At 44.5% G+C, this 144,179-nt stretch overlaps 1 protein-coding gene, 2 long non-coding RNA genes and 2 pseudogenes across 3 annotated transcripts in view; 3 read left to right on the plus strand and 2 right to left on the minus strand.

Moving 5' to 3' along the window:
• Positions 1-19,721: 19,721 nt before the first annotated feature.
• LOC120990669 lies at positions 19,722-69,367 on the plus strand (annotated as a pseudogene).
• LOC120991900 lies at positions 39,969-41,204 on the minus strand (annotated as a pseudogene).
• LOC120991266 lies at positions 52,057-58,350 on the minus strand. The gene is made up of 3 exons (XR_005776605.1): positions 58,292-58,350; positions 52,400-52,524; positions 52,057-52,084 (listed from the first exon to the last, which is right to left on the minus strand). It is a non-coding gene; the product is annotated as an uncharacterized LOC120991266 (long non-coding RNA).
• A 31,700-nt stretch (positions 69,368-101,067) lies between the features above and the next one.
• On the plus strand, positions 101,068-101,896 carry LOC120991257. The gene is made up of 3 exons (XR_005776591.1): positions 101,068-101,118; positions 101,397-101,521; positions 101,837-101,896. It is a non-coding gene; the product is annotated as an uncharacterized LOC120991257 (long non-coding RNA).
• Positions 101,897-118,377: 16,481 nt separating this feature from the next.
• Positions 118,378-144,179, plus strand: part of LOC120990670 (zinc finger protein 436-like) — a 26,606-nt gene continuing 804 nt past the window's right edge. Inside the window, exons 1-4 of the mRNA XM_040419580.1 lie at positions 118,378-118,445; positions 131,443-132,588; positions 142,838-143,084; positions 143,741-144,179. The exon at positions 143,741-144,179 is cut by the window's right edge and continues 115 nt beyond it. Of these exons, the coding sequence (XP_040275514.1) occupies positions 118,382-118,445; positions 131,443-132,588; positions 142,838-143,084; positions 143,741-144,179 (1,896 nt within the window). The 5' untranslated portion in view covers positions 118,378-118,381. The remainder of the gene's footprint in view (positions 118,446-131,442; positions 132,589-142,837; positions 143,085-143,740) is intronic.

Below are 144,179 nucleotides of genomic sequence, written 5' to 3' on the forward strand. Positions count from 1 at the left end.
GCCAAGAGTGTGCAAAGCAGTAATCAAAGCAAAAGGTGGCTACTTTGAAGAACCTAGAATATGACATATTTTCAGTTGTTTCACACTTGTTTGTTATGTATATAATTCCACATGTGTTAATTCATAGTTTTGATGCCTTCATAGTCATGAAAATAAAGAAAACTCTTTGAATGAGAAGGTGTGTCCAAACTTTTGCTCTGTACTGTACATATGGGGTTAATTATCACAGATCAGCCGGTCAGATAAATCAGTGATGTAGTCATGATTCCACGAATAGAAATCCAGTGCTGTTGAACAGATTTGCCACTTCATTCCCCATTATGGGCAGAGGCACAAGGCCGGCTAGATGTACGGGCCGGCACATGCGCATTAAACGCTTTTGTGCCTCTGCCCATAATGGGGAATGAAGCGGCAAATCTGCTGAACGGCGCTGGATTTCTCACTAAGAGGAGGACATAATCAGAAGAACCTAAGGCGAAAGTGGAGGGGTTTCGTATGAAAAGCGACGAGGGGCCCGGGCACCTTCAGAAGTTAATTAACGTATTGAATAAAAGTGTTTTCCTGAGAAAATCTGTGATGGACAGCAATACAGAAGGCAGCATTCTAATATGGAGAATGTAATGGAGATCCTGATGTTAGTGTTCTATAATGGTGATTTTAGGTGAAAGACTCCATTTAAAAACACCTCTTGTCAGACAGACTTATCGAGCTTCCTTACTGACTGTTCCCCGGATAACCTCACCAAACCCACCCCCTGAAGTAGATCGGCCTTCACCACTACTGTCTGTACAGAGATGGCCGGACCGCTTCATATAACAATCAACTACCTCTGATGTCACCCCCACTTCTTCATAGATTGTAAGCTCTTGTGAGCAGGGCCCTGACTCCTAGTGTTTCAGATGTATATTAGACAATTACATTGACCAGAGAGAACAAGAGCCCTGACTACCGACCAGGACCTGCCCAGTATCTGCTGCACTGCCAGAGCTGAAGGACCTGCGGTGACGTCACCGTCATGTGATCAGTGCAGTCGGTGGGGGGCAGAACTCGATTGCCTGCATTGGGCAAATGACTATGATGTCACCCCAGGTCCTTCACCACCTCTTCTCCTCTCTCAACTGCTGACCACGCCCCCTCCACTGATCACATGACGGTGACGTCACCGCAGGTCCTTCAGCTCTGGCAGTGCAGCAGATACTGGGCAGGTCCTGGTCGGTAGTCAGGGCTCTTGTTCTCTCTGGTATCAGCCATTCCTCCAGCCTGCAGGTAAGATGAGCTGTGAGGAGACAGTGTGGTGGAGAGCTCAGACATGTCACCTCTGGAGATTCTCCTCCATTACACACAAGGAATCCTTCTCCGCTCCTCAGCTTAGTGTGATGGGGGGAGTAGTAGTGAGGATAGTGGGGGTTGTCATCATTCGCTGGCCCCTGACTGTCCTGGTGAGGGGCCCCTGCCTCCAGGAGCAGAATGAATGGAGCCGGGGCCCGGCCTGAGCTCAGCTCTCTCCAGTCTCTTCTCTAGGAGTTCTGGACACAGCTGAGCACAGCCCAGAGGTGGGACCTGCATCTATCAGACATTTATCTCCTATGGATCTACCAGAAATCTCCATGTTGGGGCCCCTGGAATCCATGTGGTGGGGGCTCTGAAAAGCGGGGCCCCTCCAGAAAAGTGCGGTTCTGGAGGTGACATCTGGTCTTGTCCCCTAGATGATTTCCTCTCCTCATAAAGGCACCTGCAGTACTAGAAGCCTCCAGCTCCTCCAGTTCTCTCCTCTTCTCCTGAATGAGTCACCAAGGATGGACAGGAAGGAGATCAGCAGAAGAATATTAGACCTCACCTTGGAGATCATCTCCCTGCTGAGCGGAGAGGTAAACTTTTCTAGATTTCTCTCCTCTTTATTGTATTCTGTAACAAGTCAGACATCGGGAAGGAGAATCCATCATAGGAAGTGATAGGAAGAGTCCAGGGTCCTGGAGAACGGCCTCCAGACCTTCCAAGTGACGGAGAACCTGAAGATCAGCCCCCAATATGGTGAGTGATGTGTCATGTGACCAGTGACCAATAGTCATGTTGTAGGAGCCATGAGAAGGTAAGTAGGCACGTTGTACCAGGAGGAAAGGGCCGGAGGAGAGAACATGGCCCCTGAAGGGTTTATTCCCTAAGTGTCTCTCCATCCACAGGAGTACACAATAGTCAAGAAGACATCGGGGGACTGTGTGACTCCCATCATCCATCTCCAGGAGTCAGGAGGGCGGAGCAGGACCCCTCACCCCATCACAGATCCTCCCCCTCACCCCCTGATACATGAGCAGAAGATCCTAGAACTCACCCACAAGATGATGGAGCTGCTGACTGGAGAGGTGACACTGCTGGGAATGCTGGGAAATTCTCCAGTAACAGCACTGGAGGGGTCTGGGTGATGACGGTGTCATTGTGTTGTCAGGTTCCTGTAAGGTGTCAGGATGTCACTGTCTATTTCTCCATGGAGGAGTGGGAGTATATAGAAGGACACAAGGATCTGTACAAGGAGGCCATGATGGAGGAGCACCAGCCTCTTATATCACAAGGTAATAGCCGTCATGTGCAGTGTATACACGTGTGTGCAGTGACATGTAATGGAGGAGCACCAGCCTCTTATATCACAAGGTAAGACCCGTCATGTGCAGTGTATACACGTGTGTGCAGTGACATGTAATGGAGGAGCACCAGCCTCTTATATCACAAGGTAAGAGCCGTCATGTGCAGTGTATACACGTGTGTGCAGTGACATGTAATGGAGGAGCACCAGCCTCTTATATCACAGGGTAAGAGCCGTCATGTGCAGTGTATACACGTGTGTGCAGTGACATGTAATGGAGGAGCACCAGCCTCTTATATCACAAGGTAAGACCCGTCATGTGCAGTGTATACACGTGTGTGCAGTGACATGTAATGGAGGAGCACCAGCCTCTTATATCACAAGGTAAGAGCCGTCATGTGCAGTGTATACACGTGTATGCAGTGACATGTAATGGAGGAGCACCAGCCTCTTATATCACAAGGTAAGAGCCGTCATGTGCAGTGTATACACGTGTGTGCAGTGACATGTAATGGAGGAGCACCAGCCTCTTATATCACAAGGTAAGAGCCGTCATGTGCAGTGTATACACGTGTGTGCAGTGACATGTAATGGAGGAGCACCAGCCTCTTATATCACAAGGTAAGAGCCGTCATATGCAGTGTATACACGTGTGTGCAGTGACATGTAATGGAGGAGCACCAGCCTCTTATATCACAAGGTAAGAGCCGTCATGTGCAGTGTATACACGTGTGTGCAGTGAAATGTAATGGAGGAGCACCAGCCTCTTATATCACAAGGTAAGAGCCGTCATGTGCAGTGTATACACGTGTGTGCAGTGACATGTAATGGAGGAGCACCAGCCTCTTATATCACAAGGTAAGACCCGTCATGTGCAGTGTATACACGTGTGTGCAGTGACATGTAATGGAAGAGCACCAGCCTCTTATATCACAAGGTAAGAGCCGCCATGTGCAGTGTGTACACGTGTGTGCAGTGACATGTAATGGAGGAGCACCAGCCTCTTATTTCACAAGGTAAGAGCCGTCATGTGCAGTGTATACACGTGTGTGCAGTGACATGTAATGGAGGAGCACCAGCCTCTTATATCACAAGGTAAGAGCCGTCATGTGCAGTGTATACACGTGTGTGCAGTGACATGTAATGGAGGAGCACCAGCCTCTTATATCACAAGGTAAGAGCCGTCATGTGCAGTGTATACACGTGTGTGCAGTGACATGTAATGGAAGAGCACCAGCCTCTTATATCACAAGGTAAGAGCCGCCATGTGCAGTGTGTACACGTGTGTGCAGTGACATGTAATGGAGGAGCACCAGCCTCTTATTTCACAAGGTAAGACCCGTCATGTGCAGTGTATACACGTGTGTGCAGTGACATGTAATGGAGGAGCACCAGCCTCTTATATCACAAGGTAAGAGCCGTCATGTGCAGTGTATACACGTGTGTGCAGTGACATGTAATGGAGGAGCACCAGCCTCTTATATCACAAGGTAAGAGCCGTCATGTGCAGTGTATACACGTGTGTGCAGTGACATGTAATGGAGGAGCACCAGCCTCTTATTTCACAAGGTAAGACCCGTCATGTGCAGTGTATACACGTGTGTGCAGTGACATGTAATGGAGGAGCACCAGCCTCTTATATCACAAGGTAAGAGCCGTCATGTGCAGTGTATACACGTGTGTGCAGTGACATGTAATGGAGGAGCACCAGCCTCTTATATCACAAGGTAAGAGCCGTCATGTGCAGTGTATACACGTGTGTGCAGTGACATGTAATGGAGGAGCACCAGCCTCTTATATCACAAGGTAAGACCCGTCATGTGCAGTGTATACACGTGTGTGCAGTGACATGTAATGGAAGAGCACCAGCCTCTTATATCACAAGGTAAGAGCCGCCATGTGCAGTGTGTACACGTGTGTGCAGTGACATGTAATGGAGGAGCACCAGCCTCTTATTTCACAAGGTAAGAGCCGTCATGTGCAGTGTATACACGTGTGTGCAGTGACATGTAATGGAGGAGCACCAGCCTCTTATATCACAAGGTAAGAGCCGTCATGTGCAGTGTATACACGTGTGTGCAGTGACATGTAATGGAGGAGCACCAGCCTCTTATATCACAAGGTAAGAGCCGTCATGTGCAGTGTATACACGTGTGTGCAGTGACATGTAATGGAAGAGCACCAGCCTCTTATATCACAAGGTAAGAGCCGCCATGTGCAGTGTGTACACGTGTGTGCAGTGACATGTAATGGAGGAGCACCAGCCTCTTATTTCACAAGGTAAGACCCGTCATGTGCAGTGTATACACGTGTGTGCAGTGACATGTAATGGAGGAGCACCAGCCTCTTATATCACAAGGTAAGAGCCGTCATGTGCAGTGTATACACGTGTGTGCAGTGACATGTAATGGAGGAGCACCAGCCTCTTATATCACAAGGTAAGAGCCGTCATGTGCAGTGTATACACGTGTGTGCAGTGACATGTAATGGAGGAGCACCAGCCTCTTATTTCACAAGGTAAGACCCGTCATGTGCAGTGTATACACGTGTGTGCAGTGACATGTAATGGAGGAGCACCAGCCTCTTATATCACAAGGTAAGAGCCGTCATGTGCAGTGTATACACGTGTGTGCAGTGACATGTAATGGAGGAGCACCAGCCTCTTATATCACAAGGTAAGACCCGTCATGTGCAGTGTATACACGTGTGTGCAGTGACATGTAATGGAAGAGCACCAGCCTCTTATATCACAAGGTAAGAGCCGCCATGTGCAGTGTGTACACGTGTGTGCAGTGACATGTAATGGAGGAGCACCAGCCTCTTATTTCACAAGGTAAGAGCCGTCATGTGCAGTGTATACACGTGTGTGCAGTGACATGTAATGGAGGAGCACCAGCCTCTTATATCACAAGGTAAGAGCCGTCATGTGCAGTGTATACACGTGTGTGCAGTGACATGTAATGGAGGAGCACCAGCCTCTAATATCACAAGGTAAGAGCCGTCATGTGCAGTGTATACACGTGTGTGCAGTGACATGTAATGGAGGAGCACCAGCCTCTTATATCACAAGGTAAGAGCCGTCATGTGCAGTGTATACACGTGTGTGCAGTGACATGTAATGGAGGAGCACCAGCCTCTTATATCACAAGGTAAGAGCCATCATGTGCAGTGTATACACGTGTGTGCAGTGACATGTAATGGAGGAGCACCAGCCTCTTATATCACAAGGTAAGAGCCGTCATGTGCAGTGTATACACATGTGTGCAGCTACATGTAATGGAGGAGCACCAGCCTCTTATATCACAAGGTAAGAGCCGTCATGTGCAGTGTATACACGTGTGTGCAGTGACATGTAATGGAGGAGCACCAGCCTCCTTTTTCACAAGGTAAGACCCGTCATGTGCAGTGTATACACGTGTGTGCAGTGACATGTAATGGAGGAGCTCCAGCCTCCTATATCACAAGGTAAGACCCGTCATGTGCAGTGTATACACGTGTGTGCAGTGACATGTAATGGAGGAGCACCAGCCTCTTATATCACAAGGTAAGAGCCGTCATGTGCAGTGTATACACGTGTGTGCAGTGACATGTAATGGAGGAGCACCAGCCTCTTATATCACAAGGTAAGAGCCGTCATGTGCAGTGTATACACGTGTGTGCAGTGACATGTGGATCTGGGGTGATGTCACTTCCTTAGGGAGACAGTAGACAACAGGAAAGTTCCGCGGGGGCGGGGCTTAACATGGAAATGGCATAGCTTCACTGTATCTGTAGCTCCAATGCACTGCAATGGGAACAATTGAAACAGTGGAGCGCTGACCACCTTTGCTTAGCACTTGCAGGATGCGACATTTTGACACAAACACATCTTGCTCTGCTGGTTGTAGAATACTAGGTGGCCAAGTAAATCCAATTTCACTCTAATCCCAAGATATATAAAATCCCCAGCACATCAACAATGTTGAACCCGGATTGCCTCATTTTCAACTTCTTTTGGGGCGTATACTCCATTTAGAGGTTTTTATGTTATATCTGCCATTAGATGTACATTTAATAAAAATGTATCAATAAAACTGCAGCAGGATCAACCCAAGAAGGGCATAACAGTCCTTCTAATGAAGCTGTCACTCAGTGATCTTCAAGGTTCCTGTCCAGCAAGGCGGCAGTTCCTCTCATCTTTTTGTCAGAGAAAACCAATGTTGTCAGATATATATACGCAAATGTAGAGCTTTCTCCTTTGTGGTTTCTTGTGCCTAGTGTAGAGGAGACTGGGAGTAGTTGTTTTATCCTATCTATAGACAGATCTACAGGAGGCCATGTATTCAGTCACTGTGTGCTTGTGTCTCCACAGATGGATCCAGGAGGAGAAATCCACCAGAGAGATGTCCCCGTCCTCTGTATTCCCAGGACTGTCCAGAGGAGAAGGTCCCAGAGAATCCTCAGGTAGATGGAGCTGAGCCCTATACACATCTATATAGGGGGGTCCTGCAGTCATAGAGGGGTCATAGATTGTGGGGGTCTCTTATGTGGATCTGTTAGATTTCCCACCTGTCTGCTGTATTGTACTGAATTGTTACAGATGACAAATCAGGGGGAAGATCTGACTGATATTAAAGTGGAGGATGAAGAAGAGAAGATGATGGGCGATCCCCCGTGTAAGAGTGAGGTGGAGGAGGACATTCCAGGAGATGTCACCACAGGTATGGAATCATGAATGGAGAAAGTGACCTCAGATTATGTCCTTGGTGCCTTCAGGGCAGGAGGAGAATCTGATCACCGGCTGCTGCGCTGTTCTTTGATTAGAGATGTCTCCATTACATCATGAAGTGTTATCCTTATCCAGCTGACGGTGATCTCTGATCAGATTCTTCTCTGATCCTGGCTGTTCCTGCAGGACATGACGGTCAGTCACATCCACACACCCACTGGGGATTATGGGGGCACAGCTTTTATGTCTGTGCTGTCATGATGGATACATGTACGGCATTGTGCAGGAATTACATGCTGCCAGTGACCTACATGTACCTCCTTGTGCAGGAAAGGGTTAACCATCATGTTGGGATAGTAGAGAAATATTAAACAGTAAGTTATAGATTTTGGTGATTTTCTTTATGAAGATTAAAGGATTTTTGCAGTAAAAAAGGAAATAACTGCTGTAAAACTGTCCTCCTAAGACACGTGACTAAGTGCTCTCCTCTTCCACTTTGGGCTGCGACTCTTCTTTCTTAGCAGCGGTCACGTGACATGAATGCCCCATAGATTAAAATTATATTACTAGATGATAAACAGAAAAAAAAAAAAAACTGCAAAGAACTGTGGGGGAATTAGTGGGGTTTTTGTGTTCCTTAAAAAAATGAATAAAACCTAAGAATAAATGACATGTACATTAAAAAAGTACAACTCGACACACAAAACACAAGCCCTCGACTACATTGACAGGAAAATCTAAAAGTTGTGGGTCATGTGATGTGACGAAAATACGTTCTTGGTAATTAAATGACAACCAGGCTTCAGCAGCCCTGTCAATAAAGGGTTAAAGGGGTTATCCAATATCATAAGCTGTCCCCCCATGTGCTGCGCCCCTCACAGGGAATATACTTACTACGCTTTCTGCGCCGTTCCTGGTCCCCGCGCCGCCGCAGCTGTTTCTCCCCGTACGCCAATGGCAGGCAGGGACGAGCCTCCCTAGCGTCACCCGCGATGCTGGGGAGGCTCTTCCCCCGTCTGCCATTGGCTGCTCCCACCCCCGACACCGGATGTTTTCATCGGCACACGGGGAGAAACAGCAGCGGCGGTGCGGGGACCAGGAGCGGTGCAGCAAGCGGAGTAAGTATATTCCCTGTGAGGGGCCCGGGCATATGTCGGGCAGTTTATAGTACTGGATAATTCCTTTAAAGGGGTATTCCCATCTTGCTATTTCATCCTTACCTGCAGCCAGCTCTGCTGTTCGCTTCCTGGTTTCCTGCTGCTAAGGCTGGGCGGGCTTAGGCAGTTTGAGTGAAGGCTGGCCACGCCTCCTTATGACATCACACTGAGAACTCAGTCCTTGCGTGCTAGTTCATGTGAAGAGTATGAGTCATCAGTCTGGCAGCCTGCAGTGTCTGTGAGGCCCCTCCCCCTGCTGGGGAATCTGCTCAGAGAGCCATGGGATGTGAGCGAAGACAGTAACCTGTGGCTGTCCTGCAGTCTAAAACCGTTTCACACACAAAACCCATTCTGAGCAGCAAAACAATAATTCACTACTTTACATCAGCCCAAAAGCATGTTAGCTAGTAGCCAAATGATCTGTGCTTTTGCCTCCCTTAAAATATTACCATCCCCCACTGACCAGCACTGATGCAGATTTGTTTCCATTACAGGTCTAATACAGTTGTGTATACACCTAAGGGTACTTTCACACTAGCCTTATTCTTTTCCGGCATAGAGTTCCGTCCTAGGGGCTCTATACCGGAAAAGAACTGATCAGGCATATCCCCATGCATTCTGAATGGAGAGTAATCCGTTCAGGATGCATCAGGACGTCTTTAGTTCAGTCTTTTTGACTGTTCAGGACGGAGATAATACCGCAGCACGCTACGGTTTTATCTCCGGCCCAAAAAACTGAAGACTTGCCGGAATGCCGGATCCGACATTTTTCCCCATAGGAATGTATTAGTGCCAGATCCGGCATTCAAAATACCGGAATGCGCAAGCGCAGACCGAAAAAAATAAATGCCAGATCCGTTTTGCCGGTTGACACCGGAAAGACGGATCCGGCATTTCAATGCATTTTTTTTGACTGATCAGGATCCTGCTCAGTCTTACAAATGCCTTCAGTTGGCATACGTTTTGCCTGATCACTCTGCCGCAAGTGTGAAAGTAGCCTTAGACCATGTATCTGTATAGATGCATATACAGCTCTGCTACATCTATCTTCACCAGTACCCTCTAACACTGTGGCAGAACCACTTCCTATACAGCTCTGCTACATCCGTCTCCGCCAGTACTCTCTAGCACTCTGGCAGAACCGCTTCAGATACAGCTCTGCTATATATATATATAGAAAAAAATAACTGGCAGCACCATCCAAAACAATGTAAGAAAGTAAGAAGGGTGCAACGCCCGAGTATGGTAACTGGCGCTTACCCACTTATACAGAACAGAAAAATCGGACTGCACTCCAGATGAATCTTCAATAAAGTGTATATTTATTCACCCATACGGTGGCAAAAGCGACGTTTCGGCTCATACATGAGCCGATTCTCAAGCATTGGTAAGAAGTGAGCAAGTTACGTATAAAAGTGTGTCAATCATAACAATTGGTGCTTCAACTTAATTGATACTTTAAAAACATATAATCAAAAGAATATTACAAAATATGCCAAAACACATCAGATTTGATATAATTAGTAACGTGACGAGTGCATAAAGTGCATGATATATCAAAATTCCATATCATATTTCTCCAAATACATAATTCTTCACAGCTGCATTATCTACAAACGTGATTACTGCATAAACCATAATGATACACATGTGCAGGAGGAGGGAATTAGTTAATTGATACCTGGGGGAAGTGATAGCGACCACGTAGACCAACGCGCTGTACAGCGCGTCCTTGTGATGCCTATGCGCATGTCCCGATAGCTGCCACATCATTGTCAGGCGCCCGCCCGGAGACGCACGTGTGTCGCCTAGTCACATGTAAGCGGCGCACAATGCAATGACCCGCGGCATCCTGCACAATAGCCAGAGGAGGAAGCGCATGCGCATCAGGGGTCTCCAATCTGGTGACCGCCATATTGGAAAGGGGAGCATTGCCCACTCATTAATTTATTCTAAATAAACTGCCGATTGCCGTTCCACAAGAAGTCACTATGGGTCAATCCCATGTTTGAGCAGGTTAGAAGAGTCTCCACCTTTTTCAAGTAGGAGGCTCAATTCCAATCGTCACCCCAGTTCTGCAGGCACGTCAGTGCTGTGGGTCCCAGACCCGCTGGAATACATGACTAGGAGGGTTCTCCTCATTTCTATGTATCAGAACGGTACCTAATTATAGGTCGGCAGTAAGCAGCATAAGCATAAATTCTATCCTACCTCATAATTGGGTAAGGGAAAGACAAGAATGGGGGACAAATAATTCCTCCATTCTGCGCCATCGGGACATATGCAAGAATCACAAAGAAACAATATCATGAAAGTAAAAAAGGAATTTCCACGTGGGCCCCTCATCCACTGTCCAGGTTCATCAATTCTCCAAGATACCTTCTCCAAAGGTGTAGGTGCACCTAGGATAATGAAATAAAAAATCTGTGATGTATATATTCCAAACACTATAGACAAAAAGTACTGTGGCTTGTTTCACATTTATCTTTGTTACAAATTTTTCTCTTTTTTTAGAGGAATATTTTTACCAATGAATCAGTCTACTGCAGGAAAGTTACTTAGAGCACAACCAAGACATCATAAGGCAAACTCCCCCCCTCACACTCCACCAACATATCTATAGTCTATACTCAGTCCATTAGGATGTAAGTCTGGATCCAATACATTTCTCTTTTTTTAAGTAGGGATATCCGATCCCCACCCCGCCGTGCCATATGCACCTGATCTATGATCCAGCACCTGAGATCTTTTTCACTATACTTTTTCAAGCCAAAATGTCTGGGAACTGGGAGATCTCTGCGTCCCTTTCTGATGGTATAGCGATGGTTATTCAATCTAGTCTTTAAGTCGGTGGAAGTTTCACCAACATAAAGAAGTTGACATGGGCATGATAAAATGTATATTACATACGAGGAGTCACATGTCAAATGGAACTTAATAGGGTATGTCTGTCCTGTGCTAGGGTGTGTGAACACCCTCGACCTACGTAATAAACGGCAATTGACACAATGAAGGCATGGAAAACATCCAGTGCCCAATGGTGCCAACGTTGTTTGTCTGGTAACTGATTTGGGTCCCACGTCAGCTCTCACCAGCTGATCTCTGATGTTTTTACATCTACGGTAGGCACATAGCGGCAATGCCCCGAATTCAGGTACCGTTGCCCGGCAACATCTCAATATTGCCCAATGTTTCTTCAGTATTTTATTAATTGCACTACTCTGTTCTGAGTAGGTAGACACGAATGTAATTCTATTGTGATTCTTCCTCTCTTTGTTCACCCGCAGTAGGGAGTCCCTGTCTACCGCTAGCGCTTTTCGTTTTTGTGCTACCAGCAGTGTATTGGGGTACCCTCGTTGTTTGAATTTGGTGATCATACCATCTACTGTTTTCTCCAAGGTGTCATTCTCTGCCACAATCCTCCTAGCCCTTAAAAATTGCGAATAGGGTAAGTGCTTTACCATACTACGGGGGTGACAGCTCTCATACCTCAACATCATGTTGTCAGTGGGCTTTGTGTAGAGTTCAGTGGATAAAACCCCATTGGACACAATTACATTAGTGTCCAAAAACTGAACAGCAGTATCTGAATAGGTGACGGTGAACTGTAATTCATCGTCCACACCATTGAGATATCTGTGGAAGTCCTGCAATTGTTGTTCAGTCCCAGTCCAGATGAGGAAAATGTCGTCTATGTACCTCCACCATCCCAGTATATACCTGGCATGGTGGGAGCCATAGACTACATTCTCCTCAAACTGGTGCATGTAAATATTGGCGTAGGTTGGGGCCACATTGGACCCCATCGCCACGCCCTGTTTCTGGACATAGTATGTATCCTGAAACAGAAAGTAATTGTGTTCCAGTACAATCGTGAGTAACTTGATGATTAAGAAGCAAGCCCCAGGTGTCAATGATGACATATCCAACATACTTTTAACTGCAGACATTCCTTTTACATGATCAATTGAAGTGTATAGGGATATGACATCAAATGAGACCAGAGTGACTGACCCAATCTCGTCCAGATTCACCTGACTCAACTTTATTAAAAAATCCGATGTGTCCCTGATATAGGACTGACCACCAGTTGAAAAGACACGTAGCACCTTATCAAGAAAGATTGCCACGTGGCCAAATACTGAGTCAGTGCCCGAAACAATGGGGTGTCCTGGTGGGTCCACCATTGTTTTGTGGACCTTTGGTAATACATAAATTACCGGCGTGATGGGATGAGATACAATTAGTTATTCTTTCAGTCCCTCATCTATAATACCTGCCCCCAGGGCCTCAGACACACATTCATCAATAATACATATAATGTGAAATTTAGGATCGTGGGGTAACGGATTATACACTTTGATATCACTTAACTGCCTTAAGATCTCTCTTATGTATTTAGCAGTGTCCATCACCACAACAGCACCGCCTTTATCGGCCGGTTTTACCGTCAAATCAATATCCCTTCTAAGCTCATTTAACGCATACACCTCGGCTGCAGTGAGGTTGGGATACCTGGAGCTCCCCAATTGCGGGAGAGACTTCAGTTCCCCAACCTCAGTTTTCACAGCCGCAATGTAGGCCTCAATGGCTGGTTCATTGACCACCGGTTGAAAGCAGCTTCTGTTGGACAAATTAAACATTTTGCAATTAAACTCACTGGATCTTTTCATCTGCTCACCACTTGTTCCCTGGAACCACACCTTTAACTTAAGGGAACGAAAGAAATTACTCAAATCAGACTCCACATCTTGCCAGTTCACTTGTGAATTAGGGCAAAAAGATAGTCCTTTGGACAAAACGGTTACCTGTGCAGGGGTCAATATTTTGGAAGACAGGTTGATGACCGCTACTTCTTCATTTTTTGGTGTTGTATCCGTGTTTTCATGTTGCGCGTTTTTACGGTATCTTCTGTATCGGCGGCCGCCCCTCCTGGTTCGCTTCTTTTTGCTGTGTTTAAGTCCACTTTGTTCCCTAAAAAAGCCTCTGATTCACCTTTGTATGATTGAACGTTTTTCCTAGGTTTTTTGTTATGCCTTGTATTGGTAAAAGCGGAGTTACCAGGCTGCCAGCTGTAGATGTCACCTTTTTTATAGTCCTCAGTATCCCGGGTCCATTTAATTCTCTTACCATCTTCCAATTCCGATTGTAATTGTTGTAGCTGTATATTTATAGTATCCTTAAATTGCAAAAATTGCTCCTCCGTCATAAGTGCACGCAGTTGTTGTTCAATCTGTGCCATATCACTTGTCAACATAGAAACTTCCTGCTGTAAAAATTCAATATTTAACAAAATAAAGTCCATGGAGTATTTATTGGATAAGGCCTCGAATCGTTTACAGAAGGGATCGCTGCTGGAAAATAAATTGTGGTTGTGTCTTCACGCAGGAGGATGCGGAACGCATAATCAATGGCATAGAGGGAGATACTGCCTTTCTCACCAATCCATCTCTAAAAGAACTCAGAAGAAAATATGAAAATTTGTCTAGACGGACATTATCTCTGAAATTGCACATGACCACTTTGGGGCATTATTATAAGGAGCAGAGGATTCCTAGAGGGATGCGATCTCATCTGCGCCCCAATTTATTTTCCAGCAGCGATCCCTTCTGTAAACGGTTGAGTAAAATATTCAGCAGCCCTGTCAATAAAGGGTTAAAGGGGTTATCCAATATCATAAGCTGTCCCCCGATGGGCCGCGCCCCTCACAGGGAATATACTTACTACGCTTTCTGCGCCGTTCCTGGTCCCCGCGCCGCTGCAATTGTTTCTCCCCGTGCGCCAATGAAAACTTCCAGTGTCGGGGGGAGCAGCCAATGGCAGACGGGGGCGAGCCTCCTAGCGTCACCCGCTAGAAACAATAGAACCAGGGATTAGGGACTATTCTGGATTTAAGTGGTACTATACCTACTATACATGAAAAATAGAAGCTCTGCGCACATTTTTGATCAAACGTGTGTCGGGCCCATCTACAAGGCGTCAAGGTGGCTTCTGCAGTTGGGTACCTAGCACTAACAGAACTGCCTCTCCTGGGCCTAACGTAAGCCCACAATGTTCAGGGTGGTGTAGGAACCAGTAATAGTTATGGGGTCAGGAACAGGTTTACCCTTGTAACAGTGACACATACACAGCATATATACACATACAGTTGCAAGAAAAAGTATGTGAACCCTAGGAATGATATAGATTTCTACACAAATTGGTCATAAAATGTAATCTGATCTGATTCTAAGTCACAACAATAGACAATCACATAGAAACATAGAATGTGTCGGCAGATAAGAACCATTTGGCCCATCTAGTCTGCCCAATATATCTGAATCCTATTTATAGTCCCTGGCCCTATCTTATATGAAGGATAGCCTTATGCCTATCCCATGCATGCTTAAACTCCTCCACTGTATTTGCAGCTACCACTTCTGCAGGAAGGCTATTCCATGCATCCACTACTCTCTCAGTAATGTAATACTTCCTGATATTACTTTTAAACCTTTGCCCCTCTAATTTAAAACTATGTCCTCTTGTAGCAGTTTTTCTTCTTTTATATATTCTCTTCTCTTTTACCTTGAGCTCTGTGCTTCCTATGTCCTAGGGGAGAAGGATTTGGGTGTCAATCAGCTGCTTCTAAGGCCACCAGGATATTGTCATGTAATAAATGAGGCATGGACTCGCGGGGCAGGGATGTAATATTACCACTTTACAAAGCGCTGGTGCGGCCTCATCTGGAATATGCAGTTCAGTTCAGTTCTGGGCACCAGTCCGTAGAAAGGACGCACTGCAGCTGGAAAAAGTACAGAGGAGAGCGACTAAACTGATAAGGGGCATGGAGGGTCTGAGTAATGAGGAAAGATTAAAAGAATTCAATTTATTTCGTCTTGAAAAGAGACATCTAAGGGGGGACATTATAAATCTATACAAATATATAAATGGGCCATACAAAAAATACAGTGAAAAACAGTTTCATGTAAAATGCCCTCAAAAGACAAGGGGGCACTGCCTCCGACTGAAGAAGAAAAAGTTCAGTCTCCAGAAGTGTCAAAGCTTCTTTACTGTAAGAACTGTGAAGCTGTGGAATAGACTTCCTCAGGACGTGGTCATAGCAGGAACAGTGGACAGTTTAAAAAAGGGTTTAGATGAATTCTTAAAAGTAAATGACATTAATGCTTATGAAAACGTGTAGAAATCTGAGTCTCACTTCCTTCTGGGATTCACGTCCCCACCTATCCCTTGGTTGAACTTGGTGGACTTATGTCTTTTTCAGCCGTATTAACTATGTCACTATTTTTCAGTGTGATTCCGATACATACACAGAATGTGTTATGTGATGCTCAGAAATGTTTAACACATGCCGCCAACCATTTACATACCCCCCCCCAATATCGCTAACTTCTACTTAAGTCGTGCATTCGACATCTTTATCACATCCGAAAGTGAATTTAAATCCCAGACCCCAAAGTATATTCCAAACTTAAGAATAAATACAGACCTCCGACTTAAAAGAAGTATAATCACCAAAACAACCACAGACCTCAGACCAGACCACACTCCAGGGTTGAGATTTTGATACTGATGACCTATCCAAGCCGATGAGCTGTTTGAGAAGGCATCGTCGCTCACTTCAGTGTAGGGCTGAGTGTGATACCAAGCACAGCCACGATACTATGTACGGCGCTGTGCTTGGTAAGCTGCGAGAAGTCCGCGCCACTCGCAGGATCTCTGGTGCCTTCTCAAACAGCTGATCAGTAGGGATTCCGGGTGTCGGACATTAACCAATCAGATACTAATGACCTATCCTGAGGATAGGTCATCCGTATCAAAATCTCGAAAAAATCCCTTTAAAGTAAAAAAACTTTTAGCACCATGTAAAAAAAATTCCATGACTGTCCCTTTAACTCAGAGCCCTGATAGCAAAAAAGGCTGAAAACACGTGGTCTACACTTCACATCACATGTATTGGCATATGCATAATGGAAACCGAAAAAAAAAAAAATCAGGCAGGGTTTTTTCTTTATCAGAAACTACAGATGGCAGAAAAAACACCTGTAATATTTAGACTGTCCACAAATATACAAACTGTGCAGTGTCCGTATATACAGAATAAGAGCAGATACTGAGGATTACACCCAGTATACAGGACAGGAGAAGTGGTACTGTGCAGTGTATATATGTATATACAGTGGGGGAAATAATTATTTGACCCCTCACTGATTTTGTAAGTTTGTCCAATGACAAAGAAATGAAAAGTCTCAGAACAGTATCATTTCAATGGTAGGTTTATTGTAACAGTGGCAGATAGCACATCAAAAGGAAAATCGAAAAAATAACTTTAAATAAAAGATAGCAACTGATTTGCATTTCATTGAGTGAAATAAGTATTTGAACCCCTACCAACCATTAAGAGTTCTGGCTCCCACAGAGTGGTTAGACACTTCTACTCAATTAGTCACCCTCATTAAGGACACCTGTCTTAACTAGTCACCTGTATAAAAGACACCTGTCCACAGAATCAATCAATCAATCAAGCAGACTCCAAACTCTCCAACATGGGAAAGACCAAAGAGCTGTCCAAGGATGTCAGAGACAAAATTGTAGACCTGCACAAGGCTGGAATGGGCTACAAAACCATTAGCAAGAAGCTGGGAGAGAAGGTGACAACTGTTGGTGCGATTGTTCGAAAATGGAAGGAGCACAAAATGACCATCAATCGACCTCGCTCTGGGGCTCCACGCAAGATCTCACCTCGTGGGGTGTCAATGGTTCTGAGAAAGGTGAAAAAGCATCCTAGAACTACACGGGAGGAGTTAGTTAATGACCTCAAATTAGCAGGGACCACAGTCACCAAGAAAACCCATGGAAACACATTACACCGCAATGGATTAAAATCCTGCAGGGCTCGCAAGGTCCCCCTGCTCAGGAAGGCACATGTGCAGGCCCGTCTGAAGTTTGCCAATGAACACCTGAATGATTCAGAGAGTGACTGGGAGAAGGTGCTGTGGTCTGATGAGACCAAAATAGAGCTCTTTGGCATTAACTCAACTCGCTGTGTTTGGAGGAAGAAAAATGCTGCCTATGACCCCCAAAACACCGTCCCCACCGTCAAGCATGGGGGTGGAAACATTTTGCTTTGGGGGTGTTTTTCTGCTAAGGGCACAGGACAACTTATTCGCATAAACGGGAAAATGGACGGAGCCATGTATCGTGAAATCCTGAGCGACAACCTCCTTCCCTCTGCCAGGAAACTGAAAATGGGTCGTGGATGGGTGTTCCAGCACGACAATGACCCAAAACATACAGCAAAGGCAACAAAGGAGTGGCTCAAGAAGAAGCACATTAAGGTCATGGAGTGGCCTAGTCAGTCTCCGGACCTTAATCCAATCGAAAACCTATGGAGGGAGCTCAAGCTCAGAGTTGCACAGAGACAGCCTCGAAACCTTAGGGATTTAGAGATGATCTGCAAAGAGGAGTGGACCAACATTCCTCCTAAAATGTGCGCAAACTTGGTCATCACTTAAAAGAAACGTTTGACCTCTGTGCTTGCAAACAAGGGTTTTTCCACCAAGTATTAAGTCTTTTTTTGTTAGAGGGTTCAAATACTTATTTCACTCAATGAAATGCAAATCAGTTGCTATCTTTTATTTAAAGTTATTTTTTCGATTTTCCTTTTGATGTGCTATCTGCCACTGTTACAATAAACCTACCATTGAAATGATACTGTTCTGAGACTTTTCATTTCTTTGTCATTGGACAAACTTACAAAATCAGTGAGGGGTCAAATAATTATTTCCCCCACTGTATATATATATATATATATATATATACAGAATAAGAGCAGATACTGAGAATTACACCAGGTATACAGGACAGGAGAAGTGATACTGTGCAGTGTCCATATATACAGAATAAGAGCAGATACTGAGGATTACACCCAGTATACAGGACAGGAGAAGTGGTACTGTGCAGTGTCCATATACACAGAATAAGATGTGCAGAGTTGGAGGCTAATCTTTTGCCTCCTGCAGTCCTAGCAGAGTTACTCATAAAGCCAGAGACTCAATTTGCCTCATGAATGGTGCACCCCTGCTTATTAAATGTATACAGTACCCATGATCAGGTTGTCTATATCTATATTAAAGAGGATCTCTCACTAGACTTTAACAATACAAGTTGCATGTAGCATTAAATTGATTTCTTACAACTGAGGAGGCCGGTGTACTTACTTTTAAACTCCATGTCATAATGGCTGTATAATTGTTTTTGAACATTTTCTTGTATGATATATTTAAATGAGCATATTATGACTGTAGCTAGAGAGTGCAGAGCTCATGAGTCCTGTATTCACAAGCTAAACTCATTCTCCGTTCACTTATAGCTTAATTTACAAGCTATTTTCAGTGTATGTTCTCCCCTGCTGCTATCTCACACATGCTGAGTGCATGCAGCAGTAAAATACAGCAGCAGATGTTATTAGAAGCTGTAAATTCCACTCTGAAACTGCTGCCAGAAGAAAAGGGATCTTTCACCGCTGAGTCAGTGAGACTGCAGCTTGTACTGAGATTTCAGCAGCAGCAGAGGAGGGGGTACACTTAAGAGCTTCTCACTTTGTGCTTGACAATTTATTGTATCAATGTGATACCCACTTGGCATCGCACATGCAGTTTTTGGTGCAGTTTTTTGAGCCAAAGTCAGAAGTGCATTCAAAATCAATGACTTACTACATACCTTTAGTTCCTCCTGGATCCACTTCTAGCCTAATATGAATGTTCTATATTTTGATCACAAATTAAATTTTTTTATCTTCACAGAAGATAACAGTAAGAACTTTGAGGGAAACTTCATGTTATCACTAAATTATAAAGTAGAAGATGAAGATATCATGCCGCGCTCTTCAGGAGAAAACCTCAATACCCTTAATGTATATGCAGGACTTCACAGTACAGATCTATCATATAATCACCCTAATCATGAGGAGGCTTCTCCTTACCGATCACACATTGTTAACACAAGTACAGGTCAGAAAGGGAGAACACAGTTTCAACGTGATAGAGAGTACACAAACAGATTAAGTCTTTCTATTCCCAGGCAAATTCACACAGGGGATAAGTTATACTCCTGTTCAGAATGTGGGAAGTGCTTTACATATAAATCCCATCTTGTTAGACATGAGATAATTCACACAGGAGAGAAGCCATACTCTTGTTCAGAATGTGGAAAATGTTTTACACAGAAATCAAAGCTTTTTACACATCAGAGAAGTCACACAGGAGAGAAGTTGTATTCATGTTCAGAATGTGGGAAATGTTTCATTGATAAATCAAGTCTTGTTGCACATAAGAGAATTCACACAGGTGAGAAGCCCTATTCATGTTCAGAATGTGGGAAATGTTTTACACAGAAATCAAACCTTGTTACACATCAGAGAATTCACACAGGAGTGAAGCCATATTCCTGTACAGAATGTGGGAAATGTTTTACAGATAAATCAAGTCTTCTTACACATGAGAAAATGCACACAGGGAAGACGCCATATTCCTGTTCAGAATGTGGGAAATGTTTTAAAGATAAATCAAGTCTTTTTATACATGAGAGATGTCATAGAAAGGAGAAGCCATATTCATGTTCAGAATGCGAGAAATGTTTTACACAGAAATCACATCTTGTTACACATCAGAGAAGTCACACAGGAGAAAAACCATATGTATGTTCAGAATGTGAGAAATGTTTTACAGAGAAATCAAGTCTTGTTACACATAAGAAAATGCACACAGGAGAGAAGCCGTATTCTTGTTCAGAATGTGGAAAATGTTTTAGAGATAAATCAGGTCTTGTTAAACATGAGAGAATTCACACAGGAGAGAAACCATATTCATGTTCAGAATGTGGGAAATGTTTTACACAGAAATCAAAGCTTGTTATACATCGGAGATTTCACACAGGAGAGAAACCGTATTCCTGCGCAGAATGTAGAAAATGTTTTAAACAAAAATCACATCTCATTATACATCAGAGATTTCACACCGGAGAGAAGCCATATTCATGCTCAGAATGTAGAAAATGTTTTACACAAAAATCACATCTTGTTAAACATCAGAGAAGTCATACAGGAGAGAAGCCATATTCATGCTCACAATGTGGAAAATGCTTTACACACAAATCAAATCTTGTTACACATCATAGAAGTCACACAAAAGAGCAACCATACTCATGTTCAGAATGTGGGAAATGTTTTACTACTAAAGCCAAACTTATGAAGCATCAGAGAAGTCACACAGAAGATCAGCTGTTTTGATATTTTATATGTGGAAGATTTTTTGTAAGAAAATAAAATTCTAAAACTCGGATCACAAGAAACTATATTATTTTTTAGAATATATGAAATGCCAAAATAGCAAAAAATAATTTTTACCCCATGTTATACAAAGGCTACATGGCAATGTGTCACGCCACAGTCTCGGGATAGTCCCGCAACTGGTCAACAAATTGCTGTTGTGCAGCTATTTTAGATCTGAGATATGGCTGTAAAACAAAATCATCCAAATTGCAGAAAAGTCACAATCAAATTGCAGCCGCATGTGACTTAGATTGTGTTCTATGATGGCAAAATCACATATGGCCTGTGACCAAAAATCCAAATGTTGGATTATACGTGACTGTCATGTTGTAACCCTGTTGACTATTATTGGATCCAGTGTCACAATACAACATTGAGATTTTTATATTACATGGCACATCACTGTGTAGCTTTTATAGATCTTAAAAGCCAATAATAATATTTATTTTTTGGGTGGAATTATCCTGAAACTGCCAAACGACCATGTTATATTTCTCTGAGGTTAACTGTGAACGTGGGATCCATGAAGGAAAAGTATTGTGGATATAAGGAAGGCAAGAAGAGCCTTGTTTACTTCCAGAGCAGTGAAGATTGTCCCCATGAACCTTGCTTCTTATCACTGTATTCACACCTCCACCCACACTTCGGGAGAGTCCAGAGTTACATGGGGAGAAGTAACGACGTCCCATGTAATAGTTTTATAACGTATGTGGACATATACATTTTTTAGCTTCAAACAGTTTTTACAGATAAAATAAAATCTTCTATTTTCTCCACGACAGCGTCACCATTGTCACTGACAGACATTGTCTTCTTGGCTCATATTATACTTTCCCCTAGTGTTGTGACATTCATTGCTCCTACAGACTAACCCTCCTGTGTGGAGACAGTGGTATTGGTGGCATGATGACTATATCACTGATTTATCTGACCAGGTTTGGTTGATGAATTGTTATAATTAACCCCATATGTACATTCCTGTGGTTTAATGGTAAACCTATCTAGATACTGGAACGGAGTTATATATCAGATGTTAATTAACACCCAAATAATGCTAACATACTCTGACTTGTTCCATATGCATACACCTGAAGTTGTGTTTATGTAAAAAAATTAGATTAAGGACACTTGAGGTTTCATGTGCTTCTCTATAACAAACCATTGAGTGTTTTGTCATAGACTGGACTATTTCACTTAGCGCAAGTCAGTTCTTGACAAGCTCTCATTGCAGCAACACCCAAGATGGTGGATAACAAAGAGACAGGGTAGCATTCAAAAGTCATCTTGCTCAAAGCTTACTCTCTGTGGTAAACAGAATAAAATTTACTCACCTGAAATTTTCATTTCCCGGAGTCCGTAGGCATCACACAATAAGCTAATCTTTTATGCCCCTACTTAGGACAGAAGACTTTATTAGAAATGGCAATTATGCAAATTCATTTTAGACCTCCTGTTACTATAAAAGTGCTAATTAAGAGTCACACCATGTATATTCTGCAGCAATACAAAATTATTAGGGTGGGTAAGTTGTGCTTCCTACAGACTCCAGGAAATGAAATTTTCAGGTGAGTTAATTTTATTCTTTCATCGACGTCCTACGGCAGCACACAATGGGACATGAGAAGCAATGAATAATAAGGGTGGGATCAAGAAACAACCACTTGGTTGAGCACTCTTTTGCCAAAGGCCAAACCTTCTGAGAGACTAAGACCCAAACTGTAGTTGTTAACAAATGTTGACATGGGTGACCATGTGGCAGCTCTACATATCGGGTCCAAGTGGACATTTTCCTGCTCTGCCCAGGAAACTGCTGTTGAACGGGTAGAGTGTGCTTTCACAGAAGGAGGATCTTCACCATTTAAAAGGTAACAATCTCTTATTAACTCCTTTATCCATCTAGAGAGGAATGTTTTAGTGTATTTTTCCCCATATTAGGCCCTCTGAACTATATGAAGAGATTTTTAGCCTGTCTAAAGATTTGAGTCCTTTGAAGATAAAGCAGCATGATTCGCTTGACTTCCAGAAGATTATTTTCTTCGTATTGAGGATTCGGATAAAATACCGGTAACTATATGTCTTGATTTTTGTTAGACGTTTAATTCACTTTGAGAAGGAACCCCAGCATAAGCCTCAAGACAATTTGCTTTGAAAATATTCAGAGATATGGTTCTTTAACTGAGACCCTGAAGCTCACCTCGTTTTGCCCTGGTTATAGCTACCAGGTACAAGGTTTTATATAAAATGTACTTCAGCAATGTGTGCTCTGCTGGCTCAAGAAGGGACATCATAAGGTTTTTTAGTTCTATGGACATCCTAAGTAAGTTCAGGAGTATGAACAATAAATCAGTCTGAGATTCTTTACAGCCTTAAAAAAAAAAAGTCTGTGGACCAACGATGACTTTAGAAAGCACCTTTACAATGTGCGTTGATTCCAGAAAACTGGGATTTCAGAGTGTTTAACCTCAATCCCTTCTCAAGACTAGTGTTGGGTGCGAATATTCATCGCGAATATCGGTACTTCGAGAATTCGCGAATATTTAGAATATAGTGATACAGGGGGGGCGCCAGGCTCCGTAAAGGGGGGCTCGTTCAGGGCCGGCCTTTGGGGTGTGCGAATTTCTTCTGTATAATGCTGGCAGGCCGGGCGGCCGGCGCGTCCCTCAGTGATGTCACGTGCCTGCGCCGCCTGCTTTATGAATGAAGCAGGCGGCGCAGACAAGTGACGTCACTGAGGGACGCGCCGGCCGCCCGGCCCGCCTGCCGGCATTATACAGAAGAAATTCGGATATACGGTACTATTAGGAGTGAGGGGGGCATGTTTAATAACTTTAAACGACGGCGGCGGGCACACGGAATCTGTGGATGGCACAGTTAAAGGGTGGGGGTCTGTGGATGGCACTGTTATGGGCTGGGGGGGCACTGTGGATGGCACTGTTATGGGGTGGGGGGTCTGTGGATGGCACATATATAACATTGCCAGCCACAGATCCCCCCCATAAGTGTCCGTCATCCACAGATCCCACCATAAGTGTCCGTCATCCACAGATCCCCCCCATAAGTGTCCGTCATCCACAGATCCCCCCATAAGTGTCCGTCACTCACAGATCCCCCAGATAAGTGTGTGTCCGATCCACATTTCTTTCTTTTTTTATTCTCTTATACGTTAATAAGGATACAGTGTTATGCAGAGGTGTACTTATAACAATTTTATAGACAAATTATACTATTTACAGTCACCCAGGGGGGGGGGGGCGCGAAATGTTTTCTTCTTCCTAGGGGGGGCATGACAGAAAATAATTGAGAAGCACTGTCTTACTCCAAGCTGTATAGGCTCGAGAGCCTACTACCAATTAAGCATATTAGGTGATGTGCATCTCTGTAATGAGAAGGGATGTGGTCTAATGACATCAACACCCTATATTAGGTGTGCATAATTATTAGGCAACTTCCTTTCCTTTGGCAAAATGGGTCAAAAGAAGGACTTGACAGGCTCAGAAAAGTCAAAAATAGTGAGATATCTTGCAGAGGGATGCAGCACTCTTAAAATTGCAAAGCTTCTGAAGCGTGATCATCGAACAATCAAGCGTTTCATTCAAAATAGTCAACAGGGTCGCAAGAAGCGTGTGGAAAAACCAAGGCGCAAAATAACTGCCCATGAACTGAGAAAAGTCAAGCGTGCAGCTGCCAAGTTGCCACTTGCCACCAGTTTGGCCATATTTCAGAGCTGCAACATCACTGGAGTGCCCAAAAGCACAAGGTGTGCAATACTCAGAAACATGGCCAATGTAAGAAAGGCTGAAAGACGACCACCACTGAACAAGACACACAAGCTGAAACGTCAAGACTGGGCCAAGAAATATCTCAAGACTGATTTTTCTAAGGTTTTATGGACTGATGAAATGAGAGTGAGTCTTGATGGGCCAGATGGATGGGCCCGTGGCTGGATTGGTAAAGGGCAGAGAGCTCCAGTCCGACTCAGACGCCAGCAAGGTGGAGGTGGAGTACTGGTTTGGGCTGGTATCATCAAAGATGAGCTTGTGGGGCCTTTTCGGGTTGAGGATGGAGTCAAGCTCAACTCCCAGTCCTACTGCCAGTTTCTGGAAGACACCTTCTTCAAGCAGTGGTACAGGAAGAAGTCTGCATCCTTCAAGAAAAACATGATTTTCATGCAGGACAATGCTCCATCACACGCGTCCAAGTACTCCACATCGTGGCTGGCAAGAAAGGGTATAAAAGAAGAAAATCTAATGACATGGCCTCCTTGTTCACCTAATCTGAACCCCATTGAGAACCTGTGGTCCATCATAAAATGTGAGATTTACAAGGAGGGAAAACAGTACACCTCTCTGAACAGTGTCTGGGAGGCTGTGGTTGCTGCTGCACGCAATGTTGATGGTGAACAGATCAAAACACTGACAGAATCCATGGATGGCAGGCTTTTGAGTGTCCTTGCAAAGAAAGGTGGCTATATTGGTCACTGATTTGTTTTTGTTTTGTTTTTGAATGTCAGAAATGTATATTTGTGAATGTTGAGATGTTATATTGGTTTCACTGGTAAAAATAAATAATTGAAATGGGTATATATTTGTTTTTTGTTAAGTTGCCTAATAATTATGCACAGTAATATTCACCTGCACACACAGATATCCCCCTAAAATAGCTAAAACTAAAAACAAACTAAAAACTACTTCCAAAAATATTCAGCTTTGATATTAATGAGTTTTTTGGGTTCATTGAGAACATGGTTGTTGTTCAATAATAAAATTAATCCTCAAAAATACAACTTGCCTAATAATTCTGCACTCCCTGTATATATTAATATTTTTAAATATTCTAGATTTTTTTTTTCATCTGAACCCATGATCCCTCCCTGCTTCTTGCTTGTGGGCCAATGAGAAGGCTGCAATGTCTTTGTCTGAGCTTAGCAACATCCATAGCAACCAATAGGAAAGTTGCCTACCCCTTACAATATAAGAATCTCCCCAGCAGCCATTTTCTACAGTGTTTTAAAGTTCTGAGAGAAACAGCAGTGTCAATGCTGTGCTCTCTGCTTTCCACTCATTACATTAGTTAGCTTTTATATATATATATATATATATATATATATATATATATATATATATATTACAGATAGTTAATGGGAGATAGTCAGTGTAGGTTATATCCTGATATAGTGTAGCTGATAGGTTCCAGTGCAGGGTGTTAGGTAGTGTGATAGGTTCTGCTGTCCATACATACATACATGCTACAGACATAGTGCTGTGATGTCACAACAATACATATTACATCAATCAGTAATATGTAGTCAGACCTGCTAAAATGTGAAGTTTCACGTATTGCAACAAAATATTAGCATCATTAGTGCCGATTAGCGCAATTGCGAATATATTGGAGCACTCTATCTGCATATAAAGCTATTGTAATGTTCTGTCGTGCCAACTATTTTCTACCGTCTCAGGAAACTTGTAGCAGCTTGGAAAATGTAGCAATAGTGACCCACGCCTGTATTGCGCACATTACGCGAATATTACATTGCCGATATTGCGAATTCGAATATTGCCCCTGACGCTCATCACTACTCAAGACCTGTCTGTAGAAATTGAAGAATAAATGTAAGATCAGTAGATGACACCTGTAAGTTGGAACACCATGCACAATATATTTTCTAGGTTCTGGAGTAGACTTCAACCATGGCAGGTCTTCTAGAAGACAGCAGACTGGAGATAAGGTTATCTGACATCCGCTAACTTTGTAAATCTTTCTGCTCATTTTCCAGACCGTTATATGTAGCTTGTTGATCTCCAAATGGAGGACTTCCACTTGCAAGATCAGATTTGGAATCATTGGTATCTTTCAGTAATTTCCCTTTGAGAGAGACAGTGCCAGCTAGAACCAGGCTATGCATATCCAGAATGGAATTATTGCTATTGCTTCTGCCTGATCTTTCAGTATCTTGTTCAACACCCTCATTACTAGAGGCAATCTTCTTGTTGCGCCTGTTGGCCATCACATGTATTTCTGTTTTTCCTATCCTGCATGTTATCTGATGAGATCTGGTCATTTAGACTCTGCTCTCCTGGATGAATCAGACTGCAGCTTAGCCAATCCTCTCTGACACTGGATGTTTCTTAAATATGGACTACTGCAATGCTGTTCACTTCTGATTCTGCCCACTTGAAGATCTCTTGATATTCCTTCTCTAGGAGGGAACATTTTGTCCCTCCCTGTTTGTTAATATAGAATATAATTCGCCAAGTTTACCTTCTGTATCAGTACCGCCAGGTGATGAAGATGACTATGAAAAAGCTTGAGGGCCGACTTTACCACTCTGATTTCTCTCATATTGGAACACAAACGGCTTTCTTCTGGGGACCATCTTCCCTGGATCCATCATTCCTCTACATAAGCACCGCAGCCCCAACTGGATGCATCCGTTTTGCGGATAATCGAAGAATGTTGAGTCAGACAAATCCCTGTTAACAATTGCTGAGGAGTTAACCATCACTGAAGATCTACTTTCGTGAGCGGAGATATCGTGATGAGTTGGTCCAGAGAGGTTAATTTATTTTGTCGGTATGTTTTTCTGAAAAAGCCTGAAATGAGCTTTCAGCCAGGCAACTGTATCTATGGAAGAGGTCAGGGACCTCAATACCTTCATTGCTGTTCTGACAGAGACCTTGTGCCTGTTGATTAGGATTTTGACCCCTTTCCATATCTTCCACGCAAAGTCTTGATGGTCATTGCTTGCAAATTGATAACAACTGAGGAACTTGAATTCCTTGGTGGGCACTAGAATGGACTTTGACTATAAAGCCATGTCTGGACATTTACAGTGTAGTCTGCAGGTGGGACTGTAGCTGAAGCTCTAAAGAAGCCTTCACTAGCCAGTCATTGAGACATGGAACTATATAAATTCCTTGTAACCTCAGGCCTGATGTCAGCACTACTGCTACCCTAGTAAATACTCAAGACTAGACTACTGATAGGTAGGCAGGTAAACTGATAGTGACTCTCTTGACACCTCATTTTCACTGCAACTGTTAGAAATCTCCTGTTAGCTGGAAGGATGTGAATGTGGAGATCTTGCAAGTCTATTGTTGCTAAGAAGTCTTATTATCATAGGATGGAAATAACAGAGCAAATGTTTTCCATTTTGAACTTTTTTCTTATTAACCACTTCCCATCTGGGCCCTTTGCCCCCTTCCTGACCAGGCCAAATTTTGCAAAACTGACATATCTCACTTTATGTGGTAATAACTTTGGAACGCCTTTATTTATCCAAGTCATTCAGAGATTGTTTTCTCGTGACACATTGTACTTCATGATAGTCATAAATTTGAGTCAAAATATTTCACCTTTATTTATGAAAAAATCCCAAATTTACCCAAAAATTTGAAAAATTCACAATTTTCTAAATTTCAATTTCTCTGCTTTTAAAACAGAAAGTGATACCTCATAAAATATTTATTGTTTAACATTCCCCATATGTCTACTTTATGTTGGCATCATTTTGGAAATGTCATTTTATTTTTTTAGGACGTTAGAAGGCTTAGAAGTTTAGAAGCAATTCTTCAAATTTTTAAGAAAATTGCCAAAACCCACTTTTTAAGGACCAGTTCAGGTATGAAGTCACTTTGTGGGGCCTACATAGTGGATACCCCCATAAATGACCCCATTGTAGAAACTACACCCCTCAAGGTATTCAAAACCGATTTTACAAACTTTGTTAACCCTTTAGGCGTTCCACAAGAATTAAAGGAAAATGGAGATCAAATTTTTAAATTTCACTTTTTTGGCAGATTTTCCATTTTAATCAATTTTTTTCTTTAACACATCGATGGTTAACAGCCAAACAAAACTCAATATTTATTACCCAGATTCTGCGGTTTACAGAAACACCCAACATGTGGTCATAAACTGCTGTATGGGCACACGGCAGGGCGCAGAAGAAAAGGAACTCCACATGGTTTTTAGATGCCATGTCCCATGTGAAGCCCCCTGATGCACCCTTACAGTAGAAACTCCCAAGAAGTAACCCCATTTTGGAAACTAGGGGATAAGGTGCCAGTTTTATTAGTACTATTTTTGGGTACATATGATTTTTTGATCATTCATTATAACACTTTATGGGGCAAGGTGACCAAAAAATTGGTTGTTTTAGCACAGTTTCTATTTATTTATTTTTACAGCGTTCACCTGCGGGGTTCAGTCAAGTGACATTTTTATAGAGCAGATTGTTACGGACGTGGCGATACCTAATATGTATAGTTTTTCTCATTTATTAAAGTTTTACACAATAATAGCATTTTTGAAACCAAAAAATTATGTTTTAATGTGTCCATGTTCTGAGAGCTATAGTTTTTTTTATTTTTTGAGAGATTTTCTTATGTAGGGGCTCATTTTTTGAGGGATGAGGTGACGGTTTTATTGGTACTATTTTGTGGGACATACGCGTTTTTGATCACTTGGTGTTGCACCTTTTGTGATGCAAGGTGACAAAAATTGCCTGTTTTGACACAGTTTTTTTTTTTTTTTTTTTACGGTGTTCACCCGAGGGGTTAGGTCATGTGATATTTTTATAGAGCTGGTTTTTACGGACGCGGCAATACCTAATATGTATACTTTTTTTTATTTGTTTCACTTTAACACAATAATAGCATTTTTGAAACCAAAAAAATGATGTTTTAGTGTCTCCATGTTCTAAGAGCTATAGTTTTTTTATTTTTTGAGAGGTCATGTGATATTTTTATAGAGCTGGTTTTTACGGACGCGGCAATACTAAATATGTCTATTTTATTTTATTTTTTCTATTTTTAATTTTTTATTTTATTCCTTACTTGGGATTTTTTTTTTTTTTACATGTGAAACTTTTTTTTATTTTATTTTTTCAACCCTTTATTTTATTTTTATTTTATTTTACACTTTTCGTCCCCCATAATGTCATACAAGACCTCTGGGGGACATTTGCTTCACTTTTTCATTTTTTTTTCACTGTTCATTTCTCCTGTAACTGGGGCTGACATAGTAGCCCCAGTTACAGGACAAATGCACCCCTAGAGAGGCTGTACAGCAGCAATCCAGCGCTGTACAGCCTCAGAGCAGGGCTGATCGAGGTCTCTGAGAGACCTCACACAGCTCCTGCACTCTCCGGTCACGGCGGTCACATGACCGCCGGGCCGGAACAGGAAGTGCACAGCGCTTCCTGCTCTGCAGACACAGCGCTCGGTGAGTCTGTGTCTGCAGCGATCGTGAAGGCAGGGACACCTGGGAACTGTCCCTGCCTTGTGTTAGGGTTGCCCTGCTGTCACTGACAGCGGGCAACCCGATCAGCAGCTGCACGATTAGCGTGCATCTGCTGTTTTTGAAAAGACGTTTTAAAACGTGCATTAGGAGATAGACGTCCACCCATAGGACGTTTATATCCTATGGGCGGACGTGAAGCGGTTAAGAATTTCATTAGAAATGTAATGACTATTATAGGTTGCCATTTCCCCCCTGGTTTGGTAACAGAAAAATTCTGGATTATACTCCTTTGCCACACTGGGGAAATAGAACTGCCTCCAGAGCTTTCTTTTCAATGAACTTCTGAACAAACTGTGGTATAATCGGACTTGTGACAGTATTTAGGAAGAAACGATCGGGAGGTATTTGTCTGAATTTTAGAGAACATTTTGATGAGAGAGGAGACCCAAGCATCTGTGAAGGTAGATGCCCAAATGTGAGCAAATTGAGTCAATCTGCCTCCTACTGTACCTGGAGGACTGGCATCCTAGACCAGCTGTTTTTTGGGAAGTTCCTTTCTTCTTGGAGTCTGATACATTAGGCTTTCCCTGAAGAGAACCTATCTTGGAAATGTAGCAATTTTTAAGCTACCTGCAAAAGGAACTGAGAGCATGTTTTTTTTCTTTCTTTACTGCGGTAATGCCACACCTTTTCCTTAATTTCCTTAAATGTTTTTTGGACGTGGTGTCTCCTGCCCATTGCTTTAACCTTAAAGCTCTTTTAGCAGCGTTCGATGCAACCATGGATTTTGAAAAAAAAATTTGGATGTCCAGCGGCCTATCACATATAAAATCGGCTGCAGATCTTAGCATAGGCAGGTATTCTAGGCATTCTCTCTGCTTACTCCATCTTGAATATCTTGACATAGTTGGCTCAGCTAAATCCTAAGTGCTCTTGCCACAGGAAGGACTCTGCCTTTCTGTCCATGGGATCTTTCAACAAAGATTCCTCTGACAAGAATATACCTTTTTGAAAGTCTCACCACAGCCAGATCCACTTCAGGTGGAGCTTCCCACTTTGCCACCTGTCCAATCTGCAAAGGGCTTTAAATCTGGATCTCTTAAATCTGGAGAACATATCTAATGGACCCAGGACAGCTCAGGTTTACAGAGCTCTCAGTCTGCTAAATAGGCAGGATTCAAAGGGATCTAGAGTAGGCGAACCTACTAACGTGCCTTCAGTAGTATTAAAAGAAAAAAAAATACAGTAGGTCTTAATTGTTGGATTTGCATAATTGATATTAACATTTCTTCTGTTCTAAAGGCGGGGGGGGGGGGGGGCTACAAGATTAACCTATTGTGTGCTGCCATAGAAGGTCCAGGAAAAGGAGTATTCCTATAGCTTAGTGCCACCACTAGGGTAAATACTGAATATTCCACTATATTCAAAATTTCACCAATATGATATAGTTATAATCTTTGCTAGCTACCAGCTTTGGTATCTGTTAACTGTTCTTTATAGTCTTAAAGTAGAAGAATCACTAAATTAAACCTTTCATACACAAATGCACTATGAGTTTTTCAGTTTTGGTAGAAGGTGGGGTTTAAAGAGAATTTTCGACCTCTGGCAATCCCTATTAAGTACAGTAATACTGCTGACTCCATGTCAGTAATTTGTATGTCGAAGAATAACCAATGTGACGCACACTCCAATTATTATATTTATGGATCCTGCAGGGGGCAAACGTCAAGTCCAAAGTAAAGTATTACCACGACACTCGTAATTCTTATTTATATTGCCATTTTGTTTATGCATACAAATCCCATATGGTCCAAACATAGGACATGAGCAGTATCAGAGAGAGCTCATAATATAGAAAGCTTTGGTCTGCACAGATTCTTCATTCATTCCACGGTCGGTTTGTTTCATACAGTGGGGGAATGGGAGTGAGCATCGACATACCTACTGATATGGAGTCAGCGGCAGATGTTCTATAGATGTGTTTCTGGGTTTAATAGGGTTTTCCAGTGGCGACAGATTTCTTTCAATTTCCTGATAGTCCTCGAGATAGTCCAGTGCTTCAAAAGCTACAGTATGTTACATAGTAAGGCCAACAGGGAGCAACCTTGAGTAGTTTCCCTGGTCAATTTCCATGGTTCTAAAAGAAAACCTTGAGTTTGTATTTGAGCTGTAGGATTTTCACATAGGTCCAAGGTGAACACTCTGAAATTTCCCCTATCACTCATCTTCTCTCGAACCTTTGCCAGCCAGCTCCACCTGACAATATTAGAAGTTTTCTTTGCATGTACTGGTAATGCTAATAAAGTGGTATACTGTACCTACGTAAAGCTGTCAGATAAGAGACGCTCATCCCTCAACAAATCCTACCTAGGATGTACTGAATTTATTAAGAAGCAGTGAGGTCAATCTACCACTCAGAAATTTTGACAATAACTTTAAGGTAAGGTCTGTCAAGAAAATCCGCTGCTATGAACTTGTGGAATTGTTTCCCTTTTGGGTAACACTTTGCTGTAAGCCACCTGTATAAGAATCCAGCATCGAGTTTGTGTGTAGGACATCGTTGTAATAGCTCAACAGAGAAGGAGTGATTTGTTCTACCAATGGTGGATTTACACGGCCTGATATTTGGGCAGATTAACAGCAGAGAACATTCCTGCGAACACTTGTTCCCGACAATATGCTTGTGTAAAGGTGCAGCCAAACACCTGATGAACAAGGTAAACTCATGTTTATTTGGTGAAACTGCAGACCAGTAAATTATCATTTCTGGGCAGCAGATTGTGCGGTCGGAACAGCACTTTGCTGCCCAGAAACAATGTAGCTGTATGAGGATTAGTGATCCATCGTTCTCATACTGTGCAACTGATCGCTGCATGTAAATGCAGCTCTTCGCTCCCGCAAGTGGCCGGTTGTCTTCTAATTGGTTTCTCCTCTGCGCCAGTAAATCCACCTTAAGATCCAGTGTGTAGTCATTTGGTCCAGAAGATTTGGTAATAAGCTGCAGAAGTCGTGTGACCAGGCTACTCAAAGAAGAAACAACAAAGTCTTTAACGTAAACAGTTCAGTGTTTATTCACACTTGGCAGGTTAACAAAATATAAATAAAGTCACCTTAGTTTAAATCTTGGTTTACCATTCACACAAGAAGGCCAAGTCCTGGTGTTTACTTCACACCATGCTGCAGGTACCGCTTAAAGAATCCCAGCCCTGGATGTTGTTCCCTTGTCCTCCCAGACAGGTCACAGGCATGCATCCAGCCCCAACCCTCATACACAGACACAGCCCTGGCTCTGAGCCCAGCTGCCTATTAAAGAACAACCAGGTGCTGCCAAAACCCGGACCGGCACATAAACTCCTGTCCGGTATTTGAGTTCACCTGGCTGGAAACCAGCCCAGCTGCACATGTTGGGAGGAAAATACCTGCCTTCCCATACAAAACCCCTCGCTGTTTCACATACCCCCCCCCCACCTTTGTTCAACCCTGAAGGGGTTTACTTGCCAAGTAAATCAAGGTAAGTAGAAGCAGCACACAACGGTATCCCAGAGCTTATATGTGGAATGCAACAGCTGTATCCAACACCACGGATCCCACATGGACACAGAAAAATTGAAGAAAAAGATGTTACAGCAGCATCTCCAACGATCTCCTTTATTGTGGTATTTCAAAGCATATGTGCAGATGTGCAAACAGACAATGCAACGTTTCGGCTGTCCTCACCTTTGTCAAGCATACAATGTATATCCATTGATTCCACATATAAATAGTAAAATACTTATACCGCCCCCAACAATCCACTCCAATCATCAGTGTGTGGGTAGATACCTATTCCCCAAGCAAAGACATCCCATCGGGTAGAAATCCCAATGCTTGCTTTTGCATAGTAGATGATCGCAACTGAGTTCTTACCTCCAAGGAGTAATCATGTCACAGTACATTCCAGCTGCATGTTGGCGTCCATTAAGTGCTACTGCGCATGCCTGACTACAAAGCGTCCTGTGTGTACATGGCAACATCGCGCGCACATCTAGCATCGCGGGAATCAGCAAGATCTCGTTCGCAATCACATGTTCATACCTCCGCATCACCAGACGTCATCATGGTCACCTGACCTATGTGTTGCTAACAGCTCGTTCCTCCCACTCGCCTGACATCATGCCGCATCATGTTGCCAAGGACACAACACTCGCTAGTTACTAAGTGCAATCAGATCCCTCAAAATAGGGAAAAAAAGAACGCACAATCCATATAATAATAACAGCTGGAGCGACCCTTATGGTACACTATGGTGCGATCAGCTACTATAGATACAAAAAATGTCATAGAGTACAGTAAGTGAAAACCAACACGATGTGAATCTCAGGGGGCAATTACAGTAATACACAATAAAATCATTTGTTACATGTACATATAAAATCTATACATGTGTATAAAGAGGAGTACTCTAATCGATCCCTGCAACATTGAACTCCAAATTGAGTCCATAAGGCTGCATTGATCTTAGAGTATATATCCATTTGAGTTCTTTTTTCCTCAATATTTTGTCCTTATCACCCCATCTTGTGAGTGTCCCCACTGCGTCTATTACCCAGAACCGAAGTTGATTGATAGTGTCCACGCCCAAATAAAATGCCTCGCCACTGGTTTGTCCAGCATCTTCTTCCTAATTGTGCTCTTGTGTTTATTGATCCGTTCCCTGATCTCCATCATGGTCTCGCCCACATATATGAGACTACAGGGACATTAGACCATATACACAACGTATTTCGATATACAAGTGAATAATCCATTAATTCAGAATTTTTTGCCACTATATGTGTAACGGTCACGTCCACACACACACAGGGGGAAGGGTAGTGACCACTGCGCTCCACCCTCACCCCTGGCCCTGCCTACTTGCCTCACGAGTCCTGATGACAGGGGACAACTGGACGGCAGTCCCTAACTTAGGATATGTGCAGGGAAGACAGACAAGACAAAATACGGAACATGAACGGACCGGGTCAGAACCAAGAGAGCTACACAGTACAACGGATAAAGCAAAGAATGGTCAGGAGAAGCTGGGGTCAAATACCAGGAGAGTAGCGAAGTACAAGAGGAGTCCTAGGAGAGTAGTCAGGTGGGAGCCGAGGTCACAATACCAGGATGTATGCGCAGTACAGGAGGAGCAGGCAGAGGATCGTCAGGGAACAGGATCAGGTAAATATTCAGTAGTCCAACAAATAGCCAGGAACCTAGAAATTAACAGGCAACCTGTAGCCAGCAGGCTGCCTGTATTTATAGTGAGGAGTGAGGGTCATGTGACGTGGCCAGCGTCACATGACCGACAGACCAACCAGTCGAGCACCGAGGTCAAACACAGAACCTCATTCCAAAAGCTAAGCAACAGTTCTGCGGGCAATGGGGGACCGAGTGCACCTTCGGAACCCCGTGACAGTACCCCCCCTTTTACGAGGGGCCACCGGACCCAAGACTTCAGGCGATGGCTTTTCAGGGTGTTCAAGGCCTCTATTTGTTTGTGTACAATTTCAATGTATGATTCAACAATGTGATTATTGTGCGGTGGGAAAAAATTTATTTTTTTTCCGACAGTTGAAACCTACTCAAACTCAATTCAACCTCTTTTTTAGCTCTATTATGTGACAAGGTATCATCAGTGTGTCTCAATGAAAAATAACTTTTCAAGCATAGCCTCCTAAAAAACCTCTGTAGGTCTAATTCAAGGTTGAACCAATCACGTCCATCTGTAGGGAGAAAGAGATACCCTGGCTTAACACCTGGATCTGATCAGCACTCAGTTCTACTGAGGATATGTTGACAACCAATTGTGTCATTTCTTTGGGTTGCTTCTCGTGGATCTCATCTTTGCATTCCTGTTAGAGCCCGGATGTAAGGGTGGCATGTTTCTTCCAAGGGCTGGTGATTTTTCCTTCCGCCTCTCCTACATCTTTGCCACCTAATCTTTTGACCCCTAAAAAAGCAGGTGTAGAGGATGTATCTGTAGATTCGGAATCACAAGTAGTGAAGCCAAATTGTCCTTCTGCCCAATGGGATGTCTTTGTTTGGGGAATAGGTATCTACCCACACACTGATGATTGGAGTGCATTGTTGGGGGCGGTATAAGTATTTTACTATTTATATGTAGAATCAATGGATGTCCATTGTATGCTTGACAAAGGCTGAGGACAGCCGAAACGTTGCATTGTCTGTTTGCACATATGTTCTGGGACGCTCCTGCTGCTTGCAACGCCATCACATACTGTAATATCAGCTGGTTGGTTTCCTGCTGCTGCTTGTTAGCCTCCTGCTGCTGCAAGTTAGCCTCCACGAGGGCTTTCACGGCCGCCTCCATTCTGTCAGGGGACATGGGTCGTAACCTTGCCGGCTTGATATAAGACATACACCCGTGCCGGGAAAAACTAAAACTTTTCGGCCTTCAGGCCAGCCTCACTGCATGTGCCCGCTCCAAGCCACCAATTGTGGGGATTCGCTCTGGTAGGCAGGTTAGCAGACGCAGTATAGAGGCAACAGCAAAGTCTTTAACTTAAACAGTTCAGTGTTTATTCACACTTGGCAGGTTAACAAAATAGAAACAAAGTCACCTTAGTTTAAATCCTGGTTTTCACTTCACACTATGCTGCGGGTACCGCTTAAATAGTCCCAGTCCTGGATGTCGTTCCCTTGTCCTCTAAGACAAGTCGCAGGCATGCATCCAGCCACAAGCCTCATACACAGACTCAACCCTGGCTCTGAGCCCAGCTGCCTATTAAAGAACAACTAGGTGCTGCCAAAACCCAGACCAGTCCGGTATTTGAGTTCACCTGGCTGAAAACGAGCCTAGCTGCACATGTTGGGAGGAAAATACCTGCCTTCCCATACAAAACCCCTCGCTGTGTCAGAGTGGTAGTGGTTAAGGTGTTCAGGCAGGTTGAAATGGTATTAAAGGGGTTATCCCACTTCGCCTTTTCATACTTACCTGCTGCCAGCGCGCGGTTCACTTCCTGGATTCTGGCTGGGGTTGGGCTTCATCTTGATTGAAGTCTTCTCCCGGCCGGGCCGCGTGCTGGACTGAACGCGCACGACGCCGCGCATGCGCCATGGTGACTTAATCCTGGCCAGTATAATACAGAGACGGCGTGCGCGTTCGCGGCTCTGTACTATTCTGGCCGGGAAGAAGTCACCATCTCGCAAGCGCGGCTGTGTGCGCGTTCAGGACAGCAAGCGGCCCGGTCGGGAGAAAATGAGTCTTCTGCGCAAGCGCGGCCACCGGGATTCTGGAGAAGAGCGGTGGCCGTAACCAGGGGAGACCGAATGACAACAATGAGGTAAGTGGGGATGAATGTTATCCTAAACGGTGGGAATTTGTTAATCCAATATATTTACAAAATTGATCACTGTCAAATTATTAACAGATTTAACAGTGATCATTATGATGGGATAACCCCTTTAAAGGGGTTTTATGAGATTTTAATATTGATGACATATCAGAATGGCGGGGTCTGGCACCCGGCACTGCTTACCCCTACTATTAAAAAGAGCCTCTTAATTAAGGACACTATACCCACATGGAAGGCCACCAGAAAACTGTACAATCTACCGTTTTCTAAGCATGTTCTGACCTGTGCAGAGCTTAGGAGGGAGCAGATAAGATTTGATAATCACCTAATGAGAATGATGGATCCTGTCATTTGGGTGGATATCTGCAATTTTAATCCTGCCTGTAATGATAAGCAGATAACTGCAATAAAGTGATCTGTACAAAGAAGTGGCGCTCAGCGTGAAAAATTGAGGATTTTATGTTATTGGTTTTATTTAATATAGATAGTAACATTGAAAATAAAATATAACATCACCAAAAATTATATGAAAACATGTTTAACATAAAAGTGTGAAGGTTTGATTAATAATTGTGTTTGCTTGTTTGGGTGCTGCTACTTGCCTCTACAGTACTCTTGGGTGGATAGTTGGTGTTAAAGGGGCTGTGCAAGAATGTGTGTGTGTGTTTGGGGGAGGGGGATTTTAAACTGAAACTTACTTACCTGCTTACCAGTGCTGTCTCCCCGCTCTTTCTGGACTGCAGTTTAACATTACCTGCAGCTAATCACGGAGTGTGGCAGTGACCGATTCCCCTTACGTCATGTCACATGATGCAAGGCACCAGTCACAAGTAATTTGGCTGCAGGCCGGTCGAAGAAGGAGCTGGGAGCCAGAGCCTGAAGACAGAAGTAAGCTTCCCTTTAGGCTGCGTTCACACGGGCGAGATTTCCGCGCGGGTGCAATGCGGTAGGTGAACGCATTGCACCCGCACTGAATCTGGACCCATTCATTTCAATGGGGCTGTTCAGATGAGCGATGATTTTCACGCATCACTTATGCGTTGCGTGAAAATCGCAGCATGCTCTATATTCTGCGTTTTTCACGCAACGCAGGCCCCATAGAAGTGAATGGGGTTGCGTGAAAATCGCAAGCATCCGCAAGCAAGTGCGGATGCTGTGCGATTTTCACGCATGGTTGCTAGGTGACAGTCTATTCACTGTATTATTTTCCCTTATAACATGGTTATAAGGGAAAATAATAGCATTCTGAAAACAGAATGCATAGTAAGTGATCAGTTGAGGGTTAAAAAAAATAAAGAAAATTAACTCACCTTCTCCGTTTGTTCGCGTAAGTCCCGGTCTCTTCTTTACTTCTCAAAAGATGAACTATGGGCTAAAGGACCTTTGGTGACGTAAGATCACATGCTCCAATCACATGGTCCATCACCGCGGTGATGGACCATGTGATTGGAGCATGTGATCTGACGTCACCAAAGGTCCTTTAGCCCATAGTTTATCTTTTAAAGAACTAAAGACCGGGAGAACTACGCGAACAACAGGAGAAGGTGAGTTAATTTTTTTTATTTTTTTTAACCCTCAACTGATCACCTACTAAGCATTCTGTTTTCAGAATGCTATTATTTTCCCTTATAACCATGTTATAAGGGAAAATAATAACATCTACACAACACCGAACCCAAACCTGAACTTCTGTGAAGAAGTTCGGGTCTGGGTACCACAGTCGGTTTTTTATCACGCGCGTGCAAAACACATTGCACACGCACGATAAAAACTGAACATCGGAACGCAATCGCACTCAAAACTGACTGCAATTGCATTCCTACTCGCGCGGGTTTGCCGCAACACACCGGGACGCATCCGGAACTAATCCGGACACGCTCGTGTGAACGCAGCCTTATAGGTCTGGCCAAGTGGGGGAGGTTTGCCAACACCTTTAAAGGGGTTGTCTGCTTTATTTATATTGATGACCTATCCTTAGTATAGGTCATCAATGTCAGATCAACTGTTTGAAGAAAAGGCTGTGCTCCTTCTCTTCATTGTTTATCTGCTTGCTGTCGCAACTGCAGCAGTAAGCAGGTGTAATTACACCTAAGCGGTCCCATTCACTTTTATGAGATGGCAGCTTCCATTCAAGTGTATAGTTGGGAGACATCGTATACAGGTGAATGGGACGTCTTAGGTGTAATTACACCTGCTCACCGCTGCGATCACGATGGCGAGCAGGTAAACAATGAAGAGAAGGCAGCGCTCGTAGGAGCACAGCCATCTCTTCAAACAGCTGATCGGCAGGGGTGCCAGGAGTCAGACCACTGCTGATCTGATATTGATGACCTATCCAGAGGAGTCGCTTGTTTTAATTATTTTTCTTTTTTATACTGTTTGCATTTCTATGCTGGGTCTTTCATATTGTTATTTTTTAAATGAACATAACTTAAGTTATTGTTTGATGAAAAATATTTGAGATACATGCACCCTTGTCTGTTTTAAAGCTAACACCTTTATTAACGTTATGTGATTGATACGGTCATTTATGTACTGCTTCTATACTTCCATGCGGTTGGTGATTAAACTATTTTCTTAAATAAAATAAAAAACATAGGTATAAAGTTCTATTTTGCTGTTATAGCATTTTGGTGTTACAGCTTCTCTCCTTTTGAATTATCCCCTGCATAACAAGATCTGATTTCTTTGTAAAACATTTCCCACATTCTGAACATGAATATGGTTTTTCTCCTGTGTGACATCTCTCATGTGTAACCAGGTCAGATTTTTGTGTAAAACATTTCCCACATTCTGAACATGAATATGTTTTCTCTCCTGTGTGACTTCTCTCATGTCTAACAAGATATGATTCATCTGCAATACACTTCCCACATTCTGAACATTAAAATGGTTTCTGTCCTGTGTGAATTCTCCCATGTGTAACAAGATATGATTTATCTGCAAAACATTTCCCACATTCTGAACATGAATATGGTTTCTCTCCTGTATGAATTCTCTCATGTCTAACAAGATTTGGTTTCTGTGCAAAACATTTCCCACATTCTGAACATGAATATGGCTTCTCTTCTGTGTGACTTCTCTCATGTGTAATAAGATATGATTTATTTGTAAAACAACTGCCACATTCTGAACATGAATATGGCTTCTCCCCTGTGTGACTTCTCTTATGTCTAACAAGATTTGATTTTTGTGCGAAACAATTTCCACATTCTGAACATGAATATGGCTTCTCTCCTGTGTGACATCTCTCATGCGTAACACGATTTGATTTATGTGCAAAACATTTCCCACATTCTAAACAAGAATACGGTTTCTCTCCTGTGTGACTTCTCTCATATGTAACAAGATGCGATTTATTTGTAAAACATTTTCCACATTCTGAACATGAATATGGTTTCTCTCCTGTGTGACTTCTCTTATGTCTAACAAGATAGGATTCATCTGCAAAACACTTCCCGCATTCTGAACATGAAACTGGTTTCTGTCCTGTGTGAATTCTCTCATGTGTAATAAGATCTGATTGTTGTGTAAAACATCTCCCACATTTTGAACATGAATATGGTTTCTTCCCTGTGTGATTTCTCTCGTGTATAACAATATTTGATTTCTGTTTAAAAAATGTCTCACATTTTGAACATGAATATGGCTTCTCTCCTGTGTAAATTCTTCTGTGTGTGGACTGACTTGATCTTCTTGTAAACTCTTTATCACAGTGAAACCCTTTACCCCCTTTCTGACCTGTACTTATGGTAACAATATGTGATAGATCAGGAGAAGGTTCCTCGTAATTAGAGGGATTATGTGGTAGTTCTGGATGGAGGTTAATGTGGTTTTCTTCTGAATAACGCTGCATGAGATCTTCATCTTCTGCTTTATAATTTAGGGATGATATGAAGTTTCCCTTAAAATGCTTACTGGGATTCTCTGTGAAGATGAAAATTTGAATTTTTTATGTTTTTTTTTCTTTCAAACTACAGAATAGACAAATGTATAACATTTCTATTAGGCTGGAAGTGGTTCCAGCAGGAAATATAGGTGTACAGTAAGTCATTCATTTTGAATGCATTTCTGGCTTTGATTCAAAACACTGCACATATGATTCCAGCCATATTATGTTTTCTATAATATTGCCTGACAATGTTCAGGATTCTGGTGTACACCCAGTCACCACTTTTATTAGAGAAAAAATAATAAAGAAATGTGAAAAATCCAACTATATCTTGCAGTCTTCTGCCAACACATTTAGCCTTTCAATGCCAAATAGGCACCACATTAAAATAACAAATTTACTAAGGATCTGTCATCACATTTCTCATCACATTCAGTATTAAATATGTCTTTTAGACCTGATGAAACTGGTGGATTCATCAGAAAAACCCATGCTACACTGATGAGCAAAAGGGTAACAATGTTTTGAACTTTTGACTTTAAGGCTTCATATTTCACCATCCACTACAGCCTGGAACGTGAGACTATCATCATTTTATAGACAATCATCTTGGCTATCTCATACATAAATTGGACTTGACAACTATATAGCATTTGTCCATGGACTTTATCATGGATTTACCGAATTCTTTGGGAAAAAACATGATCCTGGTGGTAGTTGATCGGTTTAGCAAAATGGCGCATTTTATAGCATTGCCTGCTTTACCTAATGCCAAAACTCTTGCACAGGTGTTTGTCGATAACTTCGTGAAACTACATGGCATTCCCTCTGATGTGGTGTCTGATCAGGGGACTCTGTACTCGACTGGGGGTACAGTACTCGACTGGGGGTACAATTGTCCTTTTATTCGGCTTTTCACCCTCAGTCGAACGGACAGACAGAGCCCACTAATCAGAATCTGAAGACCTACTTGAAATGTTTTGTTTCGGAGAACCAGGAGGAGTGGTCTTCATTCTTGTCGTTAGCTGAGTTTGCCATTAATAACCGTAGACAGGAGTCCACTGATAAGTCGCCATTTTTTGGGGCATACGGATTCCATCCGCAGTTTGACACATTTTCTGGTTCTCAAACGTCCGGTATTCCTGAGGAGGAACGATTTTCCTCTTCTTTGTCATCTATTTGGCAGAAAATTCAAAATAACCTGAAAAAGATGGACAACAGGTATAGGAGTGTGGCTGACAGGAGACATATGAATGGTCCGGACCTGCGGTAAATAGCTTAATTTGGGTTTGGCTGAGCTGGTGTAAGGTCGTCTCTGGTGTTCCTGTTCTTCCATCTCTACAGACGTTAAGTGTCGCGTTTGTTTGTATTTGTTTTTTTCCCTGTTGTTGTATCTGGGCCTGAGACACAGACTTCCATTCGTCCATCTGGGGAGGAATGGGTTATCTCTGATCCTTAACTTATTCCAGGGCCTTATAGGGAAATCAGGGCCTAGGTATCCTGCATATGAATATTCCTACCTTCAAGGTCTATTCATATTGATAGGTAGTCAGGGCCCGGATTAGGGTTTTCTAGGAGGTGACCTGTTTCTTCACCAGTTTCCAGGCCCAGTTACTGTTCCCCTTCCCTCCTGTGTTCAGTATGGAGTTTCCCCCCACACTGATCATGACAGTAACAATGTTTAGAACTTTTGACTTTCAGGGTCCATATCTCACCATCCACTACAGCTTTGAACGTAAGACTCTCTCATCATTTTATTGACAATCATCTTGGCTAACTCATACATTGGACTTGCAGCTATTTAGCATATGATTAGTCATGCAGATTTTTCTCATGTAACTGCATTGTTACTGTTTTGCACCTGGTGGTGGAACAATCTTTTTCTTCTTGTATACTACACATTACAACTTATTCTCACATTCCCTAATAGCGCAGTGTGACCAGTTTCTTCACCACTGGTCACAGGGGGGGGGGGGGGGGGGGAACTCCAAACGGAACACAGGAGGGAGGGGAACAGTAACTGGGCCTGGAAACTGGTGAAGAAACAGGTCACCTCCTAGACAACCCTAATCCGGGCCCTGACTACTTATCAATATGAATAGACCTTGAAGGTAGGAATATTCATATGCAGGATACCTAGACCCTGATTTCCCTATAAGGCCCTGGAATAAGTTAAGGACTAGAGACAACCCATTCCTCCCCAGATGGACGAATGGAAGTCTCTGTCTCAGGCCCAGATACAACAACAGGGAAAAGAACAAATACAAACAAACGCGACACTTAACTTCTGTAGAGATGGAAGAACAGGAACACCAGAGACGACCTTACACCAGCTCAGCCAAACCCAAATTAAGCTATCTACCGCACAGTCAGAAGGGTGGGGTCAGACTATAAAGGGTAGAAGTGATGACCACTGAGCAACAGCTGAGAAAAGGGAAGTGGTCATTAACCCTATCAACACTGAATAAAGAGAAATCAAGGAGGCTGTTAGATTCCTCCACGCTCATTCGGTCTCTCTGATCTCCTGACACCAGTCACCTGAGGGACTGTGACAGTTACCCTTTTGCTCGTCAGTGTACATTGCTTACCTACAGCTTAATTGACAAGGTCAAGGTTTTTAGTGTACCTCCTCCTCTGCTGCTGCTAAAATCTAACACAGTCTTTGGACTGAGAGATCCCCCATTTTCCAGCAGCGGTTTCAGTGCAGTACTGAGAATGTGTGAGAAAGCAGCAGCAGGGGGGGAGGTGCACTAGAAGGATTTTGTCAATGAAGCTATAGATGGACAGAGACTGAGTGTAGTTAGTGAATACAGGATTCTCTCTCTAGCTCGAGTCACAATATACTCATTTTAATGTCACACAGGAAAAAGTTCAAATGGCCATTCTGACAGGCAGATTTAGGTACACTGGCCTTATCAGGCCCAAAAGACCTACATGCAGTATATATTGTAAAATCTAGTATCAAATAATTAGAAAAGGCTCCACCAGCAAACTACTGGAGCTCAGCCTTTCAGTTACCAGCTGAAAAAAAGGGATAAATCAATAATAATAATATAGGCTGGCTCACAGTATTTTTGCATAGAATTTATTAATATACTAAATAGATACAAACTGACTTGGTGTCAGTATCAGCATACAAACATAACAGAATGTGTAAATAGGTATAGAAGTGCGGAGCTCTCGCACAAACCTATATAACCGGAGTACTCCTAGGAATGAGACCTAATTGCTAGATTTGGGCTGCAAGGGTTAATCTAATGAACCGCTCAAATGTCCATAGTTATAGATACCAGTTTGCCAACTAGTTAGAACCAAAAGTTCAAGATTGTCCTTGTTGTAATTTCCCACAGGGGGGACTCTGTGTTTAAATGTCGTCTGACCGATAGTAACCACACTTGCTCCAATCTGTGGGGCTCCACTTACTTGTTCCTGGCGGAGCAAACCATCAGACGCGCTCGCTCAGCGTCCCACGTGTCCAGCCAAGGAGTCGATCGCTGGTTTGTGACGTAGGCGCCTGCACCGTCCGGCCAGACGGAAGCTGGTATAGCTGAGCCGAGCCAGTGATTGCCTGAACTTATCAGGCCAGGGAGAGTGAACACAGCAGGGTTTACCTTGTGTTTGTGGCAGTGTCAGATAACAGCACAGTTTCAGTCCACTTGGTAGATTCTTAATGAACAAATCTTTTGCAGCGGTATATGTTTGAAGAAAAGTCCTCTTGCGTTTTTTTAGAAAAACCGCACCGGTAGCCTGGTCTCAATACACACTAGACGCGTTTCGGAAACAAGTTCCTTCCTCAGTAGGTAGTTGTATAATGCTGGATACAGACACAAGTTGTTGTTTTATATACCCTAATTGGGTTCATTATAAAATATGGGTTGGATTGCGGACCGGGCTAAACTGCACAGCCGCAATCATCACCTTTTGATGGTATAATCAATTGCTTGACTACAAACGTATCACAGTGTGTGTCTTACTTGATACATTATATCTGTACATGTGTAAGTTACATGTTAGAATAGAATAGAATAACATTTAAGATATGACACATGCTGAAATGACTGGATTTTAACATGGAAAGGTTTGATGGAAAATATGGGTCGGATTTCAGACTAGGCCGGTCCCACAGTCTCAACCTTTGTCCTATGGTACATAAATGGTCAGTATACTCCAGTACATTGCTGCATACGTTTTGCAATGTTACACCATAAAAACATATATTTAAAATAAATGCTCACATTATAAAATGCAATCAAATAAAAATGAATAAAATTGTGGATAAAAATAAACACAGTAAAAATTAAACACAGTAAAAATTACGTGCAGGGATGTGGCTTTTGGGGGGGAAGGGGAGGAATGCAGGAGGGGTCGATGCGCTGAAAAACAGCCCGGCATTGACTCCCCGTGTAGACCAACCCTTCTCCCCTATAGGAATCCAAAAATTTCAATCTCCGAGTTGAGACCCTGAGGCATCAAGGACCCAAACTCGAATATTTTCTTGGACTCCTGTCTAGACATTTTAGCCACAAAATCACCTCCTCTCCAGTCTTGTTTGACCGACTGGATAGCCATATAGCTCATGTTACTTGGATCACCTGCATGATATAATTTAAAATGTTTGGATAGAGGGTGCGTTTCTGATTGTTTCTTGATGTTATTAATATGTTCAGATATTCTAGTCTTAAATACCCTTTTTGTACGGCCGATGTACTGCTTTGGGCATGGGCACTGAACAATATAGATCACTGCCCTACTGTTGCATGACAAAATTTCTTTAATGTCCCATTTAAAGTTGTTGGACGTTGATATTATCTGTCTAGTGTTTCTATCAAAGTGTGTCTGTCTACAATTTTGACAGCACCCACACCTGTAGAAACCTTTTAGATTGTCCCATGGGGTTGTCAATGTTTTAATTTGATGTTTTCTTATAGTGGGAGCCACTTGTAGTCCCAAATCTGGAGCCCGGGTATAGACTATTGGAGGATGTACCGGAAGTATAGGACCCAATAATTTATCATCCTTCAACAGATGCCAGTGTTTGTGAATGACACTACTCACCATCTTGTAATCCTTATTGTAAGGTAAGATTATTTTAGCTGTAGTGTCTGATTCTTGCATCGCAGTAGATACTACTTTAGGTTTGAAGAATAGGGTTCTATCAAGTTGTCTTACCCTTTGTATTGAATTCTCCAATAACTTGTTAGGGTACTCTTTTAGTAGGAACTGTGTTTTCATGCTCAGTGCCTCTGCCTCAAACTGTCCATCAACCGTACAATTTCTTCTTAAACGCCTAAATTGGCTATAGGGGACATTCAAGAGCCATCTTGGGAGATGACAACTTGTATTCAGAATGAAGCTGTTTTTGGCCACATCTTTTTGGTAAGTACTACATGCAAATGTGTCATCTTTCTTTTCAATATGCAGATCCAAAAAGTTTACTGTGTGTGGATCAATATTGGCTGTAAATTTCAAATTTAGTTCATTAGTGTTAATATTACTTATGAACTCTAACAGTGATGAATGGGATCCTTTCCAGACTAACAAAATATCATCTATATAGTGCCGCCATAGGACCAGGTCCGCTCCAAGCTTAGGGGTGATGATATCTTGTTCCCAAGCTGCCATAAATAAATTGGCATAGCTCGGAGCGAACCTGGTACCCATGGCGGTGCCAGTCGTCTGTAAATAATAATTGGACCCAAATTGAAAATAATTGTGGTTCAGCACAAAATTGATCCCATCCAGTATAAACTGAAGTTGCTCAGTCGTCAGATTCCCTTTCTGTGATAGGATTTTGGACACTGCCTGTATACCCTGATTGTGATTGATGCTTGTATACAGAGAACTTACGTCCAGTGTAGCAAGCATCCAATCTGGGTGACAGTACATATCTTCCAACATTTTGACTATTGTAGAGGTATCCCCAAGATACGAAGGGGTGTCTCTGACATAGGGTTGCAAAAACCTATCCAAATATTGGGATAGGTTTGATGTTAAAGATCCTATGCCAGAGACAATTGGCCTTCCAGGAGGGTTGACCGGATCCTTATGTATCTTGGGGATACAGTAGAAAATGGGTAATCTTTTTTGTGTGCCCAAGATGAAATTGCATTCCATATCATTTAAAATTCCTATTTCTTTTGCTTTATTGCACAACAATAACAATTGTTTGCAATATAGATTTAAGGGGTCCTCGTGTAATTGAGTGTAAGTTGTAATATCAGACAACTGGCTCAGACACTCTTTATTATATTTTTCTGTGTCCAAGATCACGATCGCCCCTCCCTTATCGGCTGGGCGTATTGTGATCTCTAGGTCTTTCTGCAATTGTTTAATTGCCTGTATTTCTTGTTGGGAAAGGTTTATATTTCCCTTTTGTTTTGGATTAAGTTTTCTTATGTCTGCTTCAACAGCTCCTCTAAATGTAACCAATTCCTTACTTAATTCTTGTTTGGGGTACATCTTAGACTTAAGTTTTACATCAACATGCTGATATTTGGTTGACACTATTTCAGGTCGGTATATACTGTTTTTCATGAAGTACTTTTTACAGCATAATTTTTTAATATATTTCTCAATTGCAATGTATGAATCAAATTTATTGAGTTTAGCACTCGGGGCAAATTTTAACCCTTTTGACAGTAGTGATTTTTGTGGAGGGGTTAGTTCCCTTGTGCTCAAGTTCATTATGTTATCTCCTGTGATTTCACTATCTTTTGTTGTGGACCCTCGTTTTGTTCTACTTCTTCGTGTTCTCTTTTGCGTGTGCTTGTGTTTAGTTGTGTAAAAGGGTTGTGTATCTGTGCTTGTGCTGTGAATATTTTGGGCCGCATGTTCAGTGTTGGGTCTATCTTCTGTGTTACTAATACCGGTTCTTTGAGTGACTCTAGTGGTGGATATACTTCCTTGGATAGGGAAAATGACCAAGGAATTTTCGGCTGTGGTGTCTGTTTCTCTACGCAGTACATCGGCCGTACAAAAAGGGTATTTAAGACTAGAATATCTGAACATATTAATAACATCAAGAAACAATCAGAAACGCACCCTCTATCCAAACATTTTAAATTATATCATGCAGGTGATCCAAGTAACATGAGCTATATGGCTATCCAGTCGGTCAAACAAGACTGGAGAGGAGGTGATTTTGTGGCTAAAATGTCTAGACAGGAGTCCAAGAAAATATTCGAGTTTGGGTCCTTGATGCCTCAGGGTCTCAACTCGGAGATTGAAATTTTTGGATTCCTATAGGGGAGAAGGGTTGGTCTACACGGGGAGTCAATGCCGGGCTGTTTTTCAGCGCATCGACCCCTCCTGCATTCCTCCCCTTCCCCCCCAAAAGCCACATCCCTGCACGTAATTTTACTGTGTTTAATTTTTACTGTGTTTATTTTTATCCACAATTTTATTCATTTTTATTTGATTGCATTTTATAATGTGAGCATTTATTTTAAATATATGTTTTTATGGTGTAACATTGCAAAACGTATGCAGCAATGTACTGGAGTATACTGACCATTTATGTACCATAGGACAAAGGTTGAGACTGTGGGACCGGCCTGGTCTGAAATCCGACCCATATTTTCCATCAAACCTTTCCATGTTAAAATCCAGTCATTTCAGCATGTGTCATATCTTAAATGTTATTCTATTCTATTCTAACATGTAACTTACACATGTACAGATATAATGTATCAAGTAAGACACACACTGTGATACGTTTGTAGTCAAGCAATTGATTATACCATCAAAAGGTGATGATTGCGGCTGTGCAGTTTAGCCCGGTCCGCAATCCAACCCATATTTTATAATGAACCCAATTAGGGTATATAAAACAACAACTTGTGTCTGTATCCAGCATTATACAACTACCTACTGAGGAAGGAACTTGTTTCCGAAACGCGTCTAGTGTGTATTGAGACCAGGCTACCGGTGCGGTTTTTCTAAAAAAACGCAAGAGGACTTTTCTTCAAACATATACCGCTGCAAAAGATTTGTTCATTAAGAATCTACCAAGTGGACTGAAACTGTGCTGTTATCTGACACTGCCACAAACACAAGGTAAACCCTGCTGTGTTCACTCTCCCTGGCCTGATAAGTTCAGGCAATCACTGGCTCGGCTCAGCTATACCAGCTTCCGTCTGGCCGGACGGTGCAGGCGCCTACGTCACAAACCAGCGATCGACTCCTTGGCTGGACACGTGGGACGCTGAGCGAGCGGGTCTGATGGTTTGCTCCGCCAGGAACAAGTAAGTGGAGCCCCACAGATTGGAGCAAGTGTGGTTACTATCGGTCAGACGACATTTAAACACAGAGTCCCCCCTGTGGGAAATTACAACAAGGACAATCTTGAACTTTTGGTTCTAACTAGTTGGCAAACTGGTATCTATAACTATGGACATTTGAGCGGTTCATTAGATTAACCCTTGCAGCCCAAATCTAGCCATTAGGTCTCATTCCTAGGAGTACTCCGGTTATATAGGTTTGTGCGAGAGCTCCGCACTTCTATACCTATTTACACATTCTGTTATGTTTGTATGCTGATACTGACACCAAGTCAGTTTGTATCTATTTAGTATATTAATAAATTCTATGCAAAAATACTGTGAGCCAGCCTATATTATTATTATTGTAAAATCTAGTTAGAGATCCTCTTTAACCCTTTCAGGACTGGGGCATTTTACATTTCCGTTTTTCATTCCATAGCTTCCCGAAGCCATAACATTTTACTTTTCAGTTCACATAGCAGTATGAGGGCTTATTTTGGTGGGACATGTTGTACTTTCTAACGTCACCATTTAAGGTTGCATTCAATGTAGTGGGAAGCTGGAAAATAATTCCAATGGGATTGAATTAGAAAAAAAAGCTATTTCACCACAGTTTTATGGGTTTTGGATTGACAGCGTTCACTGCAATATGTGATAAAAATGACCCGTGCCCTTCATTTTCTGGGTCAGTACGATTACAAAGGTACCACATATGTATAGTTTTTTTTTTAAACTTTAGAAAATATATTTTCCTTTGCATTGCAATATTTTGACCCCCATCAATTTTGGGGGAGGTGAAGAAATAAAAAAAATGGTGATTCGTTCATTTAGATATTTTTTTCCATTACACTGTTTTCCGTTGGGATAAATATTTTTAGATTTTAATTGTACAAGTGTTTTGGGACGCAGTGATGCCTATGATGTCTATTTTTTACTGTTTATTTTTATTTTGGCGAAAGGGAGTGGTTTGAATTTTTATATTTCTTTATATTAAAAAAAAATGGTTTTTCTTTTTTACACTTTTTAAAAGTTCCCCCAGGGAACCTGAACATGCAATCATCAGATCGCTTCTGCCATAGACTCCAAAACATTAGGATTGAAGTCTATGAGAAATATGCTATGGCCAGCATAGACTTCTACTATGACGAAATGCATAACGTAATTGTTATAAAACCCAAACCAAAACCCCAAACTCGAACTTGTAAAACACAAGTTAACCCATCACTACTTGTGAGGCTGGTGGTCCTCCACTACATGTCACTGCACACACGTGTACACACTGCACATGGCGGCTCTTACCCTGTGATATAAGAGGCTGGTGCTCCTCCATTACATGTCACTGCACACACGTGTATACACTGCACATGACGGCTCTTACCTTGTGATATAAGAGGCTGGTGCTCCTCCATTACATGTCACTGCACACACATGTATACACTGCACATGACGGCTCTTACCTTGTGATATAAGAGGCTGGTGCTCCTCCATTACATGTCACTGCACACACGTGTACACACTGCACATGACGGGTCTTACCTTGTGATATAAGAGGCTGGTGCTCCTCCATCATGGCCTCCTTGTACAGATCCTTGTGTCCTTCTATATACTCCCACTCCTCCATGGAGAAATAGACAGTGACATCCTGACACCTTATAGGAACCTGACAACACAATGACACCGTCATCACCCAGACCCCTCCAGTGCTGTTACTGGAGAATTTCAATATAACAGAACAATAACGAACACAGGTGCACTCTGCAGTAATACTAAATCCTCAAACTGATTTTAAAATTGAGAGATTAGTCAACATGTCCCACGGTGTAGAACATGTCTTAAGCCCGGACACCGCGACAAGGTTTCTCAAGTAGCCCGGGACCCTACACTCTCCAACCTGAGCCATATGGGCAATACCAGGAGCCAGTGGGCAAATTACAGGAGCATTGGGCCGACTCACAAACAACTCACCAGTTACCTCCAGCATGTGGCCATGCCTGCAATGGGAGGAGGGAGGAGTCTGTGAGTCCCACTCAAGACTTGCTGATATGTCCCAGGCCTCACAGGTGCACCTAAATGTGACCTGTAGATGGAAAACAGGCACATTTAAATAGGAGTTTATACACCTCCAGAAAACTATATATACAAACTAAGAAGACAGGTTGGCATTAGCAGGAGGTGCTTCAAACCCACATGCAGTTGTGCATATATATAGGGGAGCAGATCCTGCATTTGTGGCCCGTTGCTAATGGCAATCCCCAGCAAAATGCATACAATGGAGGATGCCCGCAGCGAACCACAAGTACCACAATAGACATCCTACACAAGGTAACAAGTGCGGATGTAATAATTAATATAACAATATAACAGAACAATAACGAACACAGGTGCACTCTGCAGTAATACTAAATCCTCAAACTGATTTTAAAATTGAGAGATTAGTCAACATGTCCCACGGTGTAGAACATGTCTTAAGCCCGGACACCGCTCTGTGATGGGGGGAGGGGTCCTGCTCCGCCCTCCTGACTCCTGGAGATGGATGATGGGAGTCACACAGTCCCCCGATGTCTTCTTCACTATTGTGTACTCCTGTGGATGGAGAGAGACACTTAGGGAATAAACCCTTCAGGGGCCATGTGCTCTCCTATGGCCCTTTCCTCCTGGATACAACGTGCCTACTTACCTTCTCATGGCTCCTACGACATGACTATTGGTCACTGGTCACATGATACATCACTCACCATACTGGGGGCTGATCTTCAGGGTCTCCATCACTTGGAAGGTCTGGAGGCCGTTCTCCAGGACTCTGGACTCTTCCTATCACTTCCTATGATGGATTCACCTTCCCGATGTCTGACTTGTTACAGAATACAATAAAGAGGAGATAAATCTAGAAAAGTTTACCTCTCCGCTCAGCAGGGAGATGATCTCCAAGGTGAGGTCTAATATTCCTCTGCTGATCTCCTTCCTGTCCATCCTTGGTGGCTCATTCAGGAGAAGGGTCGTATTGCTGGTTTTCTTCATCCCTCCTCCAAAAAAAGGAATAAAGGTTAATCAGTGAGTCCCATGTCCCCGATAATGAGGCCGAGAAAAAGTACAACTCATCCCGCAAAACTCAGACCCTCATAAAGCTGCACTGATGGGAAAAACTCTGAGCTCCTGGTGTATCTAAGCTCCTGGCAGTGCAGTTTGTATCTAAGCTCCTGGCAGTGTAGTTTATGGAGGCAGGAGACACCTGGCAGTGCAGTGAGGTTTGTACATCCATGTAGATCAGGGATCAGCAACCTCCAGCTGTTGTGAAACTACAACTCCCAGCATACACACTTCCTCAGCTGTTCCTGTAACTCATGTAGAATATGGACCTGTGACCATCAGAGACCATGGCCTCCTGTGATCTCCAGATCCTGAGTCTGCGCACGTGGACCCTCGGTCGGTGACTTGTAGGGTCACATGGTCAGGTTTTCTGATGCAGTTTTAGAAACCAAGTCCCATAGACATTCTTTCCTTTTATGATCCACTCCTTCAGCTTCCAAAATGGACATTAACTCCTTCATTACTGTACGAACCTGTCCCATTAGACGCCATGATAAGGGTACTTTCACACTAGCGTTTTTCTTTTCCGGCACTGAGTTCCGTCCTAGGGGCTCAAAACTGGAAAAGAAGTGATCAGTTTTATCCCAATGCATTCTGAATGGAGAGAAATCCGTTCAGGATGCATCAGGATGTCTTCAGTTCAGTCACTGAACAGCGTTTTGGACGGAGGAAATACCGCAGTATTATCTCCGTCCAATATGCCGGATCAGTTGCTGGAATGCCGGATCCGGCATTAATTTACATTGAAATGTATTAGTGCCGGATCCAGCATTAAAAATACCGGAATGTCGCAGACCGGTAAAAATGTAAAAAAAATAAAATAGAAACGGATTAGTTTCTCCGTATGACAAACGAAGGGACAGATCCATTCTTGCAATGCATTTGTAAGACGGATCCGCATCCGGATCCGTCTACAAATGTCTGTTTGCATGCAGATTACCGGATTCGGCAGGTAGTTCCGGCGAAGGAACTGCTTGTCGGATCACTCTGCCGTAAGTGGGAAAGTAGCCTAATCACTATATCAATGACCGGCCTCCACAACCCGATGGGGTCACCAGCCTTCCCAGCCCTCACCTAGGGGGCATAGGACCTCCTGTACACAACTTCTAGACTCACAAGTGACTTCCACCGAGCCCATAAAGTAGGTGGAGACAGCAATACTATAGTGCATAGTTCTCCCTTATAAAGAGGGGCTCAGACGCCTGTACAGCAATTCCCAGGAGGCTGCAGTCCCTGGATCCAGCAGAGAGGTGAAGAGTGACACCAATAAGACCCCCCGGACCCCACTAATGACATGGAGTAATGTGGTAAGGTAACGGCCAAAGGGTGAGAAAGGCGCTCATAGGGTAAGTAAGTCGAGGTGCAACAGCTTCTTTCAGAGAGCTGGTGGATGCGATAGACTCACCTGTTATGGTTGCACCGAAGTTAAGTGCAACCGTATTGTAGGTGAGCAGTGAAGTATAAAAGGTGCAGGTCAGTGCTGCCAGATGCGTCAAGAAGCCCCTTGGGACGAAGGCCAAGTCGCCACTCGGGTATATATTGGAAAACGTATCTTAGCTTGTCACTGTGGGGTGATCAAGCTGGTAGACGATCATAAGGTGCATTACCACGACCCGGTACAGGATACAATAAAGTTTATTTTGAGACAACGCGTTTCGGGGTCTCGACGGCCCCTTTATCAAGTCTGTGTCACCCTAGTTTTTTGTGCAGCTGGGTGTGTACTGCCTGGTTTCTTCTAAAAAAGGCGCATGTCCGTACCTATTCGAAACGCGTAGATTGCAAACTGGACCTGTTCACTGCTCTGATCCTCTACTGCATGCCATGGCCTTTGGATTGTTTCACAGATTTGCACCAACTCTGGTGACATGTCAAACGAAGGAGAACAGCAAGAAGGTAAGACCATGACACAAACTCATAGTCAATAACAGGCCGAGATCAAGCCGGGCAGAGTTGGTGCAAATCTGTGAAACAATCCAAAGGCCATGGCATGCAGTAGAGGATCAGAGCAGTGAACAGGTCCAGTTTGCAATCTACGCGTTTCGAACAGGTACGGACATGCGCCTTTTTTAGAAGAAACCAGGCAGTACACACCCAGCTGCACAAAAAACTAGGGTGACACAGACTTGATAAAGGGGCCGTCGAGACCCCGAAACGCGTTGTCTCAAAATAAACTTTATTGTATCCTGTACCGGGTCGTGGTAATGCGCCTTATGATCGTCTACCAGCTTGATCACCCCACAATGACAAGCTAAGATACGTTTTCCATGGAGTAATGTGGACAGACAGCGAGAGGTCTCTGCGGATCTGAGGAGACGAGGAATCTGTAGAGGAGCTCGGAACAAGAGATCGCTATCTGACCGCATCATTCTCCTGACCGGATTCCCGCCATCCCAGGAGAAGCGCGACGTCTGCTCTGTTCTGGGGGAATCCGCTCCGCACTTCTCTTCTGTAAAGAAGGTAAGAGCAGACATTTCTACATGGAACACGTATGTGACACGTCTGCTCTGCACATGCCTTCTAGCCACGCCCCCTAATAAACCCAGGGAGGCGGTCCCTGATGATGGGCACTGGGGCTGGCGCTGTGATGGGCGCCCCCTGGCTGTCATACATTCCTGTGTCTGCACCAAATCCCCGGAATATTCCTCACAGGACCTGTCCAGCCGAATGATAACAACCCCCACTATCCCTACTACTACTCTCCCCTCCACTGCACCCTGTCCCCTATCTCACACCGCCGCTGACTGCATTTACAGTTGTCATGTGGAGAGGGCCTTAATTGGCGTGAGGAGACTTATAGGCCATACATGCTCCTCTGTTATTCTGGGAAGAGGGTATGCAAATGAGCTCTTAAGCTCCGCCTCTAATACCACCAGATGTAAGGCAGCTATCCTATAAGTCAATGTTCAACCCTTTAAACAGGCCTTGAGACATGAATCGGATATTAAATAAGCCAGCACCTTATCTCCAGACAACTGTTTCGGGATGAGCCAGTACTCTCCGCTCTTGACTGTTGAGGGACAAACCCCTCCATCCCCCACTCTCAAGACAGCTGTCTGCAGATGAGATGCTGGCTTATTTATTATCCAAGTCACGTCTCAAGGCCAGTTAAAAGGTCAAACATTGCATAGGATAGCTGCGTTACCATGATCCGGACACTGGTACACAACTGGGTCATGGTGTGAATCCATAGGCTGATTTGGCGCAGAGGGGTGATTACATGGGAAAGCGCTCATCTTCTCACTCCTTCCCAGGAAGAAAAGACCCCCCATATATAACAATCAGAGAGATGGAGGAGAAGGGGAATGATAGCACGCACAGAAGTCCATGTGACCTTCCCCCTGCTGTCATATGTTGGGTTGTGTAGCAACAAGAGGTCTGGTCTTGTTTGAAAGCTGACAATCTAAAGCTTTACAACAAGACTGGGTTTGAAGAATTAGATGCCATAGGTAGGGAGGGACGCATAATCTTAAAAAATAGCTTCGAGAGTGAAAGCAGCTAAAAACCTGCGTTCACATTCCGGTACTATCAGTCCCAACCGGTTTCTAAAGGCTTTATCTCCCAAAGTAGAGAAGCTAAGGCTGCAATCCTGGTCTCTTTCAAACAAGACCAGGTCCATAACTTTAGCCCACAGTCGCATGACATATTTTCCGTAAGAGTAAGAATACTCCTTTTAGCATTTTTGAGGAGCATTTTTAGCCAGGGAGGAATATGAAAGTTGCAGTAATTGAAATAAATAATATGTCGGCCCAAATAATGTAAAAATGTTGCTATTTTTGCAGAGAAACCATGCAGCCAAAAACACTGAAGCAAATATCTTGATTGTACCAGCATGCTCCGGCTGAGCAGTGGAGCCGCTCATACCTGAAGGCAGATCAGAGGCTCAGACAGTGCATGCTGGTGCGGTCAGGATGTTATATTTGCCCTAATCAGTTCACATTACTTTGGGCTGCACATGCAGCCAGGTTATCACTACTACGATTAACCCCGCAATGTTCTGCTCTGTAAGATCCAGTGCCCACAGATGAGATGACAGAGCAGTGTAGAAATATAGTGGGAGCCGAGGGCCAGGAGACAGTGGAAGAGAACACAGGACGGCGGTGGTGGTGGGCACGGGAAGCAGTACTTCATCGTAGCTCTTGTTACTGGAATCTGACCTCTTGCCTGGCAGTGACCTCCTCACCTCTGATGTCGGCAGCTGGCTCCGCAGTCAGAAGAATGCAGTCCAAATGTCCTCTGGCCACCACCTTCCCCGAACTATTCTCGGTGGAAGTTCGGGTCCCAGCACCTTTCAGACCATTGTCTGAGATGAGAATACCCCTTTAATTACGCATGAGCCTTTTTTCAAAGCGTAAATTTACCTGTAGAGGCGTTATTGTGAGCTCTGCCTCTAGCTGCTACACAGCCTGAGATATGGAGGGTTACAGCACCGCTCCCCTAGCTGCTCGAGTTCTGCCCTGGATAAACTGTTACTTCCTTTTCCCAAAACCTGAGCAGGGCGCAGGTAACACTGTCGGAGGATTATCGGGCGCAATATTTTTTTATTGTATTTTTACTAATTTTGGGCTTAAAATCATTTATTGATCTTTATTAAAAATATTCAGGTTAAAGGGGTATTCTTAGGTCGGACATTGGGGGCATATAGCTAGGGACCCGCACCTATACTTAGAACAGAGCCCACAAAGTGAACGAGGGTGCAGTGTGCATGCTCAGCCGCCTTACATTCATTCTTATGGGAGCACCGAAAATGGGGCTGACGGACATAGCTGAGCCAGTGCCAGTGCTCACATAGAAATTAATGGCAGTCGGCCACGCATGCGCACTGCGCCCTCCTTCACATTGCAGGCTCCCCTTCTGGGACCTGCACATATCAGACACTGGGGCATATCCTAGCGATATGCCCCCAATGTCCAAGATAGGACAACCCCATTAACTTCTGCCTTGCTGTGAGAATTGTACTTTGTGCCGGTCATCTAATAACCCTTATCTCTAAACTACTAAGAGGCCATAAACACAGTAAGGTAAGAACTGAGCTATAATGAATGTTTATAAGGTCAGAGAGCAGAGATAAAGAGCCTGTCACCTGAGCTGCCTGACGGAACAAAGTGAACATTCAGATCCTGCTACTAGAGAATCTTAAGGCTGCAAAGAGAAAGGAGCTGAACATTTTTAATGAAGACCAATTGAAAACTGATTGTTAGCTCAAAATGAGTACAACGTAATAATGAAAAAAACTTGACCGCACCACATAGCCTGAGCGGGGCCGGTCTCCTTAGGAACTATAGGGTCCGGCCTGTAAGGAGGAACCTAGAGGATACTGGACATTTCTCATTAATAGACCTTGGGCCCCATACTTGCTGGGCGGGGCCAGTCTTCTTAGGAAATTTAGGGCCCAACCTGCGAGGTGAGGAGGAGCCTGGAGGGCACTGGCCACATACTCGCTGGGTGGGGCCGGTCTCCATGGTAACTGTCGGTCACGCTTGTTAGGTGAGGAGGAGCCTGGATATTTCTCATTAATAGGCCCCATACCTGCTGGGCGGGGTAAGTCTCTATGGTGACTATAGGGTCCAGCCGGTGAAGTGAGGAGGAGCCTGGAGGACATGGACATTTCTCATTAATAGGATTTATTATGTGTAATGGAGGAGAATCTCCAGAGGTGACATGTCTGAGCTCTCCACCACACTGTCTCCTCACAGCTCATCTTACCTGCAGGCTGGAGGAATGGCTGATACCAGAGAGAACAAGAGCCCTGACTACCGACCAGGACCTGCCCAGTATCTGCTGCTGGGTAATGCCTACAATGTATGGGCTCTGGAGAGGTTTAGGACACTTTATGAGCTGATGTTCTGATTTGGAGGCTGAAGGACTTTTCCTACAAGTTCTGTGAGGGATCAGATTAAACATTAGTTCTCAGAAGGAATTGGGGGCGGGGCTAGATTCTGTCAGGAGCCCCTTCAGTTTAGAATGTACTGTGAGAGCTAAAGGACCTGTGATGATGTCACTGTCATGTGATCAGTGCAGGGGCGGAGCTAGCAAGCAGAGTCACTGATCACATGCCGGTGACGTCACCCCAGGTCCTTCAGCTCTGGCAGTGCAGCAGATACTGGGCAGGTCCTGGTCGGTAGTCAGGGCTCTTGTTCTCTCTGGTATCAGCCATTCCTCCAGCCTGCAGGTAAGATGAGCTGTGAGGAGACAGTGTGGTGGAGAGCTCAGACATGTCACCTCTGGAGATTTTTATGCTGCTTATTCTCACATCGTTACTATTCCTATTATGTGCAGAAGTGGTAGCTGCAAATACAGTGAAGGAGGTTAAGCATGCATGGGATAGGCATAAGGCCATCCTTCATATAAGATAGGGCCGGGGGCTATCCATAGTATTCAGTATATTGGGCAGACTAGATGGGCCAAATGGTTCTTATCTGCCAACACATTCTATGTTTCTATAAGATATGAAATGTGTTGTAAAGGGTTAAATCCAAAGGAAATGTCTGATATCACATTACAGTTGTACATGCAGTCAGTGGCGGTGTGAAAGGAGCAGATGGTGGACAGTGGAGTTTAGAGTAGTCCATCATTCGCTGGCCCCTGACTGTCCTGGTGAGGGGCCCCTGCCTCCAGGAGGAGAATGAATGGAGCGGGGCCCGGCCTGAGCTCAGCTCTCTCCAGTCTCTTCTCTAGGAGTTGTGGACACAGCTGAGCACAGCCCAGAGGTGGGACCTGCATCTATCAGACATTTATCTCCTGTGGAGCCACCAGAAATCTCCATGCTGGGGCCCCTGGAATCCATGTGGTGGGGGCTCTGAGAAGCGGGGCCCCTCCAGGCTCAGGAAACGCGGTTCTGGAGGTGACATCTGGTCTTGTCCCCTGGATGATTTCCTCTCCTCTTCTCCTAAAGGCGCCTGCAGTACTAGAAGCCTCCAGCTCCTCCAGTTCTCTCCTCTTCTCCTGAATGACCACCAAGGATGGACAGGAAGGAGATCAGCAGAAGAATATTAGACCTCACCTTGGAGATCATCTCCCTGCTGAGCGGAGAGGTAAACTTTTCTAGATTTATCTCCTCTTTATTGTATTCTGTAACAAGTCAGACATCGGGAAGGAGAATCCATCATAGGAAGTGATAGGAAGAGGGTCCTGGAGAACGGCCTCCAGACCTTCCAAGTGATGGAGAACCTGAAGATCAGCCCCCAGTATGGTGAGTGATGTATCATGTGACCAGTGACCAATAGTCATGTTGTAGGAGCCATGAGAAGGTAAGTAGGCACGTTGTACCCAGGAGGAAAGGGCCATAGGAGAGCACATGGCCCCTGAAGGGTTTATTCCCTAAGTGTCTCTCTCCATCCACAGGCGTACACAATAGTGAAGAAGACATCGGAGGACTGTGTGACTCCCATCATCCATCTCCAGGAGTCAGGAGGGCGGAGCAGGACCCCTCCCCCCATCACAGAGCCTCCCCCTCACCCCCTGATACATGAGCAGAAGATCCTAGAACTCACCCACAAGATGATGGAGCTGCTGACTGGAGAGGTGACACTGCTGGGAATGCTGGGAAATTCTCCAGTAACAGCACTGGAGGGGTCTGGGTGATGACGGTGTCATTGTGTTGTCAGGTTCCTATAAGGTGTCAGGATGTCGCTGTCTATTTCTCCATGGAGGAGTGGGAGTATATAGAAGGACACAAGGATCTGTACAAGGAGGCCATGATGGAGGAGCACCAGCCTCTAATATCACAAGGTAAGAGCCGTCATGTGCAGTGTATACACGTGTGTGCAGTGACATGTAATGGAGGAGCACCAGCCTCTTATATCACAAGGTAAGAGCCGTCATGTGCAGTGTATACACGTGTGTGCAGTGACATGTAATGGAGGAGCACCAGCCTCTTATATCACAAGGTAAGACCCGTCATGTGCAGTGTATACACGTGTGTGCAGTGACATGTAATGGAGGAGCACCAGCCTCTTATATCACAGGGTAAGACCTGTCATGTGCAGTGTATACACGTGTGTGCAGTGACATGTAATGGAGGAGCACCAGCCTCTTATATCACAAGGTAAGAGCCGTCATGTGCAGTGTATACACGTGTGTGCAGTGACATGTAATGGAGGAGCTCCACAGACTCTTTAAACATCACATTAGGTCCCTGCATTTCCTTATAAGTCAGACATATTAATAGGCTCCATTCACCTGAAGGATCTCAGGAGGTTCCTGCTGGATTCAGTCTCCTCCAGGAGCTTCTGGGGATGTCTGGGGCAGATGCCCCTTTTTGAAGCAGCAGATGATTGGTGAGCTCTTCATTACCTTCGTGGTCCAGTTACTAGGGAAGGAGGAGGGGATCCGTCGTCTGTCTCTCCTGGATGACTTAGTGTCTTTCTTTAATGTGGCCTTCTGTGTCTTCCACCCTGAGGCCGTGGTTCGTCTGCCCGCAGTGGTTCAGGCCCTGAGGTAGTGAGTTGCTTCTCAGCCACAGTTTTGTAACTCCCTTGTGGTGGCCGTTCTCAGTCTCAGATCTGCAGTCACTCAGTGGCGCCTCCTGGGTTTGCCTTGCACCTCCTCATTTAAAGGGGTTGTCTGCTGCTTCTTTCTGATGAGCTGTCCTCAGGACAGGTCATCAATATTCGAACGATGCGGTCCGACACCCGGCACCCCCGCCGATCAGCCGTTTAAAGAGAAGGCAGCTCTCATACGAGCGCTGCCTTCTCTGCTCTGTTTTCCTGATCTCCACAGCAATTGCAGCGACGAGCAGTGTAATTACAAGCATGGCGTCCCCATTCACTGCTATGGGATGGCTCCGTCGGTTCAAGTGATGACTACAGATTAGTCTGGGATGTAGATCCACCTCCTCGTCTGAGCTTTTGAGGTGATCTCTTCTGAATTCCCATGTACCGAACCTAGTCTGTCTACCGATTCTGCTCCTCGCCGCCTGTCCAGACCTTCGAACTGTGACCTGGACTACACTCCTACTCAGCCTGTCCTGACCTTGGAACTGCTATTTGGAATATGCAAGTACTCGGCCTGTCTGTATTTTGGACTGTGTTCAGACTACACTTTTTTGCCTACGTCCTTGGTGCTTTGCACCGGTGTCTCTGAACCCCGTGGGTTAGCAGCCAGCTATACCAGGAGGTACTTCAAGAGGTAGCGGCCTGGTTGGTTCCTTGCGGCAAAGTCCGGATCCCTGTATAGGGTGAATACCAGGGAACTGCCAGAACAAAGCCCTTAGATTTTGTCCTAAGCCTTGGCCCACAACGGTCTCACAGGAACACACTCAATGTAAACTTGGCCAGACCTATAGCTAGGCGTACCGCCACGTTCTGACCCTGGTTGTCAGTTCATGATACATATTTAGGGGTTCAGGCTCAGCCCCTTTGCCCTCCCAAGTCATATGGGTAATTGTATACACAAAAGTCACCAGCTCTATGACTTCCAGAGAATTTTGGTGGATTATTCTAAACATGAGTTATGGCTGTGAATTTTCTAATCTGAGTTTTTGTCACTGATGACCTATCCTCCTATATTTATGACACTCCACACCGAGTGGAGCCAAAACACCCCTCATTTATAAACTCCATCCAGGAATAGTGTAGGGTCAGTTATAAGTGTTGTCACGTTCCCAACCGCCATCAGTGCCCCACACAGTGAAGAAACATTATGGCGTACAGGACATGACATAAGGTGGAATAGACCGAACAGGGGGTGCACAGATTCAAGCTCAGCAGACGACGGAGGGCAATGGGTAAGAGGAATCCCATAGTAACTGCCTCAGATACAAGTCGGTCAGGATGGGAGCTACCTGCATCTTTCCCACTTCAGGGGAGGTAGAGTACTGCTCAGGAGGAGGATTCTCACCATGGGAGGGAGTTAGGAGCGATTCTTCTCACGTTCATTCAGTGACCATAGCCCAGGTCTACAGACAAGAGGAGACCAGCTTCTAAGGCAGGTCCTGTAAGTTACTCGGTGCGGCCTCCATGGATCGTCTTATTTTTCCAGCAAATCCCACAGATGAAGCTCAAATTGAGATCTGGGAATCTAAAGCCAAAGTTCCCCGAAATAACATTGCCCCGAGCATTGCACTACCTCCGGCAGCTTATTTTCTTCCCATTGTGCACCTGGCACCTGGTACTGTCTGTTCCCAAGGTAAGTAATGCGCACCCACCTGGCCATCCACATAATACCCGGAACCTCATTCCATTCCTTCCCCAGGTAAGTGACACACATGGTCCTGTCTGTCCACATGACTGGTCGCTTTGGAGATGATTTGACCCAGTACTCTGCACATCTTGTTTTGGCCCTAAAGTTGGATAGATCCTTACTCTTACCCATTTCCCTGGAAAAAATATATGTACCCCCACCCCAACATACCCCATAGTCAGCAGATAATCATCAGTGCCCACTTTCCTTCTAATGAATCTTCCTACAGAGGAGGATGGGGGTTTCAGTGATCTTACAGGTTCCTGTTCCTGTTGGTAGGGCACTCAGACCAGGCTTCAGTCTTGTGGTCTGCTAGGTGCTGGGACCTCGGCACAGGTGGTGAGGAGCAGAATATTGTTATTTCCTCCGATCACTAAACCTAAACGTGAAGGAGCTGAGAGAAGTGTCTGATCTATAGACAGATCTACAGGAGGCCATGTATTCAGTCACTGTGTGCTTGTGTCTCCACAGATGGATCCAGGAGGAGAAATCCACCAGAGAGATGTCCCCGTCCTCTGTATTCCCAGGACTGTCCAGAGGAGAAGGTCCCAGAGAATCCTCAGGTAGATGGAGCTGAGCCCTATACACATCTACATAGGGGGGTTCTGCGGTCATAGATTGTGGGGGTCTCTTATGTGGATCTGTTAGATTTCCCACCTGTCTGCTGTATTGTACTGAATTGTTACAGATGACAAATCAGGGGGAAGATCTGACTGATATTAAAGTAGAGGATGAAGAAGAGAGGATGACGTGCGATCCCCCGTGTAAGAGTGAGGTGGAGGAGGACATTCCAGGAGATGCCACCACAGGTATGGAATCATGAATGGAGAAAGTGACTTCAGATTCTGTCTTTGGTGCCTTCAGGGCAGGAGGAGAATCTGATCACCGGCTGCTGCTCTTTGATTGGAGATGTCCTCATCATGAAGTGTTATCCTTATCCAGCTGACGGCGATCTCTGATCAGATTCTTCTCTGATCCCGGCTGTTCCTGCAGGACATGACGGTCAGTCACATCCACACACCCACTGGGGATTATGGGGGCACAGCTTTTATGTCTGTGCTGTCATGATGGATACATGTACGGCATTGTGCAGGAATTACATGCTGCCAGTGACCTACATGTACCTCCTTGTGCAGGAAAGGGTTAACCATCATGTTGGGATAGTAGAGAAATATTAAACAGTAAGTTATAGATTTTGGTGATTTTCTTTATGAAGATTAAAGGATTTTTGCAGTAAAAAAGGAAATAACTGCTGTAAAACTGTCCTCCTAAGACACGTGACTAAGTGCTCTCCTCTTTCACTTTGGGCTGCGACTCTTCTTTCTTAGCAGCGGTCACGTGACATGAATCCCCCATAGATTAAAATTATATTACTAGATGATAAACAGCAACAAAAAAAAACCTGCAAAGAACAGTGGGGGAATTAGTGGGGTTTTTGTGTTCCTTAATGAAAACTAATTAAACCTAAGAATAAATGACATGTACATTAAAAAAAAGTACAACTCGACACACAAAACACAAGCCCTCGACTACATTGACAGGAAAATCTAAAAGTTGTGGGTCATGTGATGTGACGAAAAGAAGTTCTTGGTAATTAAATGACAACCAGGCTTCAGCAGCCCTGTCAATAAAGGGTTAAAGGGGTTATCCAATATCATAAGCTGTCCCCCCATGTGCCGCGCCCCTCACAGGGAATATACTTACTACGCTTTCTGCGCCGTTCCTGGTCCCCGCGCCGCTGCTATTGTTTCTCCCCGTTCGCCAATGAAAACATCCAGTGTCGGGGGGGAGCAGCCAATGGCAGACGGGGGCGAGCCTCCGTAGCGTCCCCCGCTAGAAACAATAGAACCAGGGATTAGGGATTATTCTGGATTAAAGTGGTACTATACCTACTATACATGAAAAATAGAAGCTCTGCGCGCATTTTTGATCAAACGTGTGTCGGGCCCATCTACAAGGCGTCAAGGTGGCTTCTGCAGTTGGGTACCTAGCACTAACAGAACTGCCTTTCCTTGACCTAACCTAAGCCCACAATGTTCAGGGTGGTGTAGGAACCAGTAATAGTTATGGGGTCAGAAACAGGTTTACCCTTGTAACAGCGACACACGTACACAGCATATATACACATAAATACAGTATATAGCATATATACACACAGACTGTACCATTCACTATTACCATTTTTTTAAGATTCTCTAGGTACTGGTACAGTGCCAAGTGACTGGCGTAAGGCAGATGTGGTGCCCATATTCAAAGAAGGACCTAGGTCCTTCACTGGTAATTATAGACCAGTTAGTTTCACTTCTGTTGTGGGAAAAATGAAGGACTCTTAAAGGACTATATACAGGAGTATGTGACTGTAAATAATAGTATAAGTGATAACCAGCATGGTTTTACCAAGGACAGAAGTTGTCAGACTAACCTGATTTGTTTTTATGAGGAGGTTAGTAGAAGCCTGGACAGAGGGGCGGCTGTGGATGTAATGTTTCTGGATTTTGCAAAGGTTTTTGATACTGTCCCTCATAGACATTTATTAGGTAAAGTGAGGTCTATAGGCTTGGAAAATATAGTTTGTAATTGGATTGAAAACTGGCTGAAGGTCCGTGTAGTAATAATCTCTGTGCTTCCTATGTCCTAGGGGAGAAGGATTTGGGTGTCAATCAGCTGCTTCTAAGGCCACCAGGATATTGTCATGTAATAAATGAGGCATGGACTCGCGGGGCAGGGATGTGATATCACCACTTTACAAAGCGCTGGTGCGGCCTCATCTGGAATATGCAGTTCAGTTCTGGGCACCAGTCCATAGAAAGGATGCACTGCAGCTGAAAAAAGTACAGAGGAGAGCGACTAAACTGATAAGGGGCATGGAGGGTCTGAGTAATGAGGAAAGATTAAAATAATTACATTTATTTAGTCTTGAGAATAGACGTTTAATGGGGGACATTATAAATCTATACAAATATATAAATACAAAAAATACAGTGAAAAACTGTTCCATGTAAAATGCCCTCAAAAGACAAGGGGGCACTGCCTCCGACTGAAGAAGAAAAAGTTCAGTCTCCAGAAGTGTCAAAGCTTCTTTACTGTAAGAACTGTGAATCTGTGGAATAGACTTCCTCAGGACGTGGTCATAGCAGGAACAGTGGACAGTTTCAAAAAGGGTTTAGATGAATTCTTAAAAGTAAATGACATTAATGCTTATGAAAATGTGTAGAAATCCGAGTCTCACTTCCTTCTGGGATTCACGTCCCCACCTATTCCTTGGTTGAACTTGGTGGACTTATGTCTTTTTCAGCCGTATTAACTATGTAACTATGTCACTATTTCTCAGTGTGATTCCGATACATACACAGAATGTGTTATGTGATGCTCAGAAATGTTTAACACATGCCAGCCATTTACATACCCCCCCCCCCCAATATCGCTAACTTCTACTTAAGTCGTGCATTCGACATCTTTATCACATCCGAAAGTGAATTTAAATCCCAGACCCCAAAGTATATTCCAAACTTAAGAATAAATACAGACCTCCGACTTAAAAGAAGTATAATCACCAAAACAACTACAGACCTCAGACCAGACCACACTCCGGGGTTGAGATTTTGATACTGATGACCTATCCAAGCCGATGAGCTGTTTGAGAAGGCATCGTCGCTCACTTCAGTGTAGGGCTGAGCGTGATACCAAGCACAGCCACTATACGATGTACGGTGCTGTGCTTGGTAAGCTACGAGAAGTCCGCGCCACTCGCAGGATCTCTGGTGCCTTCTCAAACAGCTGATCAGTAGGGATTCCGGGTGTCGGACACTCACCAATCAGATACTAATGACCTATCCTGAGGATAGGTCATCAGTATCAAAATCTCGAAAAATCCCTTTAAAGTAAAAAAACTTTCAGCACCATGTAAAAAAACATCCATGACGGTCCCTTTAACTCAGACCCCTTCCTCAGAGCCCTGACAGCAGAAAAGGCTGAACACAAGTGGTCTACACTTCACATCACATGTATTGGCAGGGTTTTTTCTTTATCAGAAACTACAGATGGCAGTAAAAAAACACCTACAATATTTAGACTGTCCACAAATATACAAACTGTGCAGTGTCCGTATATACAGAATAAGAGCAGATACTGAGGATTACACTCAGTATACAGGACATGAGAGTTGGTACTGTGCAGTGTCCATATACACAGAATAAGATGTGCAGAGCTGGAGGCTAATCTTTTGCCTCCTGCAGTCCTAGCAGAGTTACTCATAAAGCCAGAGACTCAATTTTCCTCATGAATGGTGCACCCCTGCTTATTAAATGTATACAGTACCCATGATCAGGTTGTCTATATCAATATTAAAGAGGATCTCTCACTAGACTTTAACAATACAAGTTGCATGTAGCATTAAATTGATTTCTTAGACCTGAGGAGGCCGGTGTACTTACTTTCAAACTCCATGTCATAATGGCTGTATAATTGTTTTTGAACATTTTCTTGTATGATGTTAAAATTAGCATATTATGACTGTAGCTAGAGAGTGCAGAGCTCATGAGTCCTGTATTCACAAGCTAAACTCATTCTCCGTTCACTTATAGCTTAATTGACAAGCTATTTTCAGTGTATGTTCTCCCCTGCTGCTATCTCACACATGCTGAGTGCATGCAGCAGTAAAATACAGCAGCAGATGTTATTAGAAGCTGTAAATTCCACTCTGAAACTGCTGCCAGAAGAAAAGGGATCTTTCACCGCTGAGTCAGTGAGACTGCAGCTTGTACTGAGATTTCAGCAGAAGCATTGGAGGGGGTACACTTAAGAGCTTTCCACTTTGTGCTTGACAATTTATTGTATTATTGTAATACCCACTTGGCATCACACATGCAGTTTTTTGAGTCAAAGCCAGAAGTGCATTCAAAATCAATGACTTACTACATACCTTTACTTCCTCCTGGATCCACTTCTAGCCTAATATAAATGTTCTATGTTTTGATCACAAATGTAATTTTTTTATCTTCACAGAAGATAACAGTAAGAACTTTGAGGGAGACTTCATGTTATCACTAAATTATAAAGTAGAAGATGAAGATATCATGCCGCGCTCTTCAGGAGAAAACCTCAATACCCTTAATGTATATGCAGGACTTCACAGTACAGAGCTATCATATAATCACCCTAATCATGAGGAGGCTTCTCCTTACCAATCACACATTGTTAACATAAGTACAGGTCAGAAAGGGAGAAAACGGTTTCAACTAGATAGAGTGTCCACAAACATATTAAGTCTTTCTATTCCCAGGCAAATTCACACAGGGGATAAGTTATACTCCTGTTCAGAATGTGGGAAGTGCTTTACATATAAATCCAATCTTGTTAGACATGAGATAATTCACACAGGAGAGAAGCCATACTCTTGTTCAGAATGTGGGAAGTGCTTTACATATAAATCCCATCTTGTTAGACATGAGATAATTCACACAGAAGAGAAGCCATACTCTTGTTCAGAATGTGGAATATGTTTTACACAGAAATCAAAGCTTATTACACATCAGAGAAGTCACACAGGAGAAAAGCCATACTCTTGTTCAGAATGTGGAAAATGTTTTACACAGAAATCAAAGCTTATTACACATCAGAGAAATCACACAGGAGAGAAGTTGTATTCATGTTCAGAATGTGGGAAATGTTTTATTGATAAATCAAGTCTTGTTACACATGAGAGAATTCACACAGGTGAGAAGCCCTATTCATGTTCAGAATGTGGGAAATGTTTTACAAAGAAATCAAGTCTTGTTACACATCAGAGAAATCACACAGGAGAAAAACCATATGTATGTTCAGAATGTGAGAAATGTTTTTCAAAGAAATCAAATCTTGTTACACATGAGAAAATACACACAGGACAGAAGCCGTATTCATGTTCAGAATGCGAGAAATGTTTTACACAGAAATCAGATCTTGTTGCACATCAGAGAAGTCACACAGGAGAAAAACCATATGTATGTTCAAAATGTGAGAAATGTTTTACAAAGAAATCAAGTCTTGTTACACATGAGAAAATACACAAAGGAGAGAAGCCGTATTCATGTTCAGATTGTGAGAAATGTTTTACAAAGAAATCAAGCCTTGTTACACATGAGAAAATACACACAGGAGAGAAGCCGTATTCATGTTCAGAATGTGGAAAATATTTTCGAGAAAAATCAGGTCTTGTTAAACATAAGAGAATTCACACAGGAGAGAAACCACATTCATGTTCAGAATGTGGAAAATATTTTAGAGATAAATCAAGTCTTGTTAAACATCAGAGATTTCACACCGGAGAGAAGCCATATTCATGCTCAGAATGTGGAAAATGTTTTACACAAAAATCACATCTTGTTAAACATCAGAGAAGTCATACAGGAGAGAAGCCATATTCATGCTCACAATGTGGAAAATGCTTTACACACAAATACAATCTTGTTACACATTATAGAAGTCACACAAAAGAGCAACCATACTCATGTTCAGAATGTAAGAAATGTTTTACTACTAAAGCCAAACTTATGGAGCATCAGAGAAGTCACACAGGAGATCAGCTGTTTTGATATTTTATATGTGGAAGATGTTTTGTGAGAAAATTAAATTCTAAAACTCAGATCACAAGAAACTATATTATTTCTAAGAATATGGGAAACGCCAAAACAGCAAAAAAATATTTTTACCCCATGTTATACAAACGCAGGTAAATAACTGAGGCTACATGGCAATGTGTCACGCCACAGTCTCGGGATAGTCCCGCAACTGGTCTACAAATTGCTGTTGTGCAGCTATTTTAGATCTGAGATATGGCTGTAAAACAAAATCGTCCAAATTGCAGCAAAGTCACAATCAAATTGCAGCCGCATGTGACTTACATTGTGCTCTATGATGGCAAAATCCCTATGGCCTGTAACCAAAAATCCAAGTGTTGGATTATTCGTGACTGACATGTTGTAACCCTGTTGACTATTATTGGATCCAGTGTCACAATACAACATTGAGATTTTTTATATTACATGGCACATCACTGTGTAGCTTTTATAGATCTTAAAAGCCAATAATATTTATTTTTTGGGTGGAATTATCCTGAATCTGCCAAACGACCATATTATATTTCTCTGAGGTTAACTGTGAACGTGGGATCCATGAAGGAAAAGTATTGTGGATATAAGGAAGGCAAGAAGAGCCTTGTTTACTTCCAGAGCAGTGAAGATGAATTGGCCCCATGAACATTGCTTCTTATGACTGCATTCACACCTCCACCCACAGTTCGGGAGAGTCCAGAGTTACGACGTCCCATGTAATAGTTTTATAACGTATGTGGACATATAAATTTTTTAGCTTCAAACAGTTTTTACAGATAAAATAAAATCTTCTATTTTCTCCACGACAGCGTCACCATTGTCACTGACAGACATTTGTCTTCTTGGCTCATATTATACTTTCTCCTAGTGCTGTGACATTCATTGCTCCTACAGACTAACCCTCCTGTGTGGAGACATTGATATTGGTGGCATGATGACTATATCACTGATTTATCTGACCAGGTTTTGTTGATGAATTGTTATAATTAACTCCCATATGTACATTCCTATGGTTTAATGGTAAACCTATCTAGATACTGGAACTGAGTGATATATCAGATGTTAATTAACACCCAAATAATGCCAACATACTCTGACTTGTTCCATATGCATATACCTGAAGTTGTGTTTATGTAAAATATTTAGATTAAGGACACTTGGGGTTACATGTGCTTCTCTATAACAAACCATTGAGTGTTTTGTCATAGACTGGACTATTTTTGTCCTCGGCCAATATCTAACACTAAAGGGGTTTCATTTCACTTAGAGCAGGTCAGTTCTTGACAAGCTCTCATTGCAGCAACACCCAAGATGGTGGATAACAAAGAGACAGGGTAGCATTCAAAAGTCATCTTGCTCAGAGCTTACTCTCTGTGATAAACAGAATAAAATTTACTCACCTGAAATTTTCATTTCCCGGATTCCGTAGGCATCACACAATAGCAATTATGCAAATTAATTTTAGACCTCCTGGTACTATAAAAGTGCTAATTTAGAGTCATACCATGTATATTCTGCAGCAATACAAAATTATTAGGGTGGGTAAGTTGTGCTGCCTACAGACTCCAGGAAATGACATTTTCAGGTGAGTTAATTTTATTCTTTCATCGACGTCCTACGGCAACACACAATGGGACATGAGAAGCAATACATAATAAGGGTGGGATCAAGAAACAACCGCTTGAGTGAGCACTCTTTTGCCAAAGGCCAAACCCTCTGAGAGACTAAGACCCAAACTGTAGTTGTTGACATGGGTGACCATGTGGCAGCGCTACATATCGGGTCCAAGGGCACATTTTCCTGCTCTGCCCAGGAAACTGCTGTTGAACGGGTAGAGTGTGCTTTCACAGAAGGAGGATCTTCGCCATTTAAAAGGTAACAATCTCTTATTAACTCCTTAATCCATCTAGAGAGGGACGTTTTAGTGGCTTTTTCCCCATATTAGGCCCTCTGAACTATATGAAGAGATTTTTAGCCTGTCTAAAGATTTGAGTCCTTTGAAGATAAAGCAGCATTATTCACTTGACTTTCAGAATATTATTTTCTTCGTTTTGAGGATTCGGATAAAATACCGGTAACTATATGTCTTGATTTTTGTTAGACGTTTAATTCACTTTGAGAAGGAACATCAGCATAAGCCTCAAGACAATTTGCTTTGAAAATATTCAGAGATATGGTTCTTTTACTGAGACCCTGAAGCTCACCTTGTTTTGTCCTGGTTATGGCTAAAAGGAACAAGGTTTTATATAAAATGTACTTCAGCAATGTGTGCTCTGCCGGCTCAAGAAGGAACATCATAAGGTTTTTTAGTACTATGGACAGATCCTAAGTAAGTTCAGGAGTATGAACAATAAATCAGTCTGAGATTCTTTACAGCCTTAACCGCTTCACGTCCGCCCATAGGATATAAACGTCCTATGGGTGGACGTCTATTTCTGAACGGACGTTCCAGAACGTCCGTTCAGAAAGTGCAGCTGCACGCTAATCGTGCAGCTGCTGATCGGGTTGCCCGCTGTCAGTGACAGCAGGGCAACCCTAAGACAAGGCAGGGACAGTGCCCAGGTGTCCCTGCCTTCTAGATCGCTGCAGACACAGCGCTCACCGAGCGCTGTGTCTGCAGAGAAGGAAGCGCTGTGCGCTTCCTGTTCCGGCCCGGCGGTCATGTGACCGGAGAGTGCAGGAGCTGTGTGAGGTCTCTCAGAGACCTCGATCAGCCCTGCACTGAGGCTGTACAGCGCTGGATTGCTGCTGTACAGCCTCTATAGGGGTGTATTTGTCCTGTAACTGGGGCTACTATGTCAGCCCCAGTTACAGGAGAAATCAACTGTGAAAAAAAAAAGTGAAGTAAATGTCCCCCAGAGGTCTTGTATGACCTTATGGGGGACGAAAAGTGTAAAATAAAAAAAATAAAAATAAAAGGTTGAAAATAAAAAAATTAAAAAAAGTTTCACATGTAAAAAAAAAGGAATGAAAAAAAATAGAAAAAAAAAAAAAAAGTATACATATTAGGTATTGCCGCGTCCGTAAAAACCAGCTCTATAAAAATATCACATGACCTAACCCCTCGGATGAACACCGTAAAAAAATAATAATAAAAACTGTCAAAACAAGCAATTTTTGTCACCTTGCATCACAAAAAGTGCAACACCAAGTGATCAAAAACGCGTATGTCCCACAAAATAGTACCAATAAAACCGTCACCTCATCCCGCAAAAAATTAGCCCCTACATAAGAAAATCTCTCCAAAAAAAAAAAAATATAGCTCTTAGAACATGGAGACACTAAAACATCATTTTTTTGGTTTCAAAAATGCTATTATTGTGTTAAAGTGAAACAAATAAAAAAAAGTATACATATTAGGTATTGCCGCGTCCGTAAAAACCAGCTCTATAAAAATATCACATGACCTAACCCCTCGGGTGAACACCGTAAAAAAAAAAAAAAAAAACTGTCAAAACAAGCAATTTTTGTCACCTTGCATCACAAAAGGTGCAACACCAAGTGATCAAAAACGCGTATGTCCCACAAAATGGTACCAAAAAAACCGTCACCTCATCCTGCAAAAAATGAGCCCCTACATAAGAAAATCTCTCAAAAAATAAAAAAACTATAGCTCTCAGAACATGGACACATTAAAACATAATTTTTTTGTTTCAAAAATGCTATTATTGTGTAAAACTTTAATAAATGAGAAAAAGTATACATATTAGGTATCGCCACGTCCGTAACGATCTGCTCTATAAAAATGTCACTTGACTGAACCCCTCAGGTGAACGCTGTAAAAATAAATAAATAGAAACTGTGCTAAAACAACCAATTTTTTGGTCACTTTGCCCCATAAAGTGTTATAATGAATGATCAAAAAATCATATGTACCCAAAAATAGTACTAATAAAACTGGCACCTTATCCCCTAGTTTCCAAAATGGGGTCACTTCTTGGGAGTTTCTACTGTAAGGGTGCATCAGGGGGCTTCAAATGGGACATGGCATCTAAAAACCATGTGGAGTTCCTTTTCTTCTGTGCCCTGCCGTGTGCCCATACAGCAGTTTATGACCACATGTGGGGTGTTTCTGTAAACCGCAGAATCTGGGTAATAAATATTGAGTTTTGTTTGGCTGTTAACCATCGATGTGTTAAAGAAAAAAATGGATTAAAATGGAAAATCTGCCCAAAAAGTGAAATTTAAAAATTTGATCTCCATTTTCCTTTAATTCTTGTGGAACGCCTAAAGGGTTAACAAAGTTTGTAAAATCGGTTTTGAATACCTTGAGGGGTGTAGTTTCTACAATGGGGTCATTTATGGGGGTATCCACTATGTAAGCCCCACAAAGTGACTTCAGACCTGAACTGGTCCTTATAAAGTGGGTTTTGGCAATTTTCTTATAAATTTGAAGAATTGCTTCTAAACTTCTAAGCCTTCTAACGTCCTAAAAAAATAAAATGACATTTCCAAAATGATGCCAACATAAAGTAGACATATGGGGAATGTTAAATAATAAATATTTTATGAGGTATCACTTTCTGTTTTAAAAGCAGAGAAATTGAAATTTAGAAAATTGCGAATTTTTCAAATTTTTGGGTAAATTTGGGATTTTTTCATAAATAAAGGTGAAATATTTTGACTCAAATTTATGATTATCATGAAGTACAATGTGTCACGAGAAAACAATCTCTGAATGACTTGGATAAATAAAGGCGTTCCAAAGTTATTACCACATAAAGTGAGATATGTCAGTTTTGCAAAATTTGGCCTGGTCAGGAAGGGGGCAAATGGCCCAGATGGGAAGTGGTTAAAAAAAAAAATCGGTGGACCAACGATGACTTTAGAAAGCACCTTTACAATGTGCGTTGATTCCAGAAAACTGGGATTTCAGAGTGTTTAACTTCAATCCCTTCTCAAGACTAGTGTTTTTGATGCGAATATTCTAATTGCGAATATTAATTGCGAATATCGGTACTTCGAGAATTCGCAATATTTAGAATATAGTTATATATATTCATATTTTAAAATATTTTAGATTTTCTTTTCATCTGAACCCATGATCTCTCCCTGCTTCTTGCTTGTGGGCCAATGAGAAGGCTGCAATGTCTTTGTCTGAGCTTAGCAACATCCCTAGCAACCAATAGGAAAGTTGCCTACCCCTTACTATATAAGAACCTCCCCAGCAGCCATTTTCTACAGTGTTTTAAAGTTCTGAGAGAAACAGCAGTGTCATTGCTGTGCTCTGTGCTTTCCACTCATTTCGTTAGTTAGTTAGCTAATATACACTGCGTGCAGAATTATTAGGCAAATTAGTATTTTGACCACATCATCCTCTTTATGCATGTTGTCTTACTCCAAGCTGTATAGGCTCGAAAGCCTACTACCAATTAAGCATATTAGGTGATGTGCATCTCTGTAATGAGAAGGGGTGTGGTCTAATGACATCAACACCCTATATTAGGTGTGCATAATTATTAGGCAACTTCCTTTCCTTTGGCAAAATGGGTCAAAAGAAGGACTTGACAGGCTCAGAAAAGTCAAAAATAGTGAGATATCTTGCAGAGGGATGCAGCACTCTTAAAATTGCAAAGCTTCTGAAGAGTGATCATCGAACAATCAAGCGTTTAATTCAAAATAGTCAACAGGGTCGCAAGAAGCGTGTGGAAAAACCAAGGCGCAAAATAACTGCCCATGAACTGAGAAAAGTCAAGCGTGCAGCTGCCAAGATGCCACTTGCCACCAGTTTGGCCATATTTCAGAGCTGCAACATCACTGGAGTGCCCAAAAGCACAAGGTGTGCAATACTCAGAGACATGGCCAAGGTAAAAAAGGCTGAAAGACGACCACCACTGAACAAGACACACAAGCTGAAACGTCAAGACTGGGCCAAGAAATATCTCAAGACTGATTTTTCTAAGGTTTTATGGACTGATGAAATGAGAGTGAGTCTTGATGGGCCAGATGTATGGGCCCGTGGCTGGATTGGTAAAGGGCAGAGAGCTCCAGTCCGACTCAGACGCCAGCAAGGTGGAGGTGGAGTACTGGTTTGGGCTGGTATCATCAAAGATGAGCTTGTGGGGCCTTTTCGGGTTGAGGATGGAGTCAAGCTCAACTCCCAGTCCTACTGTCAGTTTCTGGAAGACACCTTCTTCAAGCAGTGGTACAGGAAGAAGTCTGCATCCTTCAAGAAAAACATGATTTTCATGCAGGACAATGCTCCATCACACGCGTCCAAGTACTCCACAGCGTGGCTGGCAAGAAAGGGTATAAAAGAAGAAAATCTAATGACATGGCCTCCTTGTTCACCTGATCTGAACCCCATTGAGAACCTGTGGTCCATCATCAAATGTGAGATTTACAAGGAGGGAAAACAGTACACCTCTCTGAACAGTGTCTGGGAGGCTGTGGTTGCTGCTGCACGCAATGTTGATGGTGAACAGATCAAAACACTGACAGAATCCATGGATGGCAGGCTTTTGAGTGTCCTTGCAAAGAAAGGTGGCTATATTGGTCACTGATTTGTTTTTGTTTTTGAATGTCAGAAATGTATATTTGTGAATGTTGAGATGTTATATTGGTTTCACTGGTAAAAATGAATAATTGAAATGGGTATATATTTGTTTTTTGTTAAGTTGCCTAATAATTATGCACAGTAATAGTCACCTGCACACACAGATATCCCCCTAAAATAGCTAAAACTAAAAACAAACTAAAAACTACTTCCAAAAATATTCAGCTTTGATATTAATTAGTTTTTTGGGTTCATTGAGAACATGGTTGTTGTTCAATAATAAAATTAATCCTCAAAAATACAACTTGCCTAATAATTCTGCACTCCCTGTATATAATACAGATAGTTAGTGGGAGATAGTCAGTGTAGGTTATATCCTGATATAGTGTAGCTATGTGCAGGGTGTTAGGTAGTGTGATAGGTTCTGCTGTCCATACATACATGCTACAAACATAGTGCTGTGATGTCACAACAATACATATTACACAAATCGGTAATATGTAGTCAGACCTGCTAAAATGTGAAGTTTCACGTATTGCGCCAAAATAGTAACATCATTAGTGCTGATTAGCGCAATTGCGAATATATTGGCGCACTCTATCTGCATATAAAGCTATTGTAATGTTCTGCCCTGCCAACCATTTTCTACACTCTCAGGAAAATTGTAGCAGCTTGGAAAATGTAGCAAAAGTGACCCACGCCTGTATTGCACGCGCATTATGCGAATATTGCATTGCCGATTTTCGCAATCAAGAAAATATTCTCGAATTTACAAATATTCTACAAAATATTTGCGAAATATCGCAAATTCGAATATTGCCCCTGACGCTCATCACTACTCAAGACCTGTCTGTAGAAATTTAAGAATTAATGTAAGATCAGTAGATGACACCTGTAAGTTGGAACACCATGCACAATATATTTTCTAGGTTCTGGAGTAGACTTCAACCATGGCAGGTCTTCTAGAAGACAGCAGATTGGAGATAAGGTTATCTGACACTGATATCCCTTGACTTTGTAAATCTTCCTGCTCATTTTCCAGACCATTATGTGTAGCTTGTTGATCTCCAGATGGAGGACTTCCACTTGCAAGATCAGATTTGGAATCGTTGGTATCTTTCAGTAATTTCCCTTTGAGAGAGACAGTGCCAGCTGGAACCAGGCTATGAATTTCCAGAATGGAATTATTGCTATTGCTTCTGCCTGGTCTTTCAGTATCTTGTTCAACACCCTCATTACTAGAGGCAATCTTCTTGTTGCGCCTGTTGGCCATCACATGTATTTCTGTTTTTCCTATCCTGCATGTTATCTGATGAGATCTGGTCATTTAGACTCTGCTCTCCTGGATGAATCAGACTGCAGCTTAGCCAATCCTCTCTGACACTGGATGTTTCTTGAATATGGACTACTGCAATGCTGTTCACTTCTGATTCTGCCCACTTGAAGATCTCTTGATATTCCTTCTCTAGGAGGGCACATTTTGTCCTTCCCTGTTTGTTGATATAGAATATAATTCGCCAAGTTTGCCTTCTGTATCAGTACCACCAGGTGATGAAGATGACTATGAAAAAGCTTGAGGCCCAACTTTACCACTCTGATTTCTCTCATATTGGAACACAAATGGCTTTCTTCTGGGGACCATCTTCCCTGGATCCATAATTCCTCTACAGAAGCACCGCAGCCCCAACTGGATGCATCCATTGTGCGGATAATCGGAGACTGTTGAGTCAGACAAATCCCTGTTAACAATTGCGGAGGAGTTAACCATCACTGAAGATCTACTTTCGTGAGCGGAGATATCGTGATGAGTTTCAGCCAGGCAACTGTATCTATGGAAGAGGTCAGGGACCTCAATACCCTCATTGCTGTTCTGACAGAGACCTTGTGCCTGTTGATTGGGATTTTGACCCCTTTCCATAGCTTCCATGCACTGTCTTGATGGTAATTGCTTGCATATTGATAACAACTGAGGAACTTGAATTCCTTGGTGGGCACTAGAATGGACTTTGACTATAAAGCCATGTCTGGACATTTACAGTGTAGTCTGCAGGTGGGACTGTAGCTGAAGCTCTGAAGAAGTCTTCACTAGCCAGTCATTCAGACATGGAACTATATAAAGTCCTTGTAACCTCAGGGCTGATCTCCTCACTACTGCTACTCTAGTAAATACTCAAGATGCTACTGATAGGTAGGCAGGTAAAGTGATAGTGACTCTCTTGACACCCCGTTTTCACTGCAACTGTTAGAAATCTCCTGTTAGCTGGAAGGATGTGAATGTGGAGATCTTGCAAGTCTATTGTTGCTAAGAAGTCTTATTATCATAGGATGGAAATAACAGAGCAAATGTTTTCCATTTTGAACTTTTTTCTTATTAAGAATTTCATTAGAAATGTAATGACTATTATAGGTTGCCATTTCCCCCCTGGTTTGGTAACAGAAAAATTCTGGATTATACTCCTTTGCCACACTGGGGAAATAGAACTGCCTCCAGAGCTTTCTTTTCAATGAACTTCTGAACCAACTGTGGTATAATCGGACTTGTGACAGTATTCAGGAAGAAACGATCGGGAGGTATTTGTCTGAATTTTAGAGAACATTTTGATGAGAGAGAAGACCCAAGTATCTGTGAAGGTAGATGCCCAAATGTGAGCAAATTGAGTCAATCTGCCTCCTACTGTACGTGGAGGCCTGTCATCATAGACCATCTGTCTTTTGGGAAGTTCCTTTCTTCTTGGAGTCTGATACATTAGACTTTCCCTGAAGAGAACCTACCCTGGAAATCTAGCAATTTTTTAAACTACCTGCGAAAGGAACTGAGAGCATGTTTTTTATTTCTTTACTGCGGTAATGCCACACCTTTTCCTTAATTTAGCTTCTTCAAAATATTCTTAAGCTGAGGACCAAAGAGGCCTGTGGGCTGAAAAGGAAGCACACAAAAATGTTTTTTTTTGGACGAGGTGTCTCCTGCCCATTGCTCTAACCTTAAAGCTCTTCTAGCAGCGTTCGATGCAACCATGGATTTTTAATTTTTTTTTAGTATGTCCAGTGGCCTATCACATATAAAATCGGCTGCAGATTTTAGCATAGGCAGGTATTCTAGGCATCCTCTGCCTTTCTGTCAATGGGGCATTTCAACAAAGATTCCTCTGACAAGAATATACCTTTTTGAAAGTCTCACCACAGTCAGATCCACTTCAGGCAGAGCTTCCCACTACGCCACCTGTCCAATCTGCAAAGGGCTTTAAATCTGGATCTATTAAATCTGGAGAACATATCTGAAGGACCCAGGACAGCTCAGGTTTACAGAGCTCTCAGTCTGCTAAATAGGCAGGATTCAAAGGTATCTAGAGTAGGTGAACCTACTAACATGCCTTAAGTAGTATTAAAAGAAAAAAATACAGTAGGTCTTAATTGTTGAATTTGCATAATTGCTATTAACATGTCTGTAACGGATCTCCTGGCACCCCGACCGGGTACCTCCGTTGATGTATGCTCCTAGTGCTTCCCAAGGACTCCAAGCACTCCACTCGACACCATAACCGCCACAGACCCCACGAACTTGGTTGAGGTCTCGCTGTCTCCTACCCACCCTGGACCTACGACAAGGCTCCAGTGGGTGAACCTCTCCTACATCCAGAGAGCAGGATCAGCTCTTACAAGAGCTAGTAGTATAGTCAAGGGAGTATAGCAAATCTTCAGCGTATTGCAATCCCCAGTGTCGATCAGTTACCCAAACACCAGCCTCAACATGATGAAGGGTAAAACAGGAACTCTATATTGAACACACAGCATTGATATAAAAAAATATTTAACAGCTTTGCTTTCTCCTCCTCTCTCTCTGCGACTCCCCCCTCATTACTCTTTAAAGGGCCGACACCTTCAGCTTTATACTTTTTAACATTTATATAATTGAAGAACATTTGAGGGTTAGTTTTACTCTCTTTGGCAATTAATCTCTCGGTCTCTAGTTTGGCCGCTTTTATTAGTTTTTTACATGTTCTATTTTTTTCCTTTATAGTTTTTCAGTGCTTCCGCGCTACCCTCCTGTTTTAGTGATTTATATGCTTTCTTTTTGTCATTTATTGCTTTCTTTACAGTTCTATTTATCCACATTGGTTTCTTTTTGTTCCTTAACCTTTTATTCCCATACGGTATGTACCTCTCACAATGAGATTTTAGGATGTTTTTAAAGATATCCCATTTTGTGGCTGTATTTTTATTTTTGAGGACTTTGTCCCAGTTAGTTAGGCCTATGGCCTCTCTTAGTTGGTCAAATTTAGCTTTTTTGAAGTTTGCTATTTTTGTTCCTCCCTGTAGAAACGCTCTTTTGAATGATAATTGGAAGGTTATTACTTTATGGTCACTATTTCCCAGGTGTCCACCAACCTGCACGTCTGTTGTTCTGTCAGGCCTATTGGTTAATACTAAGTCCAGTATGGCCGTATCTCTAGTCGGGTCCTGAACCAGTTGGGAGAGGTAATTGTCTTTGGTTATTGCCAAGAACCTGTTTCCCTTATGAGATATACAAGTTTCAGTTTCCCAGTCTATATCTGGGTAGTTGAAGTCCCCCATAAAAACCACCTCATTATGATTTCCCACCTCGTCTATCTCGTTTAGTAGTAGATTTTCTGTGGACTCTGGTATATTAGGTGGTTTATAGTAAACTCCTATTAGTAATTTATTGTTGTTTTTAGCTCCATGTATCTCTACCCACAGTGACTCCACATGTTCATGTCCCTCACTTATATCTTCACGGAGTGTGGGCTTTAGACAAGACTTTACATAAAGGCATACCCCTCCCCCTCTCCGGTTTTGACGATCCTTTCTAAACAGACTGTAACCTTGTACATTAACTGCCCAGTCATAGCTATCATCCAGCCATGTCTTAGTTATTCCCACTATATCATAGTTCTCCTCACACATCACTAATTCCAGCTCCCTAGTTTTATTAGTCAGGCTTCTGGCATTAGTATACATACATTTGAGAGGTTTATGTATATTTTTTACCCTACACCTTTCCTTCTGAACTGTTCTAGTCCCTCCTTCCATTCCTCCCCCAGTCCCACTACCTTGCCCCCGGTCTCTATCTGCACTATCTTCCCCTCCTATAGTGTAATTTCCCTCCCCCCCCAGTCCCTAGTTTAAAAACTCCTCCAACCTTCTAGCCATCTTTCTCCCCAGCACAGCTGCCCCTTCCCCATTGAGGTGCAGCCCATCCCTACGATAGAGACTGTAGCCGATAGAGAAGTCGGCACAGTTCTCCAGGAACCCAAACCCCTCCTTCCTACACCAGTTCCTGAGCCACTTGTTAATCTCCCACTGCCTTCTTGTGTGGCTCGTGGTACAGGCAGTATTCGGTGCAGTCAAACACCCGATGAACAAGGTAAACTCTTGTTTATTTGGTGAAGCTGCAGACCGGTAAATTATAATTTCTGGGCAGCAGATTGTGCGGTCTGAACAGCACTTTGCTGCCCAGAAACAATGTAGCTGTATGAGGATTAGCGATCGCAATCGTTCCTATACTGTGCAACTGATCGCTGCATTTAAATGCAGCGCTTCGCCCCCGTAAGTGGCCGGTGGTCTTCTCCTAATTGGTTTCTCCTCTGCGCCAGTAAATCCACCTTAAGATCCAGTGTGTAGTCATTTGGTCCAGAAGATTTGATAATAAGCTGCAGAAGCCATGCGACCAGGCTACTCAAAGACCTTGCGGAGGGTAGCCCAAAAGTCAAAATATTATAGGTCAGTGGATCACTTCCCTACCAGGCCAGTGTTTCACAAGAGAGGAGTGAAACCAGAAATGCAACCTTGGAATGATCAGAAGGAAACTGATGGGCTTGTAACTCGAAGTGTATGGGACGCTGGTTCGAGAATCCTTGGCATAACTTGGGGTCACCTTCATAGCATGGGGAAAGTAGAAGATGCTGACTGAAAGCACTGACTGTTGTGACAGACAGAAGTGATTTCCAGACACCGCAGCTCGAGATGGTGGTATAGGAGTTGTGGGGATTCGCTATGGTAGGCAGGTTAACGGATGCAGTATAGAGGCAACAACAAAGTCTTTAAGTTAAACAGTTCAGTGTTTATTCACACTTGGCAGGTTAACAAAATATAAATAAAGTAACCTTAGTTTAAATCCTGGTTTACCATTCACACCTTGCTGAAGGTACCGCATAAGAAGGTCAAGACCTCGTGTTCACTTCACACCATGCTGCAGGTACCGCTTAAAGAATCCCAGTCCTGGATGTTGTTCCCTTGTCCTCCCAGACAGGTCGCAGGCATGCATTCAGCCACAAGCCTCATACAGAGACACAGCCCTGCCTCTGAGCCCAGCTGCCTATTAAAGAACAACCAGGTGCTGCCAAAACCCGGACCGGCACTTAAACTCCTGTCCGGTATTTGAGTTCACCTGGCTGGAAACCAGCCCAGCACACATGTTGGGAGGAAAATACCTGCCTTCCCATACAAAACCCCCTCGCTGTGTCACATATTCCCCCATTTGTTCAACCCTGAGGGGGTGAACACACGCCAGACAGTGTACCCGGGACAGGGCATCCGCGTTTCCCTGTAACAGGCCTGCTCTATGTTCCACTGAAAACTTAAAGTTTTGTAAGGACAAGAACCATCTGGTGACCCGAGCATTCCTCTCTTTGGCCTGGCTCATCCACTTGAGAGGGGAGTGGTCGGTCACCAGACAGAACTTTCTTCCCAACAGATAATAGTGGAGAGACTCGAGTGCCCATTTGATGGCCAGGCACTCTCTCTCCACTATACTGTACCTAGTCTCGGCTGGGGTAAGCTTTCGGCTGAGGAACACAATGGGATGCTCCTCCCCGTTGACCTCTTGAGACAGTACAGCACCGAGACGTACCTCAGAGGCATCGGTCTGCACTATAAACTCCCTTTTGAAGTCGGGCGTCACCAAAACTGGGGACCCACACAGGGCCGACTTCAAAGCTGAGAAAGCCTTTTCCGCCTGCTCATTCCAGCGGACCGTCACTGAATTGCGTCCCTTCTAAAGGCTTGTCAATGGTCCGGCCACTGTAGCAAAATTGGGGACAAATCTCATGAAGTATCCCACCATTCCCAGGAACGACTTTACTTGCCGAGTAAATCAAGGTAAGTAGAAGCAGCACACAACGGTATCCCAGAGCTTATATGTGGAATGCAACAGCTGTATCCAACACCACAGATCCCATGTGGACACAGAACAATTGAAGAAAAAGATATTACAGCAGCATCTCCAACGATCTCCTTTATTGTAGTATTTCAATGGTATTTCAAAGCATATGTGCAAACAGACAATGCAACGTTTCGGCTGTCCTCAGCCTTTATCAATCATACAATGTACATCCATTGATTCCACATATAAATAGTAAAATACTTATACCGCCCCCAACAATCCACTCCAGTCATCAGTGTGTGGGTAGATACCTATTCCCCAAGCAAAGAGATCCCATTGGGTAGAAATCCCAATGCTTGCTTTTGCATAGTAGATGATCGCACCTGAGTTCTTACCTCCAAGGAGTAATCATGTCACAGTACATTCCAGCTGCATGTTGGCTTCCATCAAGCGCTACTGCGCATGCCTGACTGCAAAGCGTCCTGTGTGTACATGGCAACATCGCGTGCACGTTTAGCATCGCGGGAATCAGCGAGATCTCGTTCGCAATCACATGTTCATACGTCCGCATCAGACGTCATCATGGTCACCTGACCTATGTGTTGCGAAAAGCTCGTTCCTCCCACTCGCCTAACATCACGCCGCATCATGTTGCCAAGGACACAACACTCACTAGTTACTAAGTGCAATCAGATCCCCCAAAATAGGGGAAAAAAGAACGCACAATCCATATAATAATAACAGCTGGAGTGACCCTTGTGGTACACTATGGTGCGATCAGCTACCATAGATACAAAAAATGTCAGAGTACAGTTAAGTGAAAACCAACAGGATGTGAATCTCAGGGGGCAATTACAGTAATACACAATAAAACCATTTGTTACATGTACATACAAAATCGTATAAAATCTATACATGTGTATAAAGAGGAGTACTCTAATCGATCCCTGCAACATTGAACTCCAAATTGAGTCCATAAGGCTGCATTGATCTTAGAGTATATATCCATTTGAGTTATTTTTTCCTCAATATTTTGTCCTTATCACCCCCTCTTGTGAGTGTCCCCACTGCGTCTATTACCCGGAACCGAAGTTGATTGATAGTGTCCACGCTCGATGAAATGCCTCGCCGCTGGTTTGTCCAGCATCTTCTTCCTAATTGTGCTCTTGTGTTTATTGATGCGTTCCCTGATCTCCATCGTGGTCTCGCCCATATACACAACGTATTTTGATCTACAAGTAAAAATCCATTAATTCGGAATTTTTTGCCACTATATGGATGCGAAAACGTATCCCCTTTCATGATACTGCTGCTATTGCAATAGGACAGACATGGAAATTGCCGTTCTTCTTAGAGGCCAAATACATTTGTCCACTCTCACGTGGCTCTCCAACAGCTGTCTTAACCAATTTACGTAAATTTGTATTTCTTTTGTATGCCATCATTGGAGGAACCTTAAATTCTTTAATCTCAGGCAATCCCTTCTGCAAAATATGCCAATCCCTCCTCAAAATTCTGGCAATATCTCCACTATCCTGTCCATATACAGATACAAATGGAATTCTCTCCCCTGTTTTATTGCTAGACGATCGGTCAAGCGTGGACTCCCTATCAATCAACATAACCTTCTCCCGTGTTCTCCTCAAAAGTTTCCTAGGATAACCTTTCTATAAATTTGCTACACATGTCATCAGTTCTTTTAGAGAAGTCATTGTCATCTGAGACAATTCTTCTCACGCGCAAAAGTTGGCTCCATGGAAAGGAGTCCACCATGTGCCGAGGATGATAGCTGTCATGTGTAAGTAAGTACTTGTCCGTAGGCTTCTGATAGAGATCAGTCCTGATCTCCCCATCCACCACATGAACCAATACATCAAGGAATTGGAGTTCCTTCTCTGATACTGTAACAGTGAACTGCAAACCAGGAACGCCCATATTTAGATGGGCATGAAAACTGTCCAGTTCATCTGTAGTACCACTCCAGACCATAAAAATGTCGTCGATGTAGCGCTACCAGCACAGGACTCGCCCAATAAAAGGGGATTGATAGACCAATCTGTCCTCCACCTCGGCCATTAAGATGTTAGCGTAGGTTGGGGCCACATTGGACCCCATGGCCACACCCCACTTCTGTGAATAGAAGGTGTCCCCAAAGAGGAAGTAACTCCTCTTCAGGACCACCTCCAAAAGGTGAAGGACAAATCGGCCAGCCCCTGGGGAGAGTCCCATGCCAGCCAGGGCCACATCGACCACATTTAATCCATAGGTATGGTCTATAGATGTATAAAGAGAGACAACATCAAAACTCACTAGCAAAAATTGTGCAGGTAAATGTAACTGGCGTAACTTAGTGAAAAAATGTCCCGTGTCTTTGACATAGGAAGGAGCCGCGGTCGCATGAGACTGAAGTAGCTTATCAAGAAACACCGAAAGGGGGTTGAACACTGATACCCAATAGGTCGGCCAGGTGGATCCTCCAACCGTTTATGTACACTGCTCAAAAAAATAAAGGGAACACTTAAACAACACAATGTAACTCCAAGTCAATCACACTTCTATGAAATCAAACTGTCCACTTAGGAAGCAACACTGAGTGACAATCAATTTCACATGCTTTTGTGCAAATGGGATAGACAACATGTGGAAATTATAGGCAATTAGCAAGACACCCCCAATAAAGGAGACAACTTCTCAGTTCCTATGCTTCCTGGCTGATGTTTTGGTCACTTTTGAATGCTGGCGGTGCTTTCACTCTAGTGGTAGCATGAGACGGAGTCTACAACCCACACAAGTGGCTCAGGTAGTGCAGCTTATCCAGGATGGCACATCAATGCGAGCTGTGGCAAGAAGGTTTGCTGTGTCTGTCAGCGTAGTGTCCAGAGCATGGAGGCGCTACCAGGAGACAGGCCAGTACATCAGGAGACGTGGAGGAGGCCGTAGGAGGGCAACAACCCAGCAGCAGGACCGCTACCTCCGCCTTTGTGCAAGGAGGAACAGGAGGAGCACTGCCAGAGCCCTGCAAAATGACCTCCAGCAGGCCACAAATGTGCATGTGTCTGCTCAAACGGTCAGAAACAGACTCCATGAGGGTGATATGAGGACCCGACGTCCACAGGTGGGGGTTGTGCTTACAGCCCAACACCGTGCAGGACGTTTGGCATTTGCCAGAGAACACCAAATTCGCCACTGGTGCCCTGTGCTCTTCACAGATGAAAGCAGGTTCACACTGAGCACATGTGACAGACGTGACAGAGTCTTGAGATGCCGTGGAGAACGTTCTGCTGCCTGCAACATTCTAGCATGACCGGTTTGGCATTGAGTCAGTAATGGTGTGGGGTGGCATTTCTTTGGAGGGCCGCACAGCCCTCCATGTGCTCACCAGAGGTAGCCTGACTGCCATTAGGTACCGAGATGAGATCCTCAGACCCCTTGTGAGACCATATGCTGGTGCGGTTGGCCCTGGGTTCCTCCTAATGCAAGACAATGCTAGACCTCATGTGGCTGGAGTGTGTCAGCAGTTCCTGCAAGGCGAAGGCATTGATGCTATGGACTGGCCCGCCCGTTCCCCAGACCTGAATCCAATTGAGCACATCTGGGACATCATGTCTCGCTCTATCCACCAACGTCACGTTGCACCACAGACTGTCCAGGAGTTGGCAGATGCTTTAGTCCAGGTCTGGGAGGAGATCCCTCAGGAGACCGTCCGCCACCTCATCAGGAGCATGCACAGGCGTTGTAGGGAGGTCATACAGGCACGTGGAGGCCACACACACTACTGAGCCTCATTTTGACTTGTTTTAAGGACATTACATCAAAGTTGGATCAGCCTGTAGTGTGTTTTTCCACTTTAATTTTGAGGGTGACTCCAAATCCAGACCTCCATGGGTTGAAAAATTTGATTTCCATTTTTAAATTTTTGTGTGATTTTTGTTGTCAGCACATTCAACTATGTAAAGAACAAAGTATTTCAGAATAATATTTAATTAATTCAGATCTAGGATGTGTTATTTTTGTGTTCCCTTTATTTTTTTGAGCAGTGTATTTTTGGGAGTATGTATAGCATAGGAGTGACCGGACAACTCACTTCATACAGATCATCATCAATTATATCACCTTGCAAGGCCCTGTCTAGGATCACTTCTATGTCACACATAATCTCCCATTTGGGGTCACCCTTCAGTGTCTCATATACCTCAATATCCTGTAATTGTCTCATGACTTCTTTTGTATACTTATTCATAACGACCACGGCCCCTCCCTTGTCAGCTGGTTTAATGGTGATGCACCTATTTTGCTCGAGAGTTTTGACGGCTTGTCTCTACCGTGCAGAGAGATTCCCCCTCACACTCTTGGCCTCCGTGTTTTTCAAATAAAATATATATGAAATATATAGAATAGCCTTAGGTACGTTGCCTTTCTTTCGGTGCGTCGCGAATTCCAGTAGTGAAGTGGGCAATGTTCACATCTATAGACACGTTTTCTTAAAAGGACCGCGCTGCACCCGGACAGAGCTGTAAAAACCTCCTTTCCAGATCTCACAGGAATTTCTTGAATATGGGTAAGCGATCAGCTCACTTAGGTACACCTCTCCTCCAGGTAACCTTATGAGAAATCAAGGCACCACCAATAGTGAACTATGGTGCCACTATTGGTGGCACCTTGATTTCTCATAAGGTTACCTGGAGGAGAGGTGTACTTAAGTGAGCTGATCGCTTACCCATATTCAAGAAATTCCTGTGAGATCCGTGTTTTTCAAGCCTCTATTTGTTTGTGTACAATTTCAATGTATGATTCAACGTGATTGTTGTGTGGTGGGGAACAATAAATTTTTTTCGACAGTTGAAACCTACTCAAACTCAATTCAACCTCTTTATTAGCTCTATTATGTGACAAAGTATCATCAGTGTGTCTCAACGAAAAATAGCTTTTCAAGCATAGCCTCCTAAAAACCCTCTGTAGGTCTAATTCAAGGTTGAACCAATCACGTCCACCTGTAGGGGAGAAAGAGAGACCCCGGCTTAACACATGGATCTGATCAGCACTCAGTTCTACTGAGGATATGTTGACAACCAATTGTGTAATTTCTTTAGGTTGCGTCTCGTGGATCTGATCTGCGCATTCCTGTTGCCGCCTCTCCTACATCTTCGCCACCTAATCTTTTGTTTCCTAAAAAAGCAGGTGTAGAGGATGCAGTAGATTCGGAATCACAAGTAATGAAGCCAAATTGTCCTTCTGCCCAATGGGATGTCTTTGCTTGGGGAATATGTATCTACCCACACACTGATGACTGGATTGGATTGTTGGGGGCGGTATAAGTATTTTACTATTTATATGTGGAATCAATAGATGTACATTGTACAGTTGTGTTCAAAATTATTCAACCCCCACTGAAATGGAGTGTTTTGGCCAGTTTGACATTGATTTTGATCATTTCAGTCATCTTGTTTACAATTAAATCAAAGAGGCACTTGTAAGTCAGACAAATATAACATAACATTTATAATGAAATAACCACAAATGTCTTTTCTGTGCTCACATCATTATCAGTTTTATTCAACCCCCAAGTGACATTCAATCTTAGTACTTAGTACAACATCCTTTTCCAGTTATAACAGCTTTTAAACGTGAAGCATAGCTTGACACAAGTGTCTTGCAGCGATCTACGGGTATCTTCGCCCATTCTTCATGGGCAAAAGCCTCCAGTTCAGTCACATTCTTAGGCTTGCGCGCTGCAACTGCTTTCTTTAAGTCCCACCAGAGGTTCTCAATCGGATTTAAGTCTGATGACTGCGATGGCCACTTCAAAATGTTCCAGCCTTTAATCTGCAACCATGCTCTAGTGGACTTGGAGGTATGCTTGGGATCATTGTTCTGTTAAAAGGTCCAACGTCTCCCAAGCCTCAGGTTTGTGACGGACTGCATCACATTTTCATCCAATATCTCCTGGTACTGAAGAGAATTCATGGTACCTTGCACACGCTGAAGCTTCCCTGTACCTGTAGAAGCAAAACAGCCCCAAAGCATGATTGACCCCCCGCCATGCTTCACAGTAGGCAAGGTGTTCTTTTCTTCATAGGCCTTGTTCTTCCTCCTCCAAACATAGCGTTGATCCATGGGCCCAAACAGTTCTAATTTTGTTTCATCAGTCCACAGAACACTATCCCAAAACTTTTGTGGTTTGTCCACATGACTTTTGGCATACTGCAGTCGACTCTTCTTATTCTTTGGAGACAGCAAGGGGGTGCGCCTGGGAGTTCTGGCATGGAGGCCTTCATTACGCAGTGTGCGCCTTATTGTCTAAGCTGAAACTTCAGTACCCACATCTGACAAATCTTTTTTCAGTTCCTCAGCAGTCACATGGGGACTTTTCTCCACTTTGCACTTCAGGTAGCGCACAGCAGTCGAAGTCAGCATCTGCTTTCTGCCACGACCAGGTAGCGTTTCAACAGTGCCCTTTGCCTTGAATTTGCGAATGATGCTTCCTATGGTGTCTCTTGGTATGTTTAACATCTTTGCAATCTTCTTATAGCCATTGCCCTTCCTGTGAAGAGAAATCACCTCTTCTCTTGTCTTCCTGGACCATTCTCTTGACTTCACAATGTTTGTAAACACACCAGTAAATGTCTAGAAGGAGCTGAGTATCACAGTGCTTTTAAATCTGCCTAATTGGTGCTTATTATGCTTGATTGCTGCTCCTTGACATCCACAGGTGTTTTCAATACCTGATCGAAAACACTTGAATGAACCTCTGTTCTTAAGAGTGATAGTCTTTAAGGGGTTGAATAATTGTGTCAATGAAGAAATCACAAAAAAAACATTTAATACTGTATTACAAAAACAATCGATGTCATTTTAGTTGCATTTGGTTCTTTAAAAAGTCCTTGTAAGATTTCATTCTGAACACAATTACAAATGTACACTAAATTCCCTAAAACCCTTTGCAGCATTTGAACACAACTGTATGCTTGACAAAGGCTGAGGACAGCCGAAACGTTGCATTGTCTGTTTGCACATATGCTTTGAAATACCACAATAAAGGAGATCGTTGGAGATGCTGCTGTAACATCTTTTTCTTCAATTTACTTGCCGAGTAGTGATAGGTCGGGGCTAATTCCGAATTGCCTCAATTTTGTTCACCTCAGGTTTGATAATTCCTTGCCCAATCACATACCCCAGGTACTTGGTCTCTTCTAGCCCTATTGCGCACTTTGTTGGGTTAGCGGTTAAGCCAGCATTATTAAGGGAGTCCACTATGGCCTGTACTTTAGGTAGGTGACCTTCCCAGTCGGTGTTGTGGATAACGATATCGTCCAGGTACGCCGAAGCGTACCGATGATGTGATCGGAGTACAATGTCCATTAGCCTTTGAAATGTGGCGGGAGCGCCATGTAGACCAAAGGGTAATACCTTGTACTGATAAAGCCCCTCTGGTTTGATAAAATCAGTTTTTTCCTTGGCAGCCTCCGTCAAGGGTACCTGCCAGTCACCCTTTGGTGAGGTCCAAAACAGAAAAATACCGGGCTTGGCCTAACTGCTCAATAAGCTCATCCACTCGGGGCATGGGATATGCGTCAAACTTGGAAACCTCGATAAGTTTGCAGAAGTTGTTACAGAATCGTAACGTTCCGTCCGGCTTGGGTATTAAGACTATTGGACTGGCCCATTCACTTTTTGACTCCTCGACACCTAGCTGTAACATTAGCTGCACTTCTTCCGAGATGGCTTGTCACCGCAACTCAGGTACCCGGTAGGGTTTCAACCGGACTCTGAGGCTCAGTGACAATGTCATGTCGAATGATAGAAGTGCGTCCAGGGAGTTCCGAAAACATATCCGTGTTACTGCTTACAAACCCCCTGGCCTCTTGAGTCTGTTTAGAGGCAATCTTTACTGTGGCAACTGCTTCCCTCATATCAGACTATGAGACCGAAACCGCTTCCCCTAAAAAACCTGGCCGCGGGCTGTCTTCAGCACAGGTTTCCCTATCTTTCCACGGTTTCAGTAAGTTTACAGGGTACACCTGCTCTGGCTTTCTCCGCCCTGGCTGGTGTACCCTGTAGGTTACATCCCCAACTTTTTCGAGCATAGGGACCCTGCCACCTAGCCAGGAACTTACTATCCACTGTCGGCACTAGAACCAAAAGCCGATCTTCCGGGTTAAAATTCTGAACCCAAGCCTGGCGATTATAGACCCTACTCAGGGCTCGCTGGGCTGCCTCTATATGTTCCTTAACCAGCGCCAACACCGTCTCCATCCGTTCTTGCATCCGAGTGACATACTCAATCACACTTTTATGCAGTGTGGGTTGTTCCCATGCCTCTTTGGCTATGTCCAACAAACCACGCGGATGTCAGCCATACAGCAGTTCGAAGGGCGAGAACCCAGTAGAGGCCTGGGGCACCTCTCTCACTGCGAACATGAGATAGGACAGTAGAAGATCCCAATCCCTCCCATCTTTAGACACCACCCGCTTTAGCATGTTTTTCAAGGTTTGATTAAATCTTACTACCAGGCCGTCCGTTTGGGGGTGATAGACAGACGTCTGCAACTGTTTGATCTGTAGTAGTTTTCATAACTTTTGACATAAAAGGGGTCCCCTGGTCGGACAGAATCTCTCTCGGTAGGCCTACTCGGGAAAACATCTCCACTAACTCTTTGGCTATGAGGTATGTCACAGCAGCACCACCTCCGGGTACCGAGTGACATAGTCCAGGACTACCAAAAAGGTAACTTCGCCCTCACGACCACCTTTTCGAATACCGCCAGAAAGGTCTTGACGTCATTCGAGGGGGTCATCTTATGGATCACCGCGCGGACAGCTTTCCGGGCATCGTGGATGTTCTGGGATGCTCCTGCTGCTTGCAACGCCATCACATGCTGTAATAGCAGCTGGTTGGTTTCCTGCTGCTGCTTGTTAGCCTCCCGCTGCTGCAAGTTAGCCTCTACGAGGGCTTTCACGACTGCCTCCATTTTGTCAGGGGACACGGGTCGTAACCTTGCCTGCTTGATATAAGACATACACACGTGCCCGGAAAAACAAAAACTTTTCGGCCTTCAGGCCAGCCTCACTACATGTGCCCACTCCAAGCCACCAATTGTGAGGATTCGCTCTGGTAGGCAGGTTAGCGGACGCAGTATAGAGGCAACAACAAATTCTTTAACTTAAACAGTTCAGTGTTTATTCACACTTGGCAGGTTAACAAAATCCTTGTGTTCACTTCACACCATGCTGCGGGTACCGCTTAAAGAGTCCCAGTCCTGGATGTCGTTCCCCTGTCCTCCAAGACAAGTCGCAGGCATGCATCCAGCCACAAGCCTCATACACAGACACAGCCCTGGCTCTGATCCCAGCTGCCTATTAAAGAACAACCAGGTGCTGCCAAAACCCGGACCGGCACTTAAACTCCGGTCCGGTATTTGAGCTCACCTGGCTGAAAACCAGCCCAGCTGCACATGTTGGGAGGAAAATACCTGCCTTCCCATACAAAACCCCTCGCTGTGTCACAGAGTGGTAGTGGTTAAGGTGTTAAGGCAGGCTGAAGTGGTATTAAAGGGGTTTTATGAGATTTTAATATTGATGACATATCAGAATGGTGGGTCTGGCACCCGGCACCCCCACCTATCAGCTGGTTGAAGAGAAGGCCGCGTTCCATGAGCGCGAAGCCTTCCCTTGTTTGTTTATCTGCTCGCCGTTGATATTGCCAATCACTTCAATGGGATGGCTCATTCCTAATCAAGTGAATAAGAACGGTCAACCACCAGACTGCTCTGTATGATTGACAGATGACCGGTGAGAAATTAGTGCAGACAGAGTAAGGAGGCATCAGGACAAACTGTAGTCATGGACAGGCTGAGGACAGAGCCCCTCCAATGATTGGCAGCTTGAGACAGATCCTATCTCTCTCCTCTGGTGCATCCCTATTTAATGAGTGGGAACGGTCAGGTGCGTACAGCCATCCTAGCGCCGATAATGCTGCTTGCCACACATGTAGCGTTCACCGCCGGCTCCCGCAGTTAGGCAGACTATCGCTTCTCAGTCTTACTGCCCATGCTCCCGAAGAAGTGCCCGCTCTATGGACACAGAAACGCGTCGAGCAGGCTGAGATAGTACAGCTAGATGGTTTCTGGTGGTAGCGATATGCTTATGGGCTTATGGGACAGTTCACATGTAACTAGCTGTGTTGGTCAGTTACTGTATAGTGCCCGTCCATACAGGCAGCTGTGTCGGTCAGTTACTGTATAGTGCCCGTCCATACAGGCAGTGAATTATAGTATTTTAAGGCACCGTATAATACACTTACAAACTGTTACATACTTTGTGTAACTGTTTACATTAGGCCAAATGCCAGGGACATGGCGCTCAGCAGCCAGTGCGAAAAATTTTGCTCATTTTCTGATAGACACTTTCCTAAAGTTTGATTAATAATTGTTGTTGTTTGTTTGGGTGCTGCTACTTGCCTCTCCAGTACTCCCGGGTGGATGGTTGGTGTTAAAGGGGCTGTGCAAGAATGTGTGTATATGTGTATGACGGGGGGGGGGAGGGGTTTGTAAACTTATATACTTAAGGAAAACTTACCTGCTTACCAGTGGGGTCTCCCCTCTATTTCTGGACTGCAGTTTGACATCACCTGCAGCCAATCATGGGGTATGGCAGTGGCCGGTTCCCTTTACGTCATGTCACATGATGCAAGGCTATCCAGTCACCAGTGATTGGCTGCAGGACATGTCAAACCAGATGTTTTCAGAGGACGGGCAAAGAAGGAGCAGGGAGCCATAGTTGGAAGTCAGATAAGTAAGCTTCCCTTTATAGGTCTGGTCAAGTGGGGGAGGTTTGCCAACACCTTTAAAGGGGTTGTCTACTTTATTTATATTGATGACCTATTCTTAGGATAGGTCATCAATATCAGATCAGCTGTTTGAAGAGAAGGCCATGCACCTATGAGCGCTGCCTTTTCTTCATTGTTTATCTGCTTACTGTCGCATCTGCAGCAGTGAACAGGTAAAATTACACCTAAGCCGTCCCATTCACTTCTATGGGATGGCTCCTTCCATTCAAGTGTATAGTTGAGAGTGATTTCATAGAGGTGAATGGGACGGCCTAGGTGAAATTACACCTGCTCACCGCTGCGGTCAAGATGGCAAGCAGGTAAACAATGAATAGAAGGCAGCACTCATAGGAGCACAGCCTTCTCTTCAAACAGCTGATCGGCAGGGGTGCAAGGAGTCAGACCCCTGCTGATCTGATATTGATGACCTATCGAGAGGAGTTTGTTTCAATTATTTTTCCTTTTTATACTGTTTGAATTTCTACGCTGGGTCTTACATATTGTGATTTTTGAAATGGACAGAACTTTAGTTATTGTTTGATGAGAAATATTTTAGATGCATGCACCCTCGTCTGTTTTACAGTTAACACCTTTATTAGCTTTATGTGATTGATGCGGTTATTTATGTACTGCTTGTATACTTCCATGCGGTTGGTTATTAAACTATATTCTTAAAAAAAATAAAAAAAATATAGGAATAAAATTCAATTTTGCTGTTATAGCATTTTGGCATTACAGCTTCTCTCCTTGTAAATTCTCTCATGCATACAAGATCTGATTTCTTTGTAAAATACTTCCCACATTCTGAACATAAATACAGCTTCTCTCCTGTGTGACTTCTCTTATGCCTAATAATATTCGATTTTTGTGCAAAACATTTCCCACATTCTGAACAAGAATACGGTTTCTCTCCTGTGTGACTTCCCTCATGTGTAACAAGACTTGATTTACCTGCAAAACATTTCCCACATTCTCAACATGAATATGGTTTCTCTCCTGGGTGAATTTTCTCATGTCTAACAAGATACGATTCATCTGCAAAACACTTCCCACATTCTGAACATTAAAATGTTTTCTGTCCTGTGCGGCTTCTTTCATGTGTAACAAGATAGGATTTATTAGTAAACCATTTTCCATATTCTGAACATCAATACGGTTTCTCTTCTGTGTGAATTCTCTTATGTGTAACAAGACATGAATTATCTGCAAAACATTTCTCACATTCTGAACATTATTATGGTTTCTTCCCTGTGTGATTTCTCTCAAGTATAACAATATTCGATTTCTGTTTAAAAAATTTTGAACATGAATATGGCTTCTCTCCTGTATGAATTCTTCTGTGGGTAGACAGACTTGATCTTCTTGCGAACTCTTTATCGCAGTGAAACCTTTTACACCCTTTCTGACCTGTACTTATGGTAACAATATGTGATAGATCAGGAGAAGGTTCCTCATGATCAGAGGTATTATGTGGTAGTTCTGGATGGAGGTTAATGTGGTTTTCTTCTGAAGAACGCTGCATGAGATCTTCATCTTCTGCTTTATAATTTAGGGTTTATATGAAGTTTCCCTTGATATGCTTACTGGGATTCTCTGTGAAGATGAAAATCGGAATTTATGTATTTTTTTTTTATCAAACTACAGATTAAACAAATATATAACATTTCTATTCGGCTTCATGCACAAATCCGTGGAGCACGGTCCATGAAATCCCGTCCTGCTGAGTGCACGAAGCTTACGGCGTCATAGCAACCAATGACCCGTGCGCTCGTGCACTCAGCAGGATGGGATTTTATGAACCGTGCTCCACAAATGTGTGCTTAAGCCTTAGGCTACTTTCTCAGCCTAACAGCCCCATATCATCAGGCTTCCTCTCCTTCAATTTCTTGATCCGTTAGCCCCCTTTTACCTTGTTTTTTCCAGACCCATTTGCACCTACCAGAGCCCAGTCAATTGAATTTAATCTCATTGCTCCGAATCATCCGCTTCCAATCTTCTACTTCCACTGTTTGTACTTTTTTGCAAACTCGAGCCAACTCTTCACATGATGATATTGAAGTCGAGGCTTCATTACCTTTTTTCAGGCCACCATTCCAGACTTGTGTAATGCGTGTCGCACGGTGCTTGCATGGACGTCTGTGATCTCACTATTACGAAGCATATGAGCCTCATCCACTGCCGTGTTTGTCCTGACAGAAATAATAGACCTTGTGATGAGCCAATATATTGATTCCGATATTTTACCTGGACATCCATCTTTTGGCTTTGGAATGGATGGATGGACTTCGTTTCGTATTCTTCCACGGCACTCATGTGATGCCGTTTCTCTTTTCTTGGGAAATCTTCTTCATGGCTGCTCCTGGATTCGAACCAGTGACCTTTGACTTGGGAATCAACCTAATAACACACTGCGCTATTAGGGAATGTGAGAACAAGATGTAATGTGTAGTATACAAGAAGAAAAAGATTGTTCCACCACCAGGAGCAAAACAGTAATAATGCAGTTACATGAGAAAAATCTGCATAACTAATCATATGCTAAATAGCTGCAAGTCCAATGTATGAGATAGCCAAGATGATTGTCTATAAAATGATGGGAGTCTCATGTTCGAAGCTGTAGTGGGTGGTGAGATATGGACCCTGAAAGTCAAAAGTTCTAAACATTGTTACACTTTTGCTTGTCAATGTACATTGCTTACCTACAGTTAATTGACAAGGTCAAGGTTTTTAGTTTACCTCCTCCTCTGCTGCTGCTAAAATCTAACACAGGCTTTGCATTGAGAGATCCCCCATTTTCCAGCAGCAGTTTCAGTGCAGTACTGAGCATGTGTGAGAAAGCAGCAGCAGGGAAGGAGGTGCACTAGAAGGATTTTGTCAATGAAGCTATAGATGGACAGAGACTGAGTGTAGTGAATACAGGATTCTCTCTCTAGCTCGAGTCACAATATACTAATTTTAATGTCACACAGGAAAACGTTCAAATGGCCATTCTGACAGGCAGATTTAGGTACACTGGCCTTATCAGGCCCAAAAGATCTATTCATACTACATGCAGTATATATTGTAAAATCTAGTTAGAGATCCTTTTTAACCCTTTCAGAACTGGGGCATTTTACCACATCTGGAACAAGAAGGGTCTGGGAGCTTACGCATTTGATGCAGATGCACTGGAGTGAGATAAACCCTGTGTACCCACTTAAGTTGAATGAGCTGGTCACGAGCACTTATTACTGTGTTCTTCCAGACAGAGCTCAGTTCCTCCAGGTGAGACGCTTCCAGATCTGGGATATCAACCTTCCAACGCTCAAAGGAGCGACAGAGCGGCGATTCTTGCATTTTCATAATTTCAACATAGAATGATGAGATAGGTTTATAAGGTTATTTAAACCTAGCCACAGATTCAATGGGGCCACATTTCAAACACAAGGATAAGGATTTGAATTGGGCCTCACAGGCGTGTCTCAGATGGAGGTACCGATAGAAACATGTATGGGGAAAATTGTATTCCCTACAAAGGCTCTCAAATGAACAGAAGACCCCATCCACATATAATTAGGTAAGGTACTTCACACCCTTTTGGGGCCAAAATTCATAATCAGAAAGATGGAACAATTCTTGCAACTGTCTGTTGCGCCACAATGGTATATACGGGGACCAAGTATCACTCCCCTCACCCTCAATGTGCGTCACCACAAACTGCTTCCAAGCCATCACCACTGCAGCCATCGCTTCAGTGTAATGCAAGGCTGAGGCCACTCCCTCCCGATACACCAGGTTGGCCAATGCCTCATAGAAACCCACCAGAACCGCCTCTAGCACCACTGCAGGGTTATTGGCATCCGCCCTAATCCACCAAGAGGCATACACTAATTGGGCCGCGATGTAGTGCAAATACATATCTGATAATCTCAAACCCCCTTGATTATATAAGGCTTTCAAAGATTTTCTAGCAATGCGAGTGGCCTGGTTTTTCCACAAAAACGGGGAAAGAATCTTATCTAGAGAATCAAAGTGGATATGGGGGATCTTCGTAGGAGCTGCTCTGTAAAGATATTGAAGTTTCGGTAACAGTGCCATTTTTATCATATTCGCTCTACCTATTAATGTCAGTTGCAGATTTTTCCAAGCTTCCAGTTTACGCGTAATATACTCCATTGTGGGCACTATATTAAGCCGATAAAACTGCCTGTGATCCCTGTGTATTCTAATCCCCAAATAGACAAAACATTCAACTACTCTCAAAGTGACAAGGGAGTTATATCTTGGGGGTCCATTTCAATACCATATCCAGGGAAAATTTCTTCAAGTAATTGAAAACAAGAGACCTTTTCACTTTATTATTAAGTCCCCTGACGTTCCAGGAGATAAAGTTACAGCACGCCATCATGTAATAGGGCCGACCACAAGTATCACAAGAATCCCAGGACATCCAGGCCATTCACGCGTCCACACACACCACAAGCCAACAGACAAACGTACATAACAAATAGTAACACTTAACAGTAGCAATGTTAAGCATATCCCCCCCACCCTGCCCAGACCACCCCAACCTATCTGAGCCTCTCATCCCAAACATAAGGCTAGCAATCCTTGCTAAATCGAAGAGACCCAAAAAACATATACTAAACAGTGCCCAATTGTAGACCTGAGAACATATAAAACTACAGTAAGGGAAGACATTCAGACTATCTTCAGCTCCCGCAGATAATGTGGACATCCGTGCGGTGCACCAAGACATTAAGGCATAGTGGGCCCTAGAAGCTCAGCCTCTCCCGTCTAGTCAGTCCGAGGCCTCCTCTGGAGTAGTGAAGAATTTAACAGAATCGCCATCCTGGATCCTTAAGCGAGCTGGATACAACATGGCATAACGGAGGCCCTTCTCCCTCAGGCGAACCTTCACCGCGTCACATTTTTTGGACCTCTGAGGAAAAGTCCGGATAGAACGAGATCCTGGAGTTTTCAAATCTAATATCCTGTATCTGACGAGCCGCCGCCAGGATAGAATCACGGTCCCGATAATTCAGAACTTTCAATATGAAGGGGCGCACCGGAGCCCCAGGCGGCAAGGGTTTGGTAGGTATTCTGTGCGCTCTCTCAACAACAAATGTGGTGGAAAGATCTTTGGGGTCCAGACATTTTTTAATAAGCTGCTCTGCAAAGATCTCAGGTGACTGACCCTTAGCCCTCTCAGGTAGGCCCATAATACGTATGTTGTTTCGCCGATTACGTTTTTCGGCATCATCCACCTTTGCTTGCAGGGCCTTCACTTGTTGCTGCAGGGCTCTGACGTGATTTTCTCCCAAATGGGCCACATCCTCCACCTCGCCCAATCTCCTCTCCACCTCAGTGGTTCTGTCACGGATTTTATTGATGTCATGTCTAAGATAGGTGAGGTCAGACAGTAAGTGGTCTATTTTAACTGTGAGGGTGGACTGACACTGCGTGATAGCAGACATTATTTTACTCAAGTCAATCGCCTCTTGGTCAGGCGAAGTATCAAGACCCTTGTCTTTGGTTTGACACATGACATCCACCATTAATTTAGGAGGAAGGGGCCCACCAGAAACACCCGTCTTGCGGCCCATGTATATACAGCTTGAAATAGGGTGGCAGAAGAGGGCTATCACCCCTCGGGCCCAAGTGGAGCAGGTGATCTCTAGGTCAGACAGTCCGAGGACCCACGGAAGGGAATGCGCCAAACAAAAGGGACCCCGCTAGACCCAAGGTCCTCAGTAGTAAGAAAAAAACAGTCAATGTGGTGTAGAAGGCTTATATTAAGTAGATTCAGGTAGGGACCCAGAGTATTGAGATTAGAGCCACTGGTCAGCCCCACTGGTCCACAGACCAGGATCCAGCAGCTTTGCGTCCTCCTCACCCAGCAACAACTCAGACAGGTCTCAGCCTGCACGCCCGACCTGTGTCCTGTAACAGCGCCGCCGCGATCCCCAGCAAGCCGCAGCTCGGAGATCCAGGGGCACCACAAGGAAGGAGCAGGGGAATCAACCTACCCGCTCAATAGCAGGCGCAGACCCGCGGTCCCCGGAGAAAAGACAAGCGCTGACAGTCGGAGACACTAGAATCCAAGATGGCACCAGAACATGCAGAGCAGAGGCAGGTAATAGACTTAACCCTGTGCCGAGACTCAGGAAACTAAAAATATAGCCCCCAGACAGCTCCGCTTCCCATGGATAGGGGAGACCAGCTCTTAAACGTGGATAGTAGCACGGATGGCCAGGATAAACAGAGGATGATGGAGGAGCCGATGCCAGAAGCGTCCTCACTCCATGACAGTTAGGCCATGCCCCCCCCCCCCCCCCCCCCGGAGCTCAAGACCAATTGAAAACTGATTGTTAGCTCAAAATGAGTACAACGTAATAATGAAAAAAACTTGACCGCACCACATAGCCTGAGCGGGGCCGGTCTCCTTAGGAACTATAGGGTCCGGCCTGTAAGGAGGAACCTAGAGGATACTGGACATTTCTCAATAATAGACCTTGAGCCCCATACTTGCTGGGCGGGGCCAGTCTTCTTAGGAAATTTAGGGCCCAACCTGCGAGGTGAGGAGGAACCTGGAGGGCACTGGCCCCATACTCGCTGGGTGGGGCCGATCTCCATGGTAACTGTCGGTCACGCTTGTTAGGTGAGGAGGAGCCTGGATATTTCTCATTATTGGACCCCATACCTGCTGGGCGGGGCAAGTCTCTATGGTGACTATAGGGTCCAGCCGGTCAAGTGAGGAGGAGCCTGGAGGACATGGACATTTCTCATTAATAGGATTTATTATGTGTAATGGAGGAGAATCTCCAGAGGTGACATGTCTGAGCTCTCCACCACACTGTCTCCTCACAGCTCATCTTACCTGCAGGCTGGAGGAATGGCTGATACCAGAGAGAACAAGAGCCCTGACTACCGACCAGGACCTGCCCAGTATCTGCTGCTGGGTAATGCCTACAATGTATGGGCTCTGGAGAGGTCTAGGACACTTTATGAGCTGATGTTCTGATTTGGAGGCTGAAGGACTTTTCCTACAAGTTCTGTGAGGGATCAGATTAAACATTAGTTTTCAGAAGGAATTGGGGGCGGGGCTAGATTCTGTCAGGAGCCCCTTCAGTTTAGAATGTACTGTGAGAGCTAAAGGACCTGTGATGATGTCACTGTCATGTGATCAGTGCAGGGGCGGAGCTAGCAAGCAGAGTCACTGATGACGGTGACGTCACCCCAGGTCCTTCAGCTCTGGCAGTGCAGCAGATACTGGGCAGGTCGTGGTCGGTAGTCAGGGCTCTTGTTCTCTCTGGTATCAGCCATTCCTCCAGCCTGCAGGTAAGATGAGCTGTGAGGAGACAGTGTGGTGGAGAGCTCAGACATGTCACCTCTGGAGATTCTCCTCCATTACACACAAGGAATCCTTCTCCGCTCCTCAGCTTAGTATGATGGGGGGAGGAGTAGTGGGGAGAGTGGGGGTTGTCATCATTCTGTGCTGGATGAGAGAATCTGCTCCGTGTGAATGAGGTTTTCACTGCCAGGAGCTTAGATACACACTGCACTGCCAGGAGCTTAGATACACCCGGAGCTCATTTATTTTTTCCTATTTTTTGGAGGGAGGATGAAGAAAACCAGCAATACGAGCCTTCTCCTGAATGAGCCACCAAGGATGGTCAGGAAGGAGATCAGCAGAAGAATATTAGACCTCACCTTGGAGATCATCTCCCTGCTGAGCGGAGAGGTAAACTTTTCTAGATTTCTCTCCTTTTTATTGTATTCTGTAACAAGTCAGACATCGGGAAGGAGAATCCATCATAGGAAGTGATAGGAAGAGTCCAGGGTCCTGGAGAACGGCCTCCAGACCTTCCAAGTGACGGAGAACCTGAAGATCAGCCCCCAGTATGGTGAGTGATGTGTCATGTGACCAGTGACCAATAGTCATGTTGTAGGAGCCATGAGAAGGTAAGTAGGCACGTTGTACCCAGGAGGAAAGGGCAGGAGGAGAGCACATGGCCCCTGAAGGGTTTATTCCCTAAGTGTCTCTCTCCATCCACAGGAGTACACAATAGTGAAGAAGACATCGGGGGACTGTGTGACTCCCATCATCCATCTCCAGGAGTCAGGAGGGCGGAGCAGGACCCCTCCCCCCATCACAGAGCCTCCCCCTCACCCCCTGATACATGAGCAGAAGATCCTAGAACTCACCCACAAGATGATGGAGCTGCTGACTGGAGAGGTGACACTGCTGGGAATGCTGGGAAATTCTCCAGTAACAGCACTGGAGGGGTCTGGGTGATGACGGTGTCATTGTGTTGTCAGGTTCCTCTAAGGTGTCAGGATGTCACTGTCTATTTCTCCATGGAGGAGTGGGAGTATATAGAAGGACACAAGGATCTGTACAAGGAGGCCATGATGGAGGAGCACCAGCCTCTGATATCACAAGGTAAGAGCCGTCATGTGCAGTGTATACACGTGTGTGCAGTGACATGTAATGGAGGAGCACCAGCCTCTTATATCACAAGGTAAGAGCCGTCATGTGCAGTGTATACACGTGTGTGCAGTGACATGTAATGGAGGAGCACCAGCCTCTTATATCACAAGGTAAGAGCCGTCATGTGCAGTGTATACACGTGTGTGCAGTGACATGTAATGGAGGAGCACCAGCCTCTTATATCACAAGGTAAGAGCCGTCATGTGCAGTGTGTACACGTGTGTGCACGTGTGTGCAGTGACATGTAATGGAGGATCACCAGCCTCTTATATCACAGGGTAAGACCCGTCATGTGCAGTGTATACACGTGTGTGCAGTGACATGTAATGGAGGAGCACCAGCCTCTTATATCACAGGGTAAGAGCCGTCATGTGCAGTGTATACACGTGTGTGCAGTGACATGTAATGGAGGAACACCAGCCTCTTATATCACAAGGTAAGAGCCGTCATGTGCAGTGTATACACGTATGTGCAGTGACATGTAATGGAGGAGCACCAGCCTCTTATATCACAGGGTAAGACCCGTCATGTGCAGTGTATACACGTGTGTGCAGTGACATGTAATGGAGGAACACCAGCCTCTTATATCACAAGGTAAGAGCCGTCATGTGCAGTGTATACACGTATGTGCAGTGACATGTAATGGAGGAGCACCAGCCTCTTATATCACAGGGTAAGACCCGTCATGTGCAGTGTATACACGTGTGTGCAGTGACATGTAATGGAGGAGCACCAGCCTCTTATATCACAAGGTAAGAGCCGTCATGTGCAGTGTATACACGTGTGTGCAGTGACATGTAATGGAGGAGCACCAGCCTCTTATATCACAAGGTAAGAGCCGTCATGTGCAGTGTATACACGTGTGTGCAGTGACATGTAATGGAGGAGCTCCACAGACTCTTTACCCATCACGTTAGGTCCCTGCATTTCCTTATAAGTCAGACATATTAATAGGCTCCATTCACCTGAAGGATCTCAGGAGGTTCCTGCTGGATTCATTCTCCTCCAGGAGCTTCTGGGGATGTCTGGGGCAGATGCCCCTTTTTGAAGCAGCAGATGATTGGTGAGCTCTTCATTACCTTTGTGGTCCAGTTACTAGGGAAGGAGGAGGGGATCCGTGGTCTGTCTCTCCTGGATGACTCGGTGGCTTTCTTTAATGTGGCCTTCTGTGTCTTCCACCCTGAGGCCGTGGTTCGTCTGCCCGCAGTAGTTCAGTCCCTGAGGTAGTGAGTTGCTTCTCAGCCACAGTTTTGTAACTCCCTTGTGGTGGCCATTCTGAGTCTCAGATCTGCAGTCACTCAGTGGCGCCTCCTGGGTTTGCCTTGCACCTCCTCATTTAAAGGGGTTGTCTGCTGCTTTTTTCTGATGAGCTGTCCTCAGGACAGGTCATCAATATTCGAACGATGCGGTCCGACACCCGGCACCCCCGCCGATCAGCCGTTTAAAGAGAAGGCAGCTCTCATACGAGCGCTGCCTTCTCTGCTCTGTTTTCCTGATCTCCACAGCAATAGCAGCGACGAGCAGTGTAATTACAAGCATGGCGTCCCCATTCACTGCTATGGGACGGCTCCGTCTGTTCAAGTGATGACTACAGAGCCCCCGCCGATCTGATATTGATGACCTTTCCTGAGCATAGGTCATCAATAGAAAAAAAGCGGACAACTCCTTTAACATAGTGTCCCAAAATCGCACACACAACACAACCAGCCACAAGGGGTCATTCTGGCACTCCCTGCACCCATAACTTTAGATGTGACTGTAAGGGGAAACTCTGCATCCACACTCGCCTACGTTAAAGGCTACCAAAGAATTAAGCGACCCCCCCCCCTTCCCCTCCAAACACGTCCTCACATCCACACGCCACGGAGCCACCATCCGTCAGCTGCACCGCAGTTAGAATGCCTCGTATCTGCCCCTGTCCTGCTGTTTCGGGCAAGTGCAGGCATCGCTCCATTCTCCCTGTATGTCCTGGGACTAATGAACTCCTTTCAGCACTATGTGAGTTAGGGCTCATTCAGAAGACCGTATGCTGTCCGCAAAAAATGTGGATCCGTTTTTTTGCGGATTAGATGCTGTTTACTTCTATGAGGCCCTTTTCTTCCATTGCACGGCTCGGCAAAAAAAAAAAAAAGAAACATGTCCTATACTTGTCAGTAAAAATCAGGACACGGCCCTATTGAAGTCTGTGGATCAGCAAAAAAACGGAAGGCAATGTTTTTTTTTTGCAGACATGCTGAACTGTTCCCAAAAAAACGGATCCGCATAAAGCTGATTGAGCTCTTAACCTTTTACTCCTGCCCCTGTCCAGGCGCTGGTTAGGTTGCCGATCGTCCTCCCTATTTAGCTGGGATGTAGATCCACCTCCTCGTCTGAGCTTTTGAGGTGATCTCTTCTGAATTCCCATGTACCGAACCTTGTCTGTCTACCGATTCTGCTCCTCGCCGCCTGCCCAGACCTTCGAACTGTGACCTGGACTACACTCCTACTCAGCCTGTCCTGACCTTGGAACTGCTATTTGGAATATGCAAGTACTCGGCCTGTCTGTATTTTGGACTGTGTTCAGACTACACCTTTTTGCCTGCGTCCTTGGTGCTTTGCACCGGTGTCTCTGAACCCCGTGGGTTAGCAGCCAGCTATACCAGGAGGTACTTCAAGAGGTAGCGGCCTGGTTGGTTCCTTGCGGCAAAGTCTGGATCCCTGTATTGGGTGAATACCAGGGAACTGCCAGAACAAAGCCCTTTGTCCTAAGCCTTGGCCCACAACGGTCTCACAGGAACACACTCAATGTAAACTTGGCCAGACCTATAGCTAGGCGTACCTCCACGTTCTGACCCTGGTTGTCAGTTCATGATACATATTTAGGGGTTCAGGCTCAGCCCCTTTGCCCTCCTGAGTCATATGGGTAATTGTATACACAAAAGTCACCAGCTCTATGACTTCCAGAGAATTTTGGTGGATTATTCTAAACATGAGTTATTGCTGTGAATTTTCTAATCTGAAAGGGGTTTTCTGAGTTTTTGTCACTGATACAGTAAAGAAACATTATGGCGTACAGGACATGATATAAGGTGGAATAGACAGAACAGGAGGTGGACAGATTCAAGCTCAGCAGACGACGGAGGGCAATTGTAGAGATTGCTGCAGCTCTCACCTCACACTAAGCAGAGCACGGATGTACAGACCTGGACTCAGTCTGGAGCAAAATGAAAAAAGAAAACGAATTCCAGCTCTTCACAATAAAAGGCTTCTTTATTCCACTTCTTTAAAAACAGACATCAAAAGCAGAGTAGTATGCTGTGACGCGTTTCGGGCTGTTATATCTTAGCCCTTCATCAAGACGGAGGGCAATGGGTGAAAAGAATCCCATAGTAACTGCCTCAGATACAAGTTGGTCAGGATGGGAGCTACCTGCATCTTTCCCACTTCAGGGGAGGTAGAATACTGCTCAGGAGGAGGATTCTCACCATGGGAGGGAGTTAGGAGCGATTCTTCTCACTTTAGTGACTATAGCCCAGGTCTACAGACAAGAGGAGACCAGCTTCTAAGGCAGGTCCTGTAAGTTGCTCGGTGCGGCCTCCATGGATCGTCTTATTTTTCCAGCAAATCCCACAGATGAAGCTCGAATTGAGATCTGGGAATCTGAAGCCAAAGTTCCCCGAAATAACATTGCCCCGAGCATTGCACTACCTCCGGCAGCTTATTTTCTTCCCATTGTGCACCTGGCACTGTCTGTTCCCAAGGTATGTAATGCGCACCCACCTGGCCATCCACATAATACCCGGAACCTCATTCCATTTCTTTCCCTGGTAAGTGACACACATGGTCCCGTCTGTCCACAAGACTGGTCGTTCTGGAGATGATTTGACCCAGTACTCTGCACATCTTGTTTTGGCCCTAAAGTCTTACCCATTTCCCTGGAAAAAATATACGTACCACCGACCCCAACAGACACCATAGTCACCAGATAATCAGTGCCCACTTTCCTTCTAATGAATCTTCCTACAGAGGAGGATGGGGGTTTCAGTGATCTCACAGGTTCCTGTCCAGCAGGGCAGCAGTTTCTCTAATGGAGCTGTCAGGGGCTCATGGAAAATAAATCAGATATTTTCCCCCCATTCACCATAAAAGCTTCTTAGGAGAAAGGAATTGTCTTCCCAGGGAAAGGAGACTTGAAGGGGGATACAGATGTAGAGCTTTCTCCAACTCCTCAGTGCCTGGGGAGAGGAGACTGGGAGTAGTTGTTTTATTTCCTCCATTTACATATTCAAATGTACCTCATATAAGAAGAGTGATGATGCCCTGTCACCTTTTTGGTTGGTAGGGCACTCATAGACCAGGCTTCAGTCTTGTGGCCTGCTAGGTGCTGGGACCTCGGCACAGGTGGTGAGGAGCAGAATATTGTTATTTCCCCCTGATAACTAAACCTAGAAGTGAAGGAGCTGAGAGAAGAGTCTGATCTATAGACAGATCTACAGGAGGCCATGTATTCAGTCACTGTGTGCTTGTGTCTCCACAGATGGATCCAGGAGGAGAAATCCACCAGAGAGATGTCCCCGTCCTCTGTATTCCCAGGACTGTACAGAGGAGAAGGTCCCAGAGAATCCTCAGGTAGATGGAGCTGAGCCCTATACACATCTATATAGAGGGGTCCTGCAGTCATAGAGGGGTCATAGATTGTGGGGGTCTCTTATGTGGATCTGTTATATTTCCCACCTGTCTGCTGTATTGTACTGAATTGTTACAGATGACAAATCAGGGGGAAGATCTGACTGATAATAAAGTGGAGGATGAAGAAGAGAGGATGATGGGCGATCCCCCGTGTAAGAGTGAGGTGGAGGAGGACATTCCAGGAGATATCACCACAGGTATGGAATCATGAATGGAGAAAGTGACTTCAGATTCTGTCCTTGGTGCCTTCAGGGCAGGAGGAGAATCTGATCACCGGCTGCTGCGCTGCTCTTTGATTGGAGATGTCCCCATCACATCATGAAGTATTCTCCTTATCCAGCTGACGTCGATCTCTGATCAGATTCTTCTCTGATCCCGGCTGTTCCTGCAGGACATGACGGTCAGTCACATCCACACACCCCGTGGGGATTATGGGGGCACAGCTTTTGTGTCTGTGCTTTCATGATGGATACATGTACGGCATTGTGCAGGAAAGGGTTAACCATCATTTTGGGCTCGTCAGCAGACATTTTTGTTAAAGTGGTTTTGTAGTAAAAGGAAATAACGCCGCTCTAAACCTGTCCTCCTAAGACAAGTGACTACATACTCTCCCCTTTCGCTTTGGGTTGTGACTCCCTTTTCTGAGTGGCGGTCACGTGACGTAAAGATTCAGACTTTCAACACTGCTGCAGGACGTCTCGTCTGCCGATCATGTGACCTCCCCTCTTACTCCCAGTTCGTTCTTTAAGCCCCCAGTTTTGGAATGCAGAAGCACAAATGTTACTATTTTCCAAGAAAATTAGTATTAGTCAAAAGTACTTAAACGTGAAAAATATTCCATGTATCTGGTATCTCCACATTCAGATTGTCCCCTGGAATAACATTTGATGGTTTCAGCAAAAAAAAAGACTGCAAGTATCAATGGGGGAATTCCTATTTTTATTGTGTAACCGCAAGAATAATGAATTGCTTTTAGAAGGAGAGTCCATCATAGTGAGTGTCCAGTAGTTCTCCCACCCTTCCTGTCGGTGTAGAGAAGATACAACCTGCTACACGTGACTGGAGGAGGAGGTCAGATCCCCTCTTATTACAAGTCACATTCAGAGGAGCGGGACAGTCACAGAAATGTCTGCAGCTGATCTGCCATGTGTGTCACGGCTGGGGATGGGGGAAATCCTCAGCCGTGTGCAACCCGGTGATGTTTCGGCTGCTTGGCCATGTAGACAGGATTAGGGAGCAGGTCACCTCCTAAGGCATCCCTAACCTGACCCTAGCTCCTAGTTACATGGGCCAACCTTGATGGTAGGAGGGCCCATGCTCCGGAACCTAAAAGTCCCTGCTGGCCCTCAAGATGACCCTCACCTAAGAGCTGAGTAAGACAAGCCCACTCCTCCTAGACACGGAGGAGCAGGAGTCTCAACGGCCAAGCTGCAGGAAAAGGGGAAACATAAACAGCTCTATGGATATGGCAGGTGAACTAGAGTTCCACCTACCTGCCACAGCCTTGCTGACTGGATCCCTGTGTTAGCAGGGTGCAGATCATAAGCGCATCCCTACACAGGGACCCAGATCCATAGCTGCACAAAATCACATATAAAACATCACACGGACATCACACATAACTGGAAATAACTAAAGCACAATATGGTTATGACATTAAGGTTTTGACATAAAGGTTTATGACCACAGGGGTGGCTCTTACTGGCAGGTAATAAATACATGAGGCTGCTCTCAGCTAAGCATGGCTGAAGCAACCTGAAGGCCTGCAAAAGCAGTGAGGCTTTATAGGCCAAGAAGCCACACCCCACAGTCGGACACACCCAGTGATCACACACACTAGGAAGGGGATTAACCCTTCCAACACCAGGGAAGGGAAAACACCACTTAAAGGGAACGTGCACACAATAACATAAAACACAGTGCACACATCCACACATCACACACAAAACCGCATGCGCAGCGTAGCGAGCTGCATGGCACAGCTCAGCCTGCTACGCTGCCACATACATACTGTTGCCAGCGGCAACCACAGGTGAGGCCAATACCACAGCCCTCACCTGTGATTGAACACCAATGAAAACCGCTGACAACCGCATGCGGTTCAGGAGTCACGGTCATAGCCATGGCCGTGACACTCCCACCCCTCAAAGCCCCCCCACCAAAAAAAGACACGTGAGGGACTCAGACAAGGGGATAGGAGAAGGGGACGTCCACTCTCAGTGCCGGTTCTAAAAAGGGGTCGCTGTCAGCTGCATCCTCTCCCGGCTCACACTAGCCAGTCCGACGAGGACTGCAGCCTGCACCAGCAACAAAGAGAAAAGAACCACTGAGAGATGGACGAGGGGACTCTCCACTCACGTCCCCACTCCAGTCGCTGCCAGCAGACACTCCTAACCAGCAAGCAGCCGGACCACCTACGGAGTGCTGCCAGCAAACGACCAGAGATGGGAACATGGAGAGGGACGAGGGATCCCCAACACGGACACGGAAGGTAAGGTGGCGGGGAATAAGCCACCAACCGTGCCGTTAACGGAGAACCCCCAGGAACGCTCTCCCTCCGGAGAACGCGCATGCAGGCCACAAGGATATGGCACTGCATGCTGCACCCTCTTCCGAAGGTATGCATACCGCATACCAGACACACACCACGTGTAGTAAAATCAGGGGGACGCCACACAAGGCAACGGTGAAGGGATGGCGGGGAAACGCCACTCACCGCGCCGTCAGAGGCGAAACCCCCAGAACGCTCTCCCTCCGAAGAGCGCGCATGTACCCCTTCCGCAGAGGGCGGTACATGCTTCACCCTCTTTCGAGGGATGCATACTCCCACCCCTCAAAGCCCCTCCCAACAACAAAAGGGGAAAGTTGGTGAGGCATAAGAAACAATGGGAGGGGGGGGGAGGGGAAAGACAAACAAAAAGGGGACACCAACACGGACAACGGTGAGCTGGGAATGGCGGGGAATGCCACTCACCGCGCCGTAAATGGTGAGCCCCATAACGCTCTCCCTCCGGAGAACGCGCATGCACCCCATCCGCAGATAGCGGTGCATGCTTTACCCTCTTTCGAGGGAGCGCCACGTAAGAAGCGACTGTGGTCATACTGTCACGGCTGGGGATGGGGGAAATCCTCAGCCGTGTGCAACCCGGTGATGTTTCGGCTGCTTGGCCATGTAGACAGGATTAGGGAGCAGGTCACCTCCTAAGGCATCCCTAACCTGACCCTAGCTCCTAGTTACATGGGCCAACCTTGATGGTAGGAGGGCCCATGCTCCGGAACCTAAAAGTCCCTGCTGGCCCTCAAGATGACCCTCACCTAAGAGCTGAGTAAGACAAGCCCACTCCTCCTAGACACGGAGGAGCAGGAGTCTCAACGGCCAAGCTGCAGGAAAAGGGGAAACATAAACAGCTCTATGGATATGGCAGGTGAACTAGAGTTCCACCTACCTGCCACAGCCTTGCTGACTGGATCCCTGTGTTAGCAGGGTGCAGATCATAAGCGCATCCCTACACAGGGACCCAGATCCATAGCTGCACAAAATCACATATAAAACATCACACGGACATCACACATAACTGGAAATAACTAAAGCACAATATGGTTATGACATTAAGGTTTTGACATAAAGGTTTATGACCACAGGGGTGGCTCTTACTGGCAGGTAATAAATACATGAGGCTGCTCTCAGCTAAGCATGGCTGAAGCAACCTGAAGGCCTGCAAAAGCAGTGAGGCTTTATAGGCCAAGAAGCCACACCCCACAGTCGGACACACCCAGTGATCACACACACTAGGAAGGGGATTAACCCTTCCAACACCAGGGAAGGGAAAACACCACTTAAAGGGAACGTGCACACAATAACATAAAACACAGTGCACACATCCACACATCACACACAAAACCGCATGCGCAGCGTAGCGAGCTGCATGGCACAGCTCAGCCTGCTACGCTGCCACATACATACTGTTGCCAGCGGCAACCACAGGTGAGGCCAATACCACAGCCCTCACCTGTGATTGAACACCAATGAAAACCGCTGACAACCGCATGCGGTTCAGGAGTCACGGTCATAGCCATGGCCGTGACAATGTGTGAACGTGCTCTTAGATAACCAGTGGCTGATCTGTGCTGCTCTTATAATCTGTCCATCGCGGGGATTGTAAGGTTCTGCCATAGGGAGACAGTAGACAACAGGAAAGTTCCGCGGGGGCGGGGCTTAACGTGGAAACAGCATAGCTTGCTGTTCTTCACTGTATCTGTAGCTCCAATGCACTGCAATGGGAGCAATTGAAACAGTGCAGCGCTGACCACCTTGCCTTAGCAATGGCAGAATGTGACAACCCCTTTAAGATGCACCTGTGTGACACAAAAATGAACCACTCTGCTGGTTCTAGAATACGAGGAGATCAAGTAAATCCAATCTCCCTCTAATCCCCAGATAAGTGACGACCCTCCGAGATGAGAAACAGATCCAAATAGAAATTCACATCTCATTAGTCACTGCTTCATCACCTCCGTAACGCAATGCAGGGACATGGCGGTGTCTGGAGACTTTCCATTGAGCCTTTTATTAACCTCACAGTTAAAAAATTCACTGCTCATCAACAATGTGAAAGCCACATGGAGTCCATGAAATTCCCAACCCAAGTTTTGCCTCAGTTTCAACTTCTTTTGTGGCGTATACTCCATTTAGAGGTTTTTATGTTGTTTCTGCCATAAGTGTACATTTAATAAAAATCTATCGACTTCCGGTTACGGCGCTGGGATGCTAGCAGCGGAGTGAAGGAGCTCCGGCACCCGCTCGTCTGAAAATCAGATCCCCATCGCTATCGCAAGCGTGGGAAGAGTAATAGATAGACGCTCAAGACCTACTACTGGACGTAGGGCTCGGTACATGGAGCGGTACCTCCTGAGGAGTGGCGGCATTAAATCCCTCATGTCCGGCAGCGCAGGTGACTCACAAGGCAAGATGGCGGAGTCAGCCGCAAACATACCTGAACCAGCGCCTGAGACACAAGACAGGGGTGAGTCCTTTCCAGCACTCCCAATGACGGTGTCGCCCCAGGGCATCGATTTATAAGTCGCTGGCAATTGAAGTAGCCACCTACCTTGCCCCTGATATCAGGGACACGCTGACGAAGACACTGTCAGCTTCCCTGCAACAAATACATGAAGCAATCCACCAGCATGATGCTAAGATTGATGAGCTGGAGCGGAGGGCTCAATCTATTGAGAACGAAAATGGCGGTTTAGCACGCACTTTGAATGAGCTGTCCAAACAAAATATGATTTTACTGGACAGGGTGGAGGACCTGGAGAATAGGTCGCGACGGAGTAATTTGAGATTGATCGGGCTGCCAGAGTTTATTAAGCCGCAGGAGCTAAAGGAGCTATGTGAATTGGATTTGCCGGAAGCCTTAGGCCTAGTGGGCCGCCATAAAGTTGAGAGAGCGCACAGAATTGGCATCGCTGAAGACCCAAACTTGAAAAGACCGGGAGGGCCACATAATACTCCTATAAGACCGCGCCAAGTAATCATGAAATATTTAGATTACTGCGATAAGGAGGCCATATTAAGAGCGTTCAGGAACAGAAAGAGTCCTCTCAAGCTACAGGGACATAATATCCTATTGTTCGCAGATTATTCGGCAGCTGTGGCGAAAAAAAGGAAGGAATTTAGTCATGTTTGTTCTTTGTTGTACCAGAGACAAATCAAATTCCAGCTAATGTACCCGGCAAAGCTGCGGGTTACGCATGCAGATGGATCCACGATTATATTCCACGACCCGTCAGCGGCGGAAGAAATGATGGACGCTCTGCAGACCAGAAGGCAAGAAAGAGAGACAGAGCACAAACGGAGATCTGTATCGCCGCGTCAGGATAGAGTGGATAGAGAGCGGCTAAAGGCCGAGTCGCAAGAATCCGGTCGTGACCGTCATGATAGAGAGAGACGCTCTGGAGCAATTAGTAAACGCACCTCAAGAAGAGATGGGCTATCATACCCGAGAAGGTGACTGTTCTTGTGCTAACTAGTGCTGTGATGCATCACGTTCTCTCATTAATAGTATTGGAAAGTTTAATGGAGCAGGAGATTCCGGTGGTAAAGTGGGAGATTGCCTAGCCTTATCACAGATAAGGAGGGGAAGAGGAGGTTAATGTTCTAAGATGTTCATGGTTCATGAAAGTGTTTTTGTTGATGATCTTAACATTGCTCATTGAGATAAACGGTCTCGGGTTAGCAGTTATATCAGCCAAGAAGGTGGGCGGGTGCCGCAACCCAGAAAAAAGGAAGTCCTAATAGAATAAATATAGTTAGGAGCTGCTCTAACGATTAGGGAAGGAGATTTTGGTCGGGGGGGAAGTATAATTTTTTTTTTCTCTATTTTTCTATTTTTCTTTTTTTCCTTTTAGTTTTCGGGTTTTGATCATTTACATTAGTGTAACTTTTGTCTTTTCTGAACGCATTCCTTTTGTCTCGGCTACAAAGGTGGTTTATAGGAATAGTAAAAGATGAAAATTATCTCTTGGAACGTAAAGGGTCTGAGATCGCCTCACAAAAGATGGATGATCCTCAGGCATTTAAAGAAAGTCAGACCTGATATTGTCCTTCTCCAGGAGACCCATCTTGAAGAGAAGGATTTTGACAGGATGAATAGGTTATGGGTAGGAACTGTATTAGGTGCTTCAGCATATAATAGAAAGGCAGGGGTTATAACGTTGATAAATAAGCAACTCAATTGTACAGTGATGGGGCATACTGCTGACCCAAAGGGCAGATGGGCACAGGTTCTTATCCAGATCCAGGGCATGCAATACAGCATTTACAATGTTTATGGTCCGAATACAAATAATGGTCAGTTCTTTAGGGAGTTGGAATCCAGGGTACTAGGTGATCCAAACCAGTATAAGATCATTGGGGGAGATTTTAACTCAGTGGTTAGGGGAGCAGAGGATAGAAAGCGGGAAGGAGACAGGATTGGGATTGATGGACCCCAGGACAAAGTGCTATTGCCTCTTATGGGAGGTGTTGGTTTGATGGATCCATGGCGCCAATTTCATCCGGACGAACGAAGCTTTACGTTCTACTCGAATTCGCAATCCTCGTGGTCACGGATTGATTACATATTTTTATCTCACTCACTCTCACATAGGGCTGAGATGGCGGAAATTGGCGATATGGTTATATCAGACCATGCCCCGGTATCGCTGGAACTACTTGAGACATATCCAAGGGGGGCTGATTATATTTGGCGCTTTCCTTCTCAACTATGCGCTAGAGAGGAGTTTGTAGAAAAATTATCCATATGGTGGGAGGAATTCAAGACTGACAATGAGGTGCACTTAGATGACCCACAGTTATTCTGGAATACTTCAAAGGCGGTGATGAGAGGTAGGATAATGGGATATATGAGTAGTATTAAGAAAAAGGCCCAACAATCCTTTACTAAAGCGAGCCAGAAAGTCAGGGAGGCTTATTCCAGATTCATTAGTAACCCGTCAAGAGTTAATAAGCAGGAGTGGGTGACTGAACGGCAAGCTTTTGAGAGCTGTGTTAAGGAAAAGGAATCCCTGAAACAGTCAGAATTGGAAACAAGACTATATAAGTACGGTAACAAATCTGGGAGGCTCTTAGCAAATCTAGCTAAGGGGATGAGAAACCCACAATATATAGCGGGTTTGAAGGACGCAGAGGGTAACATGAGATATGACCCGGCAGGGATTAGTGCTATAGTAGGATCCTATTATGAAGAATTATATAAGGATGAAGCAACATGTGACCTGTCAGACACTATTTTAAATAGGGTTCAAATGCCAATCTTAACAGGGGAACAGCTTCATTCTTTGAACGCTGACATCTCATTATCAGAGTTACAAGAAGCCATTAAACATTTAGGTAATTCCAAAGCCCCTGGTCCGGATGGATTCACGGGAGAATTCTTTAAGGCCCTCGCAAATCAAGTCTCACCTGTTCTGAAGGATTTGTATAATGGGGTTTTTAAAGGCCAGATGTCATTAGACAATGAAAACATGTCTTATATCAAATTACTGCCCAAGCCAGGGAAAGACCCCTTAGTACCAGGCTCATATAGGCCCATTTCCCTAATAAATGTGGACGCAAAACTGTTGGCTAAGATTGTAGCAGATCGTTTGGGAGCATTCTTACCTCAGTTAATAGGTCAAGAACAGGTAGGTTTTGTAAAAGGTAGATCCGCAGTGACAAATATAAGGACGGTTTTGACGGTCCTAGATAGAGTACAGAACCTCCCAATTAAGGGAGAGTTTCCAGCCATGCTCACCTTGGATGCGGAAAAAGCGTTTGATAACGTGCGGTGGGCATGGCTGGGAGCAGTACTAGATAAGATGGGATTTGTGGGAGCCTTTAGGTCATATTTGGATCGGATGTATCATAATCCTAGAGCAAGAGTCTGTACTCAGGGCTTTTTGTCTAAGCCCTTTCTGCTTCAGAAAGGTACCCGACAAGGGTGCCCATTATCTCCCCTTTTGTTTAATTTAGCCTTAGAGCCACTTGCCAGGGAACTGTGTAAATCTAACATATTTGAAGGGATCAAGGTGGGGGGATGTCAGGCAAAAGCTGCCCTGTTTGCAGACGATGTAATCTTATTTTTAGCCCATCCGAAGCAACACTTGGGGAAGGTGATGGAAGTATTAAACGATTTTGGAAAATACTCTGGATATAAGATCAATAGATCCAAGTGTGAACTGCTTCCTTTGACGCCAGGTGATGATGGGAAAGACATTGACTCAGGGAGATATGGTATTGCCAAACCGTCAACTCAACTGACATATCTTGGGGTCAAAATAGGGAAGTCACCCCACTCCATATATAGGTTGAATTATTCATTTTTGTTCTCAAAAATTAAAAAGGACCTTGATAGATGGAAAAATTTACCCCTCTCTCTAATGGGTCGTTGTCAATTGATCAAAATGATGGGGGCGGCAAAGCTAATGTACCCTTTACAAACAATACCTGTCCTTTTGCGTCACGCTGATATAGGGGACCTTGAGAGGAAGTTTACGCAATTTCTGTGGGGAAGGAAGAACGCAAGAATTGCATTGAAAAAATGTAAACTTAAGAGGGAGCAGGGAGGGCTCAACTTCCCAGACCTGAGGGGATACAATTTGGCATGTCTTAGTAGACATATAATAGACTGGGCCAATAAGACGTCGTACTATTCAAATTTACGGGTTGAGAACCAATTGGCATCTCCATGGAGTCTGATGGCTCTCTTGCATACCAAAGTATCGAAACTTCCGTATATAGCAAAGAGATCCATAATTCTTAGGGATACTATTATCACTTGGAAAAACGTGAGAAAACTATATGGGCTGACATATATGTTTTTAAAACATCTCCCATTACAGGGTAATCCCAGCTTCCCTCCAGGTTGTAGTGAGAAGTCCTTTAAAGACTGGGCAGATAGGGGACTGTCTAGAATAGGAGATATGATGCATGAGAAAGAAGCCAAATGGGCATCGCTGGACGAATTAGTAGAGAGATGGAACCTACAGAAATCTGCTCAGTTCCCATATATGCAGGTGCGCAGTTACGTGAGAAGTATTGTAAAGGACTTATCCAAGGAAGGGCAGAAGAACAAGTTTGACTCATTTCTGGTACATAAGAGTAGGATGTCTATCTCTGAAATATATACTATACTTAGAGCTACCTGGGAAGATCAGTTAGTGGTTAAATTATTCAGGAAATGGGAAAATCAGCTGGAGGTGACAGATTTGGAGCCCATAGCTCGGGCGGGTATTCAGGCAGTATACAATGCAGTACCCAATGTACAGATGAGGGAAACTCAGTTCAAAATATTACACAGGGCAATTTACGGGTTCAATCTACCGTCTTCCTTAACAAGACCGGATAGGATGACTGCATGTCCAAAATGTAACACACCAGGGACAGACTTGTTTCACGGTTTGTGGGCTTGTTCCAGTCTAAGCAGCTTTTGGTCTCAAGTATTCACAATAATGAAAAGGTTGGGAAATAGACGTTCTGGGCTATCACCTCTTCTAGTCATATTTCAGGCAGAGGGGAAGGATTTATTTGACAACGCAGGGAGCAGTAAGAAAAAAAACTTATCGGCTCTGGAGCATAAGATAATGTTGGAGGCAAAGAGGTGCTTATTGGCACAATGGTTGTCAGGAGAGGTTCCTAGTGCTGAGGTGTTGCTGAACCGAATCAAACATTTACTTCAGTTAGAATGGAGCGATGCAATCACCAGGAAAGAGGTGTTAGGGAAATGGTACAAAATCTGGAAGGGGTTCATGATTCATTATATCCCCACATCTGAATACCCCTCATTGATGGGACCTTTTAAACTTACAGCGTGGTATCTTCAGGAAGATTTGAAGGATCAGTTAGGGGTGTTGAAAACTTGAATTGAATGACCCACAAGGGAGAAGAAATGATTTGATTTATCATCAGAGATAGAGATAATTTTTGATGTTCTGATAGTGGCCGAGACGTTCAGGAAAGACAAAAGCGGGAAAATGGGGGGGGGAGGGGGGTGAATTAGATACTGTATGGGGTAAAAGTAAGGATAGCTTGTGAATCAACAGATGTTCGCTTTGTGCGGGCAAGTATTTTCAATATTGATGTGCTAAAAGTTCGCTTTTCCAAACAAAGTTTAGGATTTTAGTTATAGGGAGGAGGGTGGGTGAGGGGGGAAAAAAATGGGGGGAAAAAATGGGAATTATACATGCAAATTGCACTCGGTATGACATGTCATTGCAAAAGAGTTTGATATGACTTTGTATTTTATGTGTCACCAATGGCTCTGTATAATACTTACATGTATTTTTTTAATTTGTATGTTTTTTCCCTGAATAAAATTTATTTTAAAAAAAATCTATCAATAAAACTACATCTGTCAGCAGGATCAACCCAAGAAGGACATAACTGTCCTTCAAATGAATCTGTGTCTCAGTGATCTCAGAGGTTCCTGTCCAGAAGGGCGGCAGTCTCCCTCATGGTTCTGTCAGGGACTCAGAGAAAACCAATGTCGTCAGATACAGATTTAGAGCTTTCTTTAAGTGCTTTCTTGTGAGACTGGGAGTAGTTGTTTTGTCTGATCCATAGACAGATCTACAGGAGGCCATGTATACAGTCACCGTGTGCTTGTGTCTCCACAGATGGATCCAGGAGGAGAAATCCACCAGAGAGATGTCTCCGTCCTCTGTATTCCCAGGACTGTCCAGAGGAGAAGGTCCCAGAGAATCCTCAGGTAGATGGAGCTGAGCCCTATACACTTCTATATAGGGGGGTCCTGCAGTCATAGAGGGGTCATAGATTGTGGGGGTCTCTTATGTGGATCAGTTAGATTTCCCACCTGTCTGCTGTGTTGTACTGAATTGTTACAGATGACAAATCAGGGGGAAGATCTGACTGATATTACAGTGGAGGATGAAGAAGAGAGGATGATGGGCGATCCCCCGTGTAAGAGTGAGGTGGAGGAGGACATTCCAGGAGATGTCACCACAGGTATGGAATCATGAATGGAGAAAGTGACTTCAGATTCTGTCCTTGGTGCCTTCAGGGCAGGAGGAGAATCTGATCACCGGCTGCTGCTTATTACCACTTTATGTGGTAATAACTTTGGAGCACTTTTATTTTTCCAAGCGATTCTGAGATTAGTCTTTTTTGTGACACATTGTACTTCATGTTAGTGGTACATTTTGGTTAATATATTTAGTTTTTATTAATTAAAAAAAATCCCAAATTAAATGAAAATGTAACAAAATTTGCAATTTTCCAAAATTTCTCTGCTTTCAAGACTCCTTTTTTAATGCTGTCTGACAAAATAGTTAATAAATACTTAATATTTACCATATGTCCACTTTATGTTGGGACATATGGTACATAATACAGTTTGAGAGGTGTGACAGCTCGGGGTCACTTAGCTCTCCAGGATCGCCGTCTCACACCGCAAGAAGCCACTCTAACACTGCAGATTTGGGTGCAAACTGGCCACGGCCAGCTCGATTGTCACTTTTCCAGCAGTCCAAACATAAATCATAAACACAAATCCTCGGCCGTCTGGCCACTGACTACACCGTATTTCTCCCTCTCTATCGGGATCTGGGTCTACCACCCAGCACCCCAAAACACGGCACGGTGCTTACTAGGGCTGCACGATATGGGAATTTTGTGCGATTGCGATTAGGGCCCTAAAAATTGCGATAACGATGTGCGATGCTATATTTTAAGGGAATTGTGCTAGAGGTCTATTTGCTTGGATTTTCCCATATGAGCCGCTGACGCGGCTGGGTATGACATAGTTATCGGGGATCTGTGGATGACGCTGTGTTGTGGGGGATCTGTGGATGATGCTGTGTTGTGGGGGATCTGTGGATGACGCTGTGTTGTGGGGGATCTGTGGATGACGCTGTGTTGTGGGGGATCTGTGGATGACGCTGTGTTGTGGGGGATCTGTGGATGACGCTGTGTTGTGGGGGATCTGTGGATGACGCTGTGTTGTGGGGGATCTGTGGATGACGCCGTGTTGTGGGGGATCTGTGGATGACGCCGTGTTGTGGGGGATCTGTGGATGACGCCGTGTTGTGGGGGATCTGTGGATGACGCCGTGTTGTGGGGGATCTGTGGATGACGCCGTGTTGTGGGGGATCTGTGGATGACGCCGTGTTGTGGGGGATCTGTGGATGACGCCGTGTTGTGGGGGATCTGTGGATGACGCCGTGTTGTGGGGGATCTGTGGATGACGCCGTGTTGTGGGGGATCTGTGGATGACGCCGTGTTGTGGGGGATCTGTGGATGACGCCGTGTTGTGGGGGATCTGTGGATGACGCCGTGTTGTGGGGGATCTGTGGATGACGCCGTGTTGTGGGGGATCTGTGGATGACGCCGTGTTGTGGGGGATCTGTGGATGACGCCGTGTTGTGGGGGATCTGTGGATGACGCCGTGTTGTGGGGGATCTGTGGATGACGCCGTGTTGTGGGGGATCTGTGGATGACGCCGTGTTGTGGGGGATCTGTGGATGACGCCGTTATGTGGGGGATCTGTGGATGACGCCGTTATGTGGGGGATCTGTGGATGACGCCGTTATGTGGGGGATCTGTGGATGACGCCGTTATGTGGGGGATCTGTTGAGGACGCCGTTATGTGTGGGATCTGTGGAGGACGCTGTTATGGGGGATCTGTGGAGGACACTTATGGGGACCTGTGGAGGACGTTGTTATAGGGGATCTGTGGAGGACGCTGTTATAGGGGATGTGTGCTATGACACATAGGGCCATGAGGTAGGGCAGCATAAGACATATAGCATCTTATTGGGCAGACTAGATGGGCCAAATGGTTCTTATCTGCCGACACATTCTATGTTTCTATGTTTCTATGTTATGCTGGTCCCCCTCTTGGCCCTATGTGTCCCCTCATGTGTCCTAAACTGCGCACATAACTGGCTTTGTGTGTAAAGTATTTTACTAGTGTGTAAAACAATCTCTCTCCTATTGATAACATGGCCGCCTCTGTACTCACTGTCACTATGAATGCACTACAGCGAGCGGGAGCGAGCTGGCCGGCCGGCGCGTGACTGACGTCACTTAGTAATGCTCCTCCCACTTCAGGAAGCAGGAGCGTTACTAAGCGACATCAGTCACGCGCCGGCCGGCCCGCCCGCTGCCGTTAGCTGCAGTGCATTCATCGTGAAAGTGAGTACAGAGGCTGGACCTGTTATCAATAGGAGAGAGATTGTTTCACACACCAGTAAAATACTTTACACACAAAGCCAGTTATGTGCGCGGGGCCCCTTCATATATAATCGCGGCATTTTCGGGTCGGCCAAATCGCCATATCACATTTGCCGATTATCGCGATTCGATTATTTTTTCGATTTATCGTGCAGCCCTAGTGCTTACCCTAACCCAGGGTTAGAGGGTCCCGGCTCCCACAGGCCTTGGCGCAGCCGGCTCCTTCCACCGACTGGAAGCCCTGATTGAGGCGCTCAGCCCACATTTATCCGAGCTCCACAGCTGGCTGATAATACTCTTAATTACCGACCTGGCTGCTGCAGACAGTGGGAAATACCTATTTTCCCTGCCTTTCTTGTTCTCACCTACCTTCCTCTGGGTGAGATACACCTTTAATAGCTCTCATATGGCCTTCTGGCAGCTCCACTGCCACAGAGGTTAACAGGCTTATAAGTTTAGCAGCCATTTTATCCAAATCAGATTTCCATTCATCATCAGACCCCCAAGCTCCATCATCCTCGGATGAGACCCCCCCCAGCCTCCATCAGAGTCAGATCAGACCCCCAATCATCCTCAGATCGGATCCCCCCAGCCCTCATCAGCCTCAGATCGGACCCCCATCAGACCTCAGATCAGACGTTACAAAGTTACTTTGCTTGCTCCGGACAGTGCTGCAGATCGAGGATACACCGCTCCATCGCTTCTTCCAGGTCCCGCTATGTAGTATAACCTGACTGCACACAGCGTCAGGTCATAGTACGCGCCTACGTGCACTACGTCCTGCGGCTGTGCATGGTCAGGACACAGCAGCGGGACCCGTTAGAAGACTAGGGAGGGTGAGTCGACCCAGTGCACTACTGTCCTCACCTCCCAGTGCCCTCCCCCCATAATGGAAGCGGTTATTAGCATTCGGACCATAAGACTCGCTGCCACTTTTCCCCCATTTTTTGGGGAAAAAATTGTGTATTACAGTCCAAAAATACAGTAACAGATTTCATATTTAATAATTATTTTGGGAAATGCAGCAGCTGATAGAATAGAGCTAATATTTCATATTTATTACTCTGTGATTCTGCAGTTTTTATAAATATCCCTTACAGTATGTGGCCCTAGATGCTACTTAAGTCAAATAATGGCCTCAAAATTGAAGGCGCACCTTGTGGATTTTAGGCTCCCCATCTGTTAGGACATTTTTCAGGTACAATTTCATGTTGCAGAGGCCTTGAGGTGCTGATACATTAGAAATGCCCACAAAAGGCCCCATTTTGGAAACTACAATGATATAGGGGTGCAGTGAGCATTTTAATCCAACAATGTTTCATAGACTTTTTGTTACAGTTGGGCATGAAAATCAAAAATTAGTTAACGGTAATACGTAGCCTAGCTCAAATCTTTTATTTTTCCAAAGGGTAACTGGGAAAAAAGCACAGCAAAAATTGTTACACCATTATGGCAAAACCCCATGTGTGACCATAACCTGCTGTATGGATACACAACGGGGCTCAGGAGGGAAGGTGCTCCATTTGGCTTTTGATCCGCAGATTTTACTGGAATGCGATGATTTCATAGATTAGGTTGTTACGGACACAATGATGCCAATTATGTGTAGTTAATTTTTTTTATTTTTTTTAACTAATCATAAATGAGTAGAAAGTAAATTTTCTATTTATATATAATTTTTTTAAAAACTTTTTTAAGTTCCACTTGGGGACTTGTTACACGGATATACACAAAGTCTGCCTGCACTGACCTCGGCCTGTTTCTCTCTACAAGTATGGCCTGATCCTTTGTTGCTTGTAGGTCAGCTGTGAACCACACTGGGGCTACTCCAGGAAGTAAAGTCCTGGTGGCTCCCCTGCAGCAAAGATCAGATCCCTGTGTTCGGGTTAATGGGTGAAAGCAAAGGAACTTTCATAAAAAATGCCCTTAGGTATAGCCCTAAGCCAAACTGTTTGGTTCCACACCCACTGTCTGTAACGTATAGGGCCCTTGCAGACGAACGTTGGTCACGCTGCGAGTCCGCAGCACAGCTCCCGGCCTGACCTCCCAGCACTGACGGGGTCGCATAGCATTATATTGATTTATGACACTATGTAACCCTTACAGTTCTGGAATGTATTGGATAACACTGGCAGCATTGTGCCAGTGTTATCCAATACACTCCAGAACTGTACGGTAGGGTGTTTCATTTTGTAATGGGAAAAAATAAAATGTATTTTTGCAGACTTTGCTTACGCCCTGAGTCTCAGTGATGTAAAAGATATATATGCCAAATTTCAAGAAGATTAGAAAATATTTAGAGGTTGCACACTTAGATCAGTTTTGTTAAAATTAGGCAAAAATAAGGTTTTCAATGTTAATTACTTTTATTGGGAAAACTAGAAATCACAAACTTAAAATAATATTAAAACTAGAATACTAAGATTAATAGGTAGTATGACAGGCAAAACATGTGTTCTATTAATCAACTTTGAACGATGCAATCCCTTCTTTCGTTAGCTCGGTGACGACTTTTCTGTGATGCTCGACTATCCTCAACAAGAATTGTTTTTGTTGTTCGTCCCTGACCGATTAGTTAAACTCTTTTATCAGAGCAATTCCTCTTTCTGCGATATCATTGACCACCTTAAGAGCGTTCACATGGCTTCTTAGAGAATCACTGCAGTATTCTGTCACGTCGTGGATCCCAAACAATTCAAAGAACGTCTTTGTTTTATTAGTAACTCAGGTCTTTTCTCGTAAATGGCATTGGGGGACACCGCACCATGGGTATATGCCCAGCTGCCACTAGGAGGCTGATACTAGAAAGAAAAGTGTTGGTTCCACCCATCTGGGCTATACCCACTGCACATGCTGGAGCTAACCAGTTTTTCTGGAGGCAGACATGACCTGTCCTTTTTTCTTTGCTGGTCCTGCTGCTTTTTTCTTTCTTTTTTCTTCTTTTACAGTGTTCAGCAGGCTGGGGCTCCATGGTGGACTTCCTCCATAGTTGCACCCCTTGCGGGCACGTACCTTGTACCTAGCCGGTCGCCCAGTCCCCAGAACTGCATCTGCAGTGGATGCCGGCATTCCCAGGTCCCCCTGTTGAGTCTGCCGATGGGGCGACCCTGCTGCGCCTGAAGATGTCTGAGGGTAAGTATAGCCCCCTGGCACCTCAATTCCCCAGTACTAGCGGGCCCCAGTTCTCCCAGTATTAGGGGGGGGGGATCTTCCATCTTCATAGTCTGGGCGCCTTTGCCCCCCTTTCTTTCCAGCTCTCTTGGGGGATTGGTGGGCGCAAGGCCCTTAGGGGCTCATGGGGGATCACATTCTCTCTCCTGTATGCTCCCCCGTCCTCTAATCTAGGCCGCGGCTTTTTGCCCGGCCTAGGCCTCAGTTTTCTCTAGCCTACCACTTGGATCCTGGCTCTTTCCGGCCCCCCTCTTTTCTTTTTCGGTCGTCGCTTTTCCTCCCGCCCCCCCCTTCCCCTACATTTATCTAGTTTCGGGCGCCGGCGGTGACCAGCGCTATTCTACCGGGCGCGCTTGCAAATCAAGGCCCCGGCTTTTTTCCGGCCTACCTGGCCTCAATTGTCCCGCCCCCTGCCTGTTTCCCGCGCTTCTTGTGGACATTCCTTCCTGGGAGTACTGTGGGAGGAGCTTTTTCCTTTTCTCCAATCCCGTCCTGGCATGGTCTTTCTGCCCGAGGGGCGTGTCTTTCTGCTGGAGACACAGAGGAAAGAGGTCTCCTCCATCTTGTTGGCACCTCACGCAGGTCTCCATCCGAGTCCGGCGCACAGTCCTTCTATAGCCGCTGCTGCATCTTCGGGACACAGCACCTGGGGTCCGGTAGGACCGCTTCGGCTAGCTGTTTTACTTTCTTACAGGCTCCATCCTAGCCCTCATGTCCTCTGCCAGACAGGACCCTGTGCCTAATCCCCCTCCTGGGATTGTCACTTATTTTGCTTGCACTCGCTGCAACCAAAAGATGCAGTGCGGTCAATCTGATCCCGTTTGCGCACAGTGTTTGGCTCTCAGGCCCTCTCAAGCCGCCCCGGCCGCCACTGCTGTGTCGGTCCCCCCTGATTAGGCCGCGTCCCTGTCCCAAGCCATAGGGAACCTTGCCAGTCTCTCCTAATCTATTGTGCAGTCGCTGGATCGCTTGCCGGCCCAAATCACGGCCGCCTCCACCCCCAGTAGGGAACCTGCCACGGTCAGGGTTCGCTCTCGATCTGAGACCAGGTCCCGTAAGCAACCTTGAGTGCTCTCTGTCCCGCTCATCCTCGGTTTCCTCGGTTCACTCCCTGGATAAGTCTGAGTCCGGCGAAGTCTCCTCTTCGGCCATTCCTGCTGCTCCTGGGGACACCTCTGACTCTGATTCCGGATCTGAGCAGAGCGCATCTATGTCTGCGGCCATGCAGGATCTCATAAAGGCAGTCAGGGATGCTCTCCGGGTGCAGGAGGGCCCCTCCTCCTTGGCCCAGGAATTAGTGTCATTCTGCCATTCCAGGCGCCCTGCCTTGGTTTTTCTTAACCATGCGGACCTCTACGCACTTCTGGCTAAGTGCGTCACCCTGATAGACGGCTTCAACTCTCCAAGGCGTCTGACGCTCTTTTTCCCTTTGCAGAGGAGTCAGTCAACCTATGGTCTGAACCACCTCAGGTTGATCCCCAGGTGGCGTGCCTGGCCAAGGCGACCACCCCTCCTTTGGCAGACGTGGCTTCCTTGTCGGATCCCTCTGACAAGAGGATTGACTCTTTAGATAAAAAAAATTTGTCGCCGAAGGGTCCGCGGTCCGCCCAGCATTTGCTGCGTCTAGGGTGGCTAAGGCCTGCGTTGTCTGGACCAAACAACTCATCCGGTCCTTTCCCCAGGACTCTGCTCAAGGTGAGCTTCCTGCCCTCGCCTCTCAAATTCTCCAAGCATCCCGGTACCTCTGTGATGCCTCCATGGAATTGCCCCTTCCCACCAAAGATTCCTTCGCTTTGCGGTGGGTTCACTGCATCTTCAGTTCGTGGCCCTGTTCTTTGGTCTGGCTTCTGCCCCGAGGGTCTTCACCAAGGTATTGGCTCCCCTCATCGCACTTCTGCGTACCAGGGGAGTTGCGGTGATTCCCTACTTGGACGACCTTCTGGTGAAGGCCCCTTCCCGCGCAGACAACCTGTCCAGCCTCCACATTGCCCTTTCAGTTCTGTCCCAGTTCGGGAGGCTGGTGAATTTTCCCAAGTCCTCCCTGGTCCCCACCCAGAGGATGTCCTTCCTGGGCATGATCTTGAACACTTGCCCCGGGCGAGTCTTTCTTTCCCAGGTCAAGGTGACGTTTCTCCATTTGGGGGTGGCTCGCCTCTGCGAACTGTCCCCTCTTCCCATCAGGACGTGTATGCGGGTTCTGGGCCTCATGGTGGCCTCTTTCGAGGCGATCCCCTATGCCCAATTGTACACCAGACTTCTCCAGAGGTCCCTTCTCTCCAGGTAGGACAAGTCTCCGTCAGGCCTCGATCGCCTGATCCGCCTTCCCTCAGAGGTCCGCCGGGACTTGTGTTGGTGGCTCCTACCTCGCATGGTCTCTTTTGGCAGGTCTTTCCTTCTGCCAGGTTGTCAGGTGATCACCACCGATGCCAGCCTGATGAGTTGGGGGGCTGCCTTCGGGTCCCTCACTGCCCAAGGGCAGTGGTCAGCAGAGGAGTCTTCCCTGTCGATCAATGTCCTGGAGCTCAGGGCCATTTTCCTTGCCCTCTGCTGCTGGACTCCCCTGCTAGACAGTCTCCTGATCCGGATTCAGTCGGACAATTCCACGGCCGTGGCTTACTTGAATCACCAGGGGGATACCAGAAGCGGGACTGTCCTCAGGGAAGCCTTGCGAACACGTTACCGCTCTCTCCGCAGTCTACATTCTCGGGCTCAACAATTGGGCGGCAGACTTTCTCAGTCGCCATCGCCTCGACCCGGGCGAGTGGTCCCTCCATCCGGAGGTGTTTCTACACCTGTGTCACCGGTGGGGAACCCCAGACGTGGACCTGTTCGCTTGTCGTCTGAAGCACAAGATTCCGTCTTACGTCGCCAGGTCCCGGCACCTTCAGGCTCTGGCGGTGGATGCTCTGGTTTTTCCTTGATCTCAGTTCAGCCGCCTTTACCTCTTCCCTCCCTTTCCGCTTCTTCCCCGGGTACTCAAGCGCCTCAAGGAGGCTCCTGTCTCGGCGATCCTGGTGTCTCCGGATTGGCACCGCAGGGCGTGGTACGCAGACCTCGTGTTTCTGCTCGCCGACGTCCCTTGGCAGCTTCCTCTGCGCACCGACCTCCTTTCCCAAGGTCTGCTATTCCACCCGAATTTACCTCAACTGCGTTTAACGGCGTGGCTATTAAGGCCGCGGTCCTGAGGTTCCGCGGTCTCTCGGAGTCTGTCATTCAGACTATGCTTCATGCCCGCAAACCCCAATCGGCCAGGATTTATCACCGTACCTGGCGGGCGTATTTTGCCTGGTGTGAATCTGGCCAGTTTCACCCTCTCTGCTTTTCTGTGCCTAGGATCCTGTCTTTTCTCCAGGCTGGTTTTGACAAAGGTCTTCGTCTGGCCTCTCTTAAGGGTCAGATTTCGGCCCTGTCCGTTCTTTTCCAGAGAACTTTGGCTTCCCGTCCTCAGGTGACGACCTTTCTCCAGGGGGTCGCTCACCGTGCTCCCCCGTCGTTCCCCTGTGGAGCCATGGGACTTCAACCTTGTCCTTGACGCTCTTCAGTCCTCTCCTTTCGAGCCACTGACGGATGTCTCTCTTTCCTTCGCTTCTTTTAAGGTCGCCTTCCTTGTGGCGATTACCTCTATCCGCAGAGTCTCTGAGCTTGCTGCGCTTTCTTGCAAGTCTCTCTACCTTGTAAGTTCCACCAGGACAAAGTGGTCCTCCGTCCGGTTCCCTCCTTTCTCCCCAAGGTGGTGTCCTCATTCCATATTAATGAGGAGATTGTCCTTCCATCTTTCTGTCCTAATCCCGTTCATCCCAGGGAGAGATCCCTTCATCGTCTGGATGTCGTTCGGGGGCTCCGCCTGTACCTTCGGTTAACGGAGTCTTTCAGGCGTTCAGACTCTCTCTGTCGTTCCTGATGGACCTCGTAAGGGTCTGCAAGCTTCCAAAGCCACCACCTCCCGCTGGATTCGGTCGGCTGTCGAGACCTATGTTGCAAAGGGTTCCCCCCTTTTGGTTGACCGCTCACTCCACTAGGGCGGTCGGGGCCTCTGCAAGGCCGCCACCTGGGCTTCGCTTCACACCTTTACGAAGTTCTATCAGATCTATTCCTTGGCCTCTGCCGATGCCAGCTTGGGTCGCAAGGTTCTGCAAGCAGCTGTGTGTTAGGTGTTTGTATGGCTGTTTCTTCCGTCCCTCGTGTACTGCTTTTGGACGTCCCATGGTGCTGTGTCCCCCAATGCCATTCACGAGAAAAATAGATTTTTGTACTCGCCGTAAAATCCTTTTCTCGTAGGATGCATTAGGGGACACAGATCCCGCCCTCTTTGGTTATTTCTGGACTTCCGGGTTTTTCCCAGGGTTTTTTGTTCTCGTCATATCTCTGGTTTAGGACATGTTGGCTTCTTATTTTTGTTCGGTTTATTGCTCCTACTTTTGACCAACTGGTTAGCTCCAGCATGTGCAGTGGGTATAGCCAAGATGGGTGGAGCCAACACTTTTCTTTCTAGTGTCAGCCTCCTAGTGGTAGCTGGGCATATACCCATGGTGCTGTGTCCCCCAATGCATCCTACGAGAAAAGGATTGTACGGTGAGTACAAAAATCAATTTTTCCTTCAAAAACTAGCTTTTTACCCTCAAATCATTTAATTTCCTTTTTCTTTGCAGGTTTGGTTTCTAAATTTTTTGTCATATTTTCCTTAACAGCCTGAGTAATACTTTCGTCCAATAAAGCCAATCTTACGTTTGTTTCTGACAGATACCAAAGGTGTCTCTTAGCAACTTTGAGAGCACTTTTTTTGACGTCTGCATCTGGGTAAGTGCACAGAAGACGTAGCATATCCAAATCATTCTTTGGAGCCCATCGACTTACAATTGCCTCGTGCAAAAAGCGAACATACATGAGGCTGACAAAATGTGCAACCTGTTTTATTCCTTTTAATTCTCGTTGAGGAATATTCAACTGTTTAGTGAAGAGGACAATTTTAAGTGCATATATTGCCTTTGCCATCCACCTTGCTTGATGCAGAGCCCCTGGGATCCTGAAACTGAAGTCGTTTTTAGACCAACCTCCTAGGTACAGGAGTAAGAGTAGTAATAAAAGTGTGCAACCCCTAAATATTATCCAATCTTCTTGAAATTTGTCATATATCGTTTGCATCACTGAGACTCGGGGCGTAAGCAAAGTCATATGAAAATCACATCTTTGGAAAAATGAAACACCCTACTGTATGGGTTACATAGCATCATAAATCAATAAATTGCTATGTGGCCCCCCGGCAGCGCTGGGAGTTCAGGCCGGGAACTGCGCTGCGGACTCGCAGCGTGACCAACGCTCATCTGCAAGGGCCCATAGATGTCTCAGTGATGATTACCTGCACTCACAGGACACTTCATTAGTTCCAGGCTCATTCCCCTGAATTCATATTGTCAAATTTATTACAGATTCTGATTGATAACCTCACTCTATATCACTACATACTAAAGATGTCTATTAACCTGAGATATGGTGCTTGTGCAGCCATTAGGCTATATAGACCTCATTGTCATGTCCATGAATTCAGCCTGAGACAGGTGCTATAATGCATTGCACTTTATTTTGTTAAAAATTGTGGCCATTATCAATTTGTCTGTAACAATATGAAAGAGGATCTCTCACTAGATTTCACAATATAAACAGCATGTATTATGAAATAGATCTTTTAGACCCGATGAGACCGGTGTACTTACCTTGAAACTCCATGTCAGAATGGCTGTACAATCTTTTTTCATTGTTTTCTTTTCTGATATTAAAATGAACATTATTGTAGTAATTCCCCTTTAAATCTGTAGATAAAGACTACAGTCCTTCTTTTATCTGGTGTTCCGAATATACAAAGGTATATAGTGATCACTGTATGGCGAGAGAGAAGCCAGAGACAACACCGTTATAGGTTGGATCCGAGTTCAGCAAGCTGCTCTCTGTCTAATAGCTTGCTATCTGTTTATTTTATATAAAAAGTAAACAATCACCTTCATACATATCATTTTTCTGCAGATTTTTTTTTTTTAACAAATCATTATTAAACTGTTAATTTAACATGCACATATACTAGTAACATCTGAATATGTATAGGGATTAGGTAAATTAATTTCTACTGTAAAAAAACCTTTGTACCAAACTCGAGTACCTTGGAATTTCCAAAGTTATTACACGAAGTCTCATGAGACTTCACAAATTAATACCTTGGGCTCTCTGAGCCAATACATTCTAATACTGTACGGAGCACCCGCTCCGTACAGTATTAAAACAAAGTTTTATGCGAATCGACTTCGGATGAAGCTCATCCCTAATAGTGATGTGAACATAATAACAATTTAACTATTGTGTCTTTCTCTTTCTCTCTCACCCCTCACCACACTCATGCCAAGAGTGCTGAGAAAATGTACACAAGTGACCTTTCCTATTACAGGCAGAAAGCCTTTGAATAGTCCCTTGTGGTAAATTAGAAACATTTCCTAGCCTAGAATATTATCACAGCATATTATGACTCCAGCTAGAGAGTGAGAATGCTCATGAGAGCTAAATTCTTTCTCTATCCACCTATGGCTTAATTGATAATTTCATATAAGTGCACCTCCTCCCCTGCTGCTGTCTTATTCATGTTCAGTGCATGTTTCAGTAAAAGAAAGCAGCAAATAAAATTAGAAGTCTTAATTAAAAAAGGCTGCTGTAAAAAGGGGGACCCTTCATTGCAGAGCCAAGGGAGGCTGCAGCATGTGTAAGATTTCAGCAGGGAAGGAGGTACACTTAGAAGAGCTCGCCGGTTATGCTGTATGTGGACATTATGGCATGTTTTTTTTTCTAGTTAATTCACCAACTTCATCAGGTCTAAGAGATCTATTTAATAACCAATGCAGTTTGGGTTAAGGAATGTGGTGATGGATCCTTTTTAGGTTAACATGTTGTATGTACATGGTGCCCATTTGGCATTGAAGGGCCAAATGTGTTATGAGAAGGTAAGAAGGCTTGATTGCCAGTCATAGTCAGATTTTTCAAATTTTTGAGCTATGTTTGTGTAATAAAAGTGGTGAACGGATGTAGACTAGAATCCTGGAGTTTTTATGAGTGTTGCACAAAGGTTTATAAGGCTGTACATTTTTTGTGCAATATTTTGAACCAAAGTCAAGAGTGAATTGCAAATGAATAATTTGGACCTCTAGTTTCTCCTGGATCCACTTCCAGTCAAAGGGTTCATACACACAACCGTATTTTCTTTCCGTGTCTGTTCCGTTTTTTGTTTTTTCTTGTAGCTCTTATGCGGAACCATTCACTTCAATGGGTCTGCAAAAAAATAAAAAACGGAAATGACTCGGTGTGCATTCCTTTTCTTTTGTCCACAAGTCCGTTCCTCTGAAAAAATAGAACATGTCCTATTCTTGTCCCTTTTGCAAACAAGGACAGGCATTGTTACAATGGATCGGCAAAAATAAACAGATGCAATATGTATGTCATCCATTTTTTTTGGCGGACCGCAGAATACATATTGTCGTGTGCATGAGCCCTAATAGAAATGATCTATGTTTGTCTACTCTGTAGTTTGGAAAGAAATCGGAAATTCTAATTTTTATCTTCACAGAAAACCCCAGTAAAAATTGTAATGGAAATGTTATATTGTTACTAAATTATAAAGCAGAAGATGAAGATATCATGCTGCACTCTTCAAGAGAAAGCCTCATTACCCTTACTGTACCTCCAGGACTATCAAATATTATCCCTAACCATGATGACCATAATTCTGAGGAAAACATAATGTTATCACTAACTTATAAAGCAGAAGATGAAGATATCATGCCATGCTCTTCCAGAGAAAACCTCATTACACTTAATGTACATCCAGGACTCTACAGTACAGATCTGTCAAATAATCCCTTTAATCATGAGGAACCTTCTCCTGACCAATCACAATCACAGATTGTTACCACAAGTACAGGCCAGAAAGGAGGTAAAAGGTACCAGTGTGGTAAAAAGTTGAAAAAAACATCAAACTTTTCTACACATGGAAGAATTCACACAAGGGAGAGGCGATACTGCTGTTCAGAATGTGGGAAGTGCTTCACAAAGAAATCACATCTTGTTACACATGAGAGAATTCACACAGGAGAGAAGCCGTATTCCTGTTCAGAATGTGGGAAGTGTTTTAGAGATAAATCGCATCTTGTTAGACATGAGAGAAGTCACACAGGAGAGAGGCCATATTCCTGTTCAGAATGCTTTAAGTGCTACTCAGCGAGTTCAAGTCTTGTTAGACATCAGCGAGTTCATACAGGAGAGAAGCCATTTGCATGTTTAGAATGTTTGAAGTGCTTCTCATTTAAATCAAGTCTTGTTAGACATAGGCAAAGTCACATAGGAGACAAGCGGCATTCGTGTTCAGAATGTGGGAAATTGTTTATAGAGCGAGCACAACTTGTGAGACATGAGAGAATTCACACAGGAGAGAAGACTTATTCATGTTCAGAATGTGGGAAATGGTTTATAGAGCGAGCAAAACTTGTGAGACATGAGAGAATTCACACAGGAGAGAAGCCTTATTCATGTTCAGAATGTGGGAAATGTTTTACAAATAAAGTAAGTCTTGTTACACATGAGAGAGGTCACAAGGGAGAGAAACCATTTTCATGTTCAGAATGTGGGAAATGTTTTATAGATAAATCACATCTAGGTACACATTTGAGAACTCACACAGGAGTGAAGCCATATTCATGTTCAGAATGTGGGAAATGTTTTACAACAAGATCGCAAATTGTTAAACATCAGAGAACTCACACCGGAGAGAAACCATATTCATGTTCAGAATGTGAGAAATGTTTTAATACTGAAGCCAAACTTAAGCGTCATCGGAGACGTCACACAGGAGAGAAGGCATTTTGATGTTTTATATGTTGAAAGTGTTCTGTAAGGAAAACAAATTCTAAAACTCATCACATCAGAAAAAAAACATTATTTTTTGGAATATAGGAAATACTATAAAAATTTATTTAAGTCCTATTATTTACAGGCCAGTAACCTGAGACTACATGGTAACATGTACCATGTGACAGAAAGTCACACGATAGCTGTTGTGCAGCTATTTTACAGCTAAGATTTCAGTATAAAAAAAAACTAGCATTGTGTTCTACAATAGCAAAGTCACATATGACCTGGGACCAAAAATCCAAGTATTGGATTTTTTGTCACTGTCATAACACGTAGCATCATATTTTGACCGCATTGACAATTAGAGGCAGTGTCACAATGCGACGTGATTTTGATATCACATAACATATCGCCATGTAGCTACAGCCTAAAGGCCAATAAAAATATTATTTTTTGGGGTGGAATTATCCTGCATCTGCCAAAAGACCATATTATATTTCTCTGAGGTCAACGTTGACTGAAGTCCATGGAGGAAAAGTATTGTGGATATAAGGAAGAGAAGAAGAGCCTTGTTTACTTCCAGAGCAGTGAAGATGAAATGTCCCCATGAATCTTGCTTCTTTTCTCTGTATTCACACCTTCACCCACACTGCCGGACAGTCCAGAGTGACATGGGGGAAGTAACGACGCTCCATGTAATAATGTATGTAGATATATAGACATGTTAATATTTCATTAAAACAGTATTTAAAGCTAAAATAAAATCTTCTATTGTCACTGACAGACATTTGTCTTTTTGGCTCATATATTTTCTCCTAGCGCTGTGACCTTCATTGCTCTTACAGACTAACCGTCCTGTGCAGAGACAGTGATATTGGTGGCATGATGACTATATCACTGATTTATCTGACTGGGTGATCGGTGATAATTAACCCCATATGTACATTCCTGCGGTTTAATGGTAAACCTATCTCGATACTGGAGCTGAGGGATATATCGGTGGGGGGAATCGCTTGTGATGTCACATCTGTTAATTAACGCCTGAATAATGGGAACATGAATTCAGTGACCAAGTGATGCTCATATATGTGTTTCATATGTATCCTGCCTCCTTAATTACCTGCATAACATGAATAGAGACATGTGGATGAATTATTAGTATTTCATACACTCACTGACAAAAAAATGACTTATGAAGAAGGAGTAGTTGGGATTTAAGGAAACTTTCTATGTGTGAATAGAATGATGTATGTAAATGATTACAAGGATAAGTTTATTGGGGAAAACTGTATAATTAAAATGATGCACTAGTTAGATGGCCTCTACCCTAGATACAAGATGAAATACGTCCTCTTGCCTGGATACGTGATGAGATACTTGGTCTTTCCAAATGCAACAACTTTCAAGTGTAACTCTTTAAGTGTACATACTGAATTATACCAGAATGTAATATTATGGATATGGAATCTAGTGTTGGGTGTGAATATTCGAATCGCAAATATTGGCACTTCGAGAATTTGCGAATATTTAGAATATAGTGATATATATTCGTAATTTTGAATATTCTAGATTTTTTTTTTCCATCAGTACCCTCCCTTCTTGCTTGTGGGCCAATGAGAAAGCTGCAATGTCTTTGTCTGTGCTTAGCAACATCCCTAGCAACCAATAGGAAAGCTGCCTACGCCTTACTATATAAGAACATCCACAGCAGCCCTTGTATGCAGTATTTTGCAGATCTGAGACAGCAGTGTTATTGCTGTGCTCTCTGCTTTCCTGTGTCATTACATTAGATAGTTAGATAGCTTATATATATAATACATATAGTTAGTGGGAGATAGTCAGTGTAGGTTAGATAGTGATATAGTGTAGCTGATAGGTTCTGCTGTCCATACATACATACATGCTACAGACATAGTGCTGTGATGTCACAAGTTCACAACAATACTTAGTGCACTAATCACTAATACGGTAAGTAGTCAGACCTGTTAAAATGTGAAGTTGCACGTATTGCACCAAATATTCGCATCATTAGTGCCGATTTCGCAATCGCAAATATATTGGAGCACTCTATCTGCATATAAAGCTATTGTAATGTTCTGCCATGCCAACCATTTTCTCCAGTCTCAGGAAACTTCTAGCAGCTTGAAAAATGTAGCTATAGTGAACTACGCCTGTATTTCGCACGCATTATGCAAATATTACATTGCCGATTTTTCGCAATCAAGAAAATAATCTCGAATTCGCAAATATATGACAAATTTCTACCAAATATTCGCTAAATATTGCATATTCGAATATTGCCCCTGCCACTCATCACTAATGGAATCCACTTTGTCATCACTGCCTACTGACCATCACCCAATTCTCTCCTCTCCAGGTATGTCTGGAGAGGAGAGAATTTTCCAGAGTCTGATATTGTCCACACCCCTCATCTTTCCTTCTCATTCCCTGGTATGTCTGCATTTAACTTTAATGTTTCTTTCCCTGCTGGATGAACTATTTCACCCCTGTATCTGGTCCTCCCTTGATTAGGCCATATGTAGCCCCCTCCCCTCTTGGTCACACCTGATTGAACACTGAGTGGTATTAATCTAAGTTCCTAGGTCTTCCAGACGCAACAGCTTTCAAGTCCAACTCATTAAGTGCACATAATGAATTATACCAGAAGGGGACCAAAGGTAATTACAGACATAGTTAATGCAAACAATGTTTCAATCTTTCATCTTACTCTTCCCACTTTTCCAAAACCTCCTGAAATACCCCCACATCCATTCACCCAGCAAGAAACTATTCATCTCTCCCTCCATCTTACCTTCTCATCTGACCGCTTGCACAAACCTGTTTGGCAACGTAAAACACTTCCTTCCCAAACACACACAGATAACTCATACTCTCTCTTATTCTCACCTACTAACACTTTCTCTGCTTCTCCTTATTGCTGGTGATATCTCTCCAAATCCAGGCCCCCCCTCAGCAAATTCCCACTATCACCTCCATGTTCCACTACAAATCTCCTTCTACAAATTTCTGCAACCCCTTAAACCTAATAACCATTCCTCTTACCCCTGCTCTTTTGGTTCCTCTTGCAGGAGCATTATGGAATGCATGCTCTGTCTGTAACAAACTGTCCTACATTCATGATCTTTTCATCTCAAAAACTTTCTTTTCTGAGTCTCACAAAAACATGGCTGACACCTCCTCCCCTGCTGCACTCTCATATAGTGGATTTCATTTCACTCACACCCCCCGCCCCGGCTACAAACATGGTGGAGGAGTTGGTCTTCTCCAATCAGACATCTGCTCCTACAGCCCAACTTCACTGCCACTCTCCATTACGCTCACTTCATTTGAAGTACACTCTGTTCGCATCTACTCTCCCTCCAACCTTCAAGTAGCTGTCATTTACCGCCCCCCAGGCCCAGCCACCATCTTTCTTGACCACTTTAACACCTGGCTACTACACTTTCTTTCTGCTGACATCCCCACTATCATCATGGGTAATTTTAACATCCCTATTGACACCTGCCACTCAGCCGCCTCTAATCTCCTATCACTTTGGTATGGTATGGGAGAAGGACACAGTAGGTGAGGGTGAAGCTGGTCATGGTGGTATAGAGGCAGCAGGGTCACTGGTTGTAGGCTTATCTGAAGAGTTCCCTCTCTCCTTCTGTACCAGTTTGTAACTAGTCTTGTTTATGCTCAGTGCAATTGTCTGTATTATGTATGTATACCCCTTTTTATATGTACAGCGCCGTGGAATGAATGGCGCTTTAATAATAAATAATAATGATACAGGCTTTAGCCTGGATACACAATGAGATACGGTATTTAGCCTCCATACAAGATGAGATACGGCCTCTACCCTGGATATAAGATGAAATACGGCCTCTAACCTGGATACTACAGGGTGGGCCATTTATATGGATACACCTTAATAAAATGGGAATGGTTGGTGATATTAACTTCCTGTTTGTGGCACATTAGTATATGTGAGGGGGGAAACTTTTCAAGATGGGTGGTGACCATGGCGGCCATTTTGAAGTCGGCCATTTTGAATCCAACTTTTGTTTTTTCAATAGGAAGAGGGTCATGTGACACATCAAACTTATTGGGAATTTCACACGAAAAACAATGGTGTGCTTGGTTTTAACATAACTTCATTCTTTCATGAGTTATTTACAAGTTTCTCTTTGTTTACAGCCATTGACATGTCGCCGAGGTTAACACGTGAGGAGCGGATAGAAATTGTGTTGATGTCTGGTGAACGCAGTAACCGGGTCATTGCAGCAGATTTCAATGCAAGACACCCTACGAGACCACCCATCTCCCATGCTACAGTTAGCAAACTACTTGCTAAGTTTCGTGAAACTGGTTCAGTGTTGGATTTGCCAAAATGTGGACGCATGAAATCTGTCTCTAATGAAGAAACATCAGTGGCTGTCCTAGCTTCATTTAGCAAGAGCCCACAGCGTAGCACTCGCCGCATGTCACTGGAGGGTGGCATTAGTCACATCCCTTCGGCGGATATTAGCTACTCACAAATGGCACCCTTACAAACTCCAGCTACTGCAGCATCTCAATGAGGATGACCCAGATCGGCGCACTGAATTAGCAGAATGGCCAAAACAAAAATTGGAACAGGACCCTCAGTTTACGCAGAAGATTTTGTTCAGTGATGAGGCAAACTTTTAAGTGAATGGTGAAGTTAACAAACAAAACCACCGCTATTGGTCTGACACTAACCCACATTGGATAGATCCCTCCAAGAGTGTTGGAAGAAAAAAATTGATGGTGTGGTATATGGTGTACAAAGATAGTGGGGCCATTCTTCATCAATGGAAACCTCAAGGCCACTGGATATGCGAAATTACTACATGATGATGTGTTTCCCTCTTTATGCACTGAAGCTGGCACGTTCCCTGAGTTTTTCCAGCAAGATGGTGCACCACCACATTATGGATGTCAGGTCCGAGTATTCCTAGATGAACAGTTTCCTGGAAAGTGTATTGGTCGTCGTGGGCCAGTTGAATGGCCCCCAAGGTCTCCCGATCTGACCCCCTTAGACTTTTATCTTTGGGGTCATCTGATGGCAATCGTCTATGCTGTGAAGATACGAGATGTGCAGCACCTGAATCTACGGATACTGGAAGCCTGTGCTAGCATTTCTCCTGCGGTGTTGCTATCAGTGTGTGAAGAGTGGGAGAAGAGGGTTGCATTGACAATCCAACACAATGGGCAGCACATTGAACACATTTTATAAGTGGTCAGAAACTTGTAAATAACTCATGAAAGAATAAAGTTACGTTAAAACCAAGCACACCATTGTTTTTCTTGTGAAATTCCCAATAAGTTTGATGTGTCACATGACCCTCTTCCTATTGAAAAAACAAAAGTTGGATTCAAAATGGCCGACTTCAAAATGGCCGCCATGGTCACCACCCATCTTGAAAAGTTTCCCCCGTCACATATACTAATGTGCCACAAACAGGAAGTTAATATCACCAACCATTCCCATTTTATTAAGGTGTATCCATATAAATGGCCCACCCTGTAGATGAGAAATGGCCTCTACCCTGGACACTAGATGAGATACGGCCTCTACCCTGGATACAAGATTAAATACGGCCTCTAACCTGCATACTAGATGATATACAGTATGGCCTCTACGCTGGATACAAGATGAGATACTGCCTCTAACGTGGATACAAGATGAGATATGGCCTCCACCCTGGATACAAGATGAGATTGGGCTCTAGCCTGGATACAATATTAGATACGGTTGGGGGGGCGTGGTCTGCATGTTGACGGCGGCGGCTGCTTGAGAGTGTAGCTCCGCTTTCCGCATATCCACAGCGGCTCACAAATTACTCCTGAGGGACCCCGGAATATCCTACACTCACCTACCTGGCTCTCAGAATGGGCAAGATTAAGAAAAGACAGGCGCTGAAGAAGATGACAGAGTTTTTCCCCAGAACACCACCATCAAGCGCCGGAGCTGAGGGATCTCCCGCTTTCTCTCCCAGGCTCTCTGCGACTCCTACCTCCTCCCCTGCAGCATGTGGAGGCCCGCCGCTTCTTTTCTCTGTGCTGAAGCTGGGGCTCTCCCAATTACAGAGGAGACTCTGCGCACACTGCTGGACTCCCTAAGATCCTCGCTGAAAGCTGACATCTCCAGCATGATCAAAGATCTGCAGCGTGATATACAGGGTGTAGGAGACAGAGTCACCCACGTGGAAAGCAAGATGGTCGAATATGCTGTATCACACAATTCTCTGATTGAAGCGCTGGAGGAGGATGTGGCGGCCATAAAAGATAAGATCCAAGATCTGGAAGATCGCCACAGGCGCAATAATGTGCGTATCAGAAGAGTTCTGGAGGCAGTAGGCCCAGCAGAGCTGGAGTTTTATTTGCAAACTTTGCTTAAAGAAGCCGTGACTGAGTTAGCTAAGCGTGACCTACTGATTGCTAGGATTCACCGTCTCCCTAAGCCAAAGGGACTAGATCCTTCTCTCCCGCGTGATGTCATAGCGCAAATTCATTTTTATCACGCCAAAGATCATTTTCTTCGGAGCCTGCGGCAACCTTTAAGGACATTAAAGTATTCGCGGATCTGTCCGCAGCCACACTAGCAAAGAGGAGGGAATTTGCGCACCTTACACGAGCTCTTCGCGACAAGAACATCCGTTATCGCTGGGGCCTCCCTGTAAAGCTACTGATCTCGGTGAAGGGTCAGATGATTGCTTGCAGCACACCACAGGATGCATCGGACCATGCCCCTATAACGATGGAACTCAATATGGGTCTACCTTCCCAATCACCCCCGGCATGGAGGCTAAACCAGTACTTACTTAAAAGTTCTAAGAGGCTGGATGAATTTTTCCTTCTAAACAGCACTCCTGATATTTCGTCCTCTACTCTGTGGCTTTCAGTTGGGGACAATGCCAATTCCATAGGGGACTATGGAAACAAACTGGCAAGAATTGCGCCCGAATGGGAACAAACATGATTTCCCAGACTCCCTCTCCTACTTTATTCTTCTGGACGTGCGGAATGGGAGATACATAAGAACTCTATCTCTTCCCCCCCCCCCCCCACTAGATCTTCTCTTTCGGTGTTAGGGTGGTGCTCACCCTCTAAGCAGACCCCATTTTTAGACTCTAGGATCCTGCTCACTGCAGTTCTGTGATGTCTAATTGCCTTTTTCTTTCTGTTTCTATTATCACCAGTTTTATGTTGTTTTTTGTGGTCCTATTTTGCTTGCGCTTTGATATATGGCCCACATATTATTATCTCTGCCTCTACCTCAGCCTCATAGTGCCCCTCACGGCTACACCTAGTACGATACACACTTACTTATGGCGGGGTTGAAATTTTACTCCAATAATGTACGTGGCCTGAATTCCCCATTCCAGCGCTCCCAGATGGGGCGGGACCTGCTCTGTAGAAAATGTGATGTGGCTTTAATACAGGAGACGCATTTGGTGGGAGCAGACCAGCACAGATGCACTCATCGTTTATATCCGCATATTTTTCACTCCCCTGCTGCCCAAAGGCGTAAGGCTGGCACCCTCATATGTATAAGGGGCTCTGTTGCTTTCACAGTACACCAATGCATCACAGACAGGGAAGGCAGGTATGTCATCTTGATATGTTCCCTTGAAGGTAAAATGTGCACGGTAGTTTCGGTTTATGCACCAAATGTTAGGCAGGTTTCCTTTTTCAACAGATTGCATAAGAAAATCTTAAAGGTGGAGAAAGGAACTATCATAATGGGCGGGGACTTTAACGTCCCAATTGATGTGGGGATAGACTGTCTCACCCATGCTGAATCCCACCGGAAGGGCCTAAAATAAGCTCTAAAAAACACCTCCTTGCATGACATCTAGCGGTACCAGCATGGAGGAGAAAGGGATTATACACATATTTCTTCCGCACATCACACACAGTCCCATATCGATTACTTCCTGGTTTCTAGGGACATTTTGCAGGGGGTGCTTAGAACGGATATTCGGCTGGCTACTTGGTCGGACCATGCCCCTATAACGATGGAACTCAATATGGGTCTACCTTCCCAATCACCCCCGGCATGGAGGCTAAACCAGTACTTACTTAAAAGTTCTAAGAGGCTGGATGAATTTTTCCTTCTAAACAGCACTCCTGATATTTCGTCCTCTACTCTGTGGCTGGCTCATAAGGCCTATATGAGGGGTATATTCTTGCAGGCGGCCTCTCGTTTGAAAAAAACTAGAGATCAGCAGCTTAATGAGGCGCTATCACGGTTAGAATCAACACACCAACGGTATAAGGATAATCCCTCTCCAGCTCACCTTTTGGAGTTACAGAATGTCCGTTCTAAGTTGAGGTTGCATCTTTTATATGAACATGAATGAGTAATTAGCAGGTTTAAGATGACTCACTATCATATGGGGGATAGGGCAGGCTCCTTGTTAGCTAACAGCTTTAAGAAACGGGCAGTTTACTCTAGAATAGAGAAATTACACTATTATATCCGCATATTTTTCACTCCCCTGCTGCCCAAAGGCGTAAGGCTGGCACCCTCATATGTATAAGGGGCTCTGTTGCTTTCACAGTACACCAATGCATCACAGACAGGGAAGGCAGGTATGTCATCTTGATATGTTCCCTTGAAGGTAAAATGTGCACGGTAGTTTCGGTTTATGCACCAAATGTTAGGCAGGTTTCCTTTTTCAACAGATTGCATAAGAAAATCTTAAAGGTGGAGAAAGGAACTATCATAATGGGCGGGGACTTTAACGTCCCAATTGATGTGGGGATAGACTGTCTCACCCATGCTGAATCCCACCGGAAGGGCCTAAAATAAGCTCTAAAAAACACCTCCTTGCATGACATCTAGCGGTACCAGCATGGAGGAGAAAGGGATTATACACATATTTCTTCCGCACATCACACACAGTCCCATATCGATTACTTCCTGGTTTCTAGGGACATTTTGCAGGGGGTGCTTAGAACGGATATTCGGCTGGCTACTTGGTCGGACCATGCCCCTATAACGATGGAACTCAATATGGGTCTACCTTCCCAATCACCCCCGGCATGGAGGCTAAACCAGTACTTACTTAAAAGTTCTAAGAGGCTGGATGAATTTTTCCTTCTAAACAGCACTCCTGATATTTCGTCCTCTACTCTGTGGCTGGCTCATAAGGCCTATATGAGGGGTATATTCTTGCAGGCGGCCTCTCGTTTGAAAAAAACTAGAGATCAGCAGCTTAATGAGGCGCTATCACGGTTAGAATCAACACACCAACGGTATAAGGATAATCCCTCTCCAGCTCACCTTTTGGAGTTACAGAATGTCCGTTCTAAGTTGAGGTTGCATCTTTTATATGAACATGAATGAGTAATTAGCAGGTTTAAGATGACTCACTATCATATGGGGGATAGGGCAGGCTCCTTGTTAGCTAACAGCTTTAAGAAACGGGCAGTTTACTCTAGAATAGAGAAATTACACTATAATGGGTCCGTAATCATGCATCCGCAAGAAATAACTAACGCCATAACTTCATATTATGCGAAACTTTATAACTTGAAGGAAGATGTTGCAACCCCTCAACCAACAGATGCATCTATAGCAGCCTCTCTAGAGCACTAGAAACTCCCCACGCTGTCAGATGCATCTATTGCAGATTTCCTAGAGCATTTGAAACTCCCCACGAGCAGCTCTAAAGACCACCCCCACAGGGAAAGCACCAGGGCCGGATGGCTTTTTTGTGGCATATTATAAGGAGTTCATGCCCCAGCTCCTCCCCAACCTGTGCTCGATATATAACACCTTTTTCCAAACGGGGGTTATTCCAACAGAGATGCTCTCGGCCAGGGTAGTAACCATCCCGAAGCCGGGTAAGACCCCAGATGCCCCTGCCAATTTCCGTCCCATCTCCCTGCTTAATGCGGATCTCAAAATGTATGGCAAAATTCTAGCTTCCAGGATTAACCAGTTTTTACCAGAACTGGTAGACCCAGACAAGGATGGGTTTGTACCGGGAAGGCAGTGTAGGCCTATATACGACCCCCTCGGCCACAGTTCTCGCCTCGGGATATATGTCAAGGCCTTTTAAAATAACCATCCTTTTCAGGTGGCATCAGGTCCACCTTTCTTCCCCCTATGCCGGCGGGCTCGGCCATCGACCTCTTTCATAAAAGAGTACTTAGGGACGTACGTGCACTGATTTACCCGGTTGCACCACCTAACATTACTCGAGAGGAGAAGGCAGCGTTACGTTGGCTCACTGGCCTCGATGATGTCGTGATTAAGCCCGCCGACAAGGACGGAAATGTGGTCCTGATGACCAAGGCCTTTTACTTGGAGGAAGCTTCCAGGCAGTTGGGAGACACTGATGTATATGAGAAGCTTAGTGACAACCCTGTCCCATTGATACTAGTCAGGGTGCGGTCACTTCTTTCCAAATATGTAGAAACACAGTTTCTCCCCAGGAACATCCTGGACAAACTAATCCCCAAGTTCCCCAAGAATTACAACCTGGTACTTTGTGCCCAAGGTGCACAAATCGCTGTTCCACCCTCCGGGACCACCTGTACGTCTCCGGTATGGGGTCAGCGACTGAACCACTTTCCAGGTATGTAGATTGGCAACTTAGGCCCCTATTACAAGGCACTCCCACGTATCTAAAGGACACCGGGGACTTCCTCCGTGCCCTCAACTCGATTGAGTGGCAGGAGGAATTCCACCTTGTGTCCTTAGACGTGGAGAGTCTCTATACTAGGATCCCACATGATGTAGGGCTGAGAGCCGTAGCATCAGTTCTCAGCAGCTCCAACAAAGGCACCATATTTTCACAGTTCATATAGGAGTCCCTAGACTTAATACTTACCAACAACGTCTTTCAGTTCGGTAGTCAGTGGTACCGCCAGATACTAGGTACAGCGATGGGCACACCTGTGTCGTGTACCTTCGCCAACCTGTATCTGGCGGTATTCGAAGAGACATATGTTTTCTCTATGCACAACCCCTTCCTTAGGTACGCCCATCTCTATCTGCGGTATGTGGACGATGTGTTCCTGGTCTGGTCGGGCAGCGAAGACCTGTGTAGGCAATTTGTGCAATATATGAATGACACCAATAAAATGAACATGAAGTTCACCCTCAACCTTGGTGGCAATAGTCTAGATTTTCTGGACGTGAAGGTCACCGTGGTTGATGGCACCTTGCAGACCACAGGTTTTCGCAAGCCTACCGCAACTAATTCGCTGCTCCACCAGACCAGTTTCCATCCCCCTACCATTAAGGAGGACATCCCCTTTGGGCAGTTCATACGCCTCCGTAGGATTAATAGTACTGACGAAAACTACTTTAGGCAGGCCCACCAACTTAAGGACAGGCTGCTTGAAAGGGGCTACTCCAGAAGGGACGTGATCGACGCGTTGCATCGAGCAGCTCTTCGTCCCTGGCATAGTCTC

This window comes from Bufo bufo, chromosome 2 (genome assembly GCF_905171765.1).
Source record: "Bufo bufo chromosome 2, aBufBuf1.1, whole genome shotgun sequence".
Taxonomy (NCBI): Eukaryota; Metazoa; Chordata; class Amphibia; order Anura; family Bufonidae; genus Bufo; species Bufo bufo.